Source organism: Pezoporus wallicus, unplaced genomic scaffold (genome assembly GCF_028554395.1).
Source record: "Pezoporus wallicus isolate ANWC-B61680 ecotype Strahan unplaced genomic scaffold, APGP_CSIRO_Pwel_v1 contig_2910, whole genome shotgun sequence".
NCBI lineage: Eukaryota > Metazoa > Chordata > Aves > Psittaciformes > Psittacidae > Pezoporus > Pezoporus wallicus.
Genome location: NW_026642858.1, coordinates 1,180,961 through 1,325,139, shown reverse-complemented (window position 1 = coordinate 1,325,139; position 144,179 = coordinate 1,180,961). Strand labels below are relative to the sequence as shown.

At 39.8% G+C, this 144,179-nt stretch overlaps 2 protein-coding genes across 6 annotated transcripts in view; one reads left to right on the top strand and one right to left on the bottom strand.

Annotated features, from left to right (window-relative positions):
- ACER2 (alkaline ceramidase 2) overlaps positions 1–2,711 on the top strand; it is a 29,127-nt gene extending 26,416 nt beyond the window's left edge. Inside the window, exon 6 of the mRNA XM_057432935.1 lies at positions 1–2,711. This exon is cut by the window's left edge and continues 564 nt beyond it. The gene's annotated coding sequence lies outside the window, so the exon portion shown is untranslated.
- A 22,537-nt stretch (positions 2,712–25,248) lies between these two features.
- Positions 25,249–143,403, bottom strand: SLC24A2 (solute carrier family 24 member 2). Of its 5 annotated transcripts, none has more exons than XM_057432930.1 (11): positions 143,192–143,402; positions 140,412–141,485; positions 83,039–83,077; positions 81,846–81,954; positions 63,922–63,972; positions 49,273–49,368; positions 47,810–47,898; positions 34,232–34,360; positions 27,748–27,837; positions 27,179–27,345; positions 25,249–25,549 (listed from the first exon to the last, which is right to left on the bottom strand). In XM_057432930.1, exons 2-11 carry the CDS (start codon positions 141,345–141,347, stop codon positions 25,300–25,302), a joined length of 1,956 nt encoding a protein of 651 aa, XP_057288913.1. In that variant the 5' UTR covers positions 141,348–141,485; positions 143,192–143,402; the 3' UTR covers positions 25,249–25,299. The 5 variants fall into 5 exon arrangements, with proteins under 5 accessions (XP_057288913.1, XP_057288914.1, XP_057288916.1 ...); XM_057432931.1 differs by lacking the exon at positions 143,192–143,402 and adding an exon at positions 141,829–142,314; XM_057432933.1 differs by lacking the exon at positions 63,922–63,972 and having other exon boundaries at positions 143,192–143,403.
- Between the last annotated feature and the right edge of the window lie 776 nt (positions 143,404–144,179).

Genomic DNA, 144,179 nt, shown 5'->3' with positions numbered 1-144,179 from the left:
GACATAAGCCAGTCCAAGATGCCTGCATGCCATCCTGTGTTCTTCTCAACTATAATTTTGATGTGGGTGCACATCGCCACAAGAGTGTGCTCAAAGCACGTGCTCCTCCCAGCCTGGCATATATACAGTGAGTTTGGCTGTGCGTCACATTGGATCACAGAGTATGTGGTTACTTCCCCAAGTACAACAGGAGACAAGTGCAAAGTGTTTGCAACTGGGCAACTGAATCAGTGCAGTTAGGCAGTGTAAATGCAAGAATAGCTGACAGAAGATTGTCACTAAAATTAAATAGGAGTTCAAAGGTTTTGAAAGGTTTTGAATTTTTCTGTAGACTGACCTTTAGACATTTGTATGCTGCATATTTCCCTCTTACAGAAATGTCACAGAAATCCCTTTCTACCTCTACAGAGACATTTGGTCTTGAATTTGGTATTGAAGTTCACACAGAAGGCTGAACATTAACTTCAGTGACAGCTCAGGTCAGCATGTGGATTGACAGTGTGATTAAACTACAAAAACTCATAGGTGCCTACCTGTACATCCAATTTGAGAGTTAACTTCTCACCAAGGCGTTGCAAAGTGACGTGAACGATAGTCCAGTGCTCCGCTAGCTATACTGACACTTTTTTAGAAAAAAAAGTAGATGACTGCTTAAGAACCAAGCTGAAGACTTAGATTTCAGTGAACAATGAAATGCAACATTGAATCTTGCATTCTTAGAAAACAACAGTATATTCAAATTTTCTGTTTGTTTTCAGCCTGTTTTGTAAAGATAAGCATGTCTAGATCTATTTAATTTTAAGGTTATATTTTGGGTTGAGATTCAGGAATGGCTCTGTTTTTTGCAGCAATTTATGCTAGTTCTGTTTAAAAAATGGTGCAAAGTGTAGGCATATTTTTCAAATATTAGCAGTTGTAGATGCTAGTAGCTGCAGTCTTGGAAAAAAAAGGTCTGCTTACATTCCACCTAACATCTGAACTGTAAGTAGGTTAAGGCTTCGGATATTTTTCCAAATACTTTTTTTCATATTAGACCAGGAAATACCATTTCCTCTGTGCTTTCCTTTGTCTCATGTTGTACTTTCTTTCTAGTAATGTGAAAATGTAACTCTATACAGTGTTATCTTTAGGAAGGTGACTTTTAACAAGAATTTTGGGGTGAATTAACTTTCAAGCATTGTAAAACATTTACGATAACTTTTATGTTCAAATCTGTGCTTAGAAAACAAGAGCTAAGGTGTATGCTGTTATGCTTAAAGCAAAGTTTTATTAGTGGGAGATGTGACTGTCTTCTTGAGAACTTCAAAGCTGGTAAGTAGCCTACTGTCAGGTTGACTGACAGATCATAAATCCAGCAAAATCTGTCCAGTGGAACAGTGCAAAATTTGTATCACTTGCTAGTAGATTCGTCTGAGAGAAACATGATCTTTTTGACACAGTCATGTAATTTTTATATGAAACTTGTTTGTGAAAATTCATATGGTAACGTTTGTTAGTCTTTGAAACACTGCTGCTTTTTCCTTTTCCTTCCTCTTTCCCTAAATATGAAATACGCTTCTCAGATATTAAAATTCATATGATTAGATCCTTAAACACATAGGCTTGCTGGCTGGAACCCAGCTAATGGTGTTGTTGCCTGACATGGTCCTACTTTGAGTAAGATTTTTCAATAGTGTTTTCTAAATTATTATATTATGGTAAATAAGTTATTTTCAGTATTGCTTGGGAACTTGGTAACTGCCGATGTAATGAAGAATTACTGGAGCCTTCCTACTCAGTATTTTTTTGAAAGCAACCTTTGACTCAAAGAGCTCTAATCAACCTGCTGTCAACTGCTGTCTTATGCTCTACAGAGTCTGACTGCTCACAAAGAAGTAATTTTGTAATTGAAAGACCTATCAGAGAGCATTCAGCTATTGCAGAGGTGAGCAAATGTAGGTACAGGCCAAGAATCATCTCCTGTATTTTTATTAACTAACCTCTGGCCTTTGTACTCTTCAAACAAAGATCACTATCTGATCTCCACTATAGAATTAGTTGGGAGTATTCCACTGTAATAACAGCCCACAACTTCTTGGTGTAGCTACTGCATTTTATATTAAATTAATATTAACTTATATGTTATGACAAAGGCTACACTTGTTTCAAAAAGGTAAGAAAAGGGCAGTTTTTATCAGATTCACAGCTTTACAGAGTGAACTTTCATGATAACATTAGTACCCAAAGAAGTATGTGATTGGCATACAGGGGGTTTGTGCACTGCCCTGATCATACACAGGAATAAACATGCACAAGTAAGTGCATTATGTTGGAGATAAAATGATTTATATGCACCCTCAGATTTTAAAGCCTCAAAATGCTTTCTTCCCTTGCTGGCAGGAAGTGTGTGGGTTTGTAGTCTTTAGGTTCAATTAGTATTTTAGTTTAAATAGTGGGATGCAATATTGTGTTGAGTATAATGTCGATTCTGTATATTGGTGTGTGAAACCCATCATTCCTTGAAGGTTAAACTTCAGGTTATTCAAGAAAGGGTATTTAGCTCTCTGTGATGGCAAACACTTGCCCAGTTCACAGTCACTAAAATTCAATAAGTAGCATGTAAGGAGTGATGTTGGGGTTTTTGTTTTTCTTCATCTCTGTTGAAGTCTGTATACTGAATGTTTGTGGAAAGCATGTAATACTTTGCAACATTAAATTGCATTTGAAACAAATATTGTTTGCCTTTTCATACATTGTATTTGTGGAAAAGAATGCAGCTGCCTAATGCCTTGAAGTATAGGAAGGATAACCTTCCTTACTCAGGAGTTCTGGCTTTTAAAGGAGGAGGGAGACTGTTGAAGACCATTAATAAATGAAATAGGGACCAAACTGATTTTTTGTAGGTAAAGCAAATACTTGGAAAACTGCAAGCCCATGAGTCAATAAGTGTCAAGGAATCACTAAGAATGAGTGGCCTGTGTTTCCACAAATCGAAAAATCTGTGTCAGAGTTAAGTACTTGGAGAACAAAGTGTGTATCTTCAGTGTTTGTTACCCAACAGTGTGCTCCTTACTTAGGCTACATAGTAGCTTTGCATCTCCCTCTCTGCTCCTGCTTCCCTTTTACCACATTTCCTCTCACCCCACGTAAAAGACCTTTTTTGAGACGTTTGCAGATCCCCATAAGCCAATGTGATCTGGTTTGAAATAACTGTTGTGTGAAAGCATAGCTATAATTCAAGAATATTACTCACCCAGAGTTAATCTCTTGCAGTTGGTAAGATGTCAAAAACAGCTGGTGAATTGGCTCATATATCATCCTGTTACTCAGCCTGCTGTATCTGGAGATTATTGACATGGTTTCCCATGGAAACCAGGAGAATGTCATCATAGCACTGAATTTTTTCTGATAACTTCAGAGCTTCTGGTTTCTTTTGACCAGATATGACAGAGGAAGAGGCTTAGACATAATTTCCTACAAGCTGTGCAAGACAGATGGTTAGGAAGAGAAGCCAAGCCTCTGGGACAAGCTGTCTCAAGAACCTTGTTGTTAAAATAACAGAGAACATACCCAGGAAAGAAAGCAAAGCAGTGATCAAGTTCTGGGTGGGCTTTGATTGAGGCTCATACCAGCTGCAGCATCAGGAGCCAGTTACACATGGAAGAAGTTTGACAGGTTTCTGTTCCAGAGATGAAGGAATTACTTTACTCTACACAGACTTGCCTTTTTCTCCAAACTTCTGAGAGAGAAACTTCTTCAAGAGAGGCAGTTTGGAATCGCATAACACCTGACTGTTGGTAAAACACTGCAAACTGAGAAAGACTGAAGTTTCAAAGAGGTGACTTTTATGCCCACAAACTCAGGAACCATGAAAAAAGTTTGTAAACTCCCAGTATATACTGAGGAGTTTCTCAGGGGCAAGTGATGTCTTCCTCGTTTAGTTTTCTTCTGTGATACAGTATTTCCCTGTGGCTGTGGAACAAGCAGTTACACTGTTAGATTTTGATACTGATAAAATTTCTAACACAGTCTGACAGGACATTATCGTAAAAGTCCTAGTGAGTTTGGCAAAAATGTTTAAAGATAAAGGTTTATAAAAGGTTTAAAGATAAATAAAAGATCTTGCACCATGTTTCCACTATAGGAAGTCTTTGCATATCTGAGATCATGAGGAGCAGACTGGCTAAGTGGTACGTGTTTTCTCCACAGGCACAAGGGAGAGGGTTAATGACACAGACTAGTCCCTCAAAAGCACAGTGTGAGGCACGCAGCAAAGGGGAAGCTATGTCTGCTGTCTGTTTAACAAATGCTCAGTTCTTACTTCATGCTCCATGTTCATTTTGTGTCACTTCCCAAACTGTGATGAACAGCACTATGTATTTTCACTGAGGGGCAGGGCTAATTACCATGGGGAGGGACACAGCTTTGGAAACAGCTTTGAAAACACTGAAGCAGGTTTGCAGCTGAATGCCAGTTTAGGTACTCCATGATCGCTCACAACAGGCTTTCTCTGTGAGGAACCATCCTTTTATTTCTTTTTTTATGTAGAATGGCATAATCAAATATGTGATTGGCCCTTAAACTGTACCTAGCAGTAACCACAGTGTCAGGAAAGAATGGACATCCTGATGGGAAAAAACATCGAAATATTTTGCAGTGATCTCATGTTTTGCTCTGTTTCCATTGTTCCTCCTTTCTCTGACCACAAATATTAGTTCTAGAAAAAGCCAACTCAAAAAACAGAAAACTGTTTGAGGTGAATGTGGGTATGTAAGGCATTATTTATGTATAAATGTGCATCTTAAAAAGTTGTACAGTCCTGGACCTTGCTTTAAAAGCAGGAAAGTCTTGTAAGTTCAAAACATTCAGAAAAATGGATGAGACACTGCTTTCCGTGCACACCACAGTATCTGAGCACCAAAATGCATGCTAGCTGTTAGGGAAGATGAAACTGGTAATTGTATCATGTAACAGAGATACTCATAGTGGAGGTTTGGGGTTTTTGTTTTGTAGAACTGGAAGATGTTACACTTCTGTTAAATACAGGAGTACTTCTTGGTGCCTTTTATGACTCAGCTAGGAAGGCCTGTGATAGGGACCATGCTATGGTATATAGGATGCAGACATTCAAAAGTGTTCCTTTCAACACTTCATCTTATAGACCACAGAGGAAGTGAAGGGAGCTGTTTGTTTTAGATTAGCTGTATGGGACGGAAAGGATGGGACTGATAGCTGTTACCTGCTGTTGGGTTTGAGCACTTTATAAACAGCCCAGCCACTCCATCTCCCCTTCCAAAACTCTTAGTGAGAACTGTACCCCCTCCACCTCGCCAGGGAAAGAGGTTCGCTCTCTCAGGTTGTGATCTTACAGGGGTCACTCCCATGTCACTGAAGAGAGTGAACAAACCTGAGAACTTGACCTCGCACATGATAAAGACAGGCTGTGGGGGCTGTAATGGTTTCAGTTCCTGACTAAATGTCAGATGATCAGTGGATGGTTAAATCCAAGAAGCCAGGAGCTCATTATGGTACTTCTGTTTCTTCTTTAGCACCATCTGTGAGTTACCTGTGCTAGATTTTTCATCAACCATAAGACTGTCATCTTTACGCTACTGTTCTTCAGAGAGTAGGAAGAATGGGGAATGGTGCAGTCTGACAGACATTTCAGTTCCATCCAAATCATTCAAATCTTCTGTCGTTTGAGTCTCTGTTGTCTTCATATTTGCCTTATCAGCACCAAATAAGATGTAGAAAAAGAATCTATTTTCTTTATGCCTCTCTCAAGCAGGCTTTTTAAATGAAGCAGAAGTTCACAATGATTTTTGTTCTGTGGTCTGGTTGGTACAACATGCAAATTACTCAGCTGTATTTTTTTGATCCTGGACAGTAATATTTGACAGTAGTGTTTCCTGAAAACCATAAATTGACCAAGTGGTATGATTATCTCTAACTGGCTGAATGGGATACTTAAGAAAGATTTCAATGGGATTACTTCTAGAAAAAGAATTGGTGAACTACTAAGATACAGTTTGTGAGGCTAGCTGGGTATAGCAATAATTTCTTGAGCACCACTAAGACTATTTTATTCTTTTAGATGGTGATAATTTTTACCTTAGAGGGTTGAGGATGTCTGATTTTAAGTGTTACTGGTATTCTTACCTTTTCTCCACTGCCAGGATGGGCCCATGACATTAAATTTACAATTATAAGAATCATGGGGAAGAATCTGAAAATTCAGTTAGGCTCTGATGGGCAAGTTAGGAAACAGTATGTTTATTTGAGCTACCTTTGGAATGTTGCCACTGTTGTCACAGAATCATGGAATGATTGAGGCTGGAGGGGAGCACCAGAGGTCATCTAGTCCAACCTTCCTACTCAAGCAAGGTCACCTAGAGCACATAACTCAGATTTGTGTCTGGACAGTTCTTGAACATCTCCAGGGAAGGAGGCTCCACAACCCCTCTGAGCAACCTGTTCCAGTGCTCTGCCACCCTCACAGGATCTCCTCCCTTGACCTGCTGGCAGTGCTCTTCCTGATGCAGCCCAGGATACCATTGACCTGCTTGGCCACAAGGGCACATTGCTGCTGGCTCATGGACAATGTTTTGCCCACCAGGACCCCTAGGTTCTTCTCCACAGAGCTGCTTTCCCGCAGGTTGACCCCTCACATGTGCCGGTGCATGGGGTTGTTCCTCCCAGGTGCAGGACCCTGCACTTGCCTTTGTTGTATTTCAAAAGTTTCCCACCTGCCTCTCTCACGCCTGTCTAGATCTTTCTGAATGACAACACAGCTCCCTGGGGTCCCTCAGCCAAGTCATTGATGGGTGTATGTTACACAACACTGGACCCAGTATTGGCCCCTGGAGTACACCGCTAGTTACAGGTCTCCAACCAGACCCTGTGCCACTGATCACAACCCCTGACACCTGCCATTCAGTCAGTTCTCAAGTCACCTCACCTTCCACTCATCCAGCCTGTACTTCCTGAGCTCCTCTGTGAGGATGTCATGGGAGACAGTATTGAAAGCCTTGCTTAAGTCCAGGTAGACAACATCCCCAGCTTCCCCCTCATCTATCCAGCTGGTTTTCCCATCACAGAAGGCAACCAGGTTGGTTAAGCATGATTTTCCTTTAGTGAATCCGTGCTGACTACTCCTGGTCATCTTCTTGTCCTTCATGTGCTTACAGGTTGGTTCCAGGATGAGCTGTTCCATCATTTTCCAGGTATGGAGGTGAGGCTGAGTAGCCTGTAGTTCCCTGGGTTCTCTTTCTTGCCCTTTTTAAAGACAGGGGTGACATTAGCTATCTTCTAGTCCCCAGGCACCTCTCCTGATTGACATGACCCTTAAAAGATGATTGAAGGTGACCTGGGAATGGTGTCTGCCAGGTCCCTCAGCACTTGTAGGTACACACCGTCAGGGCCCTTCGACATGTGGATGTCAAGTTTGACTAAATGATTTTTAAACCAATCCTCTTCAAATACGGGAAAGACATCTCCAGATGTTTCCCTGGTCTCTTGGGATAATGATTCCTGAGGGCTGGTCTTGGCAATGAAGACTGAAGCAAAGAAGGCATTCAGTATCTCTGCCTTCTCTGCATCCTCTGTTGCCAGGGTCCCTGCTCCATTCAGCAGCAGGCCCACATTTTCCCTGCTTTTTCTCTTACTGATGTACTTGAAGAAGCCCTTTTCCTTAGCCAAAAAGTTGTCAAAATCAGTCCGGTTGATGGCACAAAGTATGTCTGTGAGGTTACTCATTTCTTACTACAAGAGGTGTTAGCCTTTATGGGTGCAGATTTATGATGCAAACTCATCAGACCATTGCTCAGCGGATGCTAGGGGGAAGACCTGCTGCAAGGATTCTCTTGCATTCTGTCAGCACTGGAGTGGGGCCTCAGGCTTTAATAAATATCTTTTGAGTTTAATTCTTTTGCTAACAGAAGTCCATGTCATGCTTTAAGCCCAGCCAGCAAACCAGAACCATGCAGCCACTCACTCACACGCCCGCCTTCCTCCCCTGCTCCCAGAAGGATGGGGAGGAGAATCAAAAGAATGTAACGCCCATGGGTTGAGATAAGAACAGTCCAGTAACTAAGGTATAACACAAACCACTGCTGCTACCACCAATAATGATAATGATAAGGGAAATAACAAGGGAAGAGAATACTGCTCGCCACCCACCCACAGATACCCAGCCTGACCTGAGCAGCGATCCAACCCTTCCAGGTAACTGCCCCCAGTTTATATACTGGACGTGATGTGCTGTGGTATGGATTAGCTCTTTGGCTAGTTTGGGTCAGGTGTCCTGTCTCTGCTTCCTCCCGGCTTCCCCTCCTCCCTGCCAGAGCATGAGACTCAGAAAGTCCTTGGTCAGAGTAACCATTACTGAGCAGCAACTAAAAACATTGGTGTTACCAGTGCTGTTCCCAGGCTGAAAGTCAAAACCACAGCACTGCAGCAGCTACTAAGAAGGAGAAAAAATGACTGCTGCTGCTGAACCCAGGACAGTATCCATCCCTTATTCCATACCATTGACATCATGCTCAGATCACACGTTTTCCAATACACCATCACTCTTGTCTCATATATATATATGTATATATATATGTATACATATATATATATGAGACATATATATATATATATGATGTATATATATATATGTATATATATATATATACATCAACACACACACAAGGAGAGAGAGAGATCGTTCCTTAGTGCATGGACGATTCCCTATAAAGCTTCTGAATTAATCCGGTCCATGATGTTGGGCTCCATCTCTTGTAAGTCTTTCAGAGTAGGAGAGGCTGTGTGCAGTGTTGGACTGTTGCCTGCTGATGGTACCACAGAACTCGTCTGGTTTCATCAAACTTCATTCTTTGTTGGAATGATGGTGGGAAGGAAGTCTCATGGGTGACTTCAACCACCCTGACATCTGTTGGAAGGATAGTACAGCCTGGCACAAGCAATCCAAGAGGTTCCTCGATTGTGTAGAAGACAACTTCCTTCTGCAAGTAATAGAGGAGCTGACAAGGAGAGGTGCCATGCTTGACCTCGTGCTCAACAACAGGGAAGGGCTGGTTGGAAATGTGATGCTCCAGGGCAGCCTTGGATGCAGCGATCATGAGATGCTCGAATTTGAGATCCTCAGGACAGTGAGAAGAGCGTGCAGCAAGCTTACTGCCCTGAACTTAGAGCAGACTTTGGCCTCTTCAGGAGCCTGCTTCGGAAGGTTCCATGGGATACAGCCCTAGGGGGCAGGGGGGCCCAAGGCTCTTGGTTGATATTCAAGGATCACCTGCTACAAGCTCAGGAGTGTTGCATTCCAACTAGAAGGAAGTGCAGCAGGAGGGCCAGGAGACCTCCTTGGATGGATAAGGAGCTCCTGAGGAAAATTCAAATGAAAAAAGAGGCTTATAAAAGATGGAAGCAAGGACAGGTAGCATGGGAAGAGTACAGGGATGTTGTCCGGGAAGTTAGGTACCAGGTTAGGAAAGCTAAGGCCCAGTTAGAATTAAACTTGGCTAGAGGTATTAAAGATAACAGGAAGGGATTCTACAGGTACATAGCAAATAAAAAACAGACCAGGGAGAATGTAGGCCCCCTCAGGAAGCTCTCAGGAGAACTGGCTACACAGGATTTGGAGAAGGCTGAGGTTCTGAATGACTTCTTTGCCTCGGTCTTCACTGGCAAAGGCTCTGACTGCACCACCCAAGTCTTGGAAGGCAGATGCAGGGACTGTGAGAATGAAGACCTTGGGCCCACTGTAGGAGAGGAACTGGTTCGAGACCATCTTAAAAATCTGAATGTGCACAAGTCCATGGGTCCTGATGAGATCCATCCGTGGGTCCTGAAGGAGCTGGCAAATGAAGTTGCGAAGCCACTGGCCATCATATTTGAGAAATCATGGCAGTCAGGTGAAGTTCCCAATGACTAGAGAAAGGGAAATATAACCCCCATTTTCAAGAAGGGGAAAATGGATGACCCGGGGAATTACAGACCAGTCAGTCTCACCTCTGTGCCTGGCAAAGTCTTGGAGCAGATTCTCCTGGAAGGCATGCTAAGTAAGGCACATGAAAACCAACAAGGTGCTTGGTGACAGCCAGCATGGCTCCACCAAAGGGAAATCCTGCCTGACCAATTTGGTGGCCTTCTATGATAGGGCTACAGAACTGATGGACAGGGGTAGAGCAGTTGATGTCATCTACCTGGACTTGTGCAAAGCGTTTGACAGGGGAAAGATCACCTGGGATAACTAGCATTCCTTCCCCCCTTGCTGCAGGACTCCATGCAGGAGTTTGGAGCAGGCAATCTGTGTCTTCAGACTCATACTCTCCAATGCTCCTCACTGTTCCTAACCCTGCACACTACTTGCAGGACTGCTGGTACAGCAGAGACTTTTGTTATTATAACAGCCAGCCAGCCACTGAAAGCAAAGGAATCATAGAGCTTCACCAGCTGATGAACTGGACTTACTATATTTCTCTGCCTTATATGCAAATTGAGAGAGTTCATGCCATTAAGGTATTTATAAAGTCTTTGGTTCTCCCTCCCATGACTTCTCTACGTCTAATAGTGCAGAAGGTAGTTCACCTCTTTTTAAGCAGAAGCACTTCATAGCAACTATTTCCTCCACACTAAGGTGTCTGCTTCCATGAAGCTCATGGGAACTGAATTCCCTTTGAGATCTCCACCTTTCTCTCAAATCTGAATGAAACTAGCCAATGAGTAAAATACATGAAAAAGTCACAACTAGAAATGGTGTAGGGGATGAAAAAGTCACAACTAGAAATGGCGTAGGGGCAGGCATCCTCCTGTATTTTCCTGAGGAAATAATGGCAGAATTTTAAAGGAAACTGACAACTGAGATATTTGGGTAATGTGTTTTTTATTGATTCCTATTATTTCAACTCTAGTAGACTTCATACTTGCAGGATGTTTCTTCATTGCACCTTGCAAGACTGAGCAAGGTGTAATCGGCAATTACCATTCCACAGGATGCATTTTATCTTTTTTTTATAATGAATTCTAACTCGATATACTGTCTCCACAGCCCTTTGGTTCATGCAGAAGTACTGCACAAATTGAACTCATCTGTGTGTGTTTTTAATCTTTTGTCTTTACTAATGGATTTATCTTGCTTTCATTTCATAGAATTTAGAATCATAGAATCGTTAGGATTGGAAAGGACCTTAAGATCATCTAGTTCCAACCCCCTTGCCGTGGGCAGGGACACCTTACGCTAAATCATATCACCCAAGGCCTCGTCCAACCTGGCCTTGAACACTGCCAGGGATGGAGCATTCACAACCTCCCTGGGCAACCTATTCCAGTGCCTCACCACCCTAACAGGAAAGAATTTCCTTCTTATATCCAACCTAAACTTCCCCTGTTTAAGTTTTAACCCATTACCCCTTGTCCTATCACTACAGTCTCTAATGAAGAGTCCCTCTCCAGCATCCCTATAGGCCCCCTTCAGATACTGGAAGGCTGCTATGAGGTCTCCACGCAGCCTTCTCTTCTCCAGGCTGAACAGCCCCAACTTTCTCAGCCTGTCTTCATACAGCAGGTGCTCCAGTCCCCTGATCATCCTCGTGGCCCTTCTCTGGACTTGTTCCAACAGTTCCATGTCCTTTTTATGTTGAGGACACCAGAACTGCACACAATACTCCAGGTGAGGTCTCACAAGAGCAGAGTAGAGGGGCAGGATCACCTCCTTCGACCTGCTGGTCACACTCCTTTTGATGCAGCCCAGGATACGGTTGGCTTTCTGGGCTGCAAGCACACACTGAAGCCGGCTCATGTTCATTTTCTCATCGACCAGCACACCCAAGTCCTTCTCCACAGGGCTGCTCTGAATCTCCTCTCTGCCCAACCTGTAGCTGTGCCTGGGATTGCTCCGACCCAGGTGTAGGACCTCGCACTTGTCATGGTTAAACCTCATGAGGTTGGCATCAGCCCACCTCACAAGCGTGTCAAGGTCCCTCTGAATGGCATTCCTTCCCTCCAGCGTATCAACCGAACCACACAGCTTGGTGTCATCAGCAAACTTGCTGAGGGCACACTCAATCTCACTGTCTATGTCAGTGACGAAGATGTTAAACAAGACTGGTCCCAACACCAATCCCTGAGGGACACCACTCGTTACTCATTTCTCTTGATACAACCTCTGAAAGCAGCAGTCCAACAACTAAGACACACAGTCAGCCTTTAGACTCAGTCTTTGTGCAGCTACTAAATGTTTGATCATGAAGCCAATGGAGATTTTGCTACCACTGGGGGCAAGACCAGGCCTGTAGAGGCTGTTTAGATAGTGAAAGAAACTATCTTGACCATTAACTCAAGAGACGCTACAAAATTGAAGAGAATATAGACTCCAGTAGGAGTAAGTCAGACCAGTTAAAGGAGATCAGGAAATACAGACCTCATGGAAACAAGACAAGTGACTGTGTCATGCAGAAATGGAAACGTCCCCTTCTCACTTTCCTATCCCATCATGCATCTCTCTCTTTTGTATTCGCTCCCTGATCTTTTCTGTCTGTACGTACAAGATAATCATTGCTATTGTGGTTTCAGCTGGGATAGTCATTTTTCTTCCTAGTACCTGGTACAGTGCTGTGTTTTGGATTTAGTCTGAGAATGATGTTGATAACACACTGACATCTTCAGTTGTTGCTAAGTAGTGTTTCAGCTTAAGTCAAGTACTTCTCAGCTTTTCATGCTCTGACGGCAAGTGGACTTGGGGGCTCAAGATACTGGGAGGAGACACAGTCAGGACAGCTGACACAAACTGGCCAAAGGGATGATGCCATGCTACATATACTATGGGGAAAGATGGCTGGGGGCCGCTGGTCAGGAACTGGTTGGGCAAATGGTGAGCAATTGCATTGTTCATCACTTGCTGTGTATATTCTAATTCTGTTATCATTGTTACTATTTTCTTCATTTTCTGTCCCATTAAACTGCCTGTATCTCAATCCACAGGCTTTCTCGCTTTTACTCTTTCGATTCTCTCCCACATCCTACTGACGGCAATGAGAGGGTGGTTGGGGGGAGGTGGGGCTTAGTTGCTGGCTGAGGTTAAACCAAGCCAGTCACTCAAGTGGCGGAGCAGTGCTGTCTGTGGCTTTGATCTGAGGGCTTTAGAGAACCCCCTCATTGAGGTTTTCTGCCTTCTCCATTGTTCTCCAGACAAAGGCACTGAAGGTAAAATAAGTAGATTGCTCTGCACTGAAGGTAAAATAAATAGATTATTCTTCAGAGCTTCTCAAAGGGCATTTCCCACCCCTTCTGTGAATCCTATGATTCTTAGTATTGCCCTTCACCCAGATAATGTCCCTCAGTTAGGGGAACTCATAGTCCTTTTTCAGCCTCAAGGTCTGAACATAGTTTTTTCAGGGCAGAAATGCCTTCCTTCAGACAAAGTCATCCAAAAAGACTGGCGATTATGGATATGCGCAATGGATTGCTTTGGGTAGGTGTCTCTGGAATGGGAGATCATCATTCCCCTGGGTTCTCAGCCATGCTGCTGTGAATAGAAAGCTGAAATGCATCGCTGTATGTGGTATCAAATTAAAGAGAAATCGGTAGAAGGAATGCTAAGGTTGAGAGATATCATCTACCTTAAATCTATTTTAGCAGTGGGAGCTCTGTAGTTTAGCATATGTTGCACATAAAAATAGAAATCATGGTTTCCAGTATAATTTGATTTTTAAGATATAAAAATTATCTCAGCCTAATAATGCACATGGAAAACACGTGTTTATTTCTGATTTTCATCCTGTGTTAGCTGCCAAGTCCCAGTTAGTAGGGTATAAGGGCAGAAAGATGTTAATGGGACCAGCTGATACAAGTGAACTAGGTTTTTCTCTCCCATAGGTTTCTGTATCTCTTCTTGTCATCATTCAGACAGAGCAAACACCTTATGAGAGAAGAGGGTTTTGCCCTAAAGCAAATACTCAGAACTGGTAAAGATGAGCCTCTCTGTAGGATGAGCTTCAGCAGAACAAAACATGTGATTAACCATTTCACAGGCTGGAGGTCAGAAGCAGAATCTGAGGAGCTGTAACGTCAGGAGCAAACTGTGCTACTACTCACAGGTTGGAAAAAACAGGTACACAAGACAGTTACACCAGGAAAACACTTAGGTCTACAGCAGTCTGATGAAGTTAATACATGGAAGCAATGCATAAACCCTGAACACCTGAAAATTGCAGCATAAGTTATATTCTGGCAGTGTATGTGAAACAAGTTGTCAGTTGCTGTGAAACTCCAGCATGTTTTCTTTCTTTATATGTCTCAAGGAAGGCCATTAGGGATTTTGACTGTGGAGGAGAACAGCTGCAGGAACACTAACAGAAATCTGTATTTGGAACAAGGACAGGAGGAAATGTACTACCCTGCTTACTGTACCTGCATTGGCTGCATATTGCTCTCTCTTGCATTAGAGGTTTTATTATTATCTCTTTGTTGTCAGCAAGGACAATTGCCTGCAAACACGCCTGCTGCTGGGCACTTTGGCACTGATGTAATTCCAAGAAAATGAGAGCTTCAGTAACAATAATAGGCTATTAATCCAGATAATAACCAGTGTACTGTGCACCAAGGACACGACCTGTTTGTGTTGCAGTCCACTTACCTCCCCTGCATGACTAGTACTTCTCTGGGAGATAGATCACTGTGTCCACCTCTCTCCCTAATGCAGTTTGTGGCAGAGCCAGTGGCTGGCAGGTTTGCTCCTTTCCAGAAGTGTCTGCTTACAAGTTCTTCTGCACTGGGGTCTATGACTTCAGCCGTACTAGACAAGCTGGAGCAGGTGGCAAAGCATGTATGCCAATATATTGGCATACATACATGCCAATGTATGCATACCAATGCATTGTTTCTATTTGCCTTCTGTAAGGCCGGAGCGGTAGAGCTCATCAGGGCAGGTGCAGCAGTGGGTACATGTATGTAGTGTTACCTTTCCTTTGGCATCCAGTCTTTGGCACAAACCCACTGTGAGATGACTGAGAATGCCCTGTTGCACCAGTTGCTCTTTGCTTCCTTCATGATGCCTGGTGGTGCCTACAGAGCAGACCCTCATTGCTGTTCTTTTTGGCTGCCAAGTGATAACAGAAACAGTGCCCATTGTGCTGCCAGCTGGAGCAAACTGACCTCGCCTGAATACTGAAGGAGAATTGATTTGATATCAGTCCCTTACACTGCTCTTTTCCATATAAATAAAACTTCAGAGACAGAACCTGACTTATGCCAAGACAGATTCATTCCCGTTTAGCCAGGGCTGTGGATTTACTTCTAGATAGGGCTCCTTCCCACTGCCCAAGTCTTACGAGGTGTGAAAAAAGGCCTGAGCCCTTCATTCTCTGACAGTTGCCTGTCTCCACTTGCTGGGGTACCGCTTGTGACAGTATTTATCTTGGATGCTGGGGAGTGTTGGGAGCAGAGAGGACAGCAGTGTGTAGGGGCCCAAAGCAGCATGAATGGGGCTGAGGACAGGGCAGGTTTAGCTCTACCATTCTTGGTCTTGTCCTTCTGAGGACACAAAACCTTGGCAGGTTTTAAAAAGGTTTTTAGCAGGATAGGTGTTGTTGGGGAGAGGCTGTCCAGGAAATATGTTTTTTATGAAAAATTGTTCATTAGCAATAATGAACCCTAAGGAATTCTCATTGAAAGCATGCTAAGGCACATGAAAACTAACAAGGTGCTTGGTGACAGCCAGCATGGCTTCACTAAGGGGAAATCCTGCCTGACCAATTTGGTGGCCTTCTGTGATGGGGCTACAGAACTGATGGACGGGGTAGAGCAGTTGATGTCATCTACCTGGACTTGTGTAAAGCGTTCGACACTGTCCCACACGACATCCTTGTCTCTAAGTTGGAGAGACATCAATTTGATGGGTGGAGCATTCAGTGGATAAAGAACTGGCTGGATGGCTGCCCACAAAGAGTTGTGGTCAATGGCTCAATGTCCAGCTGGAGACCAGTAACGAGTGGTGTCCCTCAGGGATCGGTGTCGGGACCGGTCTTGTTCAACATCTTTGTTGCTGACATGGACAGTGAGATTGAGTGCGCCCTCAGCAAGTTTGCTGATGACACCAAGCTGTGTGGTTCGGTTGATACGCTGGAGGGAAGGAATGCCATCCAGAGGGACCTCGACACACTTGTGGGGTGGGCTGATGCGAACCTTGTGAAGTTTAACCATGACAAGTGCAAGGTCCTACACCTGGGTCGGAGCAATCCCAGGCACAGCTACAGGTTGGGCAGAGGAGAGATTCAAAGCAGCCCTGCAGGGAAGGACTTGGGGTGTTGGTTGATGAGAAAATGAACATGAGCCGGCTTCAGTGTGTGCTTGCAGCCCAGAAAGCCAACTGTATCCTGGGCTGCATCAAAAGGAGCGTGACCAGCAGGTCGAAGGAGGTGATCCTGCCCCTCTACTCTGCCCTTGTGAGACCTCACCTGGAGTATTGTGTGCAGTTCTGGTGTCCTCAACATAAAAAGGACATGGAACTGTTGGAACAAGTCCAGAGAAGGGCCACGAGGATGATCAGGGGACTGGAGCACCTCCTGTATGAAGACAGGCTGAGAAAGTTGGGGCTGTTCAGCCTGGAGAAGAGAAGCTGCATGGAGACCTCATAGCAGCCTTCCAGTATCTGAAGGGGACTATAAAAATGCTGGAGAGGGACTGTTCATTAGGGACTGTAGTGATAGGACAAAGGGTACCAGGTTAAAACCTAAATAGGGAAAGTTTATATTGTATATAAGGAAGAAATTTATTTACTGTGAGGGTGGTGAGGCACTGGAATGGGTTGCCCAGGGAAGTTGTGAATGCTCCATCCCTGGCAGTGCTCAAGGCCAGGTTGGACAGAGTCTTGGGTGACGTGGCTTAGCGTGAGTTGTCAGGGGGGTTGGAACTAGATGATCTTAAGGTCCTTTCCAACCCTAACCATTCTATGATTCTATGAATTTCTGCTTTTCAGTCAGTTTCTGGTATAGGCTTTGCTGAAAATCATTGTTCTGAGTGGGAAGTAAAATAGATTTTAGGATTTTATTTATTTTTTTTTAATGTAAGGTATAAAATATATCAAAAATGGATTTACTAACACTTTTGACAGATGTTCAAATGCTGACTAATACAGCATGTTAGCCTGGGAGGAGGTGTTTCAAATATCCAAAAAAGTTTTTCTTGCATGTTGTAAGATAATAAATCAAGCTCTATGGAGCTAGTTTTCTCTAGCAGTATCTCATAGCATCTCTTTTTTAATTGTTTATAAGCACCCCAAATATAATTACTTGTAAAAGAAAAAGTAATAGTAAATGAACGTTGGTTTGTTTTTTTCATTTGTTTTTTCAAGCCCTACAGATAAGGCAGTGAAGTACTTGCTTGTGGAAGGGGAAATACGTGGCAAGGAAATGTGCCATCACTGCTCCAGGCAGGAGTGCAGAGGGTATTTAATATATTTTCTCCTTCTCTTGTTCACAGCAGTCACATAACACCAAGGCCTGCTGTGGTAATGAAGGATTTTAAACCCTCTATTCAATAGTGGCTGCAGTAGAGGCAGGGATGAACCATTGCCAAGCAGCAGGGTAAGACAACACAAACCAACAGAGCACAGCTGTCAACACCTCTGTGTGTCTGTATGTGTATGTGTGTGCGTATTCACTTCTGATATAAAGCTTAACACAGTCTTTACTTCAAACTCTCCACCTCCAGTCTAAATTTTAAGGCATCCCAGATGTGACTCTGTGACTTGTAGCATTGTCGTGGTTTAAAACCAGTCAGGCAGCTCGTTCACTCACTCGCCCCCCCCTCTTCTTTCCCTCCCCCTACTCCCCAAGGAATGGAGAGGAGAAACGAAAAGAATGCAACTCCCACGGGTTGAGATAAGAACAGTTTAGTAACTAAGGTATAACACAAATCACTACTGCTGCCACCAATGATAATAATGATAAGGGAAATAACAAGGGAACAGAATAAAACACCTCATCACCAGGCGACTGACAACTCACTCCCCCAGCCTGATCAAGACCGACCGATACCTAGTCCAACCCTGCTGTCCTAGCCCTTCCGGGTAACTCTCAGTTACATCCTGGGCATGACGTGCTGTGGTATGGAATACCTCTTTGGTCAGTTTGGGTCAGGTGTCCTGTTTCTGCTTCCTCCTGGCTTCCCCTCCTCCCTCGCAGAGCATGAGGCTCAGAAACTCCTCAGTCAGACCAAAACATCATTGTTCCCAGGCCAAAAGTCAAAACACAGCACTGCATCAGTTACTAAGAAGGAGAAAAATGACTGCTGCTGCTGAACCCAGGACAAGCATACACCAACTTTGGTTTTTGTAGCATGTGCCTGACCTTGTTGCTTGTCCCATTTTGCAGACATGAACATCTCAAGACAATCACCATTGTCAACTCTTAATCTATTTGTAAAGTTTTTTGGTTTTGGAGGGTTTTTTTTTTGTTTGTGGGTTGTGGGGTTTTGTGTTGTTTTTTTTCCCCCATTGTTAAAGCTCTGTTATGGAAAAACTCTGTCCTGAGGTCACACCTTTAGGGTCAGCAAAATGCCTCATAAAAAATGTCATGATTCACTGTGGAGGATGACTTCCTGGGGCTACTATGGAAGAAACAGTAATGTCTATTGCAACCTTTTATAACTTGTGAAGATGGAAAGTTCAGGTGATTAGTGGAAAATTTTAACATTACTAACCTTGTTTTGCTGTTATTTATTGAAGATCATTATTTTGTTTAAAAGAATCACTCATCCAATGCCAGACTAAGAAAAAGCCAAACACGTTATAGCTGGCAAGGATGACAGACTGTGCAGCCTGAAGATTAAATGGGAAGGTGCCAAACTAAAGAACGGTGTTCAAAACAACCTGTGAACTAATGTATCAGTAAAGAAAGGTAGGGGAAATTGGCACAAACAGGACCACAGGTCTCCAGACATATAAAGCTCCAGGAAGTTGTCTAGTGGATTCACAATGGGCTACAGATGAAAAACCCTGTTTAAATTTTAAGATTACTGGAACACAGGCGTTTTCCTTACTCTGTGTATGCACAGCACATAGCACAGTGACATGGCAAGAGGCAGTTAGTGCTGCTTGAGTGTTTACACTGAAGAGTAGCACTACGCATCCTCATTCAAGCCAGAGCAGGTAGTTAAAATACTATTTTCACAGCCATAGCAAGTCCAAGAAAAGTAAGAGAGAAGGTACCAAGCAAAATCACACCCTGTTAAGTCTTTTTATTAGCATTTATTCTTATCACTATTACTCATACTTAAACAACTCAATTACATAGTGATCTATATGGAGAGTTCTGTATCAGTATCATAAGGTGAGAAAGTATACACACCACAGAGAAACATTCTGTAGATACAGTGAAGTAGAACCTTTGACAGAAGGGATTATTTCCAAAAGCCTATGTACAAATAAGGTAACTTTCATACTATATACAAACTTACATTCAGAGAATATACTGATTCAGAGATACAAGAGTTTCATTTAGTGAATGATGAGCCATACACATAAACACATGAGAAGAAAACCTGTAATTTTCAGGGGATTGCCTGGACTGGCTTCCATGGCAATGTTTCTTTTTAGAGTTTGAAATGAGTAGGATGGTGGACTTATTCAGATTTTTCTTACAGCAACTTGGGAGATAAAAGAGTATGAAAATTACTAATTGGAGCAAGCTAAAAAAGCCTTTTTATAAAAATACCATCTGATTGTCAGTTACAACACACTACTATTATTTTCACATTACAATATAGTGGCCTGATCTTGCCATCTTAAGAGACAGAAATAATTTCTGTTCATGTCAGTCAGCTCCCCAGTGTCAGGATTGAAAAATCAAAACTGTGTAACAGAAATCTTGATAATGGAAATGAACACAAAAGCAAGCAAAACCCCTTTGGCATTACTTAATTTGTATGAGGGATTGAAAGAAATGGTTAATTTCTGTTGGATAGCCTGACCCTGAAAACTTCAACTCTTTTGTAAAACAGGTATGACAGAAGTAACTCATGTCTTATAAACATACTAAAATATGAGTAGCTTCCTTTACTGTGATCTCAGTGGGAGAAAGCATTAGAATAACAGCATGATTTAATTGCTTCATTGGGCCTGACTCTGCAAGCATTATGTTCCTTCTTCTAGGGTGAACAAGGATTGATCCCCGGCTGCAAAGGCAGTGTGCAGCATTTTGTACAGTCCCACAAGGAAGCTCAAGAGCATGAGCAAATTCCCCAACTTACTCACAGCTTCACTAAGGCAAAACCAGATCCTGCTTTACTGTACATTTATTTGACATTATTTTACATTATACCTTAACAGAGATGTGAAATTGATTTTTTACTTTAAAATTAATGATCCCCTTATTTAGAAACCCCATACTAATCTTCTGGGTTTTTTATGGCTTCTTTTTGCTTTAAGACAACTATGTGACATAAAATAAAAATAAATGAAAAAAAAGAACAACCCACAGTAAAGTGCAAGATCTTTAAAAACACGTAAAAATTTGTTTGGATTAGTGGATAATAAATCCACATGAGAGTTCATTTACCAATCTTGAATTATATTATTTCTTATTCAGTTTGGTCCTGGGCCACTTATTGTGCCTGTAGGAACAATGTGGCCAGTTGTGTGTCTCAGCTACTCATGCTTCAAGTGGTTTCTAGGCTGGGTCTTACCTGGCTGGCTGGGAGCATGGGCTCAGGGCCATGCTAATGTGGTTATGTGGCTTTTGGAGAACACATGGCTTACGTCCAGCCAGGCAAAAGCATGGGCAGGAGAAGATGCAAACTATCATCTGCACCCATCCAGGCAGACAAGTCCTGAGATTCCACACACTGACAACTAGCAACAGCAGATCCACAGGATAACTTGTCTGGACTACAGCACTGTGATCCATATATGACTTCTGTATCTGATGAGGGCACTGAGCTGGATAACTTCACTCTGGAAAAATTACTCTCCCAGTCCTGATGTAAGTGACAGACAGATATCTCAGTACTGATATTCTTGTAACTGATGGCAACAGATCCAAGAAAGATCATTTTAACATCAATCAGAAGTTTGTAGGGCTGGAGCAGGACTCTTCTCCACACTGCCAAGTGCAAGCTATCTCATTTGCTAATCTCAAAATCATTTTTTCTAGCTGCAAGTTATTGCACTAAACTTCCCCGGAATAGCAGGAAAACAAGAATCACCTACTTAAAGGAACTAACCATGCCTCTTTCTCAGTTAGTTGTGTCATTGTTATTTACAAGAGGTAAAATGGTTTCCAAGAATACAAGTGAATCCAATTTTTCTGTTTGCTCATCGATCCCAGGACAATTACGTTTGTTATGCAAATGCATTTATGAAATACGGACTCCTATAATAAAAATCTGTATCTTCCCAAGTCAATGGCAGAAATCTTTGGGATTTCAGTGGGCCAGTTGTTGGAGAAGGGATTATTTCTTTGCTATAAATTAAATAAATCTACCTGATACAGATTAATGTTTGATTCAAAACACAATTTATATGGACCACAAGTTGCTATCTTAAGGAATTACTGCTGAAAGAAGAATAATCAAAAAATGTTGTATATCCCCATTTTTGTAAAACACGTAATGAGAGACATCCAGAGAAATAATCCCTTAAGAGACACCCAAACACTAAGAATATTTCTAAGCATCTACTAATTTTATACAGTACTTGGATTAATCACATTTAACCTACTGCACTATGGACCTTCATATCCACACACAACAGTACCATAAGTGACAACGACCATAAACTACTTCAGAGTAGCATATTAGGAAATTACAAGGTAGGTTCATCGCCATTACGAACACCAAAGGACATCTAAGTAAGCTGCATTGTCACGCACTGTGCTTTATGCTTCATGGTTATGCAGAAAGCCACATCAATGGAATGAATAAGCAGCGGCATACAGACTCAGAGAGCCTGTCTGCACTACAAGCACTAGCTTTCAGTAAAGTAGTTAATCTAAACTATACTGAGCCTTGCTGAAAGATTTTGCCATGTCTATATAAGAACCCTGTTCTTGAGATCATCCTCTTACCACTCTCTTTATCACAGTTTTATAGCATTTACCCTATAGATTTGACCATGGTGGCTTCTGGAGAGAGAAGTCAGGGTGGCTTTTTTTTCATTTCTTTTTTAGTGGAAAACTGTGAGTACTCTTCAAACTCCAGTGGTATTTTGTAGAGCTGGGGCTATTTTCTTCATTAATTCCAATGAAGTTAGTGCAGCAAATCTTTAATTGCAATCTGACCCACGATCCTACCCAAATGCTACTGGAAATCCCTTCCAAAAACAATGTCCAAAATTGGTTCTCTGCAGGTGTTATGGTGCCACAGAGCTGGCTGTTTAACCTGATTTTGCAGTTTATCTTCCTTGCTGTGTTGCCAATCTGGTGTTGCTGGCCATAAGGTCATAAAAACCCCCAAACCACCCCCCCCCCCCAAAAAAAAAACAACCAAACCCCCAAAAAACAAACAGAAAACTAACCAAAAAAAAAAACAACCAACCCAAAAAACCTCAAAAAAAACCAAAAATCAAACCAATCAACCAACCAAAAACCCAACAGAAAAAGAGTAATTTACTGAACAGAGCTCTACTCTTGCCCTTCCCTGGTTTCTAGATTTGAAATGTCAGGCCAGTGAATTTGGGTATCTTAGTTTATCGTAAGCACCTATATACACAGAACTATCATGATCCTGCACACGCTCTTTTAGTTTGCTCTGTTTTGTTCTGCACACTTGGGAAAAGGATCACCTGTTTTGAGCTTTGCCATCTGAAATAAAAGCATTTGGTGACTCCTCTGGAACAGATTACACAGTGGAGTCAGCTCTGTATTTTTGGGACACTTGCTCCATTTGCGGTCAGAATTTGGGTTAGAGCTGCTTTTGAAAGATTGCTGTTTCAGTCAGTAGAGGGCACTGTAGATACACATAGAGAGAGGTGTGAGAGGTGCGAGTGTATACACCGTCCCCTCAGTCTTCCCATGGTGTACACCCGCAGAAACAAATGTTAAGAGGTGGACAACATAATCGTTAAGACAGGTAAGGATTCTGGAGCAACGAAATATCTTAAATACACAGCCAACTTTTTGCTCACAATGAAAGAAGCTCACACTAACAAGCGCTAAGAAGCAAGAGTTGTTGCAAACGTAAGGTTAAGATCAAACACTGATTCTGAACATAACTAGGACTTGATACCTCAGGACAAGACATGAGTAGCAGGCTTTGTAACTCCTAGTTTTCTTGCTATATTACTTTTTTTTTTCATGATACCACATGATATTAACAATTTAGTAATTTTATTATGTATTTTTTTTAGTTTCCTCTACCATTGTTTTCTGTCAAGTCCTCATCTAACCAGATACTGTTACATAAAAACACATATAACAGGAAAACAGTAAATGACAAAGGAGATGAGTGAGAAGCAAACAGCATGGAACACAGAAAAACAGACAAGACAAAATGTGCTGAGCCTTCTGTTACACAGCTGTGAGCATGGCATTGCCATTGTGAGCACGGCATTGCCATTGTGAGCACAATATGAATACAAAGCAATGCTGAATCAGGTCACAGAAATGTGCTGAAATTTCATGAACTCTGAACTGCACAGATAACTTGAACAAACAAATGATGATTATCACAAATATTTTCATAACACTGGTTTCGGTCCTCCTTTTTTGTTTTTGTTTGTTTTTGGTTTTTTTTTTTTGTTTTGTTTTTAAAATAATCCAAACTACAGGAAAGACAAACACTTTGTTGCTTTCTCTCTCCTTACTTTTTTTGTTCTAGGTTGGGACCTTCTTCTCTCAGGATTTCAGTAAAATAATATTGTATTTTCACTCCTTCCTTGGCTTCTTCAGACACACTTTCAGCAATACTGGAAAATAATTATGTATGTTTCCTGCAGTTCCACTATATTTAAATTGTTAGTTTCTCCTACCTAGTTTCAAGATTTATAAGAGCAAAGAGCAAAAGATATATAAGAGCTCCAGCTTTGTACATCAGCTGGGAATCTCTTCCAGCAATAGCTACATGTAGCTGTGAAGGTCCTTACACTCCAAGTAATAGTGAAAGCCTGTAAAATATATATCTACTTCAGCAATTAGGCTGTCACTTTTCAACTACCTCTATTTTCTGTATGAAGTACTACGCATAAGCAAATTAACCTTTTTCTTCTGGCATGTAAAGGCAAACTCATTATGATAACAGCATCCAAATATTATTATTGCTTGTATTGCTGCAAAAAATGTTGTGTTCACACAGTAGCTGTATGGTGTCTGCATGTTGCGTAACTATTAAAGACAGAGTATCCCCATTCTCGTCTTTGCCACTGCATTGCGTTGAATGCAGTTAAAAAAATGCACAAGTTACAGCACTAATCACAAAATGGCCAGGCCCAGCTAGTGTGGCCCCTTCAGTGCCAGAGCAAGAGTTTCTGGAATCTGAAGAGTTTTGCAAGATGTAATAAACCACCACTAACATCCTGATAATTGCCTTTACGGACCTGCTATACAGAGGATGAAACTATTTACAAATACCCTGTCCTTGCTGAAATCACATCATATAAATTCACTTACAGGAAGAGACGCTTCTCTCCCCTGTCTGCTACTCATGCGCTTGGTGTATGCTTTCCACTCAGGAGTTTCAGCAGGTTATCAGAAAACTCCCACACCAGGGTGTGTGTGGGGGTGATGTTTTCATAAATTTAGTATTAACATTCCCTTACAAGATCAAAGCTTTGAGAACTGAGCACACTGTGTATGTATCTGTGTATACTAAAACAGAGAATGAGAATTCTGTGGATAGGTACATACTCATAGGAGAAGCTGTAGCTTTCACTGTTTCTGTGCATGAGCAGCATCTCTGGTTCTGAGTGGTGAGGATGCTCTGCAGCAAAGAAAACCTCAGCGCAGCTGGACTCAGTCCTTCGCTTGTGATTGGATTGTCCAACAGCAGTCATTCTTCAGCTCTGGGATCCATCCTTTGTATCCTATTCTTTCTTTCTCTCTTTTGAAAATGGGTGAGAGGAAATTTAGGAGTCCATAGGCTATTCTCACAGAAACTTTCCATTGTGGGTTTTTGCTGTTTCATATTGATGTATATATATATTTAAATAAATATATGTGGGTTTGGATGAGGGGAGGGTGGTTTGGTTTTTGTTTGTGGTTTTGGTTTGGTTTTTTTATTTTTGTTTGGCTTTGGCTGTTTTCTTAAGTTGTTTATTTTTTGTTTGGTTGGTTTGGGTTTTTTTCCTTTTTTTTTTCTTTTTTTTTTTTCTCAAAACAGCATTTTTCACTAGATGGAGACAGGACACTGGATCACTTTGTCCTCCAGGAGGACACTGACAATCAGGAACACAAAATAAAGCCCAAACATGAGGAAACCCAGGAACTTATTCATCCTCCACTTGCAGAAAGCAATCGAGAGGATGACAAAGAGCAGCATGATGAAAAGGAGGACAATTGCACAGAACAGACCGTTGCTGCTGACTGTCACCGGGGCAAAGCTGTTAATGACAGCGTACAGGAGCCATGGAAGAGGCAGGCTGTTAAGAAATAAAAAAATAAATGTGAACCATTGCAGAGGTGCAGGAAAAGTCACGAAAAAGCTTCTGGGGACACTCCAAAATACCACCAGAGGCTTCCTGCAGAAAGAGAGGCAGGAAGAGTTTCAACTCTTCTAATACGTACACAAATCTTTGTTAGCTTGCTCATGGTTCCCAAGGAGAATACACAGGATTTAGGCTCTCTACTCTTCCACCAGTTACATTGGTGAATTCTATTTCCCTTGGCCGTCAAATCACCTGGAATCCCATCTGTGAGCAGGAAGACCCCTTTCATTTGTTTTTAGATTTCAGACCATGTGTGGAAGAACTACTTACACTCTCTTTCCAAGAGTCTGTGTGACAGGACAGTAGGTCACATAAAGACACATCCTTGCCAAAAAGAACCATCACTTTGTAAGGCAATTTGTCCTATAAAAGCTTTGATCCACATTTATGGTATAAACTCTATGTAAAATGCGAACTTCAAATGAACTCCAGCTTAATTTCTATTTCTGTATTTGCTGTCATTGCATTTCTCATCTCTGATGCCACAGAATGAGGCAACATCCCTCTGGAAGATGTCAAGCTGAAATAAATATTTAAGCCACTGATCAGAGCTTAGCAGGCTTAGGAAGCATGAAGAAGGCTGTCAGAAGCTTACAGCATTCAACCTTTGAATAAGCAGTTCAAGAGAGAATAATTTGTTACAGCTTCAATACTAACTACACCAGACTACAGCTCAACTGTGCCATTTCTGATGTAAATATACCAGGTTTAGCAGATGTGTACAGGACAAGAACATTTACATTGGCAGGAAGACTACAAATTTTAAGAAAATTAAGAAGGTACGGCAAAAGAGAAAAGTTTTGCAATGCACCCTAAGCACCCTTTTGCAATGCCCCCTATAGATTTTGTACTTCTGATGCTTCTGGATTAATAGAAAAAAGTAACCCATTTTTAATGCTGTGTCCAAAGGTACTGCCATTAGCTAACAGAGTAAAAAAGCCATTTACAATCCACTCTAACTTCAGGATCCCTTTCTGTATCTGTTCAGTTGCTGGTATATTTTCAGCAGCAAGAAATAATGACCTGACTAGGCTGCTCAAAACTGTGACTATGACTAGACCTGTTCTTCTGCATGTGTGAGAGGAAACAAAAATCAAAGATGGAGAAACTGAGAGTACGGACATGATTCTCAGTGCCTCTATTCCTGTGTTGAAGATGGAAACGTGGGAATAAAGACAGTTTGTCTGTATATTTCCTGCATGGTTTTGAAACACTGAGGCATTGATCACATTTCTGGACCTCCTCTAACTCGGTCTCAAAAAGTCAAAACAGAATCTGAATGCCAACCATATGCCACACATTATTATGCTAGAGCTGCTGTGAAGCGGTGTATCAAAGAGTGAATTAGGCAACAAATTTGTAACAATTGTCATGCAAATGTCTATAAACTTTTGAGAACTTAGCACAGTAACATCCATTTCATATTTGCATCATTCTCCATTTTCAGCTTCAGTGGCATCGCTTTTCAGCATCAATTGTAGGCAACACCTTGGCAAAACCACAGCAACATGCTAAGAACGAAAGAGTTGTTAAAAAAGACAATTTTCTTGCTGTAGGACTTACCCCACTGTGATGTCAAATATGTTGCTTCCAACAGAACTGGATACAGCCATGTCCCCCAGACCTTTACGGGCAACAATAACACTGGTAATAAGGTCAGGAATGGATGTGCCAGCAGCTAGAATAGTCAGTCCCATGATTTCTTCACTAATACCGATGGTCTCTCCAACCTAAAGGGTTTAAGCAAACCCAGAAAATAATAACAACAACAATAATAATAACAACAATAATAATATCACCTGGATAATACAGGCAAGATTGAAGAATTATTCATATTCACAGATTTCTACATGTTTCAGGAGAAAGACTGTCAAATAGAACCAGTAGGTACAGACAAGCAGTTGCTGATGGCTCTGACATTACCAGAATGATCAAGTCCTACGGTCAAGACAACCACAATTCTCAGAACCTCATTTCATTTTCTGAGTAGTAATTTACTTCATCCATGGTTGTAGTTCCAAAAATAAAGCACTACTCAGCATGCAATAGATGATGGACTCTGATTCTAAATGATGTCTCACAGTGCAAAACACAATGCAGGGCTTGTATTTTGTATTTTGTTACCTCCTTACCTGATGTGCCCACCAGACCATTAAGTAAGAAAAAAATGCAATCCAGCTGATAGAGCCAAAAAATGTGATAGGAAAAAATTTTCTTGATTTCTGAAACAGAAACAGAGAGAGACAGTGAATACCTATGTTGACGGATGACATGCTGTACTTTTATTTGTTTCTCAGAACGTAACAAAAAGAGATCAAGTTAACTACTAAAGGAAGGAAAACCAACTGCAGTACTGTACTAGGCAATCATTGTCTAAATCTAATTAGTGTTTAAAATGACATATGCACTAAGAATGGGTGCTACCAGTCTTGAATGAAACCACAGTCCTTATGGGCACTGACCTTCTGAACACAGATCCTTACCTCAGACAAGTTCTGATATGCCGCTACTAGAGTACTACAAATTTTCATGAATAATCAGTAGGACTGCTTTTGGAAGTAAATTATACTTGTTTGAATACTTGTTCCAGCTGCTGCTCGATCCTGAACTACCATTTCCTGGTAATTCCTCACTATTCACTTCCACTTTTTTCTACAGAGGGTCCTCCAGAGTTTTTGGGCAGCACACCTTGCCTGTACCTCTCTCTATTGCAAGACATACCCCTGCAGCACCAGCAGATGCATTAGCCTGGGGGTCATTCCTAGGTGTTGTGACAGCAGACAGGACTGCAGGGCTTTCCCCAAACACGACTTTTGGAGAGAAAATATTATTTGATGTTTGCTAATTCAGTTTGCTCAAGTCATGATAAACGCCTCTTTTTTTTAGAGGGCTGTACAGCCATCTTTTCTTGTGTAACAGACAAAAGAGCCACTTACAGAGAACAACCTAATGTTTAGGAACTGATCAGCATAGGTCCCTGGGGAGTAAGAGGTGCTCAGTGAGTTGAGCTGGTTGTTAAAGAGCTAGTAATGCAGGAATGACACTCAGCGGACCCAGAAAAGAGCAAGGCTGGTCTGCAGCTCATTGAAATTGTGTAGACTCTGCTAACGTAAACAGACTGAAATGAGGTCATTACTAATGGGAAAAAGGTAAAAGTCAGCAATAGCAGTTGTGCACACTCACTAACAGGACTGGACACTTAGAAGGTCCATTATCTGCTCTAGCAGCAGGTACAGCTGCGAGCTGTGCTATAGAGCACTTACTCTCTCCCTGCAGGCACTTTGCCTAATGCTAAATGCCGTCCTGAAAACTGAGCTCATAAGCACTGATTAACATGACCTATACAATTCCACAACTCAATATGCACATGAACAGACATTAAATATGAAATAGATTTAACAATGCTCGGAAAATCCCTTACATATAAATAAAAAAATTAAACTTCTGTTGGAGTAAGAAAATAATTGCAGTAGGTGTCTTAAATTAGTTATCTTTATAGGCACAAATAGCCCCAGTGGCACCTGGAAACATCCTTTTCCTTTTCTACATCTATAAATTCCATTACTGTCACAAGCACTGTTTCTAGAGATGTCCCAGGCTACTTTGGTTGACCTGCTTCTTAAATCCTTCTTAACTCTTTACAGAGCAACCAATTATTTAGAACAATCAGAGTTCTAAATCTTTATCGAATCAGAAAATCTAATGATGAGCTTCTGATATTTAAACCTACTCAGATGCACTTTTCATTTTCAAATCAAAACTTTATATGCACTGTGGAAGAGAAGACCCTAGTCTGAAATGGAATACCATTTGTAAGGAACACAAATTGGCTCTTGGTGGTCTGACACCAGTGTGAGTACAATTGAGTCTGGAAGGAATAAATGAACCTAGCTAGTTTTGTTATTTTTTTTTTTTAACTGAACAGCTAGCACTTCTTTTTCACCATTCTTAGTAGCCACCTCTCTCAACTTTCAACATTTTTTGTCCTCTTTGTAAAAGCTGTGATTTTCTGGCAACACATGCGGTGAAAGAGATGATGAAATTATAAGTTTGTTGTAACTGGTCACAAAATCTACACAGAGCACCTCCTAGCAATGCAATTTGAATAATCATCATACAACACTCATGATATTAGTATACATTGGCTTATGAAAAACTAATACAGCAAGAGCTGTACTGGGCAGTAATAGCTGTCTGTAAGTGTGAACATATATACCAAATGGTTCTTGCAAAATAACAGGACGTTGCCTGAGTGGGACACCCACAGAATTTGGACGGCTAAGAATGACAAGTCAGTAACTTTGCATCATGTGTATTCCTAGCTTGTCTTAGCCAGTCCTCTCCCTGTAAACTTACCTGATGAGCAGCAGTTCAAGACTAAGAGTACTTAAAAGGTTTAGAAGTCTAATTACCTGTTTTAAAAGGTGGAACATTTAACTCAAGAAGGGCAAAATTTAAAGCTTGTACATACTACAGGTGATGAAATCAAGACCGGGCTCCATAGGTGGTGCTATATAATCTGCTGTCACAATTTAAGCCCAGCCAGTAACTCAAAACCACACAGCAGCTCACTCCCCCTCCTCTTCCCCCCCTCTCCCAGCGGGATGGGGAGGAAAATTGAAAGAATGTAAATCCCACAGGTTGAGATAAGAACAGTCTAGTAATTAAGGTACAATGCAAAACTACTACTGCTAACACCAATAATAATAATGATAAGGGAAATAGCAAGAGGAGAGAACATAAAACTGAAAGGGGGAAAAGGAAAAGAAAATAATAAGCACAAGTGATGCACAACAAAATTGCTCACCACCCGCCGACCAATACCCAGCCCGAATCCAGCAGCGATCTGGCCTTCTGGGTACCTCCCCCCCAGTTTATATACTGGGCATGACGTGCTGTGGTATGGAATACCCCTTTGGCTAGTTTGGGTCAGGTGTCCTGTCTCTGCTCCCTCCCGGCTTCTTGTGCCCCTCCTCACTGGCGGAGCGTAAGAGACTGAAAAGTCCTTGATCGGAGTAAGCGTTACTTAGCAACAACTAAAACATCGGTGTGTTATCAGCATTGTTCAAACTAAAGCCAAAACACAGCACTGCACCAGCTACTAGGAAGGAGAAAAACAACTGTTACAGCGGAACCCAGGACATTTGCATATAGATGAAACTTTTAAAAAGCAGTAATGAGAGTGCTGATTCTTTATTGGATGCTGGATTTTTTTTTTCCCAGAATATAATAATAATAATAATAATCATGCTCGTTTTGTAACTAATGACAGCATTTTTTTTCAAGATTTACCTCTTTGCAACTCCCTAGTTCTTGAAATATAAAGACACGTCAGTTCCAAGCATTTTCCTGGAAGAATTAGTCAGAGACAGCAGACAGCAACCACTCTCTTCACCTTTTCTTGTTGTCATGGTTGCTTTATAAAGACAGAGAGCCCAGTGTATTACCAGTTGATTCTGTTGTGGTCATGGTAACAGACAAATGAGAAAAAGCCATGGCTGATTCAGTTCATATGCTATTCTCTTTTAACAGAAGAGAAATAATTTTGTGGTTTCACATTAGTTTGGTCAGATTGGTACTGTTTCTGTCTGTCAGTAATCTCAAGGACACTTCTCTTGGTACATTTCTGTATTGATGTCATGCCTGTCTGAAAACAGGACTTTAAGTAGCAAGAATATTTCAAGTATGAAGGTTTTTCTTCTAAGAGCCTGATACTAAAAAATAGTGCTTAATAATTTGCAAAGTATCTATCTTCTTGTTAGCCAGTATTATCACCTACTTTACCTTTAACCTGAATGAATGTTTGTCTCCCACATAAATTTATCTGCATTTCAAGCTTTGATTTTCCTTTCATACTTGACAGTGATTAAATCTGTTTACTCAGAACCTGCTCCTGTAATGGGATCTGTGCAGGAACATCTTGTCCTTTTCCCCTTGGTAACAGTGCATCTCTGTATGGCAACAAGAGTTCATGTAAGTTGTTCCTCCTTGTTGGTAATGGAACTTTGCAGGGTTACAACAAACTGCACCATACGGGTCCAGCGACAGCAGGACTGCAGCCCCTATGGCCATTTTTATGACCTGTAACATAGAGATGGACAGCGCAGCATGGCTACAGTAACAGAGGTGGTACTCAATATCTGCCACTGATCCACTGGGCCACCTTGGTTGTGTCAATTTTCCTTTCAATATTTCAATAGCTCTTACTGCAGGAGGTGGGACAGTTAATGTTTGTGGCTTTTACAGAGGCACTGGGGAAATAAGCTATTCGTTCAGGAAAAATGCCTGTTGTTGCTCAAAACACCTGAACAAAAAGTCAGGTACAAAATTCCCCAAGGCACACCTACTCCTGGTATACTGCCAGCAACATTATTGATGTTATAGTAACGATTTTAATATATAGTGGCTTAATATGAGCAAGTATGATTAAGGCACTAAACACACATTAAAACATGCCAGCTATTGAATCAGTTGTGAGTTAGTTGAATTAATGCATAATCTACTCTAAGTGTACAAAAACCTGCATATATGTGCACAAGAACATAAGGCAGCAAGGACTTTGATAACTTTGTAACTGGAGACCTTGTATATTAAACAATTTTTCTAAAGCTTCTGGGTCTCGTGGATGTAAATATAGCTTGGGATAGTACAAGTAAATGCAGTCAAACCATCTCCATTATGTGCAGATAAAACATACTTTAGGAAAGAGACTCTAGGAAGAAAGGAGAACTCATTTTTGAAAAGTGGACTCCCACAGAGGATGGCAAAGGCTCCATATGGTCCCTCTAATCAGTATATAGCACACAAGTGTTCATTTTGTATACCCACATGCTAATCTGAACATCCTGATGCAGAATTTGGCTTTCTGACTAAAATTACCACATTTGCAAAACAAGCCCTGATGATAGGCCTACAAAATCTATTAAAGTATTATTTTAGGTTTAACTTTGGCCTCACAGATTTCATGAAAAGTTGTTTTCTGATGCACATGCTGAGCTGTGTTACTAGGTTTTACCAGGGATGGCACCTAGGCATAAGTGAGAATACTTCACAGATAAACACACTAATGAAGTATCCTTGAAAAGTTAGACGGTCTATGCAACCATCTGGTTAATTCTATGACAGCAATGTTCAAAGTAAGTAGCTTGTCACACTGATACAGCCTGTTACCTCTTCTATTATTACTACATGTAACCACAAACTGCATTTCTTTTACTTCTGTATAAACAGCTACTCCTTTCAGTGAATGAAATTTTAAAACTCTGTTGCCATTGACATATCTGGGCTTATCTTTTGTGCTATGGCAGGATATTTTAGTTGTAGGATGTCAGCATGCAAGCCTTGCTGTGAACAGTACTATTGTTAATAATCAAATGCATCACACAATTGCATGCAGCTTCGTGAGATATCACTTTACAAAACCACTATTCTCATTTGTACAGTACAGAATACTGGACAAAGCTACATGTCTATTGATGTCAACTTCAGATTTTCAAAATACAAAATAATGCACATGATTATTTCTTAGCAGTACTTGTTCATTTTGGGCCAGATTATGAAAAAAAAAATTACAGGGATGGGTTTGAACAATAAAATGAGGGCATAGATACAGAAATAAACAATCCTGAAATTCATTAAGTATGCTCTATGTGCTACCAGAAAAGAAGTGTTCACTAGAGTTGACTGAAAACTTGAAGAAAAGAAAGCTTAAAGACTGGAAAGGAAAATGTCAGAAACCTTTATCTAAAACCAGATCAGATGTCTTATTTTAGCTTGATTCTTGCACTGAATTGCAGATTTTCAGTGTGAGCTACGGGAAAGTTTTTGAGTGTGAGTATGGGAAAAGAATTCAGGGTGTTGATTTATAAACTGCACATCCCTTCTTGCAGCAGTGTAAAATCCATTTTTTGATACAAATAGGAAAAGTGATTAGAAAATTATAATAGGATTTTTTCAGTTCTTGTCTTTTTAACTTTTACTTTCCATGAGTCTCCCCAGTCTGTTCTCTTTGTATATGTTAAAGTGGTAAGAATTGATAACAGTAAGTCATTTGTATCAATAATCAGTCTTAAACTACTTCAAGCTGTAGTTTGGGACAAAGCTAGCAAGTATTTTACACACAGAAGGACTTACGCATCTTGTTGTATTATAAAGATTAGAAGATAATTAGTAGAAGAGAAAGGTCTAGTAAAACATTCATTTAAAAGAATATTCATTACTTTCGAAACACAGAGAAAATTTAGACTAAAATCTTTCCACTTATACTTTTTAGTGCACTGGAGATGGACAGACTTCATCATCAATTATGTGATATTCAGTAGGGATCTAGAAATGCCAATGTGAAGGCCCTAAAGAAGCTTCAAGAGCTTTCACTTTGTATCATAAAATATTAGTGAATATGAATGGCAACCTTTATAGAGCTATTACTAACCCGCTGCCCATAAGCACCCATAAGATTTGAAGACTGACCTTGTGACTTCTTCTTCAAAGAAGAAACTATCAAAAAAAGTCATTATCTCTAGTTTAACATAAATCCACTACAGTCCATTTCTGGGATTTAGATAGAGAGCCACTCTGTTGTGCAAAACATACTGACATACAATGACAGTTACTTACAGGATTTCTGACATCTGGGAGTGAAACCCACAGTGGAAAAACAATGGGTAATACAAGAAGGTAGGTGAGCTGCTTGCGTGGGGTGTCAGGCCAGGCCAGGCTAAGAGGCTGGTCCTCATCCTCTTCATTCTGTAAGAAAAGCCACAGTGAGTAGAATATTAAAGTGGATGAATGAGGTTAGGGTTTGTTTAAATAGGAGTCCGAGGACTGTGCTGTTGGTGAGAATCCATGGGGTCTGAAAACACTGCATTACCACCACACCTACCTAACAACATTAACTAGGACACAGTAAAAATATTTTTGCCAGACTATGAGGTATCCCTGCTGCACAGGCTGCCTGAGGATGGCCATTTGCAGCTATGCTGACTGTGATGCTGGTCTCTAGAGAGAAAGACCTCCCTGGGCCTCCCTGAGCCCCAGCTCCACCACTTCACCAGCTCCACTACTAGGCTGTTCTCTTGGAGAAAAGGCTTTTTCCTTATCTCCAGCCCGAGCCTGTCATGTTTAGACCATCCATAATACAGCAGTCTTTTTAATAACTTGGTGCTAAAACTGCAGGAAAGACATTCCTCTCCTATTTGTGTAACTGATTTTCTCATCAATCTCTAGCCTCCTTTTATGTGTATGCCATTCACCTGCCACCATTATTACAGCATAGGTGTACAGGCACCTTCTCTGACAATAGAAAACCTTTTGGCTGCCACAAACTTCTCTTTCCTTAGGCTGCTTCTGGTAACAAAATGGAGCCCCCTGAGACTGCCACAAAAAGAAAACAGAGTAAGCATGGTTCAACCTTTTGGGTGTACGTATTAGATTACTTTTGAACTTCTAAGAGAATTCCACATGGATCTAACTTATACTACAGAATAAGGCTACAGAAAAAATGGTCTAAGTGATTCTTTCATTAAATGCATGTAATGCAAACCCTATTGAGCCTGTGGAAAGATTCCTAGAGAGCTTCCTACAGAGCTCAGTGAAAGCTAAAGTCCAGAAAAGAGTACCTGGTGAAAACTGGTTTTGTTTAAGATCATGACGTATATATTTAGGAATACTCTCATTTTCTACTTTTACAAAAAGGTAATAATTGATAATTCAGTCCTCCCTTCAGTGTGCAAGTTATTCTTCCCACAGATTTATAATATATTATTTTTTATTTTTTTAACTTTTTATTATTTTTTTATAAGATTTATAAGTTTCTTGTCAGTTATTGTCTGATCTTAAGATTGTTTACATAAGCCTGATGACAATGCTATGAGAAGCAGTCATCTGAATCACCATGTCAGTTATTTTTTCTAAGCAAAGCATTATTGATGAAATGTCACTGCATGTTGGTATTGTTGAGACATTTTCTACTTACTGCTGATTTTGATTGAAGAACTAGTCTTAATTATGCCACTATTATGAGCTCCTGAAATGTTCAACTACTCAACTGCCTGAACTAATCAGTACTCACAGAAGCAAGCCAAAATCTTAGCTCAGGCCCTTACATCATGACTGTATCACTTGATGGACTGGAAGAAAATCCCTGTTTACCTCTTAGCACATTGACAGGCTGCAGCTACTTTAGCAGTCCAGTGTTGATGTCAACAGAAGACAGTATTTTGTTCACCCCTACACCTTCTGAAACTCCCAAGTTGCATGCTTGCAAGACAACAGTTAAGTGCATAGATCATAATAGGTATAATCATTAGAAGATCTTAAAATGTACACAGGCAAAATTTGTCACACTCCACACAGTACTTAAGAAGCTCCCGAGCAACTTAAGAAGCTAGCTTTTGCCTTTAGCTTTCAGCACTTTACCAAAGAGGGCAGATGATCTGTATTTCACAGCTGCAGTCTGGTGAAGCATCGATTCTGGGGGACCAGGCTGGTGCGGGATTTTGTGGGGCTACTTCCAGAAAACCAACCAAATTCCTTTCCATTCTGGTAGATGCTGTTGGAGTGGGAGAATCAATCTGAGGTGGACGCTCAGCTCTGAAATATGACAACTGAGGTAAAATTTGAGCACAAAAGGACCAATTGAAGGGCTGCTTCGGAAACTTCTTCTGAGTGGCCTGTGTATAATTCAAACAGCGGACTCAGCTGGAATAAAGCTGCACAAATGACTGCTTCATACATCACTGAGTGAAAAAGTACTTCCTGAATTGCCATCTTTAAGGGACTAGCTGTGATTAAAAACTATATTTAATCACAATAAAAGCTTTACATTAGTTTGATTGTGTAAAATGTATGGAAATTAATACCTAAGATTGCTTATGCAGTACTGTACCAGTTGCTTCAACACGTGGCCTCATTCTGGCCTTGTGTCTGTGTCAAACAGCATTGGGCTAGCACAAGCACACAGGCAACATGAGTAGCAAAGGACCACAAAGAATTACGTATGGACATTGCCAGATGTCTCCTAAGAAACCTTGATCCATCTGTTTGAGTTCTTTTCACCTTCAGGTTGTACTGCCTCATTTGTCTTCCTGAGACAACTATTCTCTAAATATAAGTCCAAAATTGAGTACACAGTGCAGTAGGGCAAACCCCCTTTTTTTTTGCTAGTCTAATTGCAGGATGCATTACAGATGCTACAGTCTGGATCTCCATTTCCTATTTTGTAAGTTAGAATAAGCATCTGATTTTCAAATGTTGACCTTCAACAGGAAGTTAAACATGTTTGTAAATCTAGCTTCCATGAATTTCAAAGCAATACTGAACTATCCACTGAGGTTGAAGATATGAAAGGAAAATAATTTTGGCAATAATAAAACCACACAAATGTGGGTGTCATGATCTGGACTAAGCAGCAGTGATAGAAAACGACTTAGCACAGATTTATGGTAGAGATTGTATGCACTGTCCCTGTCTCCAGCCTATCTGCAATGTAAATACTAAATATGCATTCTCAGAGCTTGTAGAAACTAATACTTTGTCCTGGGTTCAGCAGTAACACTTGTTTTTCTCCTTCCTAGTAGCTGGTTCAGTGCTCTGTTTTTGACTTCAGTCTGAGAACTGAATGCTGGTAACGCACTGATTTTTTTAGTTGTTGCTAAGCAGCCCTTACTCTGATTAAGGACTTTCCAGTCTCTCATGCTTTGCCAGTGAGGAGAGGCATGGGAAGCCGTGAGGAAGCACAGACAGGACACCTGACCCAAACTAGCCAAAGGGGTATTCCATACCACAGCACGTCATGCCCAGTATATAAACTGGTGGGAGGTACCCAGAAGGCCAGATTGCTGCTGGATTCAGGCTGGGTATCAGCCAGTGGGTGGTGAGCAATTGTATTGTGCATCATTTGTATTTATCGTTTTTTTTACCTTTTCTCCTTTTAGTTTTATATTCTCTCCCTTTGTTATTTCCCTTATCATTATTATTATTGGTGGTAGCAGTAGTAGTTTTGTATTATACCTTAGTTACTGGACTGTTCTTATCTCAACCCGTGGGAGTTACATTGTTTTAATTCTCCCCATCCCGCTGGGAGCAGTGGGGAAGAAGAAGGCGAGTGAGAAAGCAACTGCGTGGTTCTGAGTTACCAGCTGGGCTTAAACTACATCATACTGAAATAACATTTTTTATTTATTTTCATCTTTATGATGAAAACTCAGTATTTGCAATGTTCAAATGATGCGTGATTCTCTTCTGCAATGCTAAGAAGACAAGCATAATGATGACATGACATACACACTGGAATACAGTTGCCTAAACATGCATATGGTGGTGCCATTTTAGATATCTTCTGGTTTAACACTTGACCTTCACATGCTCTGTCAGAAGGGCAGAATATTCTGCTTGTTTATGAAATACCACTACGCAATAATCTCATTTTCTCTAGGCCAGCTCATGTGGTAGTACCTACCCATCTACACACAAATGAGTCCTATCCCAAAATTCATTCCCTGTTACCACTTTGTAACTAACTAGCTTTAAAGAAACTGGAATGAACGTAAGGGAAAGCTGCATTAGTTGACATTATGAACTCTGATATATACACAAAGTTTAATGTGGACCCAAATATAACTGCTGCCACGAAACCACAGGTCATATTATAGTAAAACCTGAAGCTATATAGACAATCATGGTTACCCTACATTTCCAAGTCCATTTCAGACTTGTCTGAAAGGATTGTCCAAAGTATGCTAATGAATATAGAATGGAACAGTTTACTTATATTAATATAAACAGCATTAATTCTAAGTGTTCTAGATAGTCATTAAACTATCAGTACTCTTTCTTACAAAAATGGCTGGCACCAGTATCACTTTTTCTTAAGCAGCATGACCATCTGAAGACCTTTTCCAAGGCTGCATTTAAAGTTTGTTGTCTGGTAGATAAGAAATTATTTGGAGGAAGTGGGAGAGGATAAAGTAGTGGAAGATTTCAACATTTTTTTTATAATATGGTAAGACTGACTGGACTAAAAAAAAAGAAAGAGCCATATTAAGTCAGATAGGAGGGACATTTACACCAATGTTTTGCTTCTGGCAATGGCCAGACACAGGCACTCAGGGAAGTCCAAGGTAGTAGTTCTGCTGTCTCCCCTGCTCTTTAGGTGTACAAGAATCAAAACCTGTCATTGACTGAGTGCTATCCTAAGATGGCCTCCTTCCCTAGTTGGTTCACTCACCAGCTGTGTCAGAAAGTTTTCTTCAACAGACTCCAGGAACCTCCTAGACTGTTTCCTCTTTGCTGCATTGTATTTTCAGCAGGCATCTGGTAAGTTGGAGTCACCCATGAGAACAAGGGCTAGCAATCATGAGATTTCTTTCAGCTCCTTATAGAATATTTAATTTGTCTCTTCACCCTGGCTGGGTGGTCTACAATGTGGTTTTGTGGCAGCAGTTAAATTTAGGTTCTATAATGATTTCTGCCTTACTGACTTTTCCCCTGATTTTTATCCATTGTTCAGCTCTAGACAGCCAAAATACCCTCTAACATACACTGCTATTCCACCATCTCTCCTCTCTTGCCTATCCCTTCTGAAGAGTTTATAGCCATCCACTGCAGCACTCCAGTTGTGTGAGGCACCCCACTATGTTTTCACAATTACAACTACATCATAGTTTTCCAGCTGCACAATGGCTTCCAACTCCTCCTGCCTGCTGCCCATGCTGTGTGCATTAGTGTAGATGCACTTCAGTTGGGCTGCTGATTCTGCCATCTTTTGTGGGGAAGAAGCCTTAATTCCTGTGTGACTGTTCTCAGGTGCTTCTGTTATTTCTAACACATCAACAACAACCCTTGCATCTTTCCTGCCACGTGGATCAACATCCTTACCTCCAGTAAGGTGGCCAGGGTGCTGTGCACATTAGTACAGGCACATTTCAAATGTGCTCCAGTGTGCTTGGCACAAGGTGGAGCAGAACTAAGGACCTTGCTAGCACCCCATCCCTCAAAGGACTGGCATGCCACCCCCAGGCTTATATTCAACAAGCCTGGTTTTATTCCTTCTCCCCTTTAAATCTAATATAAAGCTCTTTCAATAAGCCCCGCTAACTCCTATGCAAAGCTTCTATTCCCTCTTTGAGACAGATGTACACTGTCTGTTGCCAGCAGGTCTGGCAACCAACCCATTATCAAAAACCCCAAAATTCTCCTGGTGACACCAGACTCAGAGCCAGGTATTGATCTGCTGGCTCTTCTTGTTTCTTCCCTTTCATTCCCTGCAACTGGAAGGGCAGAAAAGAACACTACCTGTGCTCCAGTCATTAGACATAAGCTACATTAGATCTTCATATGTAATAGTCATTAGTGTGTTTCTATGAAATTCTTACTAGCTGTCCTAATCCTTTCCACTCTTATTTCTTGTTTCCTCATTTTTTCCTGCTTGTGCTTAGGACTGTCTTTTTGTTATACACACATGTGCACTGCTGACCACCACAGGCATAAACCACTCATGCCTAGATGGGGTGGACATGGTAGCCTACCAAATAATAATTAACAATGATAACCAAATTAATTCTCTAATAGAAAGATGATCCCTTTGCATATTATATGAGGGTTAATGAGGTACATCTATAGACTACAAAAAATATAGTTACGATTCCCTAATTTCAAGAAATGAGATTAGAAATGTTTTGCTCTGTTTTTTTTTACACATATATATCAAATACTCTTTTCTTTTAAATGAGTCTATGTAAATTATAACCATGGTTTTGCTACTTCAATTCTTCTTTTACATAACTCACTATGAACAATAAAAAAGACACCAAATCTCTGGATGCTCCATATTTCACAAGCTGTTCATCCAAAAACATCTATCTAATACTTGTCTGTAATCACACAGAAGAAATCTCTCACTGTTTTGCTCAGGACTGGTCCGACAACTTTCCCCAATCTCCCAAGAAAATTTTTCCAAACAGAGGAAATCATGGTATGTTTCACTTTATATAAACAAAACATATTGTGACATTTACTATATATTTTGTTTACAAACAACAGCTTATAGCAAACTCCATCTGCTAAACTCACAATCTAGTCACTGCTTTCAGTAAACATTATTAAATCATTGTCTCCATGGATGCTTATGTTCATCTTAGGAAAAACAGCTGCTTTTCTGGCACAACATCAAACTGCATTTTTATACTTTTTCCTTACAGTAGAAAAAAATGGAAAAAAAGTACAATGGAACACCTCAAACTTATCTGAAATACTTAATCTTCCACTATTTACCAACTAATCTGTATTGCTACAACAGCTATAGCATAGGAATTCTAAATATTCTGAGGATTATTCTGTTTGCCCAACTAAGCTGAAGAGCTGAGCTATAAATTCTCATGCTTGTGTATTTCACGTGCATTTTGACTTCTGATATCATTGGTCTATACAGAATTATCATTAGGACTCCAGAAGAAAGGAAGCTGCAGACAGGAACTACCTGCAGTTCAATTTGCTTATGCTAAAGTATAGATATTGCACCACCTATAAATAGACATTTTTTTTTCTTTACCCAATAGTACTGCAAAAGAAAGCTGAGGGTTATTTTTTTATTCTCTTGGAAGTGGAAAGCTCTGTACAACCCAACTTCTCACAGTGAGTGAATTTAAAAAATAAATATGATGTCTCCAAATATTACCTGTCACAGAGGTAAGTAGAAATATTCAGAATTGAAAATAATTTTCCTCTTTAGAATAGCAAATCTCACACTAATTTATTTCACTAGAAAGGCAGAGAACAGGCAATTGAGCCCTACTATGAACAGCTTCAGGTCTCTGTTTTCTGTTTCTTGTCTGTAACTTGAATTGCCCATTTATGCTCCACCTCTCACTTGAAAAAATCCCAAACGAACGTAAAAGAGGTGAGATAGTAAGCTCGTACAGTAGAATGCAATTTCTATGGGGTAAGTAAGACAGAAAACATTTCTCCTCATGAATTCTTAAGTAAAACTCAAGTAGGGAGTAAAACTAAATCTCTGAGATTTCAGAATGCATTGCTTATATATGGTTACTCTTCTTAGGGCAAACAATTTGTATTAATCCTCTCTGCAACTGTAAACTCACTAGGAGCTACCTTTTGAGTGGAGCCTATGGGAAGGATCAAGGTAGGCATTTGCTTGTGGAATAGGCAACTGAGTAGCCTTGGGAAAATAAAGATCAAACTCTTCTGATGGCAGTGCCATTCTCATTAAGTTACAAAATGGCAAACTGGATGCAGTCATTTACATTAGAGCGCGTGTGGCAACCGAGAAAACATTTGGGCTTTGGAAAACGTAATTTTTAAGACTGGTCAAAGAAATACTAGGGATGCTGGAATATATCATGGCCTTACAACAAAGGCTGCTCTAATCTCCTCTACCCTCTCCCTACAGAATAGTCCAGAATCATAGCCCGAGTCACAGAATGCAACACTACTCAGATTCACATCATGATAATTTGATGCAGAGTGCTCCAGAGCTGGGGAGATCTGTCCCCATTAGGGGCAGCACACCATGCTGCTGCTGCATTTCTTGGGTAAAGAAGGCAAAATGTGCTTTACCACACTGTTGCTCAGGTTAACAGATTAGATCGAAAGAAAACAATAAAGCATTTGAGTCATTTTCCTTAGATGCCACCTATTTTCGTGGAAAAGCGCTCTCTGACATGGTTGGCATGTAAACACTTTCCAGTGGGGTTTCTATGGAAACAGGTAAAAGTGTGTGCATGTGTGTGTGTTTGTGCGTGTATGTGCATATGTGCATGTGTGTGTGGGAGGAAAAGGTGTTATCTTCAGAATGGAAACTATTTTTAGGAAAGCCACAGGGTTAAAGCGACTGTGACTGAGCACACTTAATGAAATGATTGTTAAGAAGATGGCGGGGGGAAGGGAGACAATTGGACTTCCCAGAGAGGTAATTTCTGTGAAGGGCACCCTATAAAACATTTAATGAGACAGTGTTCTTTTAGTCTTCTTTCATTTTCTCATACATGCTCAGTACCACTTTATGAAGTTTTGTATAACAGAGTTTTCTCCTTTGTGGCAACCTGCTAAAGGTTAAGAGACAGACTGCTCTAAGTAGAACAAAATCCCTGAGGAAGATGCAATATCTAGCAGAAGGGAAGGCAATTTCTATCTACAAATGAACCAGGAATGTCCTTTAGACTGTATGGTGCAAAGAGGTATTGTTCCCTGCTGTGCTGGCTAGGGTCTGGGAAGAGGACCACAGCTGTCTGTCCTCAGCTGAGGATCCTGCTTTTATCAAAGTGTAGTAGATCTGCTTCTGCTTACAGTGGAAGTGAGATTATATGAGTCTTACTCTCTGGGACAAATGAATGAGTTGCTAGGGACAGTTTCTGGAAAGCCTTTTTGAAATCTACAAGCAGCATAAGGAGAGAGTTTATCTTGCTGCTCAAGGGCCTGGGCTAGCAAGAGGTGAGCTGAGGTTTCCTGGAGGAGCGTGGAGTGAAAAGAATGGAATTAAAGGCCTGGGAAAAAGGGAAAACTAAGACAGTGGGGTTGGAAGAGACAAATGAAGAGATCAAAATAAAAAAAGAAAGAAAATTAAAGTAAAATTTACCCAGTTCATGAAACCTTATGAAAGGAAACCTCAACACTGCCTTGTATAGTGTTTCAGCCTTGTGTAATTAAAAAAGAAGGAAAGGAGGGCAGAATAAGTATCTGAAAATAATATAAAGCTGACAAAAAAAAAAACAAAACTAAGAAACCAGTAAAGGTATAAGGAAAACTAAATCACAGCACTTGAAGTATCACACTTTTTAAAAAATACAATTACGTTACAAATACATGAAAAATAATATACAACATAAAACTTACTTTCTCCTCTTTTTCCTGCAGTCTTAGCCTAAGCCCTTCCTTTTACAAGGGTGCACACCATACTCTCAAAAGAATAGGAGTTTTATAAATAAGATGGGTTTATTTTGCACATTCTCTTTGTAGTATTGGAACAAAAGGTTTTAATGTACTTATTTTCAGGCAATTTTAACTCCAATACAGAACTTCGTATTACTAAAACACTTGGGTCTAGGGATTCAGACCCAGGCATCCTAATCTGAATCACTGAAAAGTAAGAAAATCTACAAATATACTATGCTTGTTTCTCAAGAAGGAAAAACAGGAAGACCATAGTGGAATCTGGAAGCGGAGGAGAAGGAATTAGATCCCTATTCACCCCTTCTGTATCCTCACTGCAAACATGTTTTAGGAATACTTGACCTGCTATGTGAATACACCCATTTCCCAGCTCACAGTCCCCAAGACAATTTTTTTTTTCCCAAAGAAGGTATATTTGCAGCTTGGTTCCTCAATAAGGACAGTGTTTCTAATTCAGTTCTAAATGATCATCACTGGGACATGAAGGCACTAATGGTAAGTTTTTTTACAAGGTTTTCTAAAGAGTGCTTATGGGTCACAAAACCATATCTCTGGCCATATACAAGTGGAAAATCAGAGAGAAGCAATGTTATACTATCTTTCAAAATTCTGACACTAGAGCACTTCCTTTTGCATTGGAGTAAGGCAAAATAATCAAAAATTCAAGCTTCCAGATTGAATTTTGTCACTCACGCTGGGCACCAAAAAGAACTGTCATGGTTTAAGCCCAGTCGGCAACCCAGAACCACACAGCCGCTCGCTCACTCCCTCCACCCTCCCGCTTCCTCCCCCCTGCTTGGGTTGAGGTAAGAACAGTCCAGTAACTAAGGTACAACACAAAACCACTGCTGCTGCCACCAATAATAATAATGATAAGGGAAATAACAAGGGAAGAGAATACAACCGCTCACCACCTGCCGATACCCAGCCCAACCTGAGCAGTGATCTAACCCTTCCAGGTAACTGCCCCCAGTGGGCATGACGTGCTGCGGTATGGAATACCTCTTTGGCTAGCCTGGATGAGCTGTCCTGTCTCTGCTTCCTTCCAGGTTCCCCTCCTCCCTGGCAGAGCACGAGACTCACAAAGTCCTTGGTCAGAGTAAACATTACTGAGCAGCAACTAAAAACATTGGTGTTACCAGCACTGTTCTCAGGCTGAGAGTCAAAAACACAGCACTGCACCAGCTACTAAGAAGGAGAAAAAATGACTGCTACTGCTGAACCCAGGACAATTCTACTCATCAAATGGAAACAGTTTATGTTTCAGTGTAAAACTGAGAACACTTGTTTGCAAAAAAGATACAAATTCAAGAGCATTTGTAGGTCAAGACTGATTGTAACATCTTTGTTCTTGTTGCTCAACTTCAATGAGCTAGGTTTTTAAAGAGAAGGAGAGGCTATTGATGAGGACTGGCTGGCATACTATACTGTACCTTCAGTATTACTCCCCTGAACACAACTGCTCTTAGAAGTGATACCATTGTCTTTGAAGACAGACTATTTCCTAGGGGTATGTAGTGTCTACATGAAGTTTGGAAAAGCTATACAGAAGACTTGGGAGGGCAATGACCAATTTACTTTCCTCAAAATCTAATCTTAGTCAAAGAAAAAGGACATGTGAATGCTGTATGATTCTGTCATTGCCTACACTTCTATAAGTCAGGATTAATCCTATTTGTGTCCAGGAGGCCAGTACACAAAGCAGAAGTAAACCGAATAGCCAAGTGTTAGCTTCAGAGTGATGCTGCAGCCTGGTAAAGTGTATCAAGAAGCTGTGCACAAAAAGCTAGGTCATATATTGAGGAAGAGATCCCTGTACAGCACAGAGTAGGCAGAGAAACTTTCAGCAAAGTAGAGTCCTAAGTATCATAGAGATCTATTTATCTGTTACATGAATGAGTAGACTATTTTTATTGAAACTTTTCAAAACTTCCAATATATATTTTTAAATTTCAACGGAGATTCCAGCATATCAATAAATGAAACAGTCTGAGATAGCAGCAGCTGTCAGGTTATCACTGAAAAAGTCAAAATTAGAAAGGCTACTGGGGAGGAACCCTGCATGGGACATCTCAAAATGTTATTAGGGAATTGATATTTTTTATTGTGAGAGCAGACACCTAAATTGCTTTCTTTCAGACTTATGGAGCTGAATGTGAAGACTCACTCCTCTGTCAGTTACAAACCTCCCTACTTGCTACATGTTGTCATTCGGATAAAGACAAATAATGTATACCACCTCTGATACAGCACAGTAGTTTTTCAATACTTGCTGAAATGAACATTAAAGTTCCAAACCCTTCTTCACTGAAAGCTTAAAATGTCTAAAGGGAGATGAAAGACATTGCTGAGTAGTGTACTCCTGCAATAATCTTTCCTCCTTACTGTGCAGTTGCTTGAAATTGAAAACATTGTCTTGAATGACAAGGCTCCTCAACCTTGCAGATTTCTGAACAAGCTTAGAAACTGCTTCATTGCAATGCAAAATGACAGCATATGGACATTGCTGTGATTGCTTTTCCTTCATTGTTTTCAATGAACAATCTCAGTGAAAAAGATCTTACAAAGCAGGACCAGTTGCTTTCTTAAGCTACCAAACTCTATTAGAGTCTATCAAAATTTTCATCCATCCCATGGACTGATTTACATACACCCTGCTAGGTTACATCAGGCTATGTCATCCCTTATTAACCTTTGATAACAGAAGTCTAAAAGCCACTCTGCTTTGGATATTTTATTTTTTTTGGGGGGTGGAGGGGGCGGAGGGGTTGTTTTGTTTTGTTGTTTTTTGTTGTTATTTTCCTCCTTAAGTTAAAAAATAGTCTAAGACCTATTTCACTGCAGTGGTAAGGTTGCACTCTCAGAACAGGATCCAAATGGATCTGAAAATTGATCTTTCCTTACCTAAAAGTGTTGAGTGTTGAAGTGCAGTGCTGAGAGTCTTTATTACATAGATTTTATTCATCTCATTTACATAAAAGTAACGCTTTCTTGGGCTGACAAGGATCATTAAGTGGCACGTCACTCTGAACAACTTAGAGTAACAGAAAAGGTGATTCAATGTTCTTCCTACACTCTCCTTCCCTTGGGAGGGAAGCATTAGCATTACTGATCATTCAGGATATAAAATTTACCCGTATCTTTTACATCTCCTGATGATCTCTGACTTGGACTAATAATTTTCTTAAGCTATAAATAAGCAAGTATCAACTTGCTATAAACCTGGGATGATTCAAAACAAAACATGGCTATTGCCTTTTTTTTGCAAGATTTTGCTGTATGTTAATACAACAGCTCATCCCACTTTTAATAAGGCAAAGCTCACGTTATAGTATAGACCACTGCTCAGCCTTCTCTTGTAGTACATTCTTGTGTCACTATGGCCTCAAGAGAACTGTTCAAACAAAACTACTGAAGCTTCTGTGTCAAGGATTATTTTTAGAAGACTTTCTCTTTATTCAGCTTTTGCTGTCTCAGTCTGAAAGAGCAGTGCTCATGTTTAGCAAAATCAATTCACCAGCATTTTTCCACTTGTTTGCCCACCTGGGATGCATCTGGTATTAATAATTTTCTTTAAAAAATTAAAAACCCAAAAGGGCCTGGCAGGACCAAATTTTGCAGTCCACAAAAATGGGAGTTGCAATGTGTTTAAGAAAGAAGCTAGCTCAACTGTATAGCTGTTTCAGTAGACATTGTGCAAAACAGGTACATTATGAGTTAGTTACTATCTACCAAAGGTATATCCTAAAATAAATACATTTAAGTGTATAATTACTTCATTTGCAGGATGTAACCATATGCAAGAACAGTCATACAAACACTAGTTTACTGTAGCTCATTCACCTTATTTTCTTACTTGTTTCAAGATGAAGGAAGACAGGCTGGAGATGAAGTTTGTGTGTACAGCTCGTCATTTACAACTACTTTTAACAACCTCATGAAGCACAACATGACCCTTTCAAGAGAACAGGTTGTGTGCAATGGTGATGATAATCAAACAATTTCTATTAGGTATATTTAGGGCTGTGAACATCTTATGTGATAAGAAAAAATAAGTTTCCTAAAACAATACATTTGAGAGTACCGTTTTGCCTTATGCTGAAGAAGAGAAGAGCTTTTATATATGGCAAACAGTACATTTGGCTCAGTTGTAAATGAAGATTAAATACATTGTAAACAGTTCATATTAACAGCTTCTTGCTATTAAAATGTATATGTCAGTGAAAAGCACAATCAAGCATGCAATGTATTTACCAATATTAAAATAAAAAGAATAAAAAAGACATTAACCTCTTCTTCAACATTAGGTGCGATTCCATTCTGCACTGGTCCTGAATCACTTGGTGGCGTCACTGCAACTTCCACTTTTGCACTTTTTTCTGTGTCATCATCCATAAATAAGAGTGGGAAAACAGAACACAATATTAAGTAACAAATCTATTAGTGAAACTGCTGTCATATATTGAGTATAAGTAAACCATCAAATACTGATGATGGACCAATATTTGCTTTTAAAAGAGACAAAAATTTTGTCTTCCATTTGACCAGTACACATTTTAATAAAATTCTTTTGAGTGGTCAGCTTGCATTTAAAGAAACGATTCTACTAGTGCTCATGTCCTAGAAAAATGTACATTCTTTGCAATATTCAATGCTCTTTTTTTATGCTAGACCCACTGAAACTAATCCTTCAGGTAAAAAGTGACACAGAGCATTCTCCCCAGACATTAAAGAAGGCAGCATGTTGCATTTACAGGCAAGGGGATATATTCAGTGAGATAGAAATTTTATAACACAGTAACCCCTGCAATTAGTAATTTCCAAGCTGTACTCATGTTCCTTCTTATGCAAAAATGTGGGAAAAGAGTAAATAGATAGTCTAATAACATCCAATAACAGAGGATGATCTTTAAAATAGAAGCCTGTAGTCCTTGTTCTAAACTTTTACAGGAATTAAAGGGATAAAATTGGGCCTTTAGTTTCTGATGGCAATTTATTCAAATTTACTCTCTGACTATCACAGAATCAAATTTACTCTCTGACTATCACAGAATCTCTAAACAGGAATTATTTCTGTAAATATGTCCCTTGGACAACATAAAGTTATTGGGAATAGCAATATGAAATGCCTAACCCAAGTTCAACATGCTTCATGGTGTGCTTTTGTGTACAGAAGTAAATGCAGCTGTCTGGTTGCGTTACTCCTGTCCTAAGATTCTTCTAAATTAAAAATTCAAGATCACAGCCACAGTGGAGTGCCAGACAGCTTGTAACTATTTCTGTGCATGTGTGCTGTCTCTTAACCCCACAGCCAACATTATGGCTGTCCCATCCAACTGCTTGATTTTGGAAGCAAATAGTATAAAGGTTGTTTCTTTTGTGACAAGGATGGTATCACATGAAACACATATTCTCCTAGAGCAGCTCAATAAATTATTTAAATTATCACATATAAGCTGTGAGTAACTTTTGTCTATTTCTGTAACTTCAATACATATCCAAAATTAGCATTGCTTTTTTCCTATCCAGCCCTGCCAGGGGGCTTTAAAAGCCTTAACTGACTTTCTATTCTTACACTTAGCTCCCATCCCATCCAGAAGTTTTATACTCTTTTGCACAGGGAATCAGAAGTTTTTACTAACATAGCATAAATGAAGTAGAAGGAGAAAGTAATCCCTAAGGATTTTCAAGCAAAATAAAACAGTTAAAAAGGCCCTCAGAAACAGCTGATAAATCTGTACTGCTGCACTCACCATGATTAGCAGCTCCATTTTGCCTTTCACTGTCTTCCACCTGGCATTTCTTTTTGGCGATCTTATGCAGAATTGAGGCCCTTTCCTTGAACTTTCCTAAAAGAAAGCATTTTCATTATTTAAATGCAGCCATTTTGAGATGCAAAGTTCCTTTGCTACAGCTTAGGCTCCATAAATCAGTGCATATAATCCACTGCCATCCCTCCTCAAACAGCAAATGTTACTAAAACTACCTGATGTTTTCATGTATACTTTTCTCCTTTTTTTTTTTAAATGGATTTTTTTCTGTTATGAGAATTCAGCAAGAAATTGAACAAGAAATTGAGAACAAATGCTATTATTTTTCTTTGAAAGCAGTCAGTAAAGTTCTACCTATAAAACTGCCAGCGTAGGATTTCAAGCTAAACAGAAGATGAGTTTGGCTGCATGCAAAGAGTTGTGGTCAATGGCTCAATGTCCAGCTGGAGACCAGTAACGAGTGGTGTCCCTCAGGGATCGGTGTTGGGACCAGTCTTGCTCAACATCTTTGTCGCTGACATGGACAGTGGGATTGAGTGCGCCCTCAGCAAGTTTGCCGATGACACCAAGCTGTGTGGTTCGGTTGATACACTGGAGGGAAGGAATGCCATCCAGAGGGACCTTGACACACTTGTGAGGTGGGCTGATGCCAACCTGATGAAGTTTAACCATGACAAGTGCAAGGTCCGAGCAATCCCAGGCACAGCTACAGGTTGGGCAGAGAGGAGATTCAGAGCAGCCCTGTGGAGAAGGACTTGGGGGTGTTGGTTGATGAGAAACTGAACATGAGCTGGCTTCAGTGTGCGCTTGCAGCCCAGAAAGCCAACCTGTCCTGGGCTGCATCAAAAGAAGCGTGACCAGCAGGTCGAAGGAGGTGATCCTGCCCCTCTACTCTGCTCTTGTGAGACCTTGCTTGGAATATTGTGTGCAGTTCTGGTGTCCTCAACATAAGAAAGACATGGAACTGTTGGAACAAGTCCAGAGGAGGGTCATGAGGATTATCAGGGGACTGGAGCACCTCCCGTATGAAGACAGGCTGAGAAAGTTGGGGCTGTTCAGCCTCCAGAAGAGAAGACTGCATGGAGACCTCATAGCAGCCTTCCAGTATCTGAAAGGGGCCTATAGGGATGCTGGGGAGGGACTGTTCATTAGGGACTGTAGTGACAGGACAAGGGGTAATGGGTTAAAACTTAAACAGGGGAAGTTTAGCTTGGATATAAGGAAGAAGTTCTTTACTGTTAGGATGGTGAGGCACTGGAATAGGTTGCTCAAGGAAGTTGTGAATGCTCCATCCCTGGCAGTGTTCAAGGCCAGGATGGACAGAGCCTTGGGTAGCCTGGTTTAGTGTGAGGTGTCCCTGCCCATGGCAGCGGGGGGTTGGAACTAGATGATCTTAAGGTCCTTTCCAACCCTAAGTATCCTATGATTCTGTTCTATGATTCTATGAATACAGACAAATTAAGCTGTTATAAACAAACTAAAGTAGTTTAAGGTCTCAGTATCATAACACAGAATTTCAGAAAAACACTTATATAGCATGATGGTGATTGTGGTCAGCTGTGTCACTTTGGACTTAACTATGTGTCTGTGATTTCTACATATACTTCAGAGGGGGAAGAAGAAATCTCCAGAACATGGGATTTCAATACAGCTTCTCAAAGGTAAATTTTCTTTTCAATCTGACAGGTGCTTTTTGTCTTCTATGAGGTTAACCATGCAGCTCTTAGTCTAGACTGTTTCCGCAGCAACTCATTCCATCCCAAGCCAGGCCTCAGGTCCTCTCACTGTTTATTGACCACTGAGTCCAAATGACACATTCAACCTAGGTCATGTCAAAGATGGCAAATTTTAAGTGAAATTAATTTAATCCTTCCTCTACAGTGGTTTATTTTTCTATGTAAGGACTCTTTGGACAGCTTATGACAGTTTGTGCAGTGTAGAAAGATGATATATCTGCCCTTCTTTATTGTTACCCTCACTGCTATTGCTCTGTAAGTCTTTTTTAAACATTCAAAAAAATGTAACTGGTGAATATAGTACACTTCTAATTAAAAACGCTATCACCAGTACACTTCTAATTAAGACAACTAATTACTACACAGGGCAGTTTTAGTTCTCCATCTTCAGTTAAAAAAATCCGTTGAAAACTGTTGGTGTTCTGCAGCAAAACCAGCACAGGCTCAAGAACAAAAGATATTTCAAAGGAATCACAAAATTGAGTAACGGTAGGAAGTGACAGTGAGAAGTCACAGTTAACTCAGTTGGATAACAGTGACTATTTCCAAGCTAAACCAAAAGACACACAAAAATAAATGATTAGTCAAGAAAGAAATCCCCTCTTCCCTCTCACAAATGGGAGCTTCAACCCCCTGCACCAACACTTTTGTATGTGAAGAAACATATGCACAGTCCACAGAGACTAGCAGCTATCATTTGCTGGGAAGTGGAATTTGTCAACAGAAAATCACCTGGAAAGTAATAAAAATGCCACAAAGATTTGATAAGCAGTACTGTCTTTTTAGCAGTCCCTATCTTTTCACTAACTCATCATGTTCCAAAAAAATAATTAGCCATTCACAATACATTGCAAAGATTACCTTTTTTGGTACATGTCACCTAGAGTAAAATTGCCTGCAGAAGATTATCTAACCTTAAACCACAATAACAAATAGCAAGCCACCTCTTTATTTCAGTGCACAGGGTCAGTGGCAGAGATTTTTGTTAGAAAGTGAAGAAGAAACAAAGAGTTGAAGAAGAAACAAAGAGTTAAAGAAAGGAAAAAAGAGAAAGAAAGGGAATTGCTTGCGATACCAGATAGAAGAAAGAAAAAAACAGAGGAAAATATGCAAATCCTATTTCCAAATAGTTAAGCTGAAATGCCAAGAATCAAGTCTATTCCTAGCTTCTTTTGAAACACTATGGGCACTTGGGAAGTGCTTATCCAGACATGTGTAGATACTAAAAGATGCCAGCATAATTTTCATAGAACATGTACATCAGTTTGACAAAGGATTGCTTTAGGTTTCAGACTCCAGCTCAGCTATGTATACTTGAGAATTTGGCTTGTGATGCCCCAAATACACAAATGTATTTTTTGCAAGCAATGTAAATGATGTAACTGAGACATTTTCTGAATGCTGAACCATCCATGTTTCTACCATGTCTCCAGGATGCTGTAGGACCTTGTAACTTAAATTTCGACTAAAAAAGTTCATTAAAATGATGCAGAATTGTGTAAGGATATTCTAAATTTTTGTTTGAGGCTGACTGAAATGGTTTAAATTTTTTTTAATAGAAAAAGCTTGAGCCATTGTTGAATTGCAAAGAAACTGTCTCCACAGAGATGCACACTGTTTTAGATTAGCTTAATTGAAGTTGTTTTCATTTTTTTTCATATTTCCAAAAGCCTCCTCCCCATCCTTAGGAAGAATTTCTTACCTTGACTTTTAACATCGTAAGTTGTACTGCTTCATTCCAGAGACTGTTCCACATTTATAAGTCACTGTCATGGAAATTCACTTCAACATTTGAAATAGAACTGTGTTTTGGTTCATTTGTATTTCTCAGTACATACATGGTTCAGCTTACATTGTTTTACACCATGGCCTTCCATTTGATTCACTCAGTGTAGGTAAAACACAGGGTCAGGAAATGATCAAAAGACATAATATTGACTATGAAAAGCATGGAACTGAGGAAAGCAGTAGTACTAGTCTGCATGAAGACAGTGAGATGTAAGAAACCAGCAGAGATATAACGCCTCCCTCCTTTTTCCTGGTGTTTTTCTCCTCCACAACAAACCAAAACTTGTTCAGCAAAGAGTTGTGGTCAATGGCTCAATGTCCAGCTGAAGACCAGTAACGAGTGGTGTCCCTCAGGGATCGGTGTTGGGACCAGTCTTGCTCAACATCTTTGTCGCTGACATGGACAGTGGGATTGAGTGCGCCCTCAGCAAGTTTGCCGGTGACACCAAGCTGTGTGGTTCAGTTGATACACTGGAGGGAAGGAATGCCATCCAGAGGGACCTTGACATGCTTGTGAGGTGGGCTGATGCCAACCTGATGAAGTTTAACCATGACAAGTGCAAGGTCCTACACCTGGGTCAGAGCAATCCCAGGCACAGCTACAGGTTGGGCAGAGAGGAGATTCAGAGCAGCCCTGCGGAGAAGGACCTGGGGGTGTTGGTCGATGAGAAACTGAACATGAGCCAGCTTCAGTGTGCGCTTGCAGCCCAGAAAGCCAACCATATCCTGGGCTGCATCAAAAGGAGTGTGACCAGCAGGTCGAAGGAGGTGATCCTGCCCCTCTACTCTGCGCTCGTGAGACCTCACTTGGAGTATTGTGTGCAGTTCTGGTGTCCTCAACATAAAAAGGACATGGAACTGTTGGAACAAGTCCAGAGAAGGACCACGAGGATGATCAGGGGACTGGAGCACCTCCTGCATGAAGACAGGCTGAGGAAGTTGGGGCTGCTCACCCTGAGAAGAGAAGGCTGCGTGGAGACCTCATAGCAGCCTTCCAGTATCTGAAGGGGGCCTATAGGGATGCTGGAGAGGGACTCTTCATTAGAGACTGTAGTGACAGGACAAGGGGTAACGGGTTAAAACTTAAAGGGGAAGTTTAGGTTGGATATAAGAAGGAAATTCTTTCCTATTAGGGTGGTGAGGCACTGGAATGGGTTGCCCAGGGAGGTTGTGAATGCTCCATCCCTGGCGGTGTTCAAGACCAGGCTGGATGAGGCCTTGGGTGATGTGATTTAGCATAAGGTGTCCGTGCCCACAGCAGCGGGGTTGGAACTAGATGATCTTAAGGTCCTTTCCAACCCTAACGATTCTATGATTCTATAAAGGTGAAGCACAGAGCCACAGGAAAAAGGACCAGCTCAGGATATTTCTGAATCATTCAAATTTACAGAAACTCCCAAAGTTCTCATCTTAGATCTTCTCTCAAGCCTTTTTTCTCATCTTTAGATGGGATAAATAAAATATTCCATAGGACTCTTATGTTGCTGTTCTTATTTCTAGGAGAAAGTAGGAGCTTATGTTTCTTCTTTAACAGTCCTATGTGGTACTATGGGTTTGACTAGCTAAGAGTAATTTTCCCACCATGGGGTACCCTAAGAGTTTAGGTGAATGAATATTTGTGATTCCATGGACTCAAAATAGGATAGGCTGATGCAGAAAATTCTTAATTAACCTAGATTCACTGAACTCAGATGGATTTTGCAATTCATTTTAATTTACAAAGAATGGGGTAGAAGGAACAGGAGATCAAGGTCAGGTGACCAGCAAAGAAGGTAGCTTAAAACCTAATTAGTTTTATTTGAATATATACAAGCAAATTAGTATTGTATAACATAGATATGCCTTGATCTGCATGAGTATCTCCAGCTGGCATCAGTTGGCAGAGATTCTCCTCCTGATCAAGGATATATTTAAAAACCAATCTTTTGACTACAATCTAAATTGTAGACTACAGATTCCCTGGGTCAGGAAAGCTTTTGATTTGATGGGAAAATAGTTTATCTTCAGAAATTCACTAATTAAAAAAAAAATCATTACCTTTTGCCTAGTTTTCAGTATCAAGCACATATTACTACATCTATGCAGCTATCACCAAGTTTTCATGAGTTTGAACCTGTCAAATCTGTACCTTTGGAGCAATCTGAACTGTACCTATCATTCCTGCTTGTGGCCAGTTGTGGAACACAACTAGTGGGTCACAACTGATCAATTTCAGAAATCCACCTCATGCGCTTTCTCCTTCAATTTTAAAATCCCGCAGAAGCATCAAATGAAAATGTATGTAATTTTGTCACCTTAGAGGCTGTAGGTGGAGGTGATCTGATAGCACAAATTACTGTGAGGGTCTCTTCCCAGGGTAGGGTATATTTTCTCTCCCAGTTTGGCCTGATTAATCTGCAGTTTATTTAGTCACTTTCAGACCAAATAAGAGCAAATTCAACAATAGACATCAGCTTGTAAGATACAGAGCACAATGGCACTCTGGCTGTTAGGTTAAGTGTTGGGACCTAACTTTTACTTCTTGTCTCTGTTCTGAGGCTGCAACAAGAATAGATGTGCCTGTACTTCTCCACTGGAGGACTACCTACCTTCACTCAGGGTTTGAGGACATGGAGGTAAGGATGTATGCCCTGGGTTCAGCAGTAGCAGTCATGTTTTTTTCCTTTGTGTTAACTGGTGCAGTGCTGTGTTTTGACTTCTAGTTTGAGAACAGTGTTGGTGAAGCCGAAGTTTTCGGTTGTTGCTGGGTGATGTTTACCCTGACCAAGGACTCTGTGAGGCTCATGCTCTGCCAGGGAGGAGGGGAAGCTGTGGGGAGGCAGAGACGGGGCGCCTGACCCGGGCTAGCCTGGGAGGTATTCCATACCACAGCACGTCATGCCCGGGGTGGGGGGTAACTGGGAGTTACCCGGAAGGACAGGGGCTTCCGGGTGGAACTCGTTTCTTGGCCGGTGGTATCGTATTCTCTTCCCTTGTTATTTTCCCTTATCATTGTTTTAACTGATAGTAGCGGTGGTGATTTGTTGCTGGACTGTTCTTGTCTCAACCTGTAGGAGTTGCACTCTCTCGATCCTCCTCCCTGTTCCTCCGGGAGCGGGGAAGGGGAGAGCCCCGGTGCAGGGGGGGGGGGGGGGAGACGGACACGGACCTCGATTGTTGTCGGCTCGGCACCACTCGCTGGGAGTGAGTGAACAAGTTACCTGACTGGGTTTAAACCATGACAGTTCTTTTTGGCGCCCAACGTGGGGCACGAGGGGTTGAGATAAGAACAGATCTGACTGGATTGATAGTCACTCGTCACAATGCTGATTTATTGGCTCTCAAGGTTTTTCCTCTTGATCTCACAGTTTCAGTATACCATATCTTACGTCCATCCGGTATTTGCTGTATTAGTGTTTTTCAAGTGTGGGGCTTGGGCTAAGGTTTTTATCCCATTGTACTTTATGGTAATGACTTGTAATACAATAGAATCATTGATCATGAAACTGATCTGGCTTATGTTCCCAGTGTGGTCACCACCTTTATACTTTGGGAGGTATATGATGGAGGTGCTTAGCAATTACACATCTTTTTTCTCCTTCTCAGGTGCTCAACCTGTGAAGGAGACATCCTTTTACCCTCCTAGTCGTCCCCCCAGACCATTTACATTTGAGAGTTTTGAATTTTTTGAATGGCCTTTTAATGCTGTTGAGACTTGTTTGCTGATGGTGATGGGAATCACCATGCTAACACGCATACAGAGTGTGTTTTGCCCACTACTGATTTCAAGAGTTAAGCAGATTCAGGTTTGGGTCTTGTCTGGGGTCAAACGACGATGTAGGAGGACCGAGAGATTTTCCCAGAGGCTGGACAGCCATGAGTGGCAGGGTGTGTGGGATAGTATGGGCAAGTATCTAGGTCAGTGGGCCCCTCCAGTATTTTGGAATTTCACTACCGAACAACTGCAAAATCCAGAAGAATTAGTAAAACACTTAAATGAGGTGTGTGGTCATTCTGGCCATACCAGAGATGGACAAATCACGGCAACGTGCTGGGTCTTGGCCTATGCTTACAGGGCCTTGTTCAACACTATCCAGCACCTTCAAAAGGAAAAGAATGTCGGCGGATTTGAGGGCAAAGTGACAGTCGCTACTCAAACTTTGGCTGCAATGAACTGCGCAGCTACCCCAGTGGCAAGTACAGCAGCTGCTCAAACTTCAACTGCAACAGACAGCGCGGTTACCCCAGCTCCAAGCACGGTAGCTACACCACCCCCAGCAACAAGTACAGTCGCTACTCAAACCACAGTGATAATCACTGCAGCCAAACCAGAGGACCAATTCGTACCAATATCAGTTGCCCCTGTACGCAAGAGAACAAGCAAAAAGGAGGCAAAAAGGGTGAAGCGAGATGAAGAACCAATGAATTCACCACCCGGTCCAGAATCTGATCAGGAGTCATCATCACATGACGAAGAAGAAGAAGAAGAGGTAACTTCTCGACCTCGAACCTCAACCGAGCTGCGGAATATGCGAAAAGATTTTACCCGTCAACCAGGGGAGCACATCATCACCTGGTTACTCCGATGCTGGGACAATGGGGCCGATGGTCACGAACTAGAAGGTACAGAAGCCAAGCAGCTGGGATCACTTGCTAGAGAAGGGGGAATTGACAAAGCAATTGCAAGAGAGAAAAAGTCCCTCAGCCTTTGGAGGAGGCTCTTGGCAGCTGTGAAAGAAAGGTTTCCGTACAAGGACGATGTTACGAGTCATTCGGCCAAGTGGACTACTATAGACAAAGGCATCCAGTCTCTGAGGGAATCGGCCATCGTAGAGATGATCTATCACATCAAGCCGAATAACAGGGATACACCTATAGATCCAGATGAAGTTGAATGTACACGACCCATGTGGCGAAAACTTACACGAAATGCACCGTCATCATATGCCCATTCATTGGCAACAGTGACCTGGAATGACATAGTACCACTAACAGTGGATGAAATGGTTCATAAACTCCGAGAGTTCGAAGACAATCTCACTCCTTCCATCATCTCAGCTGTGGAAAAACTGTCCCAGGACCTCGACAAATTGAGGGACGATCTATCTGATTTATCCAGCTCCTCACGTGTACCAACACACGTCTCAGCTATTAACAAAAGACGTCCTATTGTTCAAGAGAGGAGATACAGAAGGTATACGCCACGGGGTACCCTATGGTTTTACCTGCTGGATCACGGAGAAGACATGACAAAGTGGGATGGAAAACCTACTTCAGCTTTGGAGGAACGGGTGAGTGAACTGAAGAGGGGAGCAAGGGCCAAGACTGATCGTCCCATGAGAGCTACGGCTTCAGTCTCTGGCGAGCAGTTTCCCAGATGGAGTGGAAGAGCTGATTTTACTCCAGCTCCTGTGATAATGAAGAATAATCCCTTTCAACACGACTTAAGTGTCCAATGCTGTGACGACCATTAGAGGGGCCCTGCCTCCAGCCAGGTGGAGGTAGGGGACAATCGGATTTACTGGACTGTGTGGATCAGATGGCCTGGCACATCAGTCCCACAGAAGTATAAGGCTCTAGTAGATACCGGTGCACAGTGTACCCTGATGCCATCAAGCTGTCAAGGGGTGGAACCCATCTATATTTCTGGAGTAACAGGAGGATCCCAAGAGTTGACTGTGCTGGAGGCTGAAATCAGCCTGACTGGGAGGGAGTGGCAAAAGCACCCTATTGTGACTGGTCCAGAGGCTCCATGCATCCTCGGCATAGACTGCCTCAAGAGAGGGTACTTCAAAGACCCAAAAGGGTACCGGTGGGCTTTTGGTATTGCTGCTGTGGAGACTGAGGAAATTGAGCAGCTGTCCACCTTGCCTGGTCTCTCAGAAGATCCCTCTGCTGTGGGGTTGCTGAAAGTTGAAGAACAACAAGTGCCAATTGCGACCACAACAGTGCACCGGCGGCAATATCGCACCAACCGAGACTCCCTGATTCCCATCCATCAGCTGATCCATAGACTGGAGAGTCAGGGGGTGATCAGCAGGACCCGCTCACCCTTCAATAGCCCCATATGGCCAGTGCGAAAGTCTAATGGAGAATGGAGACTAACAGTAGACTATCGTGGCCTGAATGAAGTCACACCACCATTGAGTGCTGCCGTACCGGACATGCTAGAACTTCAGTATGAACTAGAGTCAAAGGCAGCCAAGTGGTATGCCACGATTGATATTGCCAATGCATTTTTCTCCATTCCTTTGGCAGCAGAGTGCAGGCCACAGTTTGCTTTTACTTGGAGGGGTGTCTAATTCACTTGGAACCGACTGCCCCAGGGGTGGAAACACAGCCCTACCATTTGCCATGGACTGATCCAGACTGCACTGGAACAGGGGCAAGCTCCAGAACACCTGCAATACATTGATGACATTATTGTGTGGGGCGATACAGCGGAAGAAGTCTTTGAGAAAGGGAGGAAAATAATCCAAATCCTGCTGAAAGCTGGTTTTGCCATAAAACGGAGTAAGGTCAAGGGACCTGCACAGGAGATTCAATTTTGGGGAATAAAACGGCAAGATGGACGTAGACAGATCCCCACAGATGTGATCAACAAGATAACAGCAATGTCTCCACCAACTAATAAGAAAGAAACGCAAGCTTTCTTGGGTGCAGTGGGGTTCTGGAGAATGCACATCCCAAATTACAGTTCGATTGTAAGCCCTCTCTATCATGTGACCCAGAAGAAGAATGATTTTAAATGGTGCCCTGAGCAGCAACAAGCCTTTGAGCAAATTAAACGCGAGATAGTTCATGCAGTAGCCCTTGGACCAGTCCGGACCAGGCCAGATGTAAAAAATGTGCTGTACACTGCAGCTGGGGAGAACGGTCCTACCTGGAGCCTCTGGCAGAAAGCTCCAGGGGAGACTCGAGGTCGACCCCTCGGCTTTTGGAGTTGGGGATACAAAGGATCTGAGGCCAGCTATACCCCAACTGAGAAAGAGATACTGGCAGCCTATGAAGGGGTTCGAGCTGCTTCGGAAGTGATTGGCACTGAAGCACAGCTCCTCCTGGCACCCCGGCTGCCCGTGCTGGGCTGGATGTTCAAAGGCAGGGTCTCCTCTACACATCATGCAACTGATGCTACATGGAGTAAATGGGCTGCACTAATTACACAACGAACTCGAATAGGAAATCCCAGTCGTCCAGGCATTCTAGAAGTCATCATGGACTGGCCAGAGGGCAAAGATTTCGGAATGTCACCAGAGGAGGAGGTGGTGCGTGCTGAAGAGGCCCCACCATATAATAAACTGTCAGAAAGTGAAAAGCAGTATGCCTTGTTTACTGATGGCTCTTGCCGTATTGTGGGAAAGCATCGGAGATGGAAGGCAGCTGTATGGAGTCCTGGATGACAAGTTGCAGAAACTGCTGAAGGAGAGGGTGAATCGAGTCAGTTTGTGGAGGTGAAAGCCATCCAGCTGGCCCTGGACATTGCTGAACGAGAAAAGTGGCCAGTACTTTATCTCTATACTGACTCATGGATGGTGGCAAATGCCCTGTGGGAGTGGTTGAAGCAATGGAAGCAGAGCAACTGGCAACGCAGAGGTAAACCCATCTGGGCTGCTGCCCTGTGGAAAGATATTGCTGCCCGGGTGCAGAACCTGGTGGTGAAAGTACGTCATGTAGATGCCCATGTACCCAAGAGTCGGGCCACTGAGGAACACCGGAACAACCAACAAGTGGATAAAGCGGCTAAGATTGAAGTGGCTCAGATGGACTTAGATTGGCAACATAAAGCCTCTTTGGTATGGAGGACGATGGTTGAAGTATAAATATGGGGAGGCCTGGCAGATTGACTATATCACACTGCCACCAACCCGCCAAGGCAAGCGCCATGTGCTTACCATGGTGGAAGCAACCACCGGGTGGCTGGAAACATACGCTGTGCCCCATGCCACTGCCCGGAACACCATCCTGGGCCTTGAGAAACAGATTTTGTGGCGACACGGCACCCCAGAGAGAATTGAGTCAGACAATGGGACTCATTTCCGGAATAACCTTATAGATATTTGGGCCAAAGAGCATGGCATTGAGTGGGTGTATCACATCCCCTACCATGCACCAGCCTCTGGGAAAATCGAACGGTACAATGGGCTGTTAAAAACTACACTGAGAGCGATGGGTGGGGGAACTTTCAAGCATTGGGATACACATTTACCAAAGGCCACCTGGTTGGTCAACACCAGAGGATCTGCCAACAGGGCTGGCCCAGCCCAGTCAGAACTTTTACATATTGTAGAGGGGGACAAAGTTCCCGTGGTGCATATGAAGAATTTGCTGGGGAAGACAGTCTGGGTTATTCCTGCTTCAGGTAAAGGCAAACCCACTCGTGGGATTGCTTTTGCTCAGGGACCTGGATATACTTGGTGGGTAATGCGGGAAGATGGGGAAGTCCGATGTATACCTCAAGGGGATTTGATTTTAGGGGAAAACAGCCAGTGAACTCAATTGTATGCTGTTGCCTGCTGTGTAATGCTTTTATAGCCCATCAACTAGATGTCTCCAGGTCACCAGCGACTGGCCCTGACTTCCCTCCAGCCATCATCCCAACAGAGAATGAACTTGGAACATCATGGACCGAATGGACTCGGCAGCATTATAGGGATTGGTCCATGCACTAAGAAAATGATTTTTTCCTCTTGGTCTGTATGTATATGGATGTATATATGTGGGAGAGCGATGGTGTATTGAAAATGTGGGATCTGAGCACGACGTGAATGGTATGGAATAAGGGGTGGATAATGTCCTGGGTTCAGCAGTAGCAGTCATGTTTTTTCCTTTGTGTTAGCTGGTGCAGTGCTGTGTTCTGACTTCTAGTTTGAGAACAGTGTTGGTGAAGCCGATGTTTTCGGTTGTTGCTGGGTGATGTTTATCCTGACCAAGGACTCTGTGAGGCTCATGCTCTGCCAGGGAGGAGGGGAAGCTGTGGGGAGGCAGAGACGGGGCGCCTGACCCGGGCTAGCCGGGGAGGTATTCCATACCACAGCACGTCATGCCCGGGGTGGGGGGTAACTGGGAGTTACCCGGAAGGACAGGGGCTTCCGGGTGGAACTCGTTTCTTGGCCGGTGGTATCGTATTCTCTTCTCTTGTTATTTTCCCTTATCATTGTTTTAACTGATAGTAGCGGTGGTGGTTTGTTGCTGGACTGTTCTTGTCTCAACCCGTAGGAGTTGCACTCTCTCGATCCTCCTCCCTGTTCCTCCGGGAGTGGGGAAGGGGAGAGCCCCGGTGCAGGGGGGGGGGAGACAGACACGGACCTCGATTGTTGTCGGCTCGGCACCACTCGCTGGGAGTGAGTGAACGAGTTACCTGACTGGGTTTAAACCACGACAATGTACTACATTAGAAAAAAATCCACATATTTGTAACTGGGTTTACATGTTCTTGTGACTAACAATGTATATACAAAATGTATAAAAAGGCCAGTCAAAAGAAGGAAGAGAAAGAGGAAAACAGATAATGCAAATAAGCATGATGCGTAGTGAATGTGATTATATTTCTGAAGATCCAAACAGCAAGTTCAAAACACAGCACACTTTTATTGAAATACTTCTGGGATGTATCCTACTTGTATGGGTATTTTCCCACAAACAGCTACATTTAACTGACAATGGAGTATTTACGAACATCAGAAGGCTACTAAGACAGTGACTATTTTTTAAATGATAGATTTAATACTTTAGCATAAAAATAAAAACCTTAACATACCAGACTCTGCTTACAATGAGAACTGAACTTCACATCTTGTTTGTAATGAAGACTGAGATAAAACATACTGCAAAAGCTTTAGCTCTGGTAGCTGTGTCTAATTGACCTGGGCTAATGACTTATTTCAGGTGCTTGAGATGAGTATTTAAGCAACAGAGATACCACCACTTGCCCTCAGATGGTGGGTCTGGGCAAAGGAGGATGGTGAGGCTGGACTGCCCGATAAGCTCATGCCTGCTACAGAAGTAATGAGTATCTGCCAATATCAGGCACAAAGTGCAAAGAACCATCTCCTACAGCCATCCCCAGAATATTACGGTTATATTTGAGTATCAACACCAGATACAGACAATGGGAGATAGTTTTTGTTATGCCCTGGAGAAATGATCACAAGTAAGTCATATAATAGAGGTTTTCTTAAAAACTTTTCAACTTCAAGAATAATCTAAACTAGTAAATAACCGTGGTTTTAAAAACAGTGAATTAAGTTATTTGCCTTATATCCCCAGCATTAAAAATAAGTGGGAAGAGCAGCTAACTTTTCCACAGGCCTCAGGCTTACCTTTATCCTCTGACCCTAAACTGAACACCTGTGAAACCATCTGTCTGGCATTATAATCAGAGAGCTGGACAAGAGGCTTTGATCCTACAAATAATCAGGTCTTGATCCAGAAAAACTTCCAAATCATAGAAATGCTGACTGCACTAGGACTGAAAGCATGTGTTGGAAATCCTGTACAGAATTAACTGCTTTCCTGAATTAGTGTAATAAACTGCAGTGCTTTTGAGTCAGCAGAAAAAATTCCTGAGATTTCACTGAGCCTTGATTCAGGCTCTTAATTACTTCCTTCTTGATTGCTAGAATCAGGGTTTTAAACTGTATAATTTTTGCATGGCAATTAAGCATACAATTAATACCCCAGGAACAGTCATGTCTATTTTTTAAAGTTTGTTCATTACTTTTGAATAAAACATTAAACTGAAGTCCCTTAATATTTGTTCTCAAACTGAATGATTGAACTTTCATAAGTTAATTCATCTTTCTGAATGCACTGGAAAACAGAGCATAAAATAAGCATCTACAATTGATTTTATATTATGCTGTGTAATTTGTAAGTTTGGCTTTGCATGTATGTTTCTTAATAAAAGCATTTAATTGTATTTCCTTATCTGAAATAGCAAAACTGAAATGCTGAAAACAAAAACCTGAAAAAAGAGCCATAATTGATTGCACCATCAATGAAGACATGCAAAAAGGAGTTTTTGAAAAATGGAGAAACTGAAAATAGGACTATGAAAAATGAAGAAAAGAAATAAACACATAGAAGGGGCTTAAAAAGCTCATACAAACAATTCTAAAATATTTCTTACCTTCTTCAGTCATTGTGTCATAATATTTTAGGTTTCCATATGATCCAAGCTCTACAACATCACAGTAAAAGACACAAAGATAAGGAACCAGCAGACATTCAAGAAATGTACATGTTTTTGCATGTGCTTCATAAACTCAAACAGTGATTATACAAAAAATTCTGCAGCACAGTGAAAGACAGATTACAGAAATGGCAGTGCCTTCCCCTCCTGAAATTTCACAAGTCACTGGCTTTAAATAAGTAACTTGCTAAAGTGATATACAGAAGCACTGAAATCTAAAATTTAGCCTACCAATTTTTTGCCTCATGTAGGAAATAAAATAAATATTGGCACTACCTAATCAGCATGAACTTTGGAAACTAAGTTCTTTAAACATTCCCCAGGTCAAGCACTCAAATATTTATGCATCCAAATCAAATAAAAAATTCTCAAAGCATATAACCTAAGGAACTGTTCATAATGCTTCCACAAACCAGTGCTGATGTTGACTTGCTTTAGAGGTTTTTTTTAATGCAACAACTTTTGCCACTTGTGAAATCAGAAAAAAAGTATTTATTGCATTGGCTGGCATGAGACCTGAATTAAAAATTAAATAGATCTGATGATACTGCATTACTCTGTTCTAGCAAGGCAGAGAAAAGAATGGAATGCAGAGATCTCCAGATCTTTAAGGCTACTATTATTTTTCTGTGTGATACAATCTTGATTGAAAATATTTTTTTCTTTAGATGTTGCTATATGTATAAACATATATATAAAAGACAGTAACTAATGTCGGTCTACAAAACAGGAAAAATTAAAATTCAGCTCAAGAAAGAATTTCTAAATGATTTGTATATGGAATTTGTGGATGATTTCACTCATTATTTTATGTAAAGCCTTACAAATGATCTTCTGAGCATCTAACCTTTGAGAGGTGTAAACATTAATACTAAACAGTTCCAGAAGTACAGTGTTTTCCTTGGAAATATTCTCTCTTCATGCTTATGAATCAGATAAAGCACTTAAATGTACAAATGCTGTCCAATTACTTTGTTTTTAGCCTATACACCTCATGATTATTCAATACTTTTCTACACAGGTTAATTTCAATAGAAGTCTGGCTATTAGTTTTTAAGGGTAAAATGCTGTGCTGATATGCAAATCTGACACTTTGAAAAGTCCTTTGTTTTTTAACCTATTTGCAGATACCTGAATCTGCCAAATGAACATTTCTTACTTCATTTGCAGAGACACAGAACACTTTATGACATGTAACTAAAAAAATACAGGATATTAGCATTGCTACATTTTAAAAATAATTATGATTGGACTCTTATGATTTTTTCATAGACATACTTTATCAAAACCAGTTACAAATACTTATGTACTCTTGCTCATACAATGTAGTGTCTTACTTGCATGTAATTATACCCAATAGAATATGACAGTACTCCAAGTCTCTCCTAAAGCAAATGAAGCTGTCATTTAAAGACATATTTTAATATATTGCTTTATAATGATGTAGAACACATATGCTCTTTTGTAAAAATGTTCCTAGGGTTGCAAAATAATCTTCGTAGCTGTTTTTACATAAGAGAAGCTATTGTCCTACCATCTTGACATTTTTCTTAAAGATTTGAATTGCTTACCTGGGAAGAGTTCCCAGTAACTTCTGTATGGTCTTCCCTGCATACAAGCATTTGGGACCACATGTGCTGTTTAATTAGGGCTCAGTATCTGGTAACTCTACAGCCAGCACCTTTGCTTCAACTTACTGATATTTGCCTTGATGTGTCTGGGGTCCACTTTCCTAGAACTGGGGTGATTCATCCGCTGGAGTATGAGGAAGGAGTAGAAAACATATGCCAAAAGGAGTGCAATAGTAATCAGGGAAATGGAAGTACATGCAGGAGACAACACTGCCAGGTAGGGGATGTATAAATCACGGAGTCAGAATGGGGATGCAGAAGGACAAAGTTGAGAAGAAGTTTCTACCATAGCAACAAATTTAAGAATTAACAGAATGATTATGAGCATGAGGCCTCTGATCTAATAGATGAAGCAGAAGAGGTTTCAGAGGCATCCAACAACAATCATGAATTATGCTGTATCTCCATAGCAAATAAAAGCAGCAGCAGAAAGGCAGGGCACTTGATATAATGGCAATCCGATTTAGATCTGCTTCCCATCTGAAGTGAGAGATACAAGAAAAACAGGGAAGAAAAAAGGACACTCTGAACTTCTGCAGAGATGAAAGAGAAAAGAAATAAAGAGATGCATGAGAGTGTATGACGCTGATGATAATCATATTCTGAGCACTTCAGCAATTCAACATGCCAAGGATTAAACTAGGTTAATTCTTGCAGTTAGCAAAATTATTTCCAGGAAAACTCTAATCTTACTGGTGATTGCATTCCTCAAAGCCTTTATAGTCCTATACCCAGAGCAGAACATTTTATACAATCACCAGCCCACTGACTGCAATGCACAATGATGATGCCAGAAAACATCAGCTGCACATATTCATATGAATTATTTTGTGGATTTCAAGATCACTCGGGTCAGCGTTGCTCAGCAACATGGAAGGTCTGCTTTTATACAGTCTGACTCAAATATATTTTACTGGCTTCTGCTGTAAAATCTGATCTTTGGCATTTATTTTTTTAAAGAATAAGATTCTGTTCAATATGACTCTAAGTAAACTGAATTGAAGTACTTTTTTAAAATAATATAGCCTTGGAAAAAGTTCTCAGCTTTAAAAAAAAAAAGATTCTAAATGGAACTGGAAATCTGAAATACTGTGATAAAGGGTACGTGAAAAAAAAAAAAAACAACCCAAATCCAACACTACTAAAATTCGACAATTCCAGTTTCATGAACATGCTATGTGTTCCCAGACTGACAGCCAGTATCTGTATCCCTGCTGGTCACATGAAACAAGAAGTATGAAGGATGCAGCTTAACAGCTGATCCTCAACAGTGACAGTCATTGAATTTATTTTTTCTGTTCGGCATATTTTTACACAAGAAAAGAACAGAGGGTTCCTGATAATCCTGTCTGACACTCCTGAAGGATTACGTTTGCCTTATTACCTACTGTTCTCTTCTGTGTATGTAGGTACCACATCATGTCAAAGTAAACAAGAATAATGTTAGTTAAAAGTGCTACATTATTTTTAATTTCAAATCACATAACTACATTTGAAACATGGTTTTGCCAGCAGCAAGTCTTGTCTGACCAACCTAGCAGGCCTTCTTTGATGAAGTGACTACATCAGCGGACAAAGGAAGAGCTACAGCTGCCATCTGTCTGGACTTCTGTGATGCCTTTGGCATGGTCTCCAACAACACCCTTCTCTCTAAATTGGAGACGTGAATTTGACAGATAGACTGTTTGGTTAGATGGTCACATTCAAGAGATTTAGTGGTCAGTGGGTCAATGTCTGGATGGAGATCAGTGACAAGTGATCACTGTCCTCCAGGGTCCATAATGGGATCAGTACTGTTTAATATCATCATAAATGACACAGACACTAAGATGGAGTGTGTCATCAGCAAGTCTGCAGATGACCTGAAGCTGAGTGGTACTGTCGGCACACCCAAGAGATGAATGCTATCCAGAGGAACCTGAACAAGCTCAAGTGCGCCCATGGGAACCGCATGAGGTTCAACAAGGCCAAGTGCAAGGTCCTGCACCTGGGTCAGAGGTAACCTGTCAATATAGGCTGGGGAATGAAAGGATTGAGAGCAGTGCTGCAGAGAGGGACTTGTGGGTACCTGTGGATGAGAAACTGAACATGAGCCAGCAGTGTGTGCTCACAGCCCAGAAAGCCAACTGTACCTTGAGCTGCATCAAAAGAATTGTAACCAGCAGTGCAGGGAGGTGATTCTGCCCACCAGCTCTGCTCTGGCAAGACTCCACAAGGAGTACAGTGTCCAGCTCTGGAGTCCTCAGTACAGGAAAGACCTGCTGGAGAGGGTCCCTAGGAGGGCCACAGAAATGATCAGGGGGATAGAACACCTCTCATATAAGAAAAGACTGAGAGAATTGGATTATTCAGCCTGGAGAAGAGAAGGCTCTGGGAATGCCTCATTTGAGCCTTTCAGTACTTAGAAGGAGAATAGAAAAAAGATGGGAACAAAATTTTTAGTGGAACCTAGTGTAATAGGACAAGGAGTAATTGTTTTAAAATAAAAGAGGCTAGATTTAGAGTAGATGTAAAGAAGAAATTTTTCACTGTGAGGGTGGTGAGACACTGGAATAGGTTGCCCAGAGGTGGTAGACACCCCATCCCTGGAAATATTCAGGCTAGATGGGTCTTGGAGCGACCTGATCTAACTGAAGATGTCCCTGCTCATTGCAGGATGGGTTGGACTAGACAACCTTTAAAGGTCTCTTCCAAACCAAACTATTCTGTGATTCTACCATTCTGTGAAACAATATACCTAATTACTCAGTTTATTTTCAACATTCACTCACTAAGTATTGTAGGTACAGTCTGTGATAAAACATTTCTGCTTTTTAAGCAGTTAAAAAAGTGCTGCCATAGGAGAGCATGCCAGTATTTCTGTTTTGGAAATAATCCTTGCTCAGAGTTTCTCGAAATAAGACAGCTGTTTTAGATAGTAACTTGCATTGCTAGACATATGTACCCCTTCATGAAGAATGCATACTCATACTCTCAAAACAAATGCATTATGGTTTTTTTTGATAAGCGTAACATTTTCGCTTTGCATAAAAACCATATTTGTATGACAATTCATGTCACAAAAAATTCTCCACGGTAATTAAACAGCTTCAAATTTGACAGATCTTTTATTCAAAACAAAATTGCTAAAAAGAAACTACTGAAGACAATCCCTGAACTTTCAGTGCAAATCCACCATTGTATTTACTCGACCTTCCTAGTGTTTGACTTCCACAATAATGAAGGTGTAAGGCATAATTCTGTATGAGCACCAGTGGGAGCTCAGCTTAAAAGGACTTATGAGGCATTCTGGAGCAAGCAGATGGAAAGTGTATATTTTTCCTGAGTTTTCATACCCATAAATTGAACCTAACAAAAGGTTAAATATGTAAGATATAAGGGAGAAGTGAAATGAGAGAGTAAAGCCTCAAAACTGATAATGAAATTGAGTATGAGCATGCAGCCAAGAACTGCAACTTAAAACCCAGCAAATAATTATCAGAAAGACTGCAGACAGGAAGCCTAACAAACTATTGGAAACAGAAGTGATTTTTTGTGTAAGAGGCTGCATACATAATTCTGAAAGTCAGCAAGTTCCTGATAATCAAGGACATTAATTTGGTAATCCACTGTTCCCCTTTGAATCTTTTTGACATGACCTCTGATTTGTACTTTCTATTGTCAACAGACTTAAAAGAATCTCCTTTTTCTTAATTGCATTTTTTTTAAAAGAAGGCTGAGGAGTTACTCCAAAGAACATAGAGGAATTCATATTATAACATCAAGAAGGACTAGCTTGTCTTTCCCTAATCTTTACTGTTTCCTCTAGCTGTCAAGGTCTTGAGAAAATTCAATTAGATGATCAGAGACTCATCCATAAATAAAACAAGAAGCCACATCAAAAGTCTTCCTAGATAAATTGTAGTGGCTACCTAATCTAAATTGGAATCAAAGCTTGATTTGGTTTCATCAGTGATGTTAGATTAGGAACAAAGAACTCTCAGTGCTAAAAACTTCTGAAAGATGTAGTAGAGATTAACATTACAGGTATAAAATGAGAGTCCTAACCTCTAGCAGATCTCTAATAAAAGAGGGAACTGGGGTTGTGTAGTGTGGAGAAGTAATGCTTAAGGAGGAACTCTATTGTTCTCTATAACTACCTGAAAGGAGGATGTATGGAGGAAGTGGCTGGTCTCTTCTCCCAAGTAACAAGAGATAGGACAAGAGGTGACGGCCTCAAGCTGCACCAGAGGAGGTTTAGATTGGAAATTAGGAAAAATTTCTTCACTAAAAGAGTGATCAAGCATTGGAACAGAATGTCCAGGGAAGTGGTGGAAACACCATCCCCAGAAATGCCCACAAAAACCATGTAGATAAGGTCCTTAGTGACATGGTTTAGTGGTGGACTTGGCAGTGCTGGAGTAGCAGTTGGACTTGATGATCTTAAAAGTCTTTTCAACATAGTTGATTCTATGATAATGGCTTTGAACATAAGACTATTTGAGGCAAAACACAAATAATCCCACAAACTGAAGGGTATCAGGCATTGTGAATTTTAAAAAGAAAGGATTTTCTCTTGAATTAATTTTTTCTTGGAGAACCTCATCTTAATTTTGATTGCCGCCTTTTATGAACTCCATAAACTTCTTAACCTTCTCATACTTAGACCCCATTTGAGATAGACTGGGACTGCTGTTGGACTTCGTATGTATTATGACTGCGGAAGGAAGAGGAGGGAAAAGAAATGCTGTTTTCAAAAGCAAAAGACTTTTTCTTCTCTGCAGTTTATAATTGAATGTTGTAGACACATTTTTACGGTTCTTGCAGAATAGAGGCTTTGTCCCTGAGCTGGTGCAGTGGAAAATACAAAGCAGCTTCTTTCGGATCTGAGTAACATAGTAAAAAGTAACAGTTGCATGCATTTTAGAATTACATCTTCTTGGATTATGCTGCTACCAGTGCTGCTTTATTAACTGTCCTAAGCAAATAAAGAAAACCATATGAATGAAGACTTTCAGGTACTTGACCAGTAGGCAGTACACTGGGAGTAACTAAATTATGTAATACTTTGTGCATCTGAGCTCTAAAAACACATGTGGTTACCTTTCATCTTGTCTTTAAATCTCAAATCTTCTATTCCTGTTCTCTCTCCTCACGTGTCCTTACTCTGTTTCTTATTGTAGGTGTTTTTGTCCTGATAATAATCTTATTAAAGTCGTCTGCTTTTATTCTAATTAGTTTACTGCAATTTTATCAAATTGGAGTGTGAATAGAAATATAATTAAAAATTTACGCAATCATATCAGTAGAGTTCTGGGCAGCTCAGGACAGTCATAACACCCAAAATAGAGGTCTGCCTATTACTTTGCTCTTAATGCAGTATTAAAATGAAGACCAAAATCCCACTGTTCTTACAGTCCATACTGTCTAGCAAATCTTTGTGTGGTGACAAAAGGAAATTTGTCAGAGTATCTATAGGGTTTTAAGTCATAGGGCTAAAGACCAAATATTTTAAGGAGGTGATCAATGGCATGTTTTTAATACACACATGAGAAGAAAGTAATTTAAATTACTATCGTGTCAGACTCTGCTTTGATACTTTTAGGTGAGGGATTTTCTTTTTTAATTTTTTTTTGGTTTGGTTTGGTTTTTTTGCATGTTTTGTTTTGGTTTTTGTTCTGTTTGTTTGTTTTTTAATTTAAGTAAAGCATTAAGTTATTTGCTCCTGAGGGATTTGTTGATCTTTCCATCATCTTTCACATGTAAATTACTCTTGTGCCAACAGCTACCAAGATCTTGAAGACGAGTGCCATCCATTCTCTAAAATGTAATGACACCAAAAGACAACTGATTTGTAACAGAAAAGATCCTGCCTGATTAAACACAATTCTCACTGGCTCTGAAGATGGCATTACCTTCATAGAATTTTCAAGTATTCGTGAAAATGGGAATTCCAAGATACAGAAGGGCAAACCTCATCCTACTGGTGATACTGGGAGCTTTACCCCTGATTCTGATGAGATCAGGATTTTACATTAGTGTCTCTGGGTCCAGGCACTGCGGGGTACTGGACACATACAACTCCAACCGCAATAAATTTCAGTTGATCTGTTTTTCAGCATGTCCAAGAAGCATAATGCAAGGGCAGCATGCATTCCTCTCTATCCAGCTAACTAATGTGTGAAGGATAAAGTCATCTACCATATGCAAACTGTTCTAAAGGAAATCTTCTACTTTCAGTTTCAGTAGGAAGTCCCTCATATCTACTACTATTCCCTGATCTGCACAGGTTTACAAATTATTCATGGTCTTCATATTTCTAACAGGGAAATTCAGAGTTAGGAAGAAACTTAAAATGAAGCTGAAGCCATTAAGCATGGAAACGCATAGTCATGACAGATGTACCCTGCTCTGGGATCATGCTTGTGTTTAAATATTCATGTCTTGGTTGTACACTTTGTAGGGAATCCAAGTAGAATATGCTGTCTGAAGAACAGGGCATCACTGGAAAATATCATGGAGATGAGAAACAAGAATTTTGCCTGCAGTGAGCAGCTTGACTAGATTCTAGTTAAAAGAATGAAATATGGCATGCAGAAATAAATTGTTGTAAAACCTAACATTTACCACAAAACAAACACAAGGATTAAATTTCAGATTTTCAAAAATAAATTTAAAAAATGCATCAGAAAACCTATTTAAAATATGCTACCTACAAAGAGCATTACAGTTTTTAAAGGGAGACCTGTTCTTCAATTTTTGAGTAGCTAGTAATTCTACCAGTGAAGCTAGCAATGAGTGCTGCCTTCTGTCTGTATTTTGGAACCATTGGAACACGTCTGAAATTAAGAAGACGTGACATTTATTGACGCAGAGTTTGAGAGCATCACAACAAAATACTACATTTTGACATTGAACTGCCCATTCTGAGAAATTTGTAAGGGTATCTTTGCACCCCAAGTTATGGATAACAAAAACATACCAATTCATACCTGTCACTAATTGTAAGCATATTGTGTGGATCGAACAAAAATTGCAAGTCTGCTAAGCCTACAGTCACGGGAGTGCAGCCGCTGTCTATAGAAATAGAAAGACCAACATCTCCAAAATATGACAGGGATGAAGTTGTCCCCACATGTATGCTAAATAAACCCATTCAGTAAAATACTTCAGACTTTGAAAGGCTTCTTCTTAGGTTATGGATATACAGTTATGACTGGCATTCAAATAAATCAGAAGAACCAAAACTCTATAATAAAATCACCTTCAGTAGTCTAAGATACCATTTTCTCTTTGCCAGAAGCACACATCTTTTAGACAGCTCATGTTCCACGGCTGTTATAGGGTCATATCTTATATGTGCTACATGGAAGTTTGCAAACTCAAGCGGTAACCAATTCTGGCTTTGAAAGCTTAAGTGATTCAAGGGGAAACAGATACTTAATTTTTCTCTCTCTCTACTTCCTGACAGAAATTAACAGGGCTATCTGAAATACCATTTCTGCCTATTTAAATAAATCTGCCCTTATCTGCCCATAACCCACATTTTCTACTCTACTTAGCTGCTGCTCACTCTAGCAGTGTGGGGTGTTCTACCTACAGTTCCTGAATTCAGTTTGATGTTGGAAATATCACTAAAAATACTCATCTCAACCAAAGAGGAAAGGAGCCCACACTGGAGAGTGATGTGTCTCACTTCACCAATCTCAGCTGCCTGAAAATGTTCCCCAGGAAAAAACTTTCTTCTTCCTAATGACTGTGTAAAGAACCATGAAACTGAAAGCTGAGCTAGCAGTGTGTCTTTGTAGCAAAGACAGTCAACAGCATCCTTGGCTCCATTAGGGAAAGCACTGCAAACATGTCAAGGGTCGTGATACGTTCTCTCCATCCCATGCTGGTGAGACACAGCTGGGTGCTGGGTCCAGTCCAGCACTCACCAGTACAGGAGAGTCACAGACATACTGGGGCAAGTCCAGCACTGAGCTACAAAAATCGTGGAGGGACTGGAGCATCTCTCATGTGAGGAGACGCTGAGAGAGCTGGGCCTGTTCAGTCTGGAGGAAAGAAGGTGCAGGGAGATCTTCACATGTATAAATACGCGACAAGAGAGAAAAAAGAAGGAATAAGACTCTTCAGAAGTACCCATTGACAGCAGGAGAGTCAATGGGCACAAAGTAAAACGCAGAAAATTCCATCTGGACATAAGAAAACACCTCTTACAGTGATGATGGTCACACACTGTGTGTCTTTCTGGTCTCCCAGAAAGTCTACGGAGTCTCAGTTTATGGAAGTATTCAAAACATGACTGGACACTGTCCTAGGCAGCCTCTCCAGCTGATCCTTCCTGAGCAGGGCGTTGGACTAGCTGAATTCTGCAATTCAACTGGTCACAACAATCAAACAAACAAAAATTCTGTAAAGCTAGCTGCATGAAGAAGGTACGAGTATCTGCTTTTGTAAGACATAACACTCCATTTTGAAGGTAAGCCTAATTGCCCTTTTTATTGGTTTCCTATCTTCTATATTCCATGAGATACCATGGGATGGAGATAAACAGAAGATGCTAGATTACAACTAACAGCTATTAATTTGTATGTGAGTCTGGCAGGGAGCTCCCATCTTCTCTGGCTGAAGCGTCTTGTAAACATTTCAGCCTTCAGCAGAGGAAAAAGCCAAAATGCTCGGAGTGCCCTGCACAGAGGGCTATTTTTCCCTGATGCACTAGCAGAGGAAGCAAGAACTGTTACAAGCTGGGTAAGAACAAGTGTGCAAGCAGAAGGATGCTGAACATCTTTGCAACCCAAGGGTATGCCTAAGTACACTCAAGAATGATGAAGGATCTAAAGCAAAGATAGTCGATAGCACACATAATTATTAATTTTTTCTAGATTTGCATATAGCACACATAATTATTAATTTTGTCTAGATTTGCATATTTCTTCATGTTAGATAAAATGCTGTTATGCTGATAAGCTACTGAAGAATTATTTCTTTCATCTCTGGCATGGTGGTAGGAGTCCTGCAAGCATCCACTCACTGGAACTGAGAAAAATAGAAGTGCTCCGGTTGCCTCAGAAATACTCAGTAAGTGAGCATTACCCAAGAGTCAGTGTAAGGTGAGCTGCCTGGCCTTACCTCTCCAAGCATATAACAAATAAACAGCTTCACCCAAAAAGGGTTCCCAATGTGAGTGAGCACAGATATGACGACACAGCTTAGTTAAGCCAGGGGAAGAACAAGAGCACAAGCATTTTGCAACATGAGACCACAGTCTGATGGAGTGACTAGGCAGGCATAGGTTACTCAACCTCTGTCAGCTGTCTTTGGGGTAAGCTGACATTTTCAGGAAACCTCAGAAAAGAATACAAGTATCAGCATCAAATTAAGACAAGCAAAATTTGAGATGTACAGAAAAGCTGGGAAATTCTTACGTATCTAGGAACACAACAGGATCTAGGGAGTACATATTTCAGTACCATGTAAAAAAAATTTGAGGATCACATAATTCTTTATTTTCCTGAGAAGCATGAATGTAGGTTTCTGGTTTTCATTTTCAGAGCAGACAGTGGCAGTACCATAGTTTTCTGCATTCAGTGAGAGGAAAAAATAGACATCTTTATGAAACAGAAAGTTACTTCTGTCACCAATGACAAGCACCATATTTATGTTTAACAAACAGGTAAGTGTATAAGATAAACAAAAACTTTTCTGCAGAAGTACATCCTATAGTTTTCCGCCTTGGAAATAGGACTAGAGGTGGGAATAGGAGAGAGTTGCCAAATATATCTACTTCTGACCAGGAACTGAGGCATGACAGAGGTTTATATCATACTCATTTTCATGCAGACGATTCCATTTGCATATGAGTTATATCCTTGTCACACAGGAGCAAGGGAGTCAGCATCTAGCTAAACCCTTCCTTGTGGAAGATGCTCTGTTGGCTTGTGGTACCCTACCTACCAGCAGACAGAAAAGGAGTAGCATGATAAGGAAAAGATCTCATTCTTCCTGTACCATGCTAAAGCTGTGCAAGGAAAGCAAGTTAGCCTCAGGCTGCACTGGTGCTCTGAATCCTCAGCTTCCCTTTTCAACAGAGTATCCATAGGAGCCTCCAAAGAGGAAAACCTCCCTCCACAATCCTGAAGGAATCACTCCCTAAAGTAGCCTACAGCTTGTAGGGAAGAAGGTAAGGTAACTATGGCAGACACTTCCATGCAAAACTTCCTGTATTTTTCTTTCACCTGCTTCCATTGTAAAACAACAGCCCTCTTCCTTGTAAAACCTACACTTTCATAACCCATAAGTGTTTGTTTCAAAATGAGGACAAAAGCATATGAGTTACAGGACTAAGAAATAAAAAAGCTACAAATGATCAATGATTGTTATGGTTTTTTGTGCAATTTGCTTGGATTTTGGACTGGGGCCTAACCAACACAGAAGGTCTGATGATGCTGTCCCTATTCATATGGGTAATGTTATGGACAGTCCAGCTCACTACTTGGTGAATAAAGGATTGCCAGACAAGCACTTAAGCAGAAGCAAGTATGTCACAGGATTTCCTGGGGATTAATGACTAGCTGGAAGTTGATGATAGTCTGATGGACAGCAGTCATTAATCTTAATCCTCAGGAAATGATCTGTAGCAAGGTCATTACTTCTGTAATAAGACAAAAGCAAACAAAAATCTAATGTCATACAGATATTTGTAATTTTAACAAACGATGAGGTTTCAACTGTAATTTAAAGTTCATGTCCACTAACTAATACTTGGCACATTCTCCGAACCTTGTCTTCTTGGAAGCTTTTGTTAAGACCAAGATTTTGAAAAAGGGAAGCCTTCCTTGTCTAGACTGCTAAATCCACTGCATGGCTGCACTCCTGCCTTAATGCAGAGTGCCAAACATCTGGCAGCAGTACTGATCTCAACAGTACTATCAGACACGGGCTGAACACTTTGCAAGCCCACTGATTCTAGAGTTTCAAGGTGGCTTTCACAAGACAGGTACAAGCCATGGCAAAAACACTGTGTGGAGAGAGAAAAGGAAGGACAGGTCCATGAGTGTGGAATCATGTCTCAGGATCACTCTGTTTATCTACATTTTGTGTCAAGTCAAAACTTCTCAAGGTAATTTTTCATATTTTCCTACCTTCAATCAAGTGTATTTTTAAGAGGCTTTCAAATAAAGTAGAGATTGGTTCTGATTTCACAAATGAATTATTCAGGAGTAAATATGATGAACTAGTTTTCTATGAGTACACTGCACGTTAATGTAACAATACTATTCTATAGGTGACCTTTAATGGTCACACAGCCTGTTCATGCAGTCTACACTGCTTATGCTATCAAGAGGACTTAGAAGGGACTTCTTTTCTGTCAGTCTTTCAAAGCTCACAGAACTCTGATCGACAGAGAAGTGTGCCTTTACATGCCCCATATTTTTCTTGCAATTATTCAAGGGAATAATTCCTTGAAAACATTCAAGAGAACCCCTGGAAGTGATCAAGGCCAAGTTGGATGGGGCTTTGAGCAACCTGGTCAAGTGAAAGGTGTCTCTGCCCACAGCTGGGTTTTGACGAGATGATCTTTAAGGTTTTTTCCAACCAAATCATTCTATAACACTATAATTCTATGAACGTATCTGTGAACCTTATTCCTGACATAAAAAGAAAAGCTGAATCTTCCAGTAGCAGTGCAACAGCTAGTAATTTTACTTCTAATGGCAATATTTGATCTGGAAGCCATGAAGAGACAAGCACAGAGCTCCCAGACTTTACAAGTGCTTTTCCAAAGACTGAAAAACCAGTTTGGTTGGCTATGTCAGCTGCAGGGCTGCTGGCATCTGCTTGGCAAGTGCTTTGACTGATGGACCCAGCAGCCCAGAAGGAGAGCAAGCTCTAAGGAAGCCATCTTAAGGGAAGAAGCTGGAAGAATCTGGGTGCAGGTAAGTGAGATGCAGCATGAGGTAAGGCAAAGGGAGTAAATGGTAGCAAAATGGGGAAAGAGGAAACGGGAGGAGGAGGACAAGAAGTACGCCAAAGTGCAATGTGTACCAGAATACCTATGTATGCGTCAGCTTTGATATACACCTTTCAAAATTTTTTCCTTTGAGAATGGTACTTTGTAATATTCTCATATACTCTTAACCTCTTCAACCCCTTCTTTTAATTCTTAACAGTGAAATCCTATCAGCTTAGAAATTATTTAGCAGGCATGGTAAAGGTGTGTCAAAGTAAACATGATGCACCAGATTATTATTTGATGTTAAATGTATGCAGGAAGATTAAAACACAAAAAATGGTGAGAATTTAGTAGATAAAATTTATACAGAGCCACACAGATAATGAATATTCTATAGCAGATACCCATATCTATTATCAACCATATTTTTTAATTGACAGTAACATTCAAGTACCCTGCCACCTAAATTTGTTAACCAGTATTACCTACCTTGGCCAGCCACAGTATTTACATCAAACTAAAATAAATTTTCTTTTATGGAGGCTTGCAGAATTATCTTAATACAGAATAATGAATGCAGACACTTAAAAGCTCAAAATATCAGCAAAAAAATGAGTGAATTCAGTGAATTCAGTACAGATTTTCAATACTCCCTGTGTCTGCTTTCCAAACTGCCTGCAGTTCAAAAGAAAGGCAAATCTGCCTACAAATGAGCAGGTGGTTCAAAAAAGGTTAATGACCATAATATGCGACAGAAAAGTGGGCAGATTATTTTTTTTTCACATTTCTCCTACATATATGGGCATATCCGTAAAAAAAATAAAACTGGAGTTCCACATAGAAAAATATATATTGAATGCACTCCCATATTGGCACTTTCATGCTCTCATTAATTAGAATATGAATTTTATGAAGTTGGTGGAAATTTGAAATATTAGGTCCTTTTATATTAACGCTAACTTCGATGTCTGCAGATACATAGGGTATTTTCCTGTGTCTCTTAGCCATTTCTTCATGAAAAGTTGTGCTTTAAAATACAGTATTTACTGCAAATGTAAGTAGATTCATTTTTTTCCCTTTTTTAACTCAGTGTGTCAGTTTTAATGAAACATATAGGTTGTTACTGCTTTGCACCTTATTTAAAGACCGCAAGACTTTTATCTTCCATTTTTTGAAGAGTATTAATTCCAGGCAACTATATGAGTTTGGAGAGAAAAAAACCAAACAGCAAAGTACTATGAGCAAAGAAACCCTGAAGAAAATTTTCGTGCGGAGTAATTTAAGTAAGATTTATCCATTACAACCATCTCTATCAATACATATTGACTCAAGTCAATAATAATGAACAATAATGAATCAAGTAAAAAATAATGAACACCACTGAGTTACCTGGTAAACTTAATTATAATACCTAGTTTTCAAAAGTGCTGGGCTTCTGTGTCTCCTGAGATGGATTTCAGATTTCAAAACCCTTTCTTCCTGTGCTGTTGTGAAGGGGAAAGCCTATGAATCACAGAACATGGTGCAAGCTTGCTACAGGTGAAAAGTCGTGAGAAAAGATCTGAATGCTGAACAAGTTATGTTTAGGTAAGAAGTGAAGTAAGCTTGAGCAGTGGAAAAATACCTGAGACCTATCCTATTTCTGAATTTTTCTTAAGTCCAAATTGAACCCCAATCAACATTTTCAGCTTTCATGTGGTCTTCAATGTGGCAAAACAGTCCTGACCCTGCTAATGAGCTCTTCCCAACCTGTTTCTGTTCTCTCTTATTTTGACCAAGCCTATTTACTGCTTTGGATGATTGTTATTTTTGTTTGCGTTAGCAAAATCTAGACATCACAGAGGCATTCGCAGCAAAGGAACTTGCTTTAAGGGAAAATAGGACTGCAAAGGATTGTAATGAAAAATTACAATTTTCCATTAAAAAGTGAAAAATTGAGATTGGAAGTGAAATGCTTGGCCACCAGACAGATGAGGACGAAGTTTACTGGGTACAGCAGTTAGAAAGTCTGCTCACCTACTCTAGAGAAGGAAGCCAAATATGATGATGATGATGGCTTGGCTTCGCAAGCAAAGATTTGGGAAGGGCTTTAACCATGCTTACTGCAAGCACAATGACCAAGGGCATGTGGGATAGGAAAATCTGATTGGAAAAAAGGGTGCTTTAGGCAATCAGGAAGTGTCCGACTATGACTGTCATCTCCTGGGGCAATCTTGAGCGACCAATGCCCTGGTCTGCCCACAAGGTTGGATCTGCAGTGTCCCATGTACCTTGTTGCCTGCCGTTTAGACCCTCGCCCGTCCATACAGACAAGTGAGAGTGAGAGTGAGCCCTTCCAGCCTGCACAGTGGATTTTTTAGGTGAGGCGCAGCTTGCGCAGACCTGGCCCCACCCTTTACACCTGAGGTTTAACTGCCACAGCCTAGCGAGCTAGGATGGTGACAGCAAAGTCCTCAGGTCATAGGTTTTGTAAGAGTGACCTTCTCTTTGATGGAAGACCATACAAGGCCAGATGAGCTCCATCAGCCCGGGTGTGAAGGTAGGAGTTTTCCTTCTCCTGTGAAGAAGGCCTGTCTTCGCTAAAGAAGATTTGGGAAGACCTTCACCCATGCATTCTGAACAAGACTGTCATCTCCTGGGTCAGTCACAAGCGACCGATCACGCAACAGCACAACAAGCGTCTAGGTGGGTTCTTAGAGGCGTTCAGTCATAAGCCCACAGGTGGTAGCCTCACGCCAGTGGCTCCTCAGCCAAGCGCACGCGCCAGGGGTCTGGACCTGCGGTTCCCCTCGTACTGAGCACGAATAAGCAGGATTACTATTGCAACAACACATCATCAGTAGGGTAAAACTAACCTGTCTCAGGACGGTCTACTCCTATCACAAGTTCCCTATTAGTGGGTGAACAATGCAACGCTTGGTGAATTCTGCTTCACAATGATAGGAAGAGCCAACATCAAAGGATCAAAAAGCAACATCATCAGTTATCCCTATGATAACTTTTTTGACACCTCCTGCTTAAAACCCAAAAAGCCAGAATGATCGCAAGGCCCCGCTTTCACGGTCTGTCTGATTTTCAGGAAGCCAAACATATAACTTCGGTAAATGTCTTATGTCCTCTTTCAGCAATGAATGGGAATAGATTGGGCATAGTCTGCTGATGATTGCACTCTAACAGGCAACAGACTTTGGCAGTGAATAGTGTAGCATTAACCAAAGACAGAGGCAATGTGAATCGTGATCAGAGTAGAAATAATGGTGTGGAGTCTGCAAGGGCTAAAATTGCTGTTGTGTTGACAAAGTGAGTATCAACTTCAGCTTTGGAAGACAGAAGTGGAAAAGTAAGTTTGTCTTGTCCAAGAGATACAGAGCAATTTAAAAAGCTGTATGCAATTTTGCAATAAGAAACATACAGGAACTTAAATGCAAGGAAGTGCTATATACTTTTTGATCACTGAAGTTCAGAAGGGATCACTGTCAGTAATTTCTCATTAGTCCCTCACAATAAAGGTCTTTTTAGTCCCTCATAATTGGTTCCCCAATGCTATTTCTTAAGACATTTATTACTCCTGCAAGAGAAGTCCTACAGACACAAATTCAACAAGTAACTTTTCTTGAATTTGATTTTTTTTTTTAAGTCTACCAGAAGCTGAGATTCTTGTCACCCCACAGTTGCAAAGCGATTACAGTTTTCCCAGCAACTTCTCAGACAAACCAATCATGGTCTCCCTGTTAATTTCTCAAAGAAAAATAAAAAAGTATACCACATTTGGCTAGAGCAAGCAAACTGTTAATATGCATGTAACACAGGGGGTTGTTTGTTGCATTTTTCCTAATGTCAGTGTTAAACCACACCTCATCAAAACAGCAGAGTCTCATTCTTTTCTATATTCCATATGACAAATTATCCATCATTTCAGCTTTTCTTTTCCTAAGGTACTAAAATCAAAACCAGGAAAGAAAACAAAAAAGGCCTTCACAAAAGTACAAGAGGATAGAATTTTTTTAACTTTTAAATTGCTGTTGAAGCCAGGGATGAAGTGAAACAGTAGCTATGATACTCATCAACCAAGTGATCCATTTTAGTTAGCACCACAATGAACACGTTTCCTAAGTTGTAAGTCTTGGTGGGAGTATGTGTACTATGCCATAATCTCAAAAATTCAAGACACATTCAGGAAAAAATGGTGAAAACAACAGAAATGCAAAAAACAGTTTAATGGAGAGAAGGGAAAAGGAAAGGATTTGTTTGCTTTTGCAACAGAAAACAAAAAAAAAACCTGATAGGAATACCTTCAGCAAGAGGGTCGAGTGTGTGTATCATGAGCTGGAAGATGCTGTTCCTCATTAGACTGTTGTGGAGAGATGCAGAGCTTCCTCCCCGCTGGAGCCGTGGCTTGGTCTAGGTGTAGGCGGAAAAATAAGGTAAAGAATTTAGGGCTTTTTGCTGTTTGTGTGGAAACAGGTCTAAAACACTATTAAATCATCTCACATCTCACTACACAGTGAAGCATTTTCAACCATCACCTGTAGCAGATTATATTGAACAATACACTGCACTAAACATTGACATCTGTATAGAATGTATCTCTGGAGGGGATGGATCATCATATTAGTAATTAGTCTCTCGTGATTTAGGAAAAGAACAAGGGAAAAAAGAATCCTTCTCTGTGAAAACCCTTAAAATGTTAAGAAAATAAAAACCTTATACTTGCATCAGGAAGAATTCATAGTTTGCTTCTTTGTAGAACCTTGTGGTTGAATCCCTAAAATAATTTAATTTTTATTACCTCAGTACATGGAAAACATGCATATTATTGAAACTATGGAAAAAAAGGCAGAGAGTACCTTTTCTTAATGGCAAAATCCTAAAGCTCAGAGTGAAATATACTCCTGACTGCTCCAATCCATTAAGCACTGATTGCAGAAACAAGACTGTAAGTGTGGTAAGGCAGCACAGATTCCTACAGCAATGGAGCTAACGTACAAGCATCTTTTATGTGGTTTTAAAGAAATTTAAAAGATATTATGAGGTTCTTTTCCCCATGTCATTGTCTAGTACAATAATCAATGCATTTAATACATCCCATAGAGTAAGATGGCTTTTTGGATGTCTGGCTGCTTGTCTTGATAAAAAAGGATAATCACAGCTAACAGACTGGTGACATATAAGAACCTAAAATCCTATTATAAGGAAAAAACAACCCTGAAGAAAAAGGGGGTTTTGCAATAATACATGGTACATGCATTAATCTTTGGTTTCATATAAATACTAACCGAAAGATTATAGAAACTGCACACAAAAAAAAAAAAAAAAATTCACCATTATATCTTTGGAAATATTTTTTTAAATTCTATAGCACTATAGGAAGGGAAAGAAATCACAGCAATTTACAAAAATGCTGATGTGTGCCAAACCAAAGTAAGGCTTGTCTCACCATCATCCTGAGAAATAAATGCTCAGACACATACTAATTGCTGCCTACCGTTAGTGTTTGGTCATCCTTGTCGCCAGCATTAGGTGACTGCATGAATGGGAAAGAGAACAAAAAGAAGTGTCAGATGGAGCATGCATAAAATGGAAAGGCAGTAGAACACCATGGATGTCTGATCCTATGAATGCTGCTGTGATAAGGTTTTAGAACCACTCAAATTAAAGCATTCTAGTGATCAAGTAAATCAGAGTAAATTCGCACTGCAATGTTGCAGGAGTCTTTTATTCTTGTCAGTTTCTTAGACAGGAAATGTGTCATTTCAGGGTCTCACACACAGCAGCTGGGCTGCAGATCACAATGTTCACTTCATACAAATGACACAGAGGAAAAATGCCTGTATGTCAACCAGTATGAAAGAGTGAGCACTGAAAAATTAAAAGCAGTAAGAAACTCAGGATTGACCAGCTGCCCAATAAAAAGCCGAAAAAGAAGTAACATTACCGTGGTATTTTGCAGGAAGGGACTAGGCAAGGAAATGAAAAAAAAAAGGTGTTTTGTTTAACCACTCCCTGCAAATGGCCATTTAGCCCAAACTGGCAGCTCTGGTTAAGGGCAGACAACATGGCCCATGCTTCTCTGCCATGGAGGCAAATGAGACTTTGGATAGATTTTAAACGCAATTAATGTTTTCAAGTAAGTGATGTATCCTGGAGATGATCTGAGATTCCTAAGTCCTATCCCTAGGACAACAACACCAGACAAATCACTAGGAAAGATTTCTGAGGGAGAACAGAACTTGCACTGAAAACAAGCACACACAAAATTTTGTAAGTGATTTTTAGTCCTGACTTTTGCTTGTTTCTTTAATAGAATTAACACTTGTGTTACACAGGAACACAGAACTTTCATCATGGAATATTTTTCCATGACATCTTGAAAGTCGCGTAATGAAGGCATGTTATTTTTCTACTCATCCTGCTTATCCTGAGGAAGGAAAGTTAATACCACAATACACAAAATATTAAACTCCAGTCATGAAGTACTAATTAAAATAGGACACAGTGTAAACTCCAGCTGTCTCACATTTTGTCTTCTTTGATCATAACCTCTTCCCCACAAGCTGGCATAAAAATAATTTCCTCCCTCTCAAGACTCTTGTCTGGTGCATTATATTGAAAATAAATTACATCACAACTGTTCTATGGAAAAAAAATACCCAATGCAGCGAAGCCCAGTTTTTTGACATACATCAACACTAACTTTCAGGACCTGACTTTTGATTTAGTGAATTAACCTTGAAGGTTCAATGGAAGGCAAGCAGTTATGAGCAAACACTGATAACGGAGAAGATCCTTCCTGCTTTGTAATAAGTAAAAGAATAACCAGAACTCTTTGTGAAAAATGTAGCCACCCCCAGCTATGAATACTAGCTTGAAAAGGAAATAATGAGGCAAAGGATCTTCGTTCTGATAAAGGCACCACCTGTCACCTCTGAATATAGTCTGCCCTCATGTGAGAAATGGTTAGAAAACAAAATTTTACACTTGTCTTGAAGACAGCCATCACAGAAAGCACGTTCAGCAGAGTAGAAAGAATATGAAGGAAAAAGAAAATACAAAATCTGTGTTTTAAAATGTCATTAAAATTGTGGGTTCACCTTAGGAAATTTTTGCATAATGTGTATATACAGATATATAGTATACATACACATGCTCTTTTAGCTACAAATACACAAAACCACTTGCAAATGTGTGATTTATTTGTGCATACTTTGAGGGTCCCTCATGGGAGGGAAAATTCATCTTGCAGAAAAATTTGCAAGAAGGCAAAAACATCAAGCCAGGAAAAGTTCCTCTTCTCTTAAAAAAAGCAATTTAGGACAGCCAAGAATTGGAGCCCTAATAAAAGTTTAAAAAAATTGTTATTTGGGACTCTGCCTACTGAAAGTAGGAAATTTTAAAATTGATTTTAATATTGAAAGACATAAGAATATATAATTGATAGATTTCAGTAATTTGTTGTCTGCACTTGAAAAAGGGCTGAAGAATGTCACTTTTTGTATGCCCAAAAGTAGCTAAAAGCATTCAGCATGCCTCAGGAATTCTCTAGCCTTAATATGAGGGCATTTCTAAAAGAGAAGTTCATGTTGAAGAAAGCATTGTCATTTACTTGAAAGGGAATGGGATGAAGCTGCATGAGTGTATAAACCCAACTAGATGATAATTGGTACCGTATCATTTAATTTGTAGAAGATAATTATGTTATAAAGAGAAAGAATAATGAAGAACATTTTGAATGTAAGTTAAGGAAATAAAAGAAAAATGAAAACAATATCTGAAATAATTTAATTCTTTGTCAGTACAGAATGGGATATAACACCATGAAAAAGATTTTTTTAAATTGTTTTTTCCACACATGATTAGTAATACAATTGTTTCTGAGCATAACTTGACAGTAAAGTTCCATCCTAGAGGAAACGTTCAAGACTGGAATATAAATACAATTTAAAGGCAGAAAGGAATGAAAACAATTCCTGTTTAAAAACAGGAATGAAAACAATGGTTTGACATTTTGGTGATACTAAATACTTACAGTGCCTGGATTATCTGATGGATTACAACAGTAACACCTCAAAATAGTTTTTTTAAACTATGGCAGTGGGAAATTCAGTTGCAGTGTTGCTGTTTACATTATGTATTTGATGGCTTTTTGTCCCTATTACAATGGCAAAACTAATTTTTTTCCTATTGTTTATTTTGAGCTTTGCATTTACATATTCATTGCTATGTGATTTGGGTATCACAGACTGCAAGGCAAAGTATACCAAAGCATCTTTTTTCCCTTGTAGAAAAATGTAGTATTCAGACATTTTATATAACCTTCTTATTTAAGTCAACACTTCCAAACTGGTCCAAGGTTAAAATGCTTGTGTTTCTTTGCACTGGGAGTGAAAGCTTTATTTTTGAACATACTCCACGGTGATTTCTTTAAACACAAGACACATTTTCTGAAAAGATAAGTCTGCTCCCAAATCATGGCAACCATTGTATATTAGCTCCCTCAGGATCAGAAAGAGACAGAAATTCCATGTCATCTGTGCATTACATATATTTGTGAGAGAATTACGAGTAAAAAAAAAATCTTCTGCAATTGCATGTTATAATTTATTTTAAACCATTAACTTATTATAGTGCTGCAAAATGAAAACAATGCATTCTTGTATCCTCTCTTAATCAAAGGTATCTGGGGCACAATGCCTTATTATGCTTTTATCAGAATTATAAAAAGATTCATCAAGAGACAGTTCACTAGTTTTTGTAGAGACTTCATCAAAACATTTCTTGCTTCTCCTGCTTGCCATGGCAGCATGTAAGAGTTTGTCCATCCTCCTTCCTGTACTGGGATTCATGTAGTCAAGATTGCTCCACCTCAGCTAAAAGTTTTAAAACATTTTATTTCAGGAAGAATTAAAAAAAAAAAAAAGAGAATAAACAGCCTATAGTATCCTCTTCACGTATCTCTTTTTATCAGGGACATAAGTTCATCAGAGATTAAGCCTGCCATCTTCCTTATATTGTTTAGGAATGCATGCTCTTGAGAAACAAGGCTGCTGAAGTAATACACCTAAGAGATGATGCCCCACTAAATACATGCTTAATCAGCTCATGCTTTCCTTTAAAACAAAGGACACCATGACAGTCAGATAAGGAGCAGAATCTGTTACAGGTTCAATAACCTGAAACAATTAGTAAATTGGACTGCCCACCCCCTTCTCCTAACTCGAGAAAAGCAGGCTGTTGAACAACACCAGGTAGAAGGGTAACTGGATTTCAACACCCTTTCTACAGTGTGAGTTCACATCTCTTTCCTGCTTGCTAAATCTTTTCCAACTATAATAACTAATACAATAACTAAAAAGAGGTCTTTTTTTTTAATCAGCTTTGACGGGAACAATGAAAGTTTCTGATGTTTAGTGGCTGGCAGTGTGCTGCCACCATATTGCTGCACTATGGTGTTTCTAATTATCGTAGAGTATGAGCCCAGAGAGGATTTTGTTAAATTGTCTCAAGATGTTTTATAGTGAAGAACTTCTGCTACTCCCTTATGCCTGTTTTCAAATGTGGAGTGTATAATTTTATACCTATTAGTGAGTCACTGCCTGTCAGTCCTGAAGTAAATTACAGGTGATAGTCACGGAGCATAGGGCTATCTAATCTCCTACCTATCTAAGGAGGTAAAAGCTTTAATAGGCACACTATAGAAAATTAAAACTAAAATTCCCTTTTGCTTTGCCTGCCTTCTTCCTTTCACCTTTCTCCTTCCTAAAAATAAAGTAAAACAGGAAGTTCTACCTAAAGAAACAGACTTCTGTATTATTGAAGAAAATAAATATGGTTCACAAGAACCATATCCAAAATTAAACAGAGGTTGTAAGCTCACATAACTTATCAAAATGAAAAATTTGTTAAGTTAGAGCTTGAAATGTCAAAGACATTGAGCTGGACAATCACACTGGGCACCTGGCTGCATTTAAGAGCTGCTTGTTTACAGGCACCTAGTGTCAAAGCTGTAGTCCTGGGCAAAGCAGAATGGCTTTGTTCATTCAGATCAGTTGCCTCTTTTATTCCAGTCTGTTCATGCAATTACCCAATGTGCATACACAATCCTCATAAATGTTCAGAAGAGATGAATCTTAACTTGAATGCAAGCAGTGACAAATGAGTGGTTGAAGGTATCAGTTACTAAATCACATGCTAATGTTAGGTCAACTGATTTAATTCCAGAGTTTTATGCATTTTATATGAATTAGAACTTTTCCAGTCAGCCTGTAGGACCAATCATATGATATTTAGTTATTCAACACGTGTAAGAAAGTCAGGGTGTCCCCCCTCTCTCTTACCTTCTCTGAACTTGCTTAAAGTCAGGTATCTTTGGCTCAGGATGGCAATGTAATAACTCAAGCTTAAAGACTTGATGAGTTTCTAATCACCTTAGTGTCAGAAGTAATTATGTAGTTTTAAGTTGTCCTCTTATCCTCATTTCAAAATTAGCCAATGAAGTCATCTTTTGCTGGTTTTAAATATATAAATCAGCAGCACAATTCTGTGTGTCTACCTAACTTTCAAGGGGACAAAAGAATAATTAAAAAACCCCAAACAAAACAAAAACAACACACACACTCCCAAAGAAACCTCACAAACAAAGCAAAACTAAAGCTAGGTACTTTCAGCAGTCATTAAATACTCATGCACACAAAACATTTGTTCACAAGTGACAGTTTAAGTACCTCAGTATAGATTTATGTAGCTACCTTTGAAATACCTGGATTTAAGATGTTTAATATGCTGCTACTTTATCAATAATATTACATGGGAAAGTATTAATAGGTGTTCCAAGATTAAGTTCTCAAAATTTAAAAAATTCTTGAATTAAAATCACCCATGAAGTAAAGCACAAATTCTGGGCAGAAGGCAGAGAAGGTTTTCAGGTGAATTCCAAGTACACCACTGAGAGTCCTGACAGGAGATGCCTGCTCCTCATTTCTTACAACTCAATCAAACATGAACAGCTTATAAGAAGCCAGCAAAAAAGCATGTCCTAGAACTTCTGTTTACCTAAGTACACGAAGGCTCTGCTATAGATTATGGAGATTTTTGAGTTTGCTTTAAAAGTAATCACAGTAATTCCCAGAGAGGAAAGGGTTCGACAAATCTTAGTGTTTGCTGATGCCATGCCGATTTGCAACTAGCAAATAAATCTCATTGCTGTAAGTAGGCTGCACATTGCAGAGGATTTATCATAAGGGCGAAAAGGCTACCATTTCACTGTCTTTCCGCCTCCAACACCCTGGAGATCCTGAAAGACAAGGTCAGCTTCAGCTGTAGAGAAGAACCCAGCCAGCACAGCCTGTAAGGAGGAAATGCTGAATCATGGCATCCTCAACTGTCCTCTTCACGTCCCCTTTTCACTAGGATCTCCTTACTTTTCTGTCATATTGCACAGCTGCCCTTCCCCTTTAGGTGACTTTTTGTCACAGGGTCTCTTCCAACTTCACTGTCAGCTAGCAGAAATGACAGACCCAGCTCTTAGGATAGCAACTGCAAGAAGAATGAAATCAAATGTAAGGGAAATACAAAATAACGAATGATACTGAGAAAGCTAGCTGAGTACTGCTAACAGTTGATGTGTCCCAGTGTCAGAAGAGGACAGGAAACAGAAAGTAGAATGTTGGCCCCTTAAATGAGACAATTGAATCCATCCTGAGGGACTATCTTTTCCATGAAACAGTAACAACATTTATAGTGGTCTACCTCACCTACTTTGAGAAAGAGGGAGCAGGAAAATAGGAAAGCACCACCAACAAAAGTTAGGACAATGTTTAAGGTCCAAATGCTTCAAGTAACTGCCTCAAAACGTAAAATCCTTATTCACTGGGAGTACACCACCACCTCTAGGCTGCAGGACTGTGGGTGTCAGTTTTATACCAGCCTAATAGGCAAAATATAGCAGCTGGCTTTTGTTCCTCCATTTCTCATCCATGAACTAGGACTAGAGACACTGGTACTGTTCAGATGAAGAGGGCAGACTGATTTAGGGGCAGATCACTGATTCAGCTGCCTTCTCTTCAGCAATTAACTGTGTTTTTTGGGTCTTGCATCTTCTGACGCCATGAACTGAGCACACGCTCATGGCAACAAGCTAAAAAGCAGAACTTCTCTGAGAGCAGAATCTCCAATAGTTATATGTAAAGGATCCTTTTGCATATAAAAGTTCCTTTAAAATGTATCTTTTACAATGTTCTGTTAGCTAAAACATATTTGTTTGTTTGTTTTTGTTTGTTTTGTTGTTTGGTATTTTTGTTTGTTTGGGGGTTTTCTTTGTTTTTTTCTTTTTTTAAAGAAAAATTTAGTTTTGGACTTTTTATGTCTCAAACCAGTCTGATACTATGGGTTTACAGGATCATATGAGAATCAATGCAACAAAGTACATAAAACATTTGTAATTTTCACATGCAATAGAATGTTAGACTGATTCTTCAACATAGTTAAAGGAAAATCAATGAAAACATATTGGGTTTATATTTTTATTCACCCACTAACTGGGTGAATAACCACTGGATTATGTTACACTTTCTCAGTTTTAAAATGGGAAACTAGGCATTAAGTGTGAAGAAAAACAAATTATTACTAAAAGAATATATCTTACTTTGGCATATTTGACTCAACAGTGTTTTAGGCTCACTGTCTTTATAACTAACATTGAATACTATCTGCTTTCATACTCATCCTTGAGATAACTGTTTTCATCTATTTATCTTCACCACTGCCTCCCTGGTCTTCCTGATCATCTCAAACATTCAAATGCCATCTAAGGGTTTGTCTAATACCTGGCAAGGGTGTAACAAATGGTAGGAATTAAAAATAAGAAGAAATGGAGAAAAGAAGAAATACAAATTTTGCAGAATAACCTGCAGATAAGACACCAGCACTGTATTGAAGTAAGCCTTATAATGCTGTGGACAGAAAAGCAAGTCTGAATTTCCAAGTTTCAAGCACATCTACCAGCATGCAGGAAAACAAATTGTTTTCTTCACATCAGTGAAGAAAAAAATTATGAGCTTCTGTAGCTTCTGTCTTACTCTGATTTCTCACACCTTTAAACTATTCTTCTACAATGTTCTGCTTTGCATTGAGGTGAAAAAGAAGATCTGTGGCTCTGAAATCTAAAGCACCCCTGTATGCTGGGATTCTGGAGACCACCAGGCATGTATTCTGGAGAATCTGCAGCATGCACATGCCAGGTTACTTTTAACTTCTGTCGAGTCAGGAGATGAAACTGAGGCAGAAAGACCTGTATGTCACTGTTTCTAAATGCAGAGTTATAACATTTAGAACTTAAATCAGACCTCCGCTATTTCAGTTATCAGCGTTTGGACACCCCATTTACAGAACTATGTCCTATGTAGCACAGCAAAGGATAGACAGAAAGATCTTTGTGCTCACCTTCCTTCATCAGCCTGCTATTTGACAGTGCTCTCATACTATTCATTTGTCTCTGCAGCTATAAACCAGATGACTGCAGGTGACCCACTGCCACATATAATGCAGAAGCAGTGACTCTGTTGCTCTCCTTGGAAAAGTCTGGTCCTTCCAGAGCAGCTTCCTAATATTTAAGGTAAACATACAGCTACAGAGAGAATTCCCACTCTGATAAAAGAGACTAAGGCATTAGGGAAAACAGATCCTCAGGAATTAGGAAGGTCAGAATGATGGAAGGGTGTAGTACAAGACCATGGCTGCAAGAAATCATGAGAGAGTTCATGGTGAAGTACGGAAGGTGGCAGCTTAAGCAGCTAGCAGTCCTAGCTTAGGCTAGGATCCACCTCTTCCATTTACAGCCTAGGAAAAAAGCATTTCTTTGCCTTCAAGCTGCTAAGTGAGTTTCACTGCAAATCACAATTCTCAGAGACTTTTGCTGACATTTTGCACACCAGCCAAAATCACAATCTGCAAATTCTTTCAATTAGGAAGAGAAACTCATAGTAACCCCATCCACCTTTCGTATAATCCCATTCCACCATAGAAAAAAAAAAAAAAAAAAAGTCTTTTTTTTCTGTAAGCACTGAAGGAGTCGTGAGCTGTGACTCCTTCATAGATAGAAGGACCATGCTATAAATAGACTATGCTATTAGCCCCATTGTAAGCCTCCTTTTAGCCAACAATTTCTCTTTATATGTTCAGTCAGCCTCTATCTTTTTCTTTCATCATGCCTTGGACTTTCCTGCTGCTTTTTTTTCTCCCAACTCTTTTGACAGGCACATCACACAATGCCAATATAAACCTAGTTGACCATGTACATCTCTGTTCGGAGGACTGGCAAAGCTCTTTTTCTAAGAGGGATGCTCCTACAGTTTCAGCTATCTGCTTTCATTAAGAAATGCAGTCCTAATTATCTGCATTTAGCAAGAAGAGGGCTGTTACCCCTCACTGGTTTCAATATTGCACAGCTCCACTAGGCTCTCTTCAGTGAAAAAGGTACAAGAAATGGAAGGATCAGAGGAATTCTTTAACAAAAACTATGCCCCCACATCAAGCAAAGTCACCATGACAGATGGGATATGAAAACAAGAATTGGACCTGGACAGCAAAGCCAGGAACTCATAATGAAATACACTGGGTGTGAATTCCACTAAAACAAATAAGAATACTTTCTGAGCCTCAGTATAAATACTTGCTGATTATTTGACAGCCAAACTCCAGTTCCTCTGGCTACGCCACAAGCTGGCATGTTTTTGGCTTTAATGACTTCCTGGTAAATTCTTGTTTTCACATAATGCACTTAGTGCCAGATCTACAAAAATCTGGTTGTTCTTAGAGGGAACAATCTAATTCCCTAGGATAAACCTTTAATACAGCTAAATTAGTCATATGAAGAAAACCATAAGGTAAAGTAAGCCAGAAACCATTACGCACTTTGCAGTCTTAAGCTGTCTGGAAGTAATCCATAAACTTGATTTAAGTTCTATAGAGAATTCCCATCGCTATGAATCTACATGTTTCTGTTTGGATATGACTTTGCAATCATTCTGTAAGCACATAAAAACTTCAGTAAATAATGCACACAGAATTCTCTTCACAATATTCACTTGAACTTCAGGAAACTGCAGTCCCTACCAAACTAAATTGTCAGTGAACACGGCGAAAGTTTGCGAGGCTCCAATCAGGATTTTACGATTAAGACACATTTTATTATACTATGTTCTATATATGATCTTTTATGTTAACCAGCTTTTGTGCTTACAACGTTGACCAAGGGAGTCAGAGAGAACAAATGTATCTGATTCTTAAAATATCATCTTTCCATTTGTAAAACACTGTGTTGCCAGAATGAGAAGTAACACAGATTAGAACTCTCTTTGTCCGTCTTGTGTTTGTTTCACTGGCAACTTCTAATATGCTTCATAAGTAGTATTCCTGCACTCCTACTGTGGGTATCTATGGCAATATCTGAAGGGTGCTTTTCACATTAAAAGCTTTTTTTTTCCTTTTATTTCAAACCAGTGCTTATTGAAGAGGAAAGTATCATTAGGACTGTTACTGTCCAATTCTTGTTAACTATGTTCAATTTCCAAACTGAATTCCCTTACATACAATCACAGGAATTTCTTCACAAACCATTCACATTTTTAGTATTCTTAATCTGAATTATTGAAACCTTTTCATTCTGTTTCAGAGAGATTAGCAATTACATGACAAAAATTAAGAAGGTCAGGTAAAATCATGATTTTTATCAAGAAATAACTAGTACAGGGGGTACTGGCATGGAAAACCTCCAGCAGATCAAACAAACAAAAAAAAGGGTGGCTCAAAGTCCAATTTCACAGCACTATGAACTAATTCCATGGGATTAGCATAAAACTACATGAATTGAAAGCAGGTGTTGGTCAAGCATGCAGGAAGAAATGTATTATTTATTCCACAGTACACTGAAGCAACACTGCAGCGTTCAGATCCGAGAAGACTGCGGGCTCCAGATGTAGACTGAGTATCCTGACAAGCAAGATCAGATTGGACTGGAGATCTAGAGTTTAGCTGATCCAAAAATACCAATTGCCAGAATGTTTTTGGAAAAACATTTAGGTAATTTCATGTCATACCTTTGTTAGTCATCTCTCATAGCAATAACCATTTTAAAAAAACGCTATGCATTTTTTTGGTGGCTATGTCATATTAGGGTGAGATTTGCCATTATTTCTCCCAGCTAAAGGACTATGTGGCCACTCATTATCAGCACCCAAGGCAGATTTACACAACACCAGATCAGTCACCCTCCACACCCCTCACAGCTTTCACTCCTGGCTTCCACCACACTCAGAGTCACAGGCAAGTAAGGACAACATTATAAACTACTCACTGAGCTCATTAAAGGACAGCAAAGCAGGAGCTATAACAGGAATGAAACCCTTTCATGTCTCATTTCTAGCTGAAAGCTCATTCAGGTTGGGAATAAACAAGGCTGGTCCTGTCTGCTGGATTAACAGTGCCATCTGTGAAACAAGGACTGCATAATCGACCCGGGTAACAGCAGATTCTGGTGTACTAACAGAATCTCTTGCAACCTTGCCAATGCCTAGCAATCTTCCGTGCACAGACGGAGAAAAGCAAAGTACAGATTTGCATGGGGACAGACTGGTTGTTTCACCAAAGACCTTGCACAGAGCCATAGTTTTTTTTGCAGCCTTTAGGAAATCTGTCCTCCAGACTCCTTACCAATCCTGTGGAACGGATATGTATATTCATTCCTCTGATGGAAGTAAGTTAGTTAACACAACAATAAGAGCCTTAGTTACAATTGTATTAATACAGAAAAGGCTCATCCTTTGATTTAGACCACAGAGAATGACAAGCTGTCTTGGATGAAAACAAGAGATATACAACTGAAAAAGACGTTTGCTGCTAAATCACAGAAAAGAGGTTTTTTTTGTTTGTTTGTTTGTTTTTATCATAAAGGAAGTGTTCTACTCACAGAAGGAGGGGTGCTTTTCTCTTCTCTATTCTCTTATTAAATAATGACACACTGACGGAAAGAAAATTCTGTTTTACAAAGCTTTTCTTTTTTGCCCAAGAAGCAGCCACAGATCCAGGAGCAGACTGATTTCTAACCATTTACTTTGGGGGGGGAGACACTGCATGTATGTTATTTAGCTCTTAGAAACACAGGACAGATATTTTCCAGAGATACATAAATCTAAAATCTTTCCAACCATGACTTGACATGGAATATTAATCCTGCATCTAGGATTAATATTAAAAAAGACTACATCTTTTTGTATGAAAACAGTAGTGACTATGAAACATTTGTGGAGCAAGTTAACTGTGCCTTCCAGGACTGTAAAAGAATACCCAACAAAAGGACTTTCTTATGTCTCTGATGGAAATACTGTTAAAAAACAAATAATAGAAAGACACTACATCTTGCATGGCTAAAGACAATTGAATAAGTCAGAACAACAAAGGACTACAAATAGCAATATTTTAACAAAGAAAAACAACCCAACTGCATCACAAGTTCTGCAAAAAGGAGTCAGGTTACATGCAGAGTTGTGAAAGTTTTATATGGCAATTTGGATTTGACTTCCATAAAATTTGCTTAGAATGACAAATTTCTTCACTGTCATCACTGCATTATGAATTTCCTACAACAATACTCTGCTTGCTATTGAATTAAAACAGAGTGCTTTAAAGCTTTCGCAGCAAATCTTCCATTATCCATTTTCAAGTAATTCTTCCTACTGGGAATTGAAGCACTATTTTGTTTAATCATTTCAGAGGTTTTATCTCTCATAATGTGAACTCCTATATGGAAAGGAGAATTAGAATCGTCCCTGCAGTTTATTTTCTGTCATTTAGGACTTAAAGCTTATTGTGATGTGTGTGTGCCTGACTTCTTTATTAAAAAATATATTAATTTTTCTCTTAATTAATTTGCTCCCTTCTGTCATTAGTTGAAGAGAAATCTTCAACCATTCTGTGATTCTATGATACTACCAAAGTTTTATTCCTGCATTGAAAGGCTGCAGTGGTGTAATCATACGCAAAAGCTAGTCTAGCACACAGTGAGAAGCAGCCCTTCTTCTTATGCATTATTTCTTGTATTTTTGTATTTATCTTCCCCAAGGTATCAGCAAAAGTTTTCAGCAGTGACTGTATCAAGATCAAGGGTTCCTTAAAAAAGTCATGGGTAGAAGGTATGAGTTTCTTGATAGTTGCTGGTTTTTACATTCTTCTTAGGAATATTTCAGCTTTAAGCAGTAGGTGACTCACTCTTGCAAATTAGAAAAAAAAAAGAATTTTTCCTGTGCTTTCTAAAAGTCCTTTGAAGGTAATCATAATTTTAGGATGTTAAAAAGAAACAATCCCATTCCACACATAAGGTTTCAGCATCTCCTGTAGAAAAGATTTGATTCAGAATTCTTAGTCTGATTCCAGTCTGATCTTCAGACTGATACTCTCAGAAGGACCATTTGACTGTGTTGGGGTTTTTTTCCTCAAAATTTTCTGATTTACTCTTGCTTTCTCTTCCACACCCCTTCCCCCTCTTTTTCTTTCTGTTTTCTTTTGATAAGGTCTATATTGCTAATACATTCACTGTCTTGTCTTGCATTTGTCTTTAAAACTGCCAGGTTTTCTGCAAGATCTGTCAGTGACCTCATAACCTAAAGTTACGTTACCTTTGCTATCATCAGAAATGTCTGATAGAACTTCTAATACCTGCGCAGGAAATGCCAGCCAGTGCAAATGTCACTTCTTTGTAAGAGATTGACAGGACTATTTAACCCCCCCTCTCCCCACTGACAGCAGCAAATTCAACTGCTGCAGATGAAACGGGCTCAGTTTTGAGTGTCACAAAGAGATGCAATTACGGCTCCTGTCCACTCCAAATGTACATACTTACACTACTTGAGCCAGAAAATGTCACAGCTATAGCTGGTCAGTATCTTTTCCCTGAACTACACTACTGAAGGCAAGAAACATCTGGAAGAAAAGCTTATAGAAATATCTAAATGACAAGTTGTAAAGTCTTAAAAAAAAAAAAAAAAAAAAGAAAAGCTTGCAGCCCATGCACTGGAGAACCCTGTACACAGAAGAATGATCAGCTTGCGCACAGTTTTCGCAAGTAACTCTTCATTGCATCTTTTCTAACTTAGCCAGAAATGCAGGTATGTGGCAAAACTCCCACCAGCATGGATTCTGGAACATGGATGGCGGTGTAACAACAGACATAATGTCAGCTTAATTGTCAAGGAGACTTGGTGTAATATGAAAAGATTAACGTCACAAGGCAAAACAAAAACTAAAGCTAGAAAACCTTATAATACTCAAATGGATGGGCACCCAGCAGTGTAGGGGATAGAGGCAGTGTAACTTAATCCCCAGGAAAGCTATGGCAAACTAGGGGAGATTTATCTTTGAGTAGAACAGTGCCTGCTTGTGAGGAGCTTGTTTTCTGAATTCAAATGCAGCAGAACAGACTTTGTATCCTGATGCTCCTACAGGAAAACTAACTTCTGTGCAGTGCCTGCTGTAGGTAAGAACTCCTAACTCCTATTTATTGTCAATGTTACTGAAACCCACTGTTTTCAAACAAATATGTTCTTGTTTAACATCTAACACATACAGTTTGTTTGTTTTTCGTTTAGCTACAGCATGAATGCAAATGGGACAAAAATCCTTGGGAAGGGATCAGGTGGAGTGGAACATGATAGTTTTATACAGTAATTGGCTCCCCTTGGGAATTGTTTGCACTTTCCTGTCTTCTCCAGTATTCCTGCAAGCACAGTATGGTGACTCTGCAGACTCTTATAGATCAATGACATTAAATCAGGCAAATTATTGAGGGGCTCATGCAAGTAAGAGTTTTGGGGACTGAGCTCATAATTTCTAAGAGCAAATACATCAGGATTTTATGAGCTCAAAAAGACTTGTGAGAGTAATAATCCGTAAAGCCTATTAAGCTATTAAGGTAACCAAATAAAGCATCTGCATTTTGATCTGTCTCCAATCTAAATACTCAGCATGAAGCTTTCTTAGAGATATAAAGATGTCTGAAGAACTCGTTCTCCATAAGACAATTTTTTATGGTTCACCTACTGTTAGAAAACTATAAATCCCTGAAACTTCTCCCAATTTCACAACATCTTAAGTCAATGTTATGCTTTCAAGATTTGAAAATGTCTTCTCTGTTAAAAGGATTTTTCATTCCTTAAGACAAAGGATAATATACACTAGTTCCTCTAGCTTATTTATATTTTCACATGTTTCACCTGCTGCAAAAGTCCATCACACATACTACTCCTGTGGACACCTCTGCTTCACTTACTACTTTTCATTACTGCTCCATACTATTGGCTGGATTTTCTCCACAATCATTCATTTCTTTTTTATTCTTTTCACTTTTATTCAAAATCTGCTTAAAGAAAAATTTCTGTGCTGATCATAACACACAAATCCATGACCAAAACAAAACTAAATGGAGTCTTTAGCTGGTGTTCTTTGGAGGTTGCCATTTTCCATCCTGTTTTGGGTTTAAATCATGAAGAAGTAAGGTCCTTAGACTTTATGGGTTTTGGTACATCAAGCAGGGCCAAACACATAGCTATAGCTAGCTTACTATGCAATTCTTAGAATTTTTCATTGAGTGTTATGTGCTAACATCACAAGCAATATCCCTAGGTTTTCTGCCAAAGTAATTAGGTGCACATTTGCTAGCCTCAGCAGCAGTCTATTTTATTTGTGCTATAAATAAACCTCTAGAATGAAAATAGTTTACGTTTTTTGTTATATAATTGTGACTTGTATTCTCAGATGTGAGATTTCATACACGTATCTTGAAGTAATCATAATCAAATGACAGGAAAATGGCAAAGTATGCATCATACTCTGCAACAGGATTCACCAATTCATCCAGTATTAACTGCAGAAATATGTGTGGTATTGCTCATCTCTTAAACTTTTCTATTTCACAGAAATGCTATTCTTTTGTCTTTCTAGTAAATGTGGTTAAGTTGAAGCCATTCAGTATGATAATGTACTGTTTCTCACTTAATTGCAAAGTCCCTATTTTGCAAAACTATTTATTTACAATTTCTCCAATTTTCACTTTCCTTTTCCAGCCATGGAAAAGTTTTACTTCAAAGACAATTAGAGTCTAAATATAAAAACAAGAAATGCTTTACAGATAAGCATTTAATCAAAAAATACTGATTATGATAGGAAATAAAATATGTCTGTTTCCAAGGTAAAATGTAACTACTGTATTAGACGCAGCCACTGCAGCAGTAAAGAAAACCTGCAGAGAACACACCTTCTGCCTGAATACAACAACAGGGCAGAGCTGATATTTTTAAGTAATGCTGATTTTATTATTTCCCCCCTTTACTTTTTCCATGCTAGGTGATATTTAATTGTCACACCTCATATCAAATAAAGATATGTGTAAGAAAGTCTTTGATGACAAATATTGGTGGTTCAGAAAGTTTATTTGGAGGATGAAGTGAGAGGACAGAGAAATATTTCTTCTGTCATGTTTATCATTCTTACTGTCACTGAATAGTGCTCACTATCTGAATGACTGAGCACTATTACTGAGCACTATTCAGAATGAGTAAGCCTGGATTTCTATAGAATATATTACAAGCAGTTGTAATATATTCTTATATACGCAGTTAAGGGTACAATTAGATGATTTTTACATTTTTTCTCCACTACATTCAGCTACAGGTACTCAAGGTTTAGTCTCAGTGACATAAAATGAATAAAAACATTTTTATGGTGTAAGCTAAAATAAAGTACCCTTACCCAAACACTAAGCTTTTGCTTTGTTCAGTCAGGTGGCTTGCAAGAGGAAAGATTGCAACACTGAAATTTCAGTAATTTCATTTATTCCAAGCCTTATGTAAATAACATTAAAGATTGTATATTCATTTTAGAAAGCATTTTTCAAAACGTGGACTGAAAATCATCAGGCCTGCTCCTGTACTGATAAACCCAAACTTCTACTCCTTTTCATGCCTGTAGTCCTTTCTGCCCATCAAAAAAAAAAAAATCATTATTTATCACTGAGATATCTCTGGCTGAACAGCAGCTGCAATTCACTGTAAAATCACACAATAATTGAGACAGGGAGAGGCAAAGAAACCACTTGAGAAAATTGGTAATAGGGGCTATTTGGTATATATTAAACATTAAGCAGCATAATATTTTCTTTCATTTTTATTTACGTTGCCATGCACTGTTGCAGTACATTGCCACATGGCTGATGTGTTCCACCTGCACTTTGCACATCTGTTGAGTGGTTCATGAAGTACTTTACATCCATTTTGCGGTGTTCCTCATCCAGACATTTTTCTGGCTAACATGTAACAGCAACTGCTCCTTCCAATGTTTTATTATTAAAAGACTTTTTATCTAAATCCCAAGAGGCTAAGCCAAATCTCAACTGAGGCCCAGCACTCCCATGCTGTCATTAGAGAGGTTTCATTCCTTGCTATGTACTGCTTCTCATCGCATCCTTAGTACAGCTACAGTTGCACAAAGAAGCCCCGTTATCCTGAGGGACTTCTCATTGTTGTCTCTTGTCCTGCATCTTAATGCACTGAACGCTTACACAAATCAGCAGATTAGACTAACATATCAGAAATTTTGCTTAGGCACTTGTACTGCTTTGACTATAAACCATCGAAGTGAGAACAGGGGCAGCCCCCTGTAGGTTACTCTGGGGTATGGGGCAAACACTGACCTGCTGCTTCTCCCACACAGATGATAAGCAAATAGCAAGGTTAGTGGGAAAGACTGCCTGCAAGCTGTCCCTACAGTTCCTTGAAGGATCCACAGAAACACTGATGAAATTTCACCTCCATTTGTATCTGGAATTTGCCATGTCTGATAAGTTGGATAAATATGTTCTAAATAATTGTGCATAAATATCTTTGCTTCAAAAAGAATAAAATTAGTAGCAGACATAAGTCGCATTTAAATATAAGATCATTAGGCTATCCAAATCACTCTTACCAGAGGTGATTTACAGTCAGCTTAGATCAGCTGTGCTGTCCCCTATGCAAATGGGAAGGATAAGCAGGATCAGACAAATTCGTGACATCTTATTCCTCCCTGTGAGCTGCTGGGACACAGCTGGGACATAACTTTCCCTGGCATAAGTGAGGGAATAAGACTTTCCTTGCATTTGTTCTATAAGAACAAACACTTCATTCATCCCTGTACGCTTCTTGCTTGCACTAATGTACCTGTCTAGGTACTCCCGCATTTTTCTCTTAAAAGCCTCAGAGCTCTTTCACATATTTTTTAAGAGGAAAAGCTATTTCCACACTAAGTCTGAGAATATCTATTTCCTGCAAGCCTTAGGGATCTAGATTTCCATTCTGCCAGAAGACAATCATAGAATGGTTAAGACTGGAAAGGGCCTCAAGATCACCTAGTTCTAACACCCCTGCCATAGGCAGGGACATCTCGCACTAGACCATGTCACCCAAAACTCTGTCCAACCTGTCCCTGAACACTGCCAGGGATGGAGCATTTATCACTTCTTTGGGCAACCCGTTTCAGTGCCTCACCACCATCACAGTAAAGAACTTTCTCCTTATATCAAATCTAAACTTCCCCTGTAAATTTAAACCTGTTACCTCTAATTCTATCACTACAGTCCCTAATGAAGAGTCCCTCCCCAGCATCCCTATAGGCCCCCTTCAGATACTGGAAGGCTGCTATGAGGTCTCCACGCAGCCTTCTCTTCTACAGGCTAAACAGCACCAACCCTCTCAGCCTATCTTCATACAGGAGGTGTTCCAGTCCCCTGATCATCCTCATGGCCCTTCTCTGGACTTGTTCCAACAGTTCCATGTCCTTTTTATGTTGAGGACACCAGAACTGCACACAATACTCCAAGTGAGGTCTCACGAGAGCAGAGGAGAGGGGCAGGATCACCTCCTTCGACCTGCTGGTCACACTTCTTTTGATGCAGCCCAGAATTCCGGGCTGTGAGCGCACACTGAAGCCAGTTCATGTTCTGTTTCTCATCAACCAATGCCCCCAGGCCCTTCTCCTCAGGGTTGCTCTCAATCCATTGTCTGCCCAACCTGTGGCTGTGCCTGGGATTGTCCCCACCCAGCTGTAGAACCTCATATTTGGCCCTGCAGTACTTCATGAGGTTGGCATCAGCCCACCTCACAAGCGTGTCAAGGTCCCTCTGGATGGCATTCCTTCCCTCCAGGGTATCAACCGAACCACACAGCTTGGTGTCATCAGCAAACTTGCTGAGGGCGCACTCAATTACACTGTCCATGTCACCGACAAAGATGTTGAACAGGATTGGTCCGAACACTGATCCCAGAGGGGATAAAATAAGGGAGCCTAACCCTAGCTCCATAATAAGAAAGGTCTCTTGCCCTCAATGCCTCCACATTTTTATTTAAACAGTGTCAATTCCCAAGTTTATTTTGATGTCAGAAAACTGGGCACCAGAGGAGCTCTGCCTCAGTGAAGCAGCTCCAGAAAGCTACATCAGTTTTAAGAAAGCTGGAGAGTGACTATTTACAAAGACAAGTAGTGACAAGGGGCATTTGATTTAAACTTAAAGTGGGTACATTTGGATTAGATATTAGGAAGAAATTATTTACTGTGAGGGTGGTGAGACACTGGAACAGGTTGCCCAGAGAAACAGTGGATGCTCCATTCCTGGAAGTGTTCAAAGCCAGACTGGACTGGGCTTTGAGCAACCTGGTCTAGTGGAAGGTGTACCTGCCCATGGCACAGAGGGTAGAATTAGATGATCTTTAAAGTCTCTTCCAACCCAAGCTATTCTATGATGCTATTATTTGATGTTTCCAGACTTGCCATGTCATAATCACAGAATTTGCCTCAATACACAGTATCTTACTAACATTTTCTTAAAGAGTGCTTACTTATCTGCCAATACATATATTTTGGTCAGAGCTGTTTCAAGTGAAGGCTGAATCCCAGGTTTTATCACCTAGGGTACTGCCCAGACAAAGCCCTAAAGAGGCTGCATGGAATACAGCAAGTAGCACTTCATACCTGTTCTTATAGGATACAAACAGCTCTAGTGGGTCTGACACAGTCTTTGTCACTTTTAGCATTTCCTCCATTTTGGACAGGTACACAGTCTCAGTTATGCAACTTTAAGGAAGAATTAGAAAGAAATGTGAGCCCCAACAAAGAATATGTCAACTTCTTGAGCTAGACTTAGGTCCAGTTTTCCTGTTTTCAGAGAGAAAATGGAACTGCATTCTTTATACTCCTGCTGAATTCCTGGTTTAAATGCTGGTACCATGCCACCAACTGGTGCTACTGAATGCACTCAACCTCAGCGACCAAAGGAAGGGGCAGAATTTCTTATACAAGGTCGTGGGAAGGAAATGGTCCTAGCAGTTACTGCAAGCTCTCTGTTTCAGTTTGCAAGTAGCTAAGCAGACACGTATGCAGAATTTGTATATGGGTTTACCTAATTCTTTAAAATGATCCAGTGATGAGCATTACTATTGCAATGTTTATATTCCTATAAGGCAGGAGCTGATCTAAACTCTTCTTTATTTGCCAATAAATGGCAGGTTTAAAAAAGTTTTCAAGGCACCGGTTCTAGTCCTGCAGGGATAATGGTGACCTAAAGTAGGAAGATCTCAGCTTTATTGAGAGCTTTACTGTTTATTAAGACAAGTAAGACCTGAATGACCTTGGCAGTCCTAGGAGAGGTGGACGAGGAAAAAAGTATAGAGATGCTTACAAGTGCTTCTTGTAATACATCAAAGCAAAAGACTGTAAAACATTAGGATTGAGGCAACACTGGTAATGCAAGTTGAAGCTAAGAACAAATCCACTTTCAGCTTGTAACTGTCACATTCCTTCTCCCTGTGCAGGCTCTGCAGCCATGAAGAATGCTTGCATTTCTCCACATGCTGAACGCTGAGGAGTCTATTCTGAAACTGAAAATCTGATTGCGTGTATCTTTGCTCCCACTAAAATGTGTTTAAAAAACTCTGTGAAGCAGGTCGTCAGTGAATACTGCGGCTTTTTTTGACAAGCCGCAGAAAACATGAAAAGAGCAAGAGCAACCTGCCAAGACATAAATGATCTTTTCTGTGATGATCTCCCTTCTAGAGAGGGCTGCACTATCACTGTGGAAAACTATGGAGTTTTAAATTTCTACAAATAAGCAGTATGTACTCACACCAAGCAGTCAAAAGATTAAGAAGTATTCTTGTTTCCCCCTTTGATTATATTGCTGTTTGTTTCCCCATGTGCAAAATTAAGGTAATAATACAGACTTTTTGTGAAGTGCTTTGCCAGTCACACATGGAAAATTCAGTGAATAAGCTAAGTATTTTGTTCAATCGTCCTGTACCTTTACTATTCTCTTGCCAATTGGTACTTCTATTTCAATCTGCTTCTAGTTAAACCACATGCATCTTGTGCAATGTTTTCGGCTGGTGATGAAAAAATATTTGAAGAGCTATGGCTGATGGTCAGAATGCTTTTTATTGTTGAAATACACATATAAATTCAAATAAGAGATTCAAAGTATGTCTTAGTCTGACTCTAAATCTGACATATTTATTTTTATGAAATTTACAAAACATCCTCTCAACACTGTACTGAAACTGTCGAGCAATGAAAGTATGCACCAACATGTTATCCTGTTATAAGCAGGGACTGAATCAATGTAAGCAGAATCATCAGCAGAGTGGTGAAATAAATGTGTAAAACCTCCCTTTCATATTTTCTAGGGTTCTGCTGCTATGGCAAATTTTCCAATTAATTTTCTAGGAGGCAGGAATCTTCTGAACAGAGCAAAAGTTGCTGATGAGTTGCATTAGATCCACTTGAAAACTCTTCTCTGGTGTTCTTTGTTCTACTGATTAGATGGGTGCTTGTGTAAGCGAGGCTCTGTCAGTCACCCAGGCTAGGCAGTTTATGCTGTTTACATGAAAGACCTTAGCTCCTATGCTTTGTTATTCACTGCTTCGCCAGAACTGTTATTTGGATAATGGTAAAACCTATCAAGAAATGAGCAAACCCTTCCAGTCAAAATGGAGGCATGAACTTGTTTTCTCTAGAAACAGGGCAATCTGTTGTAGATATGAAATAGGTACACCCCCCTAGAATTTATACTGCTCTTTTTTTGAGAATCTTTTTCTTTTTTTCAGAATCCTGCAGAAGAGCAGGATCCTGTCCTTAGGGTAAGCACTTGCTGGTGCCACTTCTGAAGTCTTAGTATGAAACAAGAATAAATTCCAAATTAAATCTTGCTGACAAACTACAAGAAGTTCTGACATTCAACAGCCTAAGAGGGCCAGCATAGTATTTCTGAAGTTTTGTAAATCTCAGATTTAGTAGAAGGCACATATCAACTCCTTTAGAAGTCTTGGTCTTTGTTGCTTATGCAGTTAATGATAATTAGGGAAATGAAGCCACAGTAAATACCCTTGTTTAACTCAGTTACCAGTTTCCACTGACATCATCACAGTTCTAAAAATGCACTGCTTGAAGTTACCTCTAGTCATTACAACAATAGCATTATCAATACACAAGCAGTTCCTGTATGGACCTGTCTTTTCACAGAGGTTGTTGGCACTATGAGACATGAGGAAGGGATGTTGACATTAACTTACATTTTCTTAGTTACTGACAACAAGGTCAGACTGTTAAAATAATGCGTTCTATCAATCTCAATTCAAGATCTGTTCTGTTCTTACTTTAGTTAAACTTCTCTCCTAGATCTGATGTTGCTATACCAGCGTTTTTATGTTTACTGTTCAATGACTTAAATGCCTGTCCATTCTAACAACTATTTCTTGCTCTGCAGAAAATGGCTGAACTTCCAGGTGCACCTTCAATTTGTTTGAGTGTTTCTTGGCTTTATTTACTGACTTTAAGTCAATGAGGTTCAAAATATGATGCAAGGAAAAATGAAGGCTTGATATAAACACTCCATTAATTTTAATTTTTCTATCAAAACTACAGAGAAAGATTCAAACTAAAAGGTAATTTTCTTGCCATTTTTATATAGCTTTCCCATAAACTGTTTTTCTCCTTCATTCCAGTCCCACTTGGTGGAACTTTTATTTATGCAATGCCTTCCACTGCATCAACTGCAATGGAATGGAAGGTTGTTTGTCTTTGGTTTTATTTGTTTTGTTTGAGTACACAGTTTCTGCATTCTCTAGAAATAATATAAGTCAGGGTTACAGCTTTTTTCACCTGTCTTTTATTATCTTGTAATTTGCTGGACTTCATGTAGAATATTGAGGCTTCAACACCACTTTTAGCAGTATCAGCTATTTAACTGAAGAGTTCTTTGTACTAACAGGGCACTGGAAATGAGTCCACATCCTTCTGTGCTTGTGTCATGAAGTGCCTCTTACTGTGCAGATATGGCACCCAGGCTGACAGCACTGACTTCAGTCTGTTCTACTTTGATGAAAACATTATAGATGTTCCTCATTAGACATGGAACACTCAAAGAATGCTACTGAAAGTTGCCTTAAAAAAGACATACTCAGGCATTAGTATTCAAGTATTTTTTACTTGAATTGTTTTGTGACTTAATGAAAAAGTGAGTGAATGTGTTAACAAATGAGTTTCCCTTTTTTTTAATTATTTTTTTTACCATCTGTAAAGCTTTCAAAGCATTTAATACGACCTAATTTACAACTTGCAAAAAAGCACATGTTGGTTAAGAAATACACAGCAGCAGCAACAGCCCATGAGAAGACAGTGGCAAAAAAACTACCATTCTGTGTACACTATCTGCCCTCAGATACTTCCTGAGGCAGAAAGCTGCAAATCAAGGTATATTGTCCCTATCTCACTCCCTAAGTATTTCTACTCCCTTCAGCACTGATGAAGCCAAACATGGTGGTTCACCAACTCTGTAAACTCAGCAGTCTTGTTTTATTAAAACATTTTTCAAATTTAACAAAATTATAATGGATTTTTTATCAGGATTTCTAATGATTTTCTGCTCCATGGACAAACTTCAGTCTTCATTGCTTTCACTAACTTGCTGTTAAAGCAAGGATATCCATCTGCTTTCAGAACTCACCCACCATAACTGAACAGTGAAAATCGCTGGAATTACATTGCTAAGAAGCAGCTTGCGTATTTTGGATGAGTTTCTACCATTATGTTCATATACAGAAAGGTGTTTTTTAAAGGCATTCCATTACCTCCATCATGTGGAACTGGTCAAAATCTAGAAAATCACAGTTCATTAAGGAATAATATAACTGTAACTGTTCCATAGTGTCTTCTGTCAGCAAGGAGCTTACCAGTAAAAAATGACGGAAAAGAAGAAAGGTCATATTCTGTCACAGAATGATGATGAGCCATGTACACAGAATCACAGAATCATAGAACAGTTAGGGTTGGAAAGAACCTTAAGGTCATCTAGTTCCAGCCCCCCTGCCATGGGCAGAGACACCTCACATGAAACATATTTTCACTGTGGAAAAGCTAAATGCTAGGATGTGTCAGGAAAAGTATTTCCAGTAGAGATTGCCAGCCCATCAAAAAGGCACTGAAAAAGGCTCAACTGCAAGATGGTAAACAGCTCTAGATATATGTCAAGAGGAAATAAGGGTTCTGACTGTGGCAGGTGCTGGGAAGGACACACAGCTTAACAGGAAACAAGCGGAGACTTCAGGACTGGATTTTTCTATATCGGAAAAGTGTCAGATTAAGAATATAAAGGCATTTTAAAAAGCTATCAGTGAAATAAAGACAGAACAAAAAGAGAAACTGGCCAAGGAAATGACTGGTCTAGAAATGAGAGGGGTTTCTATACGTGGGAGTGGTGAAAACCTGAGCACCAACACTATCTGCCTTTACCCCGGGGCTTTGACAAGTGTATACAAAGCACAGCATAACAGAATTGCCTCTGATTGCAAGCAACAGGACATAGAAGTCCACCTCAAAGCTATGTTATCAAGTTTTGCAGTAAGTATTTGCAGTATATAATGATGAAAATCTAGAAGAAGATTCTGATTTTACTAGGATTTATCAAAAGATCATCTCATCCATTTGTTATGTGCAAGTAATCAAATTCTCCATTATAAAATGGAAACTGTTGATATTCACAGTAGCAATTTCAACACATACAGATACACACCCCGCCCTCAAAAATAGTTCATATTAGAATGAAGCAAAATTTGGTTTTTATTTATTTAGGCATTTAATAAGCAAAACCTCGTATTTTTTGGTTTTTTTTTTTTTTTTGTCAGAAATGCCTTCTAGCTAACTGTTGCTAACTGAACCACAGGTGATTCATCAATTCAGTAGCTGTTGACAGACTTTTGCAGAGTCATGGCGGGATAGGATCTCATTGTCTCTCTTCCCCACTTAAAACATAGAAGTGAAGAAGAGAAGATCGATGAAATGGGATAAATGGTTTCCCAGGAAGGAACTCTGGGCAGAAAGGATACTTTAGAAAGCTTTCTAGTTATCTAAAAAGAATAGAAAGTATCGAAAATAAACAAATTTTTGCACTTTGGTGATTGGTACATGTTACTTTGAGAAATCTGCTTATTTTCAGGATGGAAGAGCAAGAAGGTTCATGCAATTGCTTTCTCTGTGTAGGCTAAATGAAAACTTTGAAACAGACACCTCTGCCCTGAAACAGGTTTTGACTATATTCAGAACTATTACAAATGAAGTAGAACTGCAAGTGAAGTAAGAACCTGAGCTAATGCAAGTTTATATGGTGTTTCCTGGCTATGTAAAACTTTTGTTCATTCTACTAGTGCCTAGATGGTATATTTTGTGCATAAGCCATGGAAGATGGCAGTTAACTTCAAGGACTCAGCAGGTGTCTATATGTATATCTCTGCTTTTTAAATCCTCACATCCTAGCAATTGTGAAAGGCATTCTTTACAGTACTATAACAGCACTTAGTTGCTACATGCAACAGCATTCATTCCTCTAGAAATCATGTGGATGACTAAGTCTAGTATGCAAATGTAATAGTTTATTTAATTTATCAGAACCTATGTTCACTGAGATACTTAGCCATATTAATATTACAAAATTACACAAAAAATTAAAACTGAGATATGATTTACTTAAAAAATTATACTTTGACAACACAGTACTCAATTACTGCATTCTCATAATAAACCCACTTAGCAAATAATCCCATATGGCAGAACTAAAAATTGTATGACAGGCAGTCCAAATAAATATTACCCTAATGTTTCCATTTGAAGCCAGACTATTTAATTTGCATTTTATAAAGGAATTTGGTTTCTGTAATACTTAGTAAGAATGCAACTATTAATTTAGATGCAAAATGACCATGGAGATACGTTATGAAATACTGACCTTCAAATGCAAATGAAAAATAAAACATTTTACTAAAACAGCAGGAGAGGGCACTGACTTGACTACCCATGACAGTATTTAAGTAACTCTTCTAAGAGTTGTATGTCTGACGTAGCAAACCCCTACTCCTCCCTTGGCCTAACACACATCTATGAGCACACACGCACATGCACATGTGTGCACACTGCTGTCCATGGTTTTGAAAAGAGACAGCAAAGCAAGAAAAAACCCAACCCATAAAACCCCATTTAGTTCTAATGAGTTAATTTTATAAAATATCCTTCAAATCCAGTAATGATTCAAATCCAGAATGCAAGCACCTCCTTATGCTTAACTAAACATAAGCTGCTTAGATTTAAGTCAGAGTGACACTAAGAAACTCTACCTTGAAAGAGTACTAAAAGATAAGGATGTCATCATTTCTTTAATTCTCCCTTCATTAGAAAAAAAAAAACCAAAACCACCACCACCCCCCAGTATGGATTTCCTATTTCAAAGAGAGCATTCAGTGCACCATTCTGAGTCATACCATTGGGGTCTGGCAAACATTAAGCTCTATAAACCAGATGGTATTTTAAACTTCAAATGTAGCTCTGGTTCCTTAAGGAGTCTGAGTGGTTAAAGACACCTTAAATCCATTATACCTTGGCATTTTGCCTTGTGTAGCAAGATACCTAGTAGTAGTATATCAAGTGTAGACATTTTAAACTCCTTCACAGCCATTTCTGCAGTCTAATCCAAGGGTGCTCATAATTTATGTTGCAGGCAGGTTTATGATTCAGAAACCTTTGTATCTCCCAAAAAAAGCTCAGGCAATTTCCCCTCAAATTTCTGGTAAGGTAGAAGTTTAAAACTTCAGAAGTAGCACCTATGAAGGTTCAAGCAGATGTAGCTTTTGGAAGAACTGGACATGTGACATTAAATTGCAAAAGAGAATATTTCTTCCTCCATTGGCCAAGTATTCTTCTTTCCCTGCTTTCCGCAGTTGCTTCTTCAGAGATTGTTCTCTTAGGTCTCATCTCTCAGAAAAAAAAAAAAAAAAAAAGGAAAAGTAAAGGGTGAAGTTTTATCAGGAGAGCCTTCAACTACTTTTTTTTTTCCTCTTCTCCCTCCCCACCTCCAGAAGGGAGCAAAAGTTCAACCCCTGCAGCTCAGAGATCAGATGTTGCCAGTCTTCACTGTGTAGCAGTGTCTACCCATTTTCTTCCATTTTTTTTTCACTTATTTTTTGAAGAAGGATGCTACTTACTAGTAAAAAACTTGATGATGCAATTTACTCACCCATTCACAGCATTCCTATGAAGTTATTTCAATGTCTAATTAATTTCTTTTTAATCTTTGACTGAAAATTACTTTTAAGCAAGAATAGAAGAAAAATCTCTGCTTAAAATTAACACGTATATTTGAGGGGAAAGAGCATATTTACTTCTTTCACTACTTCTGCCTTTAGATTCTTTGCCAGCAGCAGCACTGCAATGTGATAATGCGACATGATGGCATGATAAGTAAATTTTTGGCTAAGCTAGTGACATAAACTTCAAGAAAACAGTGCCTTCACTTTACTCTTTCAAAATGCCAGAAAAACATGTATCAAGGCTATAACAGAGTTGACAAAAAAAGCTAGAATAGCTTGGAGTGGTGAAACAAGGACAGTCTCTAGAGCCAGGAGAATGAAAGAATTAAATCCCCAAGGCAGAAATCATGGCCCATGAACATTTCTTTGTGAAAATAATGGTTTCGAGAGTCTTTTATTGTTTTTCAAGGACTGGAGAAAGAGATTCTGATTTAATCTTTCATTACATTTACAGTGAGCTTCAAGTACAACTACATTAATCACTGTGCAATGGCTTTCTGACCATACTTGCTCAGCTCCCTTTCTCTAGAACTTCCCATGAGATCAGGCAAAGAGACATTTTGCTGACTCAAATCTGTATCAAACTCCTAATGTTGTTATTCGACAGAAGCCACTAAAATCACAGAATCATAGAATAGTTAGGGTTGGAAAGGACCTTAAGATCATCTAGTTCCAACTCCCCTGCCATGGGCAGGGACACCTCACGCTAAATCATATCACCCAAGGCCTCGTCCAACCTGGCCTTGAATACTGCCAGGGATGGAGCATTCACAACCTCCCTGGGCAACCTATTCCAGTGCCTCACCACCCTAACAGGAAAGAATTTCCTCCTTATATCCAATCTAACTTCCCTTGTTTAAGTTTTAACCCGTTACCCCTTGTCCCATCACTACAGTCCCTAATGTACAGTTCCTCCCCTGCATCCCTATAGGCCCCCTTCAGGTACTGGAAGGCTGCTATGAGGTCTCCACGCAGCCTCTCTCCTCCAGGCTGAACAGCCCCAACTTTCTCAGCCTATCAAAATGCTGCATCACTGGAACAAATTGATCCTTAGTGTTATTTCACAAAAGGGATACAAAATGCACTAATAACCACTCTTGCATATTGCTGAATCTGAAAGTAAGAAAGCATGAACTGAGTTAAAATACTATCATTTTGAAGCAGTACCGGATACTGCACAGACCCAGCTTAGCAACACGTAATAGTTTCCACCCCAGTAGTTGTAACGTGTCATCTATACCTTGCTGCAAAGCCTAAAGCTTCAATCAATCCTCAGCATGACTGTCCAGGTGATAAAAAGATAGGCAAAGTGAGAAGAAAGGGGAGAGTCTCTTATGTGGATACTCACATCTTATTTCAGTTGTTAGGAAAAATGGCATTTCATATCTCTAGAAGAAAAAGTGAACCAGTGCACCAGCTGAGCTGTTAATAGGGAGCTTTGTAGTAAATGGAAGCCCACTACATACACCAGGTGCACTGTGGTGCCACGGTGAGCACTGCCACAAGGAGCTGCACACAGACAATTATTTATGGTAACATCTCAGAATGCACTAGCTGCATGCAACAGACACTGTAAAAGACAATGACTTAGGAATTCTGGCTATAGCAACCTGCTGCTAAATCTTTCCTGAGAAAGAGGGGAGAGTGCTAATTTCTGTGTGGATTAGGAATCCATGGATTATTGTGCGTTTTGCCATTTTAAAGTCACCTTATTAATTTTAATTCTCTTTAAACTAATTCCCTTGGTAAAGAGATCCCAAAGAACACTTGATATTTAAAAAAAAAACCAAACCCTTCCAAAAAATTAAATAGCTTACAGAATCTGAGCAACTGACTCATTTAGAATCAGTTTACCCTAATGATATTAAAATATTTAATTAAGAATATGGTTTATAAAAGAAGTCAAGCCCTAATCAGCTGTATTGTTGCAACATATTGTCTAATATAATAGATGATAGTAATCTTACTAATAGAAGAATATTTTACTGCCAGTGTTTCAATAACAGGAACAAATTCATTATCTGCATAGGTCTATTACAGGCAATGAATATAAATTGGAAAATCACACGAAGCACTCTAAGTTTTTTATGGCAAAATGACTTTACCCTGAATAAATTATTTTACTTAACACCTATGCTATTCTGTAGATAAAAAGTGTGTGTGCGCACAGTAACATTAGGTAAATGAACACTTTTCACTTGCAATTTTGAGTCCATAAATTACGAGTGACAACTTAAAGACCAAGGAAATAAAGTAAACATGACATTAGATAATCATAACTGTAAATGCAAAACATGCTTAGCCTTTTTACCATCCTACAAAGAATTCTGCTTATACTTTAGATATACAGAAATTACTCATAAATACCCATATTGATAATTTTCAGAATTTGGAAAATCCTCAGTTAAAAATATAGCCCACAAGTGAGCCAAGAACTTCTGGAATTAAATATGTCATTCTTTTCTTGGAAAAGGAGTACTAATTTAAATTATCCTGCACACTGCCAGCAGCAGTGTAGCAGAAAATGCCATTGTGAACTATCTGAAGCCATCCTACCTGAAATTAATAAAGAATCCCCAAAAATCTGTTCTTTCTCTGCAGACTTAGCAGTCACAGAAATTAACGTCACCCTCAGTAACCTCTGTTTGTACATCCTTCTTTACCTTCATGTCAATAGTTTTTGCTTAGCCAGACACTTTTTGCATAGCAAAAGAACTGTATTCTGATACACACTGAGCAGAAACATAGCAGAGACTTATACGGACTTGGGGACAGCTCCAAGAAAAGTCTTCAGCCCAGTGAACACATAAATCTGGAACTGAATTCCTAACTGAGGTCCATGGTCTTTCCATTCAGTGCAGGAAACAAGTGCCTCAAAATGGGGTCTCACTCAGCCCAGGACCCTAAGCAGGGAATCTCCTGATACAGGCAACAGGACACAGTGCGGCTATGGACATAGGCAGAGGAAGATTTCAGTACCTCAACCCAGGTAGCAAGAAGGCACACCTTTTTACTTGTATGCCCCAGCTCATGGCTGGCTCCTGAATGTAAGCAATTGCTCTGAGATAGCTGGGTAGGCATTGCTACTGCATGCTGAAAGGCCACTTCTATTGATTCTGCCACATTTCAGTGCCCAAGTGCCCACACCGTGGTGTTGTGAGCTATTTTAGAGCTTACAGACACCACACAATCACCACTGCTACTGCTGTTGAGGTCCCCAGGAAAAATACATGCATAGGCTCTTGACCTTGTGTTGACATCACTGTTTTTTTCCCCTCTTCTGCCTCTTCCTTGCCTAGAAACAGAGCAATCCAGGTTCATGAAAATTAAGAATTCAAAATCCTTTGAAATGAATATGAATCTATATGAATAAGATGAATAAGATGCGTAAGACATGCGCCATGTTGGGAGTCCTCTCTACCAAACAGGGAAGTCCTTGCTGCAAGCCCGAAGTCAGACTGCTCCATGCTTCATCCTTGCATCAGAAAATCAGTGGCAGGCCTTCCCTCAGAGAAGCAGAAGTGTGGCCCTCAATGGTTTGTTTGAGCCTACAGCCCAATGGTTAAAATGCTCTCCTGAGAGACAACAGAGACAGCACTGATGTGCTACAGGCCAAATTTTAGTTAGATCTGCAGCTTGCTTCTTGCAGACACTGAATTCCAATGACGTTACAGAACCATTTGAGCTGCAAAGGGCCTAGGGAGGTCTCCAGGTCAAATTCATGCTTGAAGGAAGTGCAACACTGCATTCAGTGCCAGGTGCTCAGGCTGTGTCCAGCTGGATCTCGAAAACCTTTGAGGTAGTTCATTTTGTGAGAAGCCCAGTCCTCTCATATGTGTGTTGGCTAACCCATAAGTCTTCCACAAAGAGACACCTCAGGTAGTATATCAGAGGATGGCTGAGTTTCCATACCATGTCTAGGTGATATACAAGCTAGCTGCTCAGTTACTGAATGCCACTGACAGAGAAGAGTTACATACATGTGCAGACCTGCAGTTCAGGAGCACTGGTGTTATCTGCTTCCAAGATGAGTAAACATTATGAAAATCACCAAAATCGTCAATCCAAGAGAAGTTGGATCAGGTGATCCTTGAGGTTCCTTCCAACCTGGTATTCTATGATTCTACTAAAATTGTATACTTAGGTACCTAAACCCCATTCAATAGGGTGCAGGTCTACCTAACTAACTCTACCTATCTAACTTCTCTAGCAACAAACACTATAGTTCAGAAATTCAGTCTTGGCTAACATCACTTACCTAAGAACGATTAAATGATATGAAAATTTTCAACAGAATCAGCTCATGAATATAAAGGAATCATAGCTGGCTTATCTAATGGCTAAAATTAGCACAGTACCCAAATGAGATGACAGGTACTGTAATGCAGCAATGTAATGATTAAAAATGTAATTGTTTCTAGTGAGAGACTCAGTAATTACTCAGTAGTTGGTTGACTTTGTCAAAGAATTACTCTTGCCAATTAATAGTGTGGCCAAATATAGAATTTAATTAAATAACAAGTAACCACTTGTCATGGTGGCAACAATTCCATTCCAAGCTAAACCTACAGAATGCTGTCCTTGTTCAGATACCAGGAATGATGGCTGAAAGCTGTGTAACTGAGCTCCACTCAATAAAGTACAATGCAACAGTTTACATAACAGTGCTGCTTAATGACAAATCTTCGTAAGGTGAAGAGAGGTGCCTGAAGCAAGAAAAAAGTCAAACAATATTAAATCAAGTATTTCTGCTTCCTGCTGGATGACTGGAAGAAGTAGTGTTTCTACAGAAAGACTTGGCATGTCTGTGAAAAGACAGCTTTGCTTTGAATCATAAGGACCTACTGGCCTGCTCACAATTGAACATTCAATGAAATATGATCTTCCCTCCCTTCACAGCGCTGAAATGTTTTATTAACCAGCAGGTACCAGAAAGATATGAGGATACCTACTGGTTACCAAAACAATTCAGCTCTGAATTTCTAACTGTCATGTAGATACTTACTTGGAGTAATTACTAGGCTTTCTAAGCTTTTAATATGACAAAGGAAGAATTATCCATGTGTCTGGGTTCCTTAAAATTAATTGTCCATGATTCACCATTGCTTTGCAAATTTTTGCATAGAATAAGATGATGTAGGGTCTGGGGACTGATTAAAACATCTGGAACTGGGCTGTGCCCCCAGACTACACAATAAATAAAACTTGTTCATCAAAAAAGTACCTTTGACTCAGAAATAGGTTTACTCTGTATCTTCCTTGCTTCAAAAGATACACACACTATAATTTCTTCAGTTTGTTCCCACAGCGATTTGCAGACTACACACATGAGCTCAGAGGTTCCAGCTGCTTTGTCTAACTATGCTTCTCTAAACACACAGCCTTAGTGACCTGCTTTTCAGAATAACTTCTGCAAACATTAACCATTCATGCTCCCACACATTAACTGGCATCCCACAAAATCTTTTATTTTGTCAATACATAAACGAAGTTCTGTTTCATTTATCGACTTGTTTACTAGAGAATATGACTCTGAGAAAGGGCATGGGCACTATGCCCCACCTGTTTATTCACTCTTGGTTTCAGGACTCAAATACCTTCTCCTTGGAAAACTGTTTTTCTTGAACCAAGAGAGGAGGTTTCCCTATATAAAGTTGTCTTCACTGTCATATTTCCCTTCATTCTATGCCTAAGCTATCATACACAAGTCTCAAAAGCCTCCTATAAGAATGTAAAAGGATTAAAGTCTAGTAAGGACTGTGATAGGGTCACAAATTGAAGGTTTTGTAGTATTGCTTTGAATGTCTCCATTTTTCTATCACCTTTCTCTATATAGGATGAAAGACCACTTTCTGCCTGGGAGAACAGAAAGATTATTTTCTACCCAGAGAATCATCAAATAGCTAGCTGGATTTATGAGAACCTTCTTCACAGATATGTTGAGTGCTTCCAAGAGAGAAGAAATAAACACAAGACCCAATAATACTTAGGTCTTGTCAAAAAATGACTTTTTGCCAAACAATTTCAGTCAGGTACATACACATTTCAGTCAGGTACATTTCACATACACTTAATGCATTATTAACACCATCCATTATTGCCTTTATCTTACAGTGAGACACAAAGGCAAAATACTACACCTCCACTGCTTCTGGGCAGGTTTCTGCAGCAAGCCTGTTTACAGCAGGTTTAACTGAATGCCTTTACACTGGCCTATCATCTAAAGCAACATGCCTTTGGCTGTATAAACCCACAGAGTAGAAGAGATTGGTCTTACAAAGAGCAAGTATGCCTGGTTGCAAAGTGCTCTTCCTTCACAATCCATATTATGACAGTGTGTGGTAGAACAGATATGTTTCTGCTGCTTTTGCTGAGTAACAACCCCATACAACCCTACTGTATGCAGCACAAACATAATGTATGCAAAGTGCTTAGTTAATTGCAATTCAGTGAGGACTCCTACACAGATAAATCTTGCAAGAAAAACTAAAATCTAACCATATTTGAACCAGACTACCACTTTAAAAATGCCCCTTGACTACTGAATGCAAAGAACACTGCAGTGCCACAGCAGTTCCTGAAGATAACTGAAACCCCTACAACGCACTAGATACTAGTGCAACAGACATCAGCAAACCACAGCTTTCACCGCTCTCTGCACTGTGTCCTAGCACTGAGTGTGCTGTGATTCCTATGGAAGTTTATGTGCTGGTGCATCTTAAGACAATTTAATATAAATACATCTATGTTTAGTACATAGGCATAAAGATATGAGTAGAAAAACCTGAAATAAGTAAACTGTTTTGTTTGTCTATTTCAGTCAAGCTCACAGCAGCTACTGCCTGTTCCTCCCTATTCCTAAGCAACTCATTAGAAACTGCAATTAACCCTTTTGTTTGACACCTGCCATTCATCCTACTTAAATCTTTGGTAAATGAGTTTTGTTTTATAAAGATTTAGGACATCTTCTATCATCAGTGAATGGCAGATAGAAAATGGCAATGCTACAGTGCCTTCCAGCTCCTTTTTCTATTCCTGCTCCCTCTTGATCATTTACAGTGCATTTGGCAGTCGCTCATTACAATTCAATTGTTTTAATCCTTTCTACTCCTTGTGATGTGAAGTGCTTTCTGCTGTGGAATGAAGGGGGTGGTAATTGAAAACCTTGTGACTCTGCTATTAGGATACTGAAGGTATTCACCGGTTTCTTGCAATAACTGAAATTTGGTCAGGTTTAAGGCTTCATACCAATGCGCAACTTGGTCTACTGGAGGGTGTCCGTGCTGATGGCAGGGGAGGGGAGAGGTGGAACTAGATGACTCCTTCCAACACAAACCATTCTGTGATTCTGTGATTAGGCTGAAATCCATGTCCTACATAACTATCATGGTTGCTGGCTAAAGACTCCCAGACAGAGTTCAATCCCTTACTGGTAACCTTGGTCACTCTTCTGAGTATTGTTTGTACTGCTGCTTGTAAAGAGCCTTACTGGGGTAATGAACAAAGTGGACCTCAAAAAAGTGGGATGCAGCCCTCCACTACACCTCACCTCATGTCTCACATACCTGCCCAGATATTTGTCTCTTTCAAAAGATCTTCATGTTTACGGAGTGTCAGACATGGTCCAGTAAATGGAAGGGAAGCAGCTGATGCTAGGGCTGTTTAATTAATTCATTATTTAGGTTTAGCCACCAAATCTAAGAATAAAAAAAAATAAAGATAAATATTTTCCTAGAAAATTTATTTGGAGATTAGCCCTAAAATTGACTGAAACCTCATTATTTGCAGTGAATAAAGAATTTTAAATAAACTTTTGTCATGTGAGTGAGATGGGGTGCATCTGTCTAAATACCGCAGTCAACCTCTGATCAAGATCTGTAATTTCCCACAGTACATAATAGAAAAAGTATTTCCTGGGTGTAATTCAGCAATATTTTTTTTACATATCCACTGTAGGTGCATCTACTTCTCTTTGTGGGATGTAAAGAAACTCAGATCACAATACCAGTACTGGAGGAGTCTTATGCCACACCAATCTCACCTTGCTGTAAGTGCAAGCAAGATGATGTGATCTTCTATGCATTTTTATTGCCCTTCAAATTGAAAAAGCTTCTGTAACTGCAGGGAAATATAAAAGGGGGAGGGGGCTCATTCTAAGAAGAAAATCTCAAAAATCAGTGAGGCACACAGAATAAATGTGTTGAGGAACAAGCAGCTGGTAAAACAAAGGTGATAATAAACTTATTTTCAATTCATGTGAAAAAAGTATCAGTTGCTCAGAAACAGGCTCTGTTACTAGTAGTTTCAGCAAAAAATGGGGGAGATGACTGAATTTTAATGCTGTTCAGAGTTTCTTGGAAGTCCAAGTTCTTGATGAGATGTCACTGATCCCTTCAGTCAGTCCTAGTTAATACCTCAGATATTGCTCACAGAAAAGGTGTTTGGCTTCCACTGTGACAAGGTAGTGCTGCCAGCTCATAATGGCAATCTGAAGAAATCAAACAGCTTCTTTTGATCTTCTTTACGTTGTGCCTGAATAAAAGTTCAGCAGAGATTGGTGTTTCTCTATGTGACTTCAGAATGGGAAAAATAATTTCTTAACATAATTCCCAGAACACGGTCACATCATAGTTTCATCTGTTTTCTCTTATAGCTGGACAGGTACTAAGGTAAGATTCTACCAGCAAAGTCTTAACTGTTTGCATTGGGCATAAATATTTTTCACATGGTTCATAGTTTTTTTTATTATCATTATCATTAGTTTCATTTATTATCATTAAAACCGTATTTCCTCATGTCTCATTGGAATAATCCATTTATTCATCATTACGCATAAATTTTACGTGCTTTGCTTTTATCTTGCACACAGGAGGCTTCATTGGAATCAAGCAACAGCAAAACAAATATGCCAAAGTACATGTGCCTACTGCAGAAAGCAGTTTCATAACAGAAAACAGGTGGCGCAATAGAGCTGCCTGTTTCTGTGGGCAGATCACAAAGCTCCTACTGTGATGGACAATGAATGCACCCTGCTAAGTAACACCTATCAAAACTTCTCAAAAACCTTCACCTTGTGTCAACAGTCTTTAAAACCTGAGTCTACAATTAAGAAAGCCAAATTTCACAAATTTTGACCCTAGACTGCCTGGTTTTAGATATACTCACACATAAAGTAAAAGTAGGTTTTGTGTCCATTAACACTGTTTCTTCATAATCTCAAGGATACTTTATACCAGGCTTATGCGCCAAAATAAGAGATATTGAAGTACCTCTACAATGCAAACTCTCTAGAATTTGGCATTAGTGGTACTTTAGAACACCTTGGTTTTTGCTCTCCTGGACTTTCTGGCATCTCTGCACTACTCGGAGTTTCTCCAGCAAGAGGAAGCCATGAGGCTGTCCTGAGCAAGACAGCCAAACTGATCTGTAGGAACAGGTTTGTGCTATTAAAAAGTGGCATGTCTCAAGTGTTTTCACGAATCATCTTTTACCTCATAACCCCATGAGAAAAGTGCCCCATTCTCCACTTGTGGGACACCAGAGGTTGCTCTCCTTTGGCTTATACCATGCTCTTCAGGGACAACAATTAATAAGTTCTTCCGTTTCTTCTAGACACTCCCTTTTTTTGTGTGTGATTTTTCTCTAAGGTGTGTTAAGTAGGCAGTAAGGAGTCCAGGAAACCAATGTTAAAGCAACTCTCTGTATCATTCCCTCAAACTTAGCTCTGTGCAGAGCAGGGTTTCCCTTTCTGAAGCTATTTAAAATGAAATACATCAGAAAGAATTTAATCTGCAAAATCCAGAACACCGATCTAGGAAGAGAGTATCTGTAACACATAATACACAGCATACAAACACACACTGCCCATTCTTTCTGCAAAGTGACTAAAAAGCAGACTTTGAGGTTACTAACAAGAATTTTGCCTGATACACAATTAGCTACCTTGATGCAGGGACTGTGTATGTGACTCATCTTGATTTAATTTCTTGCTTCCTTTTTATCTCATGTATAAAACAAATGTGAGGGGTGTCTTTATAAAATTAATGGTGATCTCAGACAACCCACAAAAAATTAATAATCAGATACAAAAATAATGACCTAAAATATTGACACTTTCAGTCTGAAGAATTCCTGAATTTGCTCATACAAAAGAAAAATAGTTGCCTGTGTATCATTCCAGATGTTTGGGGTAGTATGTAGACCAGACCATGTCATAGGAGGAGAGGCTGAAAGAGCTAGGGCTCATCAAGATGGAGAAGTTTCAGGAAGAGCTCACATGCTGTGTAAATACCTCGCAGGAGGGTGCAAAGGGGCCAGATCCTTTTCAGTTGTGCCCACTGAAAGGACAGGAAGCAATGGCACAGACTGAAATACAAGAAATTTCTTCTGCCATGAGGGTGGTCAAACAATGGAACAGGTTTCCCATGGGCCTCCCTCCTTGGACATATCCAAACACAACCAGGTGCGACCCTAAGCAACCTGCAGTAGCTGAGCCTGCCTGAGGTGGGCTGGGACTGGACAATCTCCAGAAGTAGTATCAGCCTCATCTCTGGTGTGATTCTACATGCAGAACCTCATTATAAGGAAAGCTGTTTATTTCAATAAGCTTGCTTACATTCTGTGTGCTCAGAGGCAGAATATATACAATCAGATTCCTTCAATAATAATAATTAAAAAAGCTAAAAACTGAAATGATAATATTCTTGTCTTTCAAGCTCAGAAAATACAATGTTGGCGTCTGACTCCCAGAATTTAAGGTCTTGAAGAGCAAAATACTTTTGCTGGTGAGTGCCCTGGAGTATTTCTTTTTACTGCTGCCAGAAATTAAAAACATACTCTTTGTGAGTACAGTCTGCCTGCTAAAAGTACTTATTTATCTGTATATTTATCTTTTTGTCTGCAGCTTTGGTAACTTACTGAAAATCATCCAACATACATCTGGGTATTTACAACAACTTATTTGTTCTGCGTGATGTACGTGATGACTGATCTGTGCCAAGATTTATTACCTTCTGGCCTAAAGTCTGGGTAACTAATTATCTGCATAGTAAAGTGAAGCATGTTTCTCGTTACATGTAACTAATTACTGGGAAGGAAATGTGATACCATACTACATTATAACTACAGTGTACATGCACTAGTTTTCTACTACTTTGAGCTCTAATAGAAACAACTGTATCTCCTTCCTGCCCCTCTCCCCAAAAGCACAAAGGAGGAGAAAAGCAGAAATACATCTAGAAAAAAATATTTAAGATGATCCTTCATTATCTGAGCCACTGTTGAGCAAGACACATAACCAGGTTTCTTATCTTTGCTCTGAGGAGGCACAGCTAGGACACAAAGACATACTTCCAAGCTATTCCCCCTACAAAACTAGGGGCCTGTATTTATATTTTATTGCTGCTCTTTTCAGCTGAGAAATTGAACAGGATCTTAAGCCCATTAAGTAAGGATCAAACACGAGACTGCATGCCATGGCTTGCAGCAATGTGGAGAATTTGCTGCTCCCACAGGAGATCAAGCCCTGTGACAAATGCCATGATGAAACAGCTCTATCAACAACAGCAAGGCTGGCCTGTTACAATAGGTGTGATCCCTCTTACTGGAGAAATAGTGTTTTAACAATAATCCCATCTCATCATCAAACCGTTTGGGTACCGCAGTTCACAGCTGAAAAGAGAAGCCACATATGCCTATTAGGATATGCAAAAATTGTTCAACATTTTCAATGTCAGTATCTCTAGAGGAACAACCAACCTGAAGCATTTTATAGCCATGCTGAAAGAGCATATCCTCAGCTATCTCTAATGGACTGAAACAACATACAATATACACTGTTGGTAAATCTGAACTTTGAGGGTGTTTAAAAAATTAAGTTTAAAGGGTTTTTTTGTGTGTGTGTTTCTAAATGAAATGTCTTTTGTGAATAACATATTTTGACTCCACAGTCCAAAAGGTCACCAGATGACACTATTACATATTGTCTTTCTGATTTCAGTCTCTTAATGCACACAAAAAGTTTTTACTTGTGGAAGAACTGGTAATATTGTTACTGTAGCACCACATTTATTTGGGGGCAAGTGTGATGAGTAGCATCTCTGCTTTTATCTCTGTGACCTTTACAAATTCTTCCACAGGAGGTGTCCTCTAAGAACCAGATGCTGTATCACAGATTTAAATACAGACATAAAAAAAAGGAAGAGACTGTTCTATTAGTTATGTCCTTCTCTGCTCAAGAACTAGCACATATCTGTAATGGGAACACATCACAGCAGGAATGCCCACACATTTGGCTATGCTGATTTCTCCTCTGTGGTAGCCAGAAATCCTCTGCTGTCATTATACAGAGATTAAATGCCCTAGGCATACTGTAAATATGTACTTTTCTCAACTATACTGATGGAGAGCCAGCATACCCAAGCTGCACCTTGGACCCAATGCATCTGCGCACCTATACATGACTGTCAAAGCTGACACTGGAACCTCTCTCTTGATTGTCCTTAGCTCTTTCTTTAAAAACATGAGCAGAATTATTAACCTCAAGACTCCTGATTGATATGACACTTAAAAATGGCCTGAGCGACTCTTGATATATGTATTTTATAATGGCAAACCATTTCTCATTTCTGTGTCTACTAATTTGTGACCCACTGATGTGTGAGTCATGATTAATTCCATAGTATGTTAGAAGAATAATTTAGGACAGTAATAGACTTGCTAATGCTTTAAGGCTGTAGAGTTCCTTTTATTTTTGTTCAGATATAGTTATGTTGAAACCTGATATAAGCTGCACATTATTTTTCCCTGACTCACAGCACAAAGAAAATTATTATTTTACTTTCCACATATCCCTTTATACACATTTTTATGAACTATCTTATCCTTCAATAAACTCATAACTGGTGAAACAGTGAAAAAAATCAGGCCATGAACTTTTATGTGATGAAAACAGCCAACTGTCACAGAAAGTCCTGAACCACACATGGTTGACTGGATCTACCTCTGACCAAACGGAGTCGCTCCTCGTATCTTGACTATGATTTTTTACAATAGTAGCATTACTAAAAGAAGTTGACTTCATGACAAGCGTATCACTGGCATATGTGCTGTGCTGGAGAGAGTAACAAACTTGCTAAAGAAAGAGACTGGGAAACATCAGAAACATGACTCTTTCTGCTGACAAGGAGCCTAACTTTTCAGTGTTACATCTAATCTTCTGCTCTCAATCAAACTTTTCCTCCTAAATTCCAATTTGAAGTGTTCATGTTGGCCTGGGCATACAAGACCCAAGTGGATCTAACCAAAACCAACAAAACTGACACCAAAGGTCCACAGAAGGACTGCCAGCACTCATCACACACAGCTCAATCACATGAAAGCATAATTTATTTTTTGAGATCTTGTGCATTTTACAAACAATAAATTCACCCCATGCACGTACTATTTTGCCTATAGTAGTACCATATTTTGAAACTTGTTGAATAATGCTGCAAAATTTTTCACAGAAAATGGGGAGGCATTTTACCAGTAGTAAAATTCATAAACACAGATTTACTTTCTATACACTTCTGCTCACAGAAATGAGCAATTCTGCTCAACACTAAGCTTTATATTAATCCTACGCAGCTTCATGAAATTAAGAAAGCTTCTTACATTAGGAGCATAGCACACACCCTATGGTAATAGTTCTGTATTTTTCAAGCCTAGAAAAACTAGATTTTCAGCAAATTCTCCTTGCTAGGGAGGTTAATACTGGACAATATAGGCTCTCTTCCAAAACAAGAAGTCAGAAAGGTAGAGGATGCCAACAAGAGTTTGAAAGACCTGCTTCTCTTTACCACAGTGTTTGCTACCAAGTGTCAGCTTAAGGATCATCACTTTCTGTAGAAAATGCTGCAATTACTTAAAGTTGCTCTAGCACTCTGAATCTACCCAAAACCCATTAAAACCAACAATGGTGATACCCATCTACTGCAAAACAGAAAGCTGGCCTCATGCAGTTCATCAGTTTTCTGCAAGGTGCAATCCCTGGGTGATGTTTGGACCTGAAAGAACAGGTTCTTCTGCTCTTGGCATCAGGAGGCACTTTGCTATGTAGTCTTTTATAGGCTGCCAGAAAGGGTTAAGCCATGTTTCCTTGCCCAAACCCCTTTTCTGTAAGAAGCTAGGTGAAAATCGCAACCAGTGCTGGCCCTAGAAGAGGTCAGGGAGCAATGACTGAGGCTTGGCATTAGCCAGTCCTCCACACCTCATTCCCTACACTTAGGAGTAAAGTACTTATCTCTCAAGAGAGGTGCCCAGGAAAGGGAATACCTTTCCGCTCAGTAAAGATCAGTTTTAGCATGGCAAACAGATAGCGTTATATACTGTACAAATTCTGTGGTTAGTATGAAATAACACGTATAAAAATGAGGTATGGCATAAAAGCCTTAATATAATGGGAGAAATATTGCCTTATAAAAATACCCATTTCTCATTATTAGCTTCCTATCCTTCCTCTTTCATTTTACTCTTTTAGCCTTACTTTTTTTCTTATGCTTATACAGGATGATGCTATAATTGCTACTGTGACAATTCATAGATTATGTCAAAAAAGACTGGTGTCCAGAATACACTGAAATAGGAATAGATGATGTTCTGCATTTCACAAGTGAAATGCCACTGTTTTCTTGCCATACGCAGACATTGCAGCACTGATTATTTTAATGCAGTGACATTCAAAGACATCCAGGGTTGTTTTATTTTTTCCACAACTGAATAAGGCAGGCATATGATTTCATAAGTCTGAGGGGATCTGAAAAATGGTGAAAGAAATTACTTGCCCAAACTCAACCAACAAGTCTGAATAAGCCACAACTGTAATCTGATTTCCTTTCATCAAGGGACTACGTGCACATATGCTTCCTCACAGCAGGCTCTATTCTCTCACTATATTGTAAAATATTTGTATACAACAATTAGTATATAATTGTGAAGAACAAACTTCGAAAGGCATTGAATAGCAGAAGGAGCAAGAACAACGTAATCTGAATTTTCATAATTAACCACTCATTTTTCCTTTGGAAGCTGGAGTTGTACAGTCCTACCATGGGTGTTTCTTATTATTTTAGAGGCTGCGGACAATTTAGTTAATTCATTGTAAATGTTCAGTCTTCCACATGGAAGGCTAATTAAGATTTAATTAACTGATTCATTACTTAGTTAACTAATACTGTAATTCTCTGAAAGTTAAAATTATACCTCCTCTTATCAAAAAGATAACCCATAAATCTGCTCTGAATGTTAACACTGGGTGGCAGCAGTGCCAGTGACTTTTCTGTAATACTATGACTCAATAGCTTATTTGCAACATGCACCTCTTTGGAACCACATGTGGTATCTACATACTGACCTTAATAACGAGGAAGCAGATGTAATGTTCACAGACTTGATTAACATCTAATTAAGCATCTTATTTTGCTTAGTGGCAGAGAAAACCAGTACTTTTTAAGCACCCCTATCTTTAAGGTCACCCTGTGCAAAAATACATCAGGTTGTCACCCTCACCACAATCTAATGTAGTTTCAGATGTTAGAAAAGGCAACGCAATGATATATATCAGCTATTTCAATAAAAGCACAGGAGATGGCTTTTCAGATTTTACCAATCTATAGTTGTACGTGACAGCCCAGGCTAATTTTGTCCCATTTCTGGTTAGGAGAGGATTAATCCTTATAATGGATATATGTGACTTTCTTATAATATATTATAATAAAGTCACAATAGTGATGGGGTATTGGCCCATTACCAGCTGAACATAAGCCCAGCTTGAACCCAGACAAGGCCAATAGCATCCTGGCCTGTATGAGCAGTAGTGTAGCCAGCAGGGCCAGGGCAGTGATCATCCCCTTGTACTTGGCAGTGGTGAGGCTGCACCTGAAATCCTGTGTTCAGTTCTGGGTCCCTCACTACAAGAGAGACATTGAGGTGCTGAAGTAGGTCTAGAGAAGGGCAATGGAGCTGGTGAAGGGCCTGGAGCACAAGTGCTTTCAGGAGTGGCTCAGGAACTGGGGTTGTTTAGCTTGAGGAAAAGGAGTCTGAGGGAAGAGCTCACCACTCTCTACAAATACATGAAAGGAGGTTGTAGCAAGATGGGTGTCCATTTCTTCTCCCAAGTAGCAAGCAACAGGACAAGAGGAAATGTCCTCAAGCTGTGCCAGGGGAGGTTTAGACTGGATATTAGGAAAAATTTCTTCACCAAAAGAGTTGTCAAGCATTGGAACAGGGTGCCCAGGGAAGCACTCGAATGACCACCACTGGAGATATTTAAAAGATGTGTAGGTGTGGTGCTTAAAGATGCGGTTTAGTGGTGGACTTGGCAGTGCTAGGTTAACAGCTGAACTCAATCTTAAACATCTTTTCTAACCTAAACGATTCTATGGTTCTACAAAAAATGCCCACATTTTCTGACTGGTCACAGAAGTAAACTGAGGAGACTATTCATAGGTCAGTCAGGACAGCTAAACCAGATTATTCTGGGGACAAGAGTTGGATTCTGAAATTGTCTAAGTCTTGTACTTCTCATCTGCAATTGTGAATGCCGATCAACTAAATCTGATAATTAGTTAATCCACTTTTCATTTTTGCATATTATTTTTCCATAGGAAGACCAAGTTAATTGCATAGAAGAGCTCTTTTCCGCTGTATCACTTACAAAAATGTGCCTGTTAGTTAACTGTAGAACAGTAGCTTTTCCTGTATTTCAGAAATAACTGACTTTACCCACACCCAGTGTTCCCCTTGAAGAGATGGACCCCCCAAAATGATGGAGAGCAGTGATTTCTAGGGATGAGTTGTCTGACTCAAAAAAAACCTATTATGGGCTCACCATATAATAATTGCTTTGAGATTCATCAATAATCGACAAACTACTCACATGACAGGACAGACCAGGCTGTGGAAACATTGAGTGCCTTTTTCCAGTTCAAATCCAAGGGCACAGAAAGCTGATAAAGCCTGGTTTGCTTGCTCTGAAACCTAAAGAAATTGCTTTGTTTGTTTGCTTCCTAGGGATGACTTAATATGGAAGGAGAGCAGCTCAGAGGCTTGGAATTAGACCAGAGAAGCAGAAAGATTGTAATTCTCCATGTCCACTTTTGGCCTTAATTTCATTTTCATCAAAATCAACAGCAAAACTTACCACTAACTTAAATTCTACCTTGTAGTCAGTTTAGTTCTTTCCCTCATAAAAAAATAAAAATAAAAAAAATCTTGGAATTATAAAAATCTACACCTACATGTTTCTTCAATTCCAATTTCCTTTTTGAGGAAGGGACAATAATGTTAAGGATGGGAAGAATTCTTAAACAGGAAATCTACTAAAGTTTCAAACTCTGGCAAAAATGGCTGCTAACAAGATTATGCTTATCAAGATGCTTCAAAAATAACATACCACTAACTTAGAGCCTCCTTATATTCAGTCTAAACATCCCCTGTTTAACCCGTTACCCCTTGTCCAATCACTACAGTCCCTGATGAACAGTCCCTCCCCAGCATCCCTATAGGCCCCCTTCAGATACTGGAAGGCTGCTATGAGGTCTCCACGCAGCCTTCTCTTCTCCAGGCTGAACAGCCCCAACTTTCTCAGCCTGTCTTCATACAGGAGGTGCTCCATTTCCCTGATCATCCTCGTGGCCCTTCTCTGGACTTGTTCCAACAGTTCCATGTCCTTTTTATGTTGAGGACGCCAGAACTGCACACAATACTCCAGGTGAGGTCTCACAAGAGCAGAGTAGAGGGGCAGGATCACCTCCTTCGACCTGCTGGTCATGCTCCTTTTGATGCGGCCCAGGATACGGTTGGCTTTCTGGGCTGCAAGCGCACACTGAAGCCGGCTCATGTTCATTTTCTCATCAACCAACACCCCCAAGTCCTTCTCCGCAGGGCTGCTCTGAATCTCTTCTCTGCCCAACCTGTAGCTGTGCCTGGGATTGCTCCGACCCAGGTGTAGGACCTTGCACTTGTCATGGTTAAACTTCATGAGGTTGGCATCAGCCCACCTCACAAGCGTGTCAAGGTCCCTCTGGATGGCATTCCTTCCCTCCAGTGTATCAACTGAACCACACAGCTTGGTGTCATCGGCAAACTTGCTGAGGGCGCACTCAATCCCACTGTCCATGTCAGCGACAAAGATGTTGAACAAGACCAGTCCCAACACTCATCCCTCAGGGACACCACTCATTACTGGTCTCCAGCTGGACATTAAGCCATTGACCACAACTCTTTACGTGCACCCATCCAGCCAGTTCTTTATCCACCGAGTGGTCCATCCATCAAACTGATGTCTCCAATTTAGAGACAAGGATGTTGTGTGGGACAGTGTCAAATGCTTTGCAGAAGTCCAGGTAGATGACACCAACTGCTCTACCCCTGTCCATCAGTTCCATAGCCCCAGCATAGAAGGCCACCAAATTGGTCAGGCAGGATTTCCCTTTGGTGGAGCCATGCTGGCTGTCACCAAGCACCTTGTTGTTTTTCATGTGTCTTAGCATGCCTTCCAGGAGAATCTGCTCCAAGATTTTGCCAGGCCTTACTTCCAGACCATTTTGCCATCAATATGCTGACCACTGTTTTTCTTGCACGTCATAATCCAATCAAGCAAGCAGAAATACACCCTTGTACAGCACACTGTACAATGCTCCACAAGGCTTGGAAGCCACGAGCTTTTAAGCAGATTAAATGAAACAGAGAACCACATCTCAACCCTCAAATCCAAAACTAAGGCGTGAGTTTGCAATTCAGTCCATGCCTGTTACTGAGCCTGTTGCTGTTATCTTAAAATAAGCATCTGTGGTGGTGTAAGTCCAGCCGGTAACTTAGAATCACGCAGCTGCTCACTCACTGCCCCTCCTTTTTCCTCCCTGCTCCCAGAGGGATGGAGAGGAGAATTGAAAGAATGAAACTCCCATGGGTTGAGATAAGAACAGTCCAGTAACTAAGGTATAACACAAAACCACTGCTGCTACCACCAATAATAATAATGACGAGGGAAACAGCAAGGGGAGAGAATATAAAACTAAAAAAGGGGAAAACAATAAACACAAGCAATGCACAATGCAATTGCTCACCACCTGCCGACAGATACCTATCGTGACCGCAGCAGCCATCTGGGCCTTCCAGGTAATTCCCCCCAGTTTATATACTGAGCACAAGACGTGCTGTGGTATGGAATACCCTTTTGGCTAGTTTTGGTCAGGTGTCCTGTCTCTGCTCCCTCCTGGCTTTTTGTGCCTCTCCTTACTAGCAGAGCATGAGACTGAAAAGTCCTTGATTGGAGTAAGCACTATGTAGCAACAACTAAAACATTGGTGTGTTACTCATATTGTTATCAGACTAAAGTTAAAACACACAGCACTGCACCAGCTACTAAGAAGGAGAAAAATGACTGCTACGGCTGAACCCAGGACAGAGTCTGTATTTCTTTATGGCAACAGCTCAGTACGTTATGCCCTCTGCCTTAGACAGAAGTGATACGTTGCTTGGGAGGAGCCCAAAATTAAGGGGAAAACACACACATACTTTCTGAACAGCTAATGTGGAAAAAAACCTATGAGAAATGTGCTGCTCAGAAATTTAAATGTCTGAGTAAGTCTTACAGAAATGGGTTACTAGGCAGAGGACAGGTGAAATAATGTAGGAAGCATGCAAATTACCATTCTATGGATCTGCGCTGTATCTCATTGACCTTTTATATGGCCTGCATAGCACCTTGGAGATTCACAATTATGTGTGCACGCGTCTACACAGGTGTGGCCATACACACACGCACGCAAATAGTAAATGGTTCCAGTACATACTGGCAACGAGACAATTAAAAGTTTAAAAAATGACTTCATTATAACATGTAGGGTTGGACTGCGAGTGGCAGCATGTAGCTATTTATCTCAGACACTGAAAGCAAAAAACAACAGTAATATTCTCTGAAATTCAGACCATGATCATTCTCTGACTAAATTTTGAAGGAATTTTGACATTGGTTTTGCATGAGAGGAGACTCAGGTATCCTGCCTGTGACTTCTGGAGAGAAACAAGAATTTGACCTGATAACACGGGTCAAAATCTCTTTATGAACTGGAGAACTTCAGTGTTTTTCATGGTTTTCAATACAGAAAACCATGAATTTCTTAATACAAATTTTCCAGAGAATTTCAAAATCATTACAACTATCACTGCATCATTGAGAAATTCAATCAAGATTAAGCCTTCAAACATGTTACGCCTCCACCCAGAAACATTCTAAATTAAAACAATACGTAGCAAATAAATACAACATTAAAAATAAAGCAGAAAAATTTGGATATTTAAATGAAAAGAAAATCACACAGAAACAAAAAATATCTGCTAAGGAGCATGATGCTTTCAAATTACTTCAGATGACTGCTTTAAGAATGTGTAAGTAACTTAATAATATGAACTATTTCTAACTACTGAACAGAGCATTTCTGGAGTTCCAAAATCTAGGGCTTTTTTCCACTCAAACATAGGACTGCTATAAATTTTAGCTAGTTGATAACTTAGTGGTTGTACCTGGTAGCAATAAAAGGTACTTAATTAGTAATTTGATAAAAGCTTGCACCACAAATCAAAATACAAAATTAACATCTGATTAATCCCCAGAGAGGTGCTTATCCTCTGGCATTACAACCCCTGCAAACTTCAACCTTCTCCCTCAGGCAAAAGCCTGCATAACTGTTCAGACCTCAAATGATGTCCCGAAGGTCACCAAACAAAGCCTGTGACAGTGGATGTGCCTTTTCTTTAGTGCTCTGTATCTGCTCGAGCTGTTTTACAGCAATGTGAAAGGGTGAAAAGTTTACACTAGCTGGTTATGCAATAAATGTCACTGGTATTACCACTGACTTTAGACTAGACTCCCATCAGTAAGCAGTTAAGAGGTGATAAAGCAGGATTAATTCCTGAGGAAAATTTATTATTAATTTGTCAGTGTACTATACAGTACGAACTCTCTATCCTCATTCTCCCTCAAACAAGAAATTATTTTGCACCTATCTATTTATCCTGTATGTGTATCACTTTACAGCAGTGTGAATATCATTGCACACACACCTTTAAGCCTATTCTCACACTCACCTTAGAAGTCATCCAAGATCATTGCTATTTATGGCTTTTCATGTAAAATATTGTAACTTCAATGATACAGAGGACAGTGCAATAGTAATAGAATAGTGCAAAACAGAGTAACTGAGCAATGAAACTATTCTTTGAACCACCCTGATGAAATTGTATCTAACAGACAGTAAAATTATCCAAGCGAGCCACTGTTGACTAAGGCAGAGCAGTAGTTATAACACTAGATAAAGCCGCTTTGGAGGCAACATGAGCTCTGAACCCTCCCCTGCTGTAGAAGCAAGTACACAATCAACACTTAAAACTCGCACTGCCCACCCAAGCCATGAGGCTCAATTCTACTCAGGAAGGCAATGGCTAATTTTCCAAGCCTGCATTTTTTTCACTTCCTCTTTTCAGGTAGGAATACATGTAAGCCAACTAACCACCTATGACAGCAAATACTAACTTTGAGGAAATAGTTACAGGTATTGCCTGCAAAATAATGAAATACATGGTAATGTACCACAAAATATTTTGTCAGATATAACTGGTTTGCCAAAGTAAGCCCTAAGGTTACTCTAACTTAGGATTTTCAGTTTGCCTGCACTTACGACCACAACTGCAAGAATTGCACGGACAAAAATTTACAGCAAAAACAAACTAAACCCAAACCATCAGAATTCCCTGTTTGCCCAAAAAGCAAAACAGAGCGCCAGCATGACTATTTTGACTTGGGTCCTACTATACAACAGATATTGCCTTCTACTAGATTGACTGATACTTGAAAAGAGGTATTGCTAGATCATAGAGAGAAATAAACTATTTCTTTAAATTACCCGAGACCCTTATCTATAATGAAGAAACAGCAACTCACTGACAGCTTGGATGATGAAGACTGACAGTATGCTAACTATATAGAAGGGTAAGTATGTAAGAATGTACATAAAATCACATAAATGATGAACCATATTCTTCGTATCAGGTATTATGGATGGCATTAATCTTTTTCTACCATGAACTACAGAGAGGGAAAACTGTGATTTCATACAGTTGTCTAAGCACCTAGTGTGATGGAGACTGGATTATCATCTCGGTACTTTGGTATGAAAATGAATAATAGTTAAAATATTTGTGCCTGTGTTAAAACAGAACATTAGAGAGTCAAGAGTATTCTGTAAGAAGGAGTTCTCATCAACATCCCTAAAGTCCAGAATTTTGAAATGCACAGCTAAGTATTACTAAGGTATTTGGTTTGTACTGATAAAGAAAACAGTTGTTTTCAAGAGAAGTACTTAATGAGTGGGTTTGGATCAAAAAGCCAGTCACTTTTCTTTTTCTAAAGCACCTCGGTCTCATTTTATGATGCATTAACAACTGATCTGTGCATAATAAATTTATTACAATTATATGATTTTGGTCTCTTGTCAGTGTAGGTTCTGAAAGAGCTGCCAGTGCCAAGACAGTATTTGAATCTCTAGTTTGCGACAACAGCTCACTTACTGCTGCACAGATTAATGCGGCCAGCCATTAAGTTGAATAATAAAAAGTGATGTTTAAATAAGAGCTGGCTGAAATACAATGGAAGATGGATGAAATACAATGGAATATCTAGGTTAAGGTTGAAGAAATACCATTCTTTATTCCACAGAATTAGTAGTTTGAAGGTTAGGCAAAACATTTTAGGTGACTAGGGAGAAATTAAGAAGTCTTATTCTTTATAATAAGTTTATTTTATAAATAGCAAAAAAGGTTGCTAAATAGATGAGAGACGTCTTAATTGTCACAGGTATTACAACTATTTATTTGTACTCATCTCTAATACATCTTCCCATCTGTTCTATATCTTGTGAATAAAGCGCTTTTAATACTCATTCATCCCACACAGATCTTTCAAAGCGTAAGCTTTCAAATATTCTTTGTCTCAGTATTTCTTTGCTTTCCTGACTAAAATGAGATTTTGAATTTTGGTTGAAAGGGCTGATGGAAGCTATTTTAATTCTGAAATAGTGGTACTGCATTGATTGCTGTTTACCAGAAAGCACTCACTAGTTTTGTATGTTTGTTCTCTGTACCTAAGAGGTAAAAGGTTAATAAATGTCCAAATCCCACACTGCCTTACACCATTTTTGTAAGACTTATAAATGTCCACCCACAAGTGACAGAGAATAGGAACCCAGATCGTACACTTAAGTATAGTCCTTTCAAAAGCTTTCTGCACAGAAGGTTTCTGATTTCTATGGTTAAAAAGCCTGTCTGAACAAACACCAAATGAACTTTTCCAGCCATTACACTATGCAAACTTCTACATTGCTTTTGTTACAGGATTTTCTTCAGTATGAACATACTATCTATCCATTATGCAGTAACAAATTGAAATTGGTTATAATCTTATTCTACAGTTGCAAAATCAAGATGGCTGAACTCGAGAAACAATTTCAGAAGAAAGGAGCCAAAAGTGCCTGTTTTCTCACCTCTACAGTAGGCAGTGGAAAACCTACTCCTGCTAATAAAACCAACAAAACCTCAGATCACTGAAGAGGCAGAAGCACTTCATCAAACCTGTTTTTCTGTCATGTGACCCTGGCACTGTACCGCAACCTGCCTATGGAGTTCAACCACTCAGAAAGGCCAAGGCCACCCTTATGTCAGTAGTGCCCAAAGCATCACTGTACTGTGGCACCAAAATAACACCGGAACAAGCATTGCCAAGGGCAGCTTCAACCACCCACATCCCACAGTTCAGAAAGACAGCTACCTCCACCTACTCATTAAAAACACAATGTGGAGGGTTCACTGTTGCCTCTTAACACAAGAGCAGAAGAAGTAGGGGAGTCAGTTGTGCCTTGACACACAAAATTTTTGTATGATGAGTTGGGCCCCACAAAGTGAGCAGTGAATATGGAAGGTATGCATATCGCTGCATGAAATTTGAGCACTCTCGCTAACCGAATCCAAAAAAGGTTGTAAAAGCCAGTAGATTTTGTTTATTAGTCTGGGAGGTAAAGCTGGAGAACTAGCTTGAGGAGAAAAGTAGAGGAATGTGGATTAGATGGAAAAGAAGTGCCATGCTGCTCCAGCTGGGTGTGCCATTTCTGAACAAACCCGGAAGTGAAACTACAGCATCTGAAGATGTTCACTGTTCAAAAGCAAAGCTACCTCACAGTTCAAGTGCCCCCACGCAGACAAACATTTTGAGGTCTGGTATGCTGATCTGGGGATTGAAATTCTACCTACGGTCTCCTGTAGCTCCCACATCCTGTTGAGGATCTGGACCAAAGTATCCAAGACTGAGATGTCAGAAGGAAAAAAACTTATAAAGTCTCCAGAATCTGGGACTGCATATTCCTTTGTACAGCTTTTAGCACAATGAATTTAATCATGTCTGGAGTTCTGAAGTACAGGATGGTGAACATTAGACAACACAGCTGGTTTTCTGCAGTCTCTAAGAAAACTGACTTCTGACTTCTTTCTAATTACATATGCTTTTTATTTTTAAATGTATTGATGGATATGTTGTCTCCTTGTTGTTAATTCAAGGTGGCACAGTTTTGCCCTTCCTTTTTCCAGCACAATTAACAAGGATTTCCTAACGAATCTTAGTGGATGACCACGATTTAGGAGCATTTAATCTATACAGAATTTCCACTCCATCACTTTCTGTTAATTATGAGGGTACACAGTCACAAAACCAAGAGAATACAGTGGTGAAAACCACTATAATCGTTACTTTGTAGTCAGTAAATTACTGAGCAGCACTAAAATAAACACAATAGAAACCATTTTACTGTACTAATGGTTGCATATACAAAGTATCAGCCTTTGGGTACGTCAGTAATAGCCCTAAATTGAAACAATGCTAAATATTCAAGGCAAATTAACAGTCACTGCTACTGAACTAAGTTAACACAGAAGTATCTTGAAAGTTTTTGAGATAATAAAAGCAGATAAAACATAGGGCAGGGGGTTTGGAACTAGATGATCTTAAGGTTCTTTCCAACCCTAACTATTCTAAGTTCTGGGACTCTGTAATTTAAACCCAGGCTTTTAACAAAACAAAACATGGTACAAGGACAGTGACGATGCTCATGTAGCTCTATATTCATTTGCACATGTTTGTACAAGTAGGCCGACCATGAAATGCCTGTTGAATAAAACTCCAATCTCCCTGTAAGTATGAAACACTGCTTTAAAATGTGGTGGTGAGAGAAGAGCTATTCTATAGATTGAGTTACCTTTACTGAGTTTGTGGATTCAACAGTAAAAAACCCTGACAAAGAATTGTACAGGAGTTCCAAACAACTACAGACATGGATCTTTTGCACATTCCATTTTTCCTGCATGCATGCAGGTAATTTATGTTTTTCCTTAAACAACACATAGACCATACATTATAACAGTGACTGTTGTTGCACTGTTAATACTGCAACCAGTTAGAGAAGTACCTAAAAATACTGTTTAAAACTTTTTCTTTAGAATGCAAATACCACCATTAAATACAATGAGGCAACACTTGAGATCAGTATAGACCTTTAAATATCACACACAAGCTATTCAAGTTTCTTAACACAACAAAATTGGCAATAAAATAATGTCAAACTATGTGTTGTTGGTAAAAATAGCTCATTTTCCAAATGTAGTTCTCTGTAAATGTAGAAAAACTGCAACTGTCTTGTATATACCATAAGGTATTTATCTAAAATGGTGCTGTCAGTGAAACAGATGTCACAGCACAATATCCCTGTGCCACCCACATTCTGTTCTCCCAGTTGCCAAACAGAACTGTTTTGAGTTATTTACTGAGTGATCAGATTCAAATAATTCTGCAGTGAACTCCATGCTACATTGAAGAAAAAAAGTACTTGAAAACTGAAATGTAATTTCACATGACATGTTACCATGATCTAATATAATCAACATGCCTTCACCAGTACAGACTCTGAAAAAAAGACTAAAAGCTTAGAAGAAGGTCAAAAACGTCTTATTTTTAAGAATTTTGTACATCAGCTTTTTCCACTGTTGTCTTCCTGTCCATTATACTAAATTTCAAGCTTCTGTTTTTAAACATCTTCACTTAATTGAGGAAGATGTAGAAATAACATCAGTTTCCTCCCCAGCCCTAAAAAATCATCTGCTCATTGCAGGATAACTGCATAAAATCTAAAAATCATGCCGCAGAGTAAATTAGGCTTGAAGGGACTTTTGGAGGTATCTGGTGGTAGGATCACATTACCTACTATAGGGACCATTTGGGGCAGCCCACAGGGTTCAGTGTCACTTGTCAGGGACCCATCTTGGTCTGCATATGCCACATGCCACACTATACTGTGGGACTTTGCCATCTGGTTTTTATTCTGTCCTTTCATGCTGCCTCTCTTTTTCACCTTTCCTCCTTTTTTTCATCCTTGCCTCAGAGATCTATGGAGTTTATCGGTATCAGGCTTCCTTAAGGGTGAGACAGGGCATGAGGCTATCCACAGTTCAAACAATGCACCCCATGAATATTAAATGCAGAAACTTTGTAGTCTGTTCTCATCTCTGTCACCAACTTGTTGCCAAAATTCAAGTCATCAGATTTTCTCAACCTGTACCCTTTGAGAAACCAGACAGCATTTGTTTGAAAGCTTCTGAAGACAAATACAAAGCACAATTAAATTCACATTGAGTACTCTGTCTGCATTCACATTTTTAAAATTAACTGACGTGCCAAAGAAAGTGAGATCAGAAAAAAAAAAATAGATAAGTTTGAATATTCACAGTTTTCTAGTACCAAAAAAAAAAGTGCTTTAGTTTTATAAACAGGGAAGAGAGAAAGGAATCTACAAGACATCTAGAGATACATATGCATTCTAGCAACTCAATTAATACATCTAGAGCAAATGACAGCCAAACAGATAAATAATTTTGTATCTAAGACCTTTTTCTCATGGGAAATACTGTCCTTAAGAATGTAAAACTTTCTTCAACATTTCAAGATGACTAATAATAAAAGTACTGAAATTAACATTAAAATACATTTTAGTATCTCAAGAGGTTTTTCATCTGATGAGATTTTTTACTCATTGATACTTGTTTGTTAATAAGCCACCTAACCTTTCCACTATCCAGCTTTATGATTCTTTATTTAGACCTCTCAACTTTGTTGAGCTGCTTTCAGATTACAACAACAAAGTCTTACAGATAAATACAGCAGGCACGTTTTTTTAGCAGAACACTTGCCAGTTTGGCAACAACAGAATAAACAACAGACAGGCAGAAGAATCATTGGTTGGAGGAAAGAAGAGAATTTTGTATATACTCCTGTAATAAGGTTCTTTCAACAAAATAGAGAACAAAAGAGAGCGAAAGAGAATGAGAGAAGCAAAGAAAGTTATTAGAACTTTCAACTCCAACTCATCAATTTCAGAGACCTGCCTCCAGCAATTCACTGACGTAGTGCAGAAAAAAAAAAAAGTGAAGAAATTCTGAATTTGATATACTAATTTGATTGTATACAATCTTATTTTGCACTGATATAGCACAGTTGTGATGACTGGAAGCAATCTAGGCTAACAGCTAATACTGTAAAAATGAAACAGTATTTGCCACTAAAAGCCAAGCGTATCACTTCCACAATACTTACAACCCTTACTGGGTAGGAAATAAGCACGCATGTGCATTGCAATCACTACTAGGCACTAGTAGTCGGACTAGGCACTAGATCCCAGACTACAATAACATTGTATACTTTGTTATAGGCAAAAACTTTCAAGCTAAATTCTTGAGCATTTCTATCAGGCCTGGGATTAAATGTCACAGTTTGGTTACTTTTTATACAAAAATCAACACATAAGTTATCTAATAACAATAAATAAATGAATACATAAATTCAGTCAGATTCTTTCCACAGAACTTCATCTGTGACATCCTTGCTATCACAAAATAAGTTCATTCACCCTGCTAAATGATGTTGAATGTAGCAGCAAAGTTGTTAGATTTTACGAGTTATGAGCTACAATTTCAAAGTGTTAGATGAATATTCAAAACATATGTCTTTAAATTATGTTTTATAAAGGAAACACATGGTTTGATACTTTCAGAACCTACTTCCCCAGTAAGCAGAAAGTGCATATTAGCTAAGTTGCAGCAAAATTAGAGCACCTCTTTCATCACCCTCTACCCATCAGCTTTACAAATACATTATTTTATTATTTTAATTAAGTTAATTCAGGAAAAATATCTTAATGAAACATATGATGCAAAGCTTGTGGGTTCTTTGCTCTTCTTGTCACTGTTTTTCCAGCCATTTTTTTTTTCATCTCCATCTGAACTCTGTGAACCTATAATATGACTAAGCTCTAAGAAAATATATCAAACACTAAGTGAGTGCTCCTAAAGGTATCTTTTTAAAAATCAAGTACATCTAAAGTACTTTAAACATTATTCTGTTCAATATGACCTACAAATAATGTATTCTTCAAACCAGTAGAGAGTAACAGAATGCCTACCACCCTATAGTCTGGACAACCCAAACAGTTGCTTTTCACATGGAGTATTGTCTAAGACAATTATATTAAGTTATAGATTCAGACCTCCTTCCTATCCAGTTTATGGGTAGATGAAGGTACATTAAACAGTTACTTTATACACCATAGTCTATCATTACACACATTTAGCACAAATTGTCAAGGTAGCACTGTGAAATTATTTAGAATTATTTAAAACCCAACATTATTTAGAAACCAACTAATGTAGCTAAAGAAGCCTTTGATTAATTACAGCAAATACTTTGTTGGTGTTGATGTTCTTTCAATTTTCTTAAAAAAAAATAAATCAACAATTATGCGTCTTGAGAAAAATGAAGCTAAGTATGCTGATTTTGGAAAATGAACAGAACAGAAAGGAAAATATAAAATTACAAGTAAATGTATCAGTGCTAAACTTGGTTAGACAACTTAAAAACCTGAGAATTTTCTCGGTTGACTTTTGGTGGACTTTTTGTGGCTTGTCCTAAAACTGAAAGCACCTGCCTATACTGCTAAAATATCACTCTCTGTCTTCAAAGTTAGGAATATAGGGAGAATAACCAGTTTTCTATGAGTCACAGGCCGGTACCCCCCTCCATCTCTCTATCCTTCTGTTTATATGCCTGCACAGATCTATTGGTGGATTGAGTCTTCCAAACTACTCAGACAGGGCTGTTAAAGAAATGAAATAGTGAACAGTTCCCTGATAACTCTGAATAACTAGTGGGCAATAAAACCTTACCTGATGAATAACCCAACTCCCATATAAACCCAAACATTTCAATTTCAGTATTAAATTTCCAGTTAACATACTGCTATATACATCAGCATTTACAGGTTCACCTTTGTAAGTCCCCTGCTTTAAGAAAAGAGATGTTTAAAAGATAGTAATAATTGCTGAAGGCCCAGTGAGCCCTCTGTGCATAAATTCCCTTCCCTACTTATATTAGGCCAAAAATCAGTTTGCTAATCCCCCTGCCTAAACAGAGGACCTCCGCCTTTTGCTCTTGTGTTCACTGCTTTTCCAGACAGTTTTTCATGTAATTGCCATTAACTACAATTGGAAGTTAATACTATATACCAGTGTCAGTAGATAAAATATATGTATAAAATGCCTTAGTATACTGAGTGATTCACTTTTTTGAGGAAGAAAGTGCATTACAAATCTTTAAAAGGACAAATTTTGTCATAAAATCCTCCCCAAATATTGTTACTGCTTAATCCAAAAGCATAGGGAAAAATAGTAGCTACATCTCAAACCTCATCATTTGACAAAATGCTGAGTAAAGGTTTATGTCTTGTTCCTGGCATTTTTTCTTGATTTCTGTGTGATTAGGATCGTTCTGGAGTTAAAAGGTATTGATTTACTAGAAGGCTGCCTCATGTTTTACATTTTCAATCCTATCGAACGGATTACACAGAAAGACCTTTTTAGAAAAACATGGAACTGTTGAATATTGCTTACTCTGCTATATTGGGATCTGTATGATACAGAAGGACTCAGCACTTTTAAGGACATTATTGCATACATACTAATTAAAAACTGACCAACCTTTCCTTCAGCATCTGCTGCTGTTACCTTCTCAACCTTGTTCCTGTTTAAAAACTTCTTCACCCATTCTTCCACTTGAACGTTGAACTTCATGAAAGTCACATAGCAAAAATATGCTGTCAGGAGTGTTAAGCTTTCCCACCACATGATCAAGTTATCCAGAAAAAAGATGATTAGCAAGATCAAGTCAATGATGTAAAAGGACACATCTCGAAAGAGTGGCCACCAAGTAAGGTTCAAGATCTCTCTAGAAAATAAAGCACACATTCCAATAACAAACAGAATATTGAACACAGCAGATCCCACTATTGTGCCAATGCCAACATTGCTGTGGGATATAAACACTCCTATTAGAGAAGTGAACAGTTCTGGAGCTGACCCACCAGCAGCCATGAAGGTTGCCCCTGCCACATCATCAGATATAGTCAGTTTTTCTGTGATGACAGTCAAGGAAGGAACAAAGAACTCATCGCAGACTATGGCTAAGGCTATAAACATGTAAATCATTCCAATTACATGGAGAATCACTGCTCCCTTCCTTCTCTCCTCAAGAGAGAAAAGGTCGTTGGGGTATTCTCCCTTGGCATGATCATCTGTTGCATTGTCATGTTCAGCTTCATATTTCATAGCAGTGGATGGGTCTGGACTGCCATTTTCATTCTGTCCTGTGAAATCCAACAGAGTTCTTTGGTGCCCATGCACTAGCTTTTGGCTCTCTAGGCTGCTGGCCAATGCCATGCTCTGTGGTTCCATCTTGAAAAAGGCACTAATTGAAAGAGAGAAAGTGCTCATGGCCACTACGCTAACAAGAAGACCTATAATTCGTATCAGTCTCAGTTTTTTCCTAACATTCTGGTGCCGTCTGCAACTGAACAGTGGTTCCTCCAAACACCACTCCTCCAAGACACCAGCAACAGTTTTCTTTTGAAGAGCCATTCTGTGTTGTGTGCAAGATACTGAGTCAGACGGATTGTTCCCTCATGCTTTTCTCCAGCTTTGAAGTTAGAACCACTTTAAGAGTTTTTTCAGAATCAAGTACTTCTGCTCTTCATAGGAAGCAATTTCTTCATTCGTCTTAAAAGGACAAACAGATATTATTAATATTAGTGAAATAGTATGTGAGTAGAAGTGTCTGAAAAACATTTTACAGCCTGGGTTAAATTTAGACTTTAAAGCAGAATATTACCAACTGTAACAAAAACCCCTGCCACATCCCATCAGACACAGCAACAAGATGTTTGTTTCAGCAGTAACCCTGCAAATAACAGTCTATCAATAGTCAGATCATTTTATGCCTCTCATATGCCTCTGAGCCACTGTTCTCCTCAAAAAATCCTAGTGGAAGGTAAAAGTAGTCCCCAGATGTTGCATAAAAACAAAGAAACTACTATTTTCATGGATACCCAAAGACTATTACCTTCTGTAATTACTTTTAATCATGATCATGTAAGGTCCAAATCTCAAATGCAGGGGCAATAATGTATGAAAAAGCAATCAAAGTTCTAACATGTATCTCATCAGACCTTTAGGCAGCTGAGGAGGGATTAATTGAAATGTTATGCATGCACAGAACAAGACTATTGATATATAGGAAAAACACTATGCCAACTGTGCCGTTGGAACAGGATTGAAATGAAGATCTAATACATCCATAGTTTATTTAATTCCTCTGCAAAATCAACCGAAGTTTTACACACAGAGAACTGAGTTTGCTTCTGGTCAGACCTAGGATACTAGCTTGAACTAGCTAAGACCTCTGGTTTTGGTTTATGTCACACATTCTGTTACAAACGTAGGCAGCTATTAAGAATACCTATGTGGTAAATATCTTTTAAAAGCATTTCTCTTACAGATTCTTAAGAAAATAGTTTAAATTTACACAAGAGTTGATCCTGAAACAAATGAAATGGTGCAAAATTAATCTATGCGAGGAGAACTTTTCACGTATGCCAGAGCAGAACATATTAGACCAACAGAACTTTTAAACCCAGAAAAAAAAAAAAAACACTATATAGTAAGACATGCTTTGGTTACTGATTTTGAAGAATATATGTAATGTAGAAATGCACTGTAAGTTACATTTTCTGTGACAGGAAATATAAAATATTTTCGAAATAAAACCAGGAGTCCTTGCTATTGGAGACAAAAAATACTTTGTTACACCACTTCGAGTAATTTGTTGTGCTGGCTGAACACTGAACAATCTATTTATCAGTAGAATACTGATTTTGTATTATCAAATACAGTTACAAATATGCCCTGCAGTTATTTACGTAAAAGTTATTATGTGCAGTTCCTCCTGATTTTTACAAACAGCTTCCGTACTAAGAAGGTGTCACAGATTTATACTCCATCTGCAAGACACAGCACCACAGCAGATATCTTCTTTCCCGTCTCGGAGTTACTGCCCACCGGACTGTCTTAAAATTAAGCAGGAAAGGCACCGGAACAGCGCTACCGCTGCTCTGCGCGACTTAACGGCGGATGCGCCCATCACCCCCTCGCCGTTATGAATCACCTGAATGGGAACGGTGAAAAGCGCCCGGGATGTCCTCTGCCCGAAAACTCTCAGCGCAGCGCCCAGCCAGACCGTTCCCGGCACCCATCCCTTGTCTCCCCTCCCTGCCCGTTCGCCCGCCGCGCATCGATCCCCGGGCGGCGCGCAGCGCCCTGCATCCCTCACCCTGCAGCCCCATCCCGCCCGTCCCCCCGCGGAGATGCCGCAGAGCCTCAGCTAACTCAGCCCAAGTTTGCACCGCGCCGCGCCCCGCTGCACAAACTTTTTTTCCCTCTGCGACAGGGCAGTGAGTCCAACCCCGCGGAGTCGCGCAGCTCCAACCGCGGAAAGCCGCGGAAGGACTGGCCGGGCGGCTCGGAGCACAGGGCACCCCTCCGCCGCCGGGTACCACCCATGGGGGCGGGCAGAGGGGGAGGGGAGACCCCGCACAGTCGCAGCCCAGACCCCGCCCGTGCAGACCGGCGGCGCTCACCCGGAGGCGCGCTGCGCTGCGCTGCGCTGCCCTGCGCGGCGGCCCGCGAGCGCTCGACAGGGACACCGGCAGCCACGGCCCGTCTGCGGCGGGCGGTGGCTTCGAGGTCCGCCCCGTCCCGCCCCGCGCAGGAGGGGCAGGCGGCGGCCCGCCCCTGCCCGGCCCCGGGGTGCCAGTACGCGCGGCAGCACCCCAGCCCCTCCTTCACCCGGAGCTCTATCCATCCGCGCCAGCACGGACTGCTTGGTCAGTGGTGCAAAGGGGGTGACAAGGGTTTATTGTGGTTTGGGTTTTTTTTGTTGTTGGTTTGTTTTCGTTTCCCCTTTAGCTGGGATTAGCTGATTAACCAGGGTGAAATTCAGCAAAGACAATCAGTGTCAAGGAGTAGGGTAATTTTAAAAAGGAGAGTTCTTCTGATCAAAATATCCTTGACTCCGAGTGTTTTCTGAAGTAAAATCGGTAAATGAAAGAAAAGGACATCGCATTTTGGGTTTGATTGTAAGGTGACATGTCTGCTATAAAGTCATCATTAATTTACTCATTAAATCAAAATTATTATTCATTTACTGATGAAGAGAAATGTCTTCAAACTGCATCTTGAAGCTGTCACAGAGAACAATAAAGATGCATTGAACACCCTAGAGAATAGGGGAAGTTCTTAGCCATAACTGCCCCTTTTTCTTTTGGTCTCCGTCTATTCATCCAACAAATTGTGCTTCATTAAGTAACTGCTTCAAGATTCAAATACAATCATAGCATCATAGAATTGTTAGGATTG

Excerpts from the sequence above, each read along its gene's own strand:
- SLC24A2 (XM_057432930.1), bottom strand. The coding sequence starts at position 141,347 with ATGGCTCTTCAAAAGAAAACTGTTGCTGGTGTCTTGGAGGAGTGGTGT. Across the intron at positions 49,369-63,921 it reads TGACACAATGACTGAAGAAG|GAAAGTTCAAGGAAAGGGCC; the intron begins GTAAGAAATATT and ends GCTTTCTTTTAG. Across the intron at positions 47,899-49,272 it reads AAATGGAGCTGCTAATCATG|AAAAAAGTGCAAAAGTGGAA; the intron begins GTGAGTGCAGCA and ends ATGATGACACAG.